General features: G+C 44.4%; 2 protein-coding genes across 2 annotated transcripts; one reads left to right on the forward strand and one right to left on the reverse strand.

Moving 5' to 3' along the window:
• Positions 1-14,167: 14,167 nt before the first annotated feature.
• LOC308355920 (alpha-1,3-mannosyl-glycoprotein 4-beta-N-acetylglucosaminyltransferase-like protein MGAT4E) lies at positions 14,168-16,762 on the reverse strand (the record flags this gene model as incomplete). The annotated part of the gene is made up of 3 exons (XM_080824479.1): positions 14,168-15,318; positions 16,155-16,251; positions 16,637-16,762. The coding sequence occupies 3 exons, from the start codon at positions 16,760-16,762 to the stop codon at positions 14,168-14,170; spliced, it is 1,374 nt and encodes a 457-aa protein (XP_080680605.1).
• Positions 16,763-27,732: 10,970 nt separating this feature from the next.
• Positions 27,733-117,790, forward strand: KDM5B (lysine demethylase 5B). Its single transcript, XM_080824025.1, has 27 exons — positions 27,733-28,114; positions 56,952-57,029; positions 59,298-59,420; positions 60,152-60,322; positions 66,330-66,464; positions 68,277-68,373; positions 69,588-69,697; positions 72,298-72,456; positions 72,907-73,026; positions 74,703-74,861; positions 76,736-76,917; positions 78,176-78,338; positions 82,738-82,857; positions 83,883-84,077; positions 87,720-87,901; positions 88,058-88,182; positions 96,088-96,238; positions 96,394-96,508; positions 97,159-97,514; positions 98,599-98,737; positions 102,708-102,887; positions 103,533-103,691; positions 108,205-108,690; positions 110,135-110,246; positions 111,336-111,490; positions 113,272-113,592; positions 114,124-117,790. The coding sequence occupies exons 1-27, from the start codon at positions 27,911-27,913 to the stop codon at positions 114,259-114,261; spliced, it is 4,635 nt and encodes a 1,544-aa protein (XP_080680151.1). The 5' UTR covers positions 27,733-27,910; the 3' UTR covers positions 114,262-117,790.
• Positions 117,791-143,549: the final 25,759 nt, after the last annotated feature.

Consider the following 143,549-nt stretch of genomic DNA (forward strand, 5'->3'; position numbering starts at 1 on the left):
TCGTTCCTGTGCTCTCCTTCCATCTAAAACAAGCCACCCCAAATTTCAGTGGCTTAAAACAACCATGTATTTGCTCACGATTCTGTAATTTGGGCAGAGCTTGGTGGCGGCAGCTCACCGTTGCTCAGTGGGGTTGGCTGGGGCAGCCCGAGATCCCGAGACAGCCTCACCCACGTCCGGTGCCTCAGCAGAGGTGACAGATGTCTGGGGGTGGCCTGCCTTTCCCTTTCTCTCATCCACATCCCTCATCCTGCAGCGTAGTCAGGCATTACAGAGTCGCCGGCCTCCAGAGTGTCAAGCCAGAAGCTCGGAGGACTCGGGAGACTGAGGCCTTAACGCCCAGCTTCAGTGGGAGGCGTCATGGGTTGAACTGTGGCCCTTACCCACTCAAAATCATGCACTGATGTTCTTTGGTTTTTCAGAATGTGGCCTTAATTGGAAAGTCGTACTGGAGTAGGGTGGACCCCTATGCCCCTTATTAAAGGAGGAGTTTGGGGCGTCTGGGGGGCTCAGTGGGTTAAAGCCTCTGCCTTCAGCTCAGGTTGTGATTCCAGGGTCCTGGGATCGAGCCCCGTGTCGGCTCTCTGCTCAGTGGGAAGCCTCCTTCCCTTCCTCTCTCTCTGCCTGCCTCTCTACCTACTTGATCTGTCAAATAAATAAATAAATCTTAAAAAAAAAAAAAAAAAAGGAGGAGTTTGGACATGTCCACAAGGAGAATACCAAAACGGGTTGGAGTTCATGCTAGTACATCTGTCAGGTGCTAGGGAAGAGCCCTGGGGCAGAGACCACCCTAGTGGCTCAGAGGAAATATGATCCTGACTGCACCTTGATCTTGGACATCTAGCCTCCAGAGCCGTAGGGCAACTTTCTGTTGTCTTAAGCACCCAATTTGTAGGACTTTGCTACAACAGCCCGGCAAACGAATCCCAAAGGGAAATGAAGTCTGCCTCTTGGTGGGAAGGGAGCCCTACACATACAGGGATGGAGGAAGTGTGGCTGTCCTTGCAGACCGTCTGCTCCAAGACTGCCCAAGAGTGGACGGACTAGAGAAGCCCAGGTTCTATGCCTGACCGCCCAGAACTTGCTGGGTAGTGTTGGAGAAGCCGTGTGGCTCTCACCCCCTTTCCTCGGACACTAAGGACAAGCTTAGCTAAGATGACCTTTTGGACTGTTGCCAGCTTTAAAACTCTGGGCTTCCTAAGAGTTCTTTTGTAGCCTGGATCAGTATCCCCTGAAGGTTTGTAAACATGATGGCTGGTCACCACCCTCCCCCCCACTCTTGGTTTCTGATTCTATAGGTCCCAGTGGGGCCTGAGAATTTGCATTTCTAAGAAGTTGGGGCAGTGGTTCCCAGCCCAGTCTGCCTGTTAGAATTGCCTGGGGGGCTTTCCCAAACACTAAGGCCAGGGCTCTACACTTAGATCTTCTGTCTAACTGCTCTAGGATCCACGCTCCCGTATTTTTCTAAAAATCTTAGGTGAAGCGAATGTGCAGCCAGAGTTGAAAGCCAGGGCTCAAGGAACCCAGACTGTCACAGAAACAGTACAATAAAGCCCATAAAGTGCTTTTAAGAAAAATTGTTCCTCAATCCGACCGGCAATGGCCCAAAGAGGATACAGTTTTCGATGAAGAAAAAGGTGTTCCCTCACTTCCTGAGGTTAAAGAATTTGACTTTTAAGTTCCTATCACCCCTCCAGAACACTTTGTAAGTGCCTCTGGTCCCATATCCCTCTAATGACCGACATAGTGCCACTGGTCAAGAAAGAGGTGGGAATTCAGTCCTCACAAGGAGGGAGAAGAGGAATCCCTCTTTTCTGCGTCCCCGCCTCAAACAGCAGCACGGACTTGAGGAGGCTCTCGGCCTTAGCAGATAAACCTCCCCCAGGTGCCTTCAGTAACTTGTTGAACTTGAGTCGAAATAACCCAAACCTACTGGGCACCTACTCTGCCCTTGACCTTGACAGAGTGAGCACACAGTCGGGAAGGCTCTGGGCTCCTGTGCTTCCTTCTTTGTGCTTCAGTGACCTCAGACAGAAGGTCAACGAGTTCCATGGCACTGAGTTGTAACGACGAAGGCACAGCTAGGACAGGGCACGGCTGGACCCTGGACCTGTGCCCACTTGCTGCTAGGAGATGCCCCGCTCCTTGGTTGGCAGAGGGGGATGGGAGCGGGCAGGAGGTCTGCTGACAGGTGAACCTAATCATCCACAGGACAGCCCCCAGCCCGGCACTGAGGCGACAGAGTGAACAGGGCAAGTTCCGCTGGGGTCCGGAAAGGGAGCAGAGAGGGAAGACGCAAGTGACCGGAAGTTCAAGTTTGGGTAGGAAGGAATGAGGAGGGAAAAGTCAGAGCCCCCCTCCCATTTCTTCTTTCTGCTGGGCCTGCTGTGTCTTGGGGGTGGGGGGCGGTGGGCACGATGTGACTGCTGCAGACTTCAGGCTAAGGGAGTGTTGAAACTGGATGGGAAGCTGCCTCAGATTCTAGGATTCTACAGTTGTTTCTTCTTCTTCTCCTTCTTCTTCTTCTTTTTAAGATTTTATTTATTTATTTGATAGAGAGAGAGAGATCACAAGTAGGCAGAGAGGCAGGCAGAGAGAGAGGGGAGAAAGCAGGCTACCTGCTGAACAGAGAGCCCGATTCGGGGCTCCATCCCAGGACCCTGAGATCATGACCTGAGCAGAAGGCAGAGGCTTCAACCCACTGAGCCACCCAGGCACCCCTCTACAGTTTCTTCTTTCAGCAGGTAACAAAATGCCTGCTTTGTATTGTGAAGCCTTGGGGTCCAGGGGTGAACAAACAGGCACACGACTATCGAGAGGCACATCCTCTAGGAGCCGGTGACAGATCTCCCACAGTTTCCAGGTCCAGCTGGGGGGACGCAGAGAGAGCAGGTAGCAGGAGGCCTGGCCTTGTGTGGGTGGGCAGGGGAGGCCCCTCTGAGGACCCCTCACTGAAGCAGAGGACAGAGTCAGCCAGATGGATTTGGTTAAGGCCAGGAAGGAGCCCATGGGGAAGCCCCAGGTCTAGCACTAGGTCAGACCCATGGAAAGAACTGCAGGAACCGTGTGGCTGCGGTGGTGGGAGCAGAGATCAGTGACACAGTTGTAGGCCGTGTTGAAAAACGGGTTTACCCCAAAGAGCTGTGGGGCAGCCCCTGGAGGGACTGTAAGAGGCAATGTCGTGACCCAACCTGATGTATTCCTTGCCTAAAAATTCTGAGCCCTCACACATGCTAATCTCATTTGACTCCCACAGCAACCCGGTGCGGGTAATACCTTCACTGACAGGTAAGAACACTTGGGATCACAGAGGTCAAGTGTCTGAGTTCACAGATCTGTCCCACCCCTTTCACCTTCCCCAGGCCAGGGAGACACAGCCAGTGCCCAAGTGGACAATGGGAGGGGCGTGGTAATGATGATGCCTGGTGGAGGGACAGGGGGCCTGGGTGGCCTTCTCCTCTCAGCCCTCAGCTCCGAGGATGTTCAGGACTTCCCGAGTAGCCCAACCAGAAGGAGGAGAATCATACCCTGAGGTGTCTCGATGGGAAAATCTGCCCCTCCCCACCCACCCGAGGCTGGGCAGACAACACAAAGGAAATGGCCTACCTGCCTGGGCCTGTCCTAGACTCCCTAGGAGAGGGGAGGAGCTCAGGCCCCGTGGGAGGGCTGATCCTGCCCCGTCTCCTAAAGCGAAGGGAGGGGTAAGCTGATGTACTCTGATCGTCCACCCCTCCACCCCCCGCTCAGGGTCAGGGAATAACATTTTAAAATCTCAGCTAGTAAACAGAGCGGAACTGAAGCCCATGTTTGGGTGACCCCCAGCCTGAGGGCTTCCCCGTTGAACCACATTAACCGGGTAAACAGAGTTTACTTATTCCCAGGGAGAGCCTCAAAGGCTTGCAGCAGGATGTGAGACTGGCGCAGCCCCTCACCCCAGGTGTTGAGCACTCAGTGGGAGCTCAGCGAAGGTTTGCATGAATGAGAAACCTGGCGGGAGAGGGCTCGCTGCTAGTCCTGGGGGTGGGGGTGGGGGTGGGGGTGGGGGTGGGGTGGGGGTGGGGGTGGGGGCCTAGGCGAGGGAGGCAGGGGTCTCTTGCGGGGCCCATGGGATGGCAGGCTTCTCCCCAACCTTCCCGGAGTGGTGGGTGTCGGGGCTCTCAGTGTCACCTGGGCACCAGCTGCTGTGCCGCCTGGCTGGGGCGTGGAGCCGGAATCTGGCTACCAAAGTAGAAACGCCATTCCGCAAAAAGGCAATTCAGAGGACATGAAGCAGCTGCTTTGGATAAAGGATGTGGCAGGCATAAAGGGAGGAAAAGAGGCCAGCGAAGGGGACAGCGTGGACTGACCTGGGGGAGCCCAGATGGGATGGGGGGGTGTGGCTTGTGCTCCCGCTTGGCTTCCTCCACATCCGCCCCCGCAGCCCCACTGCGTCACCAAGGGCTGGGGGCAGCAGGCGGCTGGGTGGTGACTTCTGTGAGGTTTCTGGGCAGCCTTGTCCCTCAGTCCTGGGGTGGGGGGGAGGGGCCCAGCCCCAGCACGGCCACCTTTGGCTGCTCTCCTACTGCAAGGGCCTCAGCCAGGGTCTGGGTTCTGGCAATCCCGTGGGACCCTGCAAACCCCAGGTCATCTGTCTCTCTCATTTGTATTTGTATATTTTATTTTTTTTTAAAGATTTTATTTATTTATTTGACACAGAGAGAAATCACAAGTAGGCAGAGAGGCAGGCAAAGAAAGAGGGGGAGGCAGGCTCCCCGCTGAGCAGAGCCTGATGCGGGGCTCGACCCCAGGACCCCGGGATCATGACCTGAGCCGAAGGCAGAGGCTTCAACCCACTGAGCCACCCAGGTGCCCCCTGTATTTGTATATTTTAATCTGTAAGAGAGAGATCGCTCCTACGGTGTGCTTCTGAAGATTAAATCAGATAAGATATTCCTTCCTATGAGCTTTATGGACTAAAGTGACTATAAAAAGCAAGGGGATTATTCACTCATTCAACAAACACCCACAGAGTTTTTGGGCAATGGATTTGGAGGTTAAGCAGGAACTCACTGTCCAGACAAATCCAACTCAAGTTGCCCTGAGCTCTTTGAAAGGGCCGCTGAGTGGGATCCTGCGGAAGAAGCAGGGGTTAGCCATGCAGAAAAGGAGGGAGGGATTCCAGACTGGGTGGGGCGTGTGTGGGCGACAGGGAGCCAAGGCACACTTGATGGCCGGGACACAATCTTTTTGTCTTTTTTTCCTTTGGGTAATTCTAGCGACGCCTAACACTCATCCAGTGCTTACTAAGTACCCACAAAATTCTAAGGGCTTTCTGTGTTTCTCACCCTTAATTCTCAGCTCTGTGCCTTACCCCCATTGGTACCTGATGAGAAAACTTGGGTCCGAAGGAGAAGGTAACATCCCAAACTCCGTCTGCCAGTAAACGACCCCTGAGCTTTAGACTCTGTTAGGCTGACTCTAAAAGGTGCAGTTGTAACCACTCACTGTAAGACTCCCTTTAAAAAAAAAAAAAAAAAAAAGATTTTATTTGTTTTTCAGAGAAAGAAAGCATGGACGGGGGAGGGGCAGAGGGAGAAGCAGACTCCAAGCTGAGCCCCATGTGGGATTTGATCCAAGGACCCTGGGATCATGACCTGAGCAGAAGGCCGATGCTTAACGGACTGAGCCACACATAAGACCTTCTTTTTAAGAAGCCCCCTTATGATTGGAGGGAGACAAGCCATAAGAGACTCTTAATCTCACAAAACAAACTGGGGGGGGCACCTCAGTTAGGCCTCTGCCTTCGGCTCAGGTCAGGATCCCAGGGTCCTGGGATCGAGCCCCGCATCGGGCTCTCTGCTCAGCGGGGAGCCTGCTTTCCCTTCTCTCTCTCTGCCTGCCTTTCTGCCCACTTGTGGTCTCTGTCAAACAAATAAATAAAATATTTTTTAAAAACCACAAAAACAAACTGAGGGTTGCTGGGGGTGGGGGGTTAGGGATAGGGCCGCTGGATGATCGACACTGGGGAGGGTATGTGCTAAGGTGAGTGCTGTGAATTGTGTAAGACTAATGATTCACAGACCTATACCTTTGGGGCAAATAATACATTGTATGTTAATTAAAAAAAAAAGAAGTCCTCTTACTTTTTTCAACCCTCCAAAATATCCTTTCAAAGCAACATTTCCTTTCCTTAAGCATGACACCCCCCCAGGGCTCCTGGCTGGCTCAGTCCTAGAACATGGGACTCTTGAACTCAGGGTCATGAGTTCCAATCCAAAATCTCAATTCCTTTAGCTTTTCGTAAGAGGGTTTCTGGCTTGAGAGAGGCCAAAGTAAGGTTAGAAGGACACACAAAGAAGAGTCAGAGGGATGTATTTAGGAAGGGGCTGAGACCTAGATTGAACTCAAAACCTGACCAAAAGCTCTGCATCACAGCGATCCCAAAAAGCCCCAGCAAGGAGTTGGAAAAGCAAGAGCAGAATTCTGGCTCAGAGAAGCATCTTGCTTTCTCATAGCCAAGGCTGGTTTCCTTCCAGAGTTTCCTTCCTCCAGAGGAAAATTAAGGCAACTTTGATCAGTGACTTCCTTGGCTTCCCCTACCCCTCACTTGAAAGCAGGAGCAGAGCATCCCCTTTAAGAGACCACGTGGGGCGCCTGGGTGGCTCAGTAGGTTAAGCACGTTTGGCTCAGGTCAGGATCCCAGGTTCCTTCTCCCTCTGTCCTTCCTCCTGCTCTTGCTTTCTCTTTCTCTCTCTCTAATAAATAAATAAAAATCTTTTAAAAATTAAAAAAAGGGGCTCTTAGGTGGGTCAGTCGGTTAAGTGCCTGCCTTTGGCTCGGGTCATGATCTCAGGGCCCTGGGATCGAACCCCACATTGGGCTCTCTCTGCTCAACAGGGAGCCTGCTTCCCTCTCTCTCTCTGCCTGCCTTTCCGCCTACTTGTGATCTCTCTCTCTGTCAAATAAATATATGAAATCTTTTAAAAATAAATAAATAAATAATAAAAATTTAAAAAAAACAACAACAAAGAGACAAAGAATGTTCCAGAGAAGGGGGTGGTGGGGAAGGTAAGCCTATAAGGCTCAATCAGACACATGGCAGCCACAAGCCTGACGCCCTCCAAACCTCTGCTTGGACTTCTCTCTCTCTCTCTCTCCTTTTTTTTTTTTTTTAAGATTTTATTTATTTATTTGACAGAGAGAGAGATCACAAGTAGGCAGAGAGGCAGGCAGAGAGAGAGGGGAAAGCAGGCTCCCTGTTGAGCAGGGAGAGCCCAATGCAGGGCTCGACCCCAGGACCCCAAGATCATGACCCGAGCCAAAGACAGAGGCCCAACCCACTAAGCCACCCAAATGACCCCCGGACTTCTCTTTAAAAAGAGGTCTGATGGGCGTCTGGATGGCTCAGTGGGTTGGGTGACTGCCTTCAGCTCAGGTCATGATCCTGGAGTCCCGGGAGATCCTGGAGCCCCACGGGGAGTCTGCTTCTCCCTCCAACCCTCCCCACTCTCATGCTCTCTCTCTTTCTCTCAAATAAATAAATAAAATCTAAATAAATAAATAAATAAAAAGAAGTCTGACCGGGCACGTCATTCTCAGCACTCATCACCACAGCCTATAATCATTCCCCAGTGATGTGGCTGCTTTCTTCCCTAACTGTGTTTCATCTGCCAACCCCATGATGCCTCACCTCATCGTTTACCTTTACCACTCGGCTCCTTCAAGGTGAGACCCTGCAGCCCAGAGCATGGGAAGGAGGCCATCTTGGGGAGCTGCATGCCCACTCTGGAGTCTGCGACTTCGACCCCCGTTGCCCTCCTCGGCTGGGTCAGTCACACCCAGCCAGGACCTGGCCTGAGCTACACCCTAAATCCTACACAGGCGATCTCTTTCGGCTCCTCAACCTTTGGATGCCCTAATCCGTAGTGACAGGGCTGCTCTTTGAATTATAGCACTCAGGGTAAATCATTAGATGGCTTATGCTAAATGGTATGGTCCTTCTGGAAGACATTAAGCCTCAAATAGGGTGGGGGTGTCGTTAGGAGGACCCTGGCAGCCTCCGAGAGCGGAGCCAAGAAATGGAGCAGATCGACTCGGCCATCTGCAGACGAATCCGTGCTCAAAGACGGTTTGTGCGACTGAGGGAGAGGAGGAGGGTGTGTCCTGAGACTCCGTCTGAGTGACTCGTGCTCCTGGAGCAGAAAGGATGGCCGAGAGGGTATCCAAGAACGTTGTGATCTAATCAAGGGCATTATAACCTGAACTATAGGGGGTAGCCTGGGAAAGCCTCCCCAGAGCAGGGCAGAGTCGTCGCTCGTTGTGCTCTGAAATTGTGTTTTTAGGGGTGCCTGGGTGGCTCAGTCAGTGAAGCATCTGCCTTTGGCTTAGGTCATGATCCCAGGGTCCTGGGATTGAGTCCCACATCAGGCTCCTTGCTCAGTGAGAAGCCTGCTTCTCCCTCTCCCTCTGCCTGCTGCTACCCCTGCTTGTGCTCTTTTTCTCTGTTAAATAAATAAACAAAATCTTAAAAAGTAATAATGGGGTGCCTAGGTGGCTCAGTGGGTTAAAGCCTCTGCCTTCGGCTCAGGTCATGATCTCGGGGTCCTGGGATCGAGCCTGCATCGGGCTCTCTGCTCAGCAGGGAGCCTGCTTTCCCCCTCTCTAACTGCCTGCCTCTCTGCCTACTTGTGATCTCTGTCCGTCAAATAAAGAAATAAAATCTTAAAATAACAACAACAACAATGATAAAATTGTGTTTTTATATATTTTATTTTATTGTGTGTGTGTGTGTGTGTGTGTGTGTGTGTGTGTTTATATATTTTAAATCAGTTGCCGGCATTTTAAAAATTGAGAGGTTTAGGGTCTTGGTCGGTCGAACATGAAATCCTTGATCTCAGGGTCATGAGTTCGAGCCTCATGCTGGGTCTATGTAGAGCTTACTTTAAAACTTTAAAAAAACAAAAATTAAAAATTGAGCAGTCTGACATAAAAATTGGGATTTCCATCTTCTCTTGAGAAATCTCCAGATTGGGCAACAAAGGGCCCACATGCCTACAAGGCACCCATGCAGTAAAGTTAAGCAGCCCTTCACATAGGGGTGCGGACCCACAGGCCACAGGCCTCATCACTTTCCACCATCTCCCAGACACTGAGGCTGAGGACCAGCAGCCAGTTAGGACAACAGTGTTGCTACTGGGTTCTTTTTTTTTTTTTTTTAACGTTTTATTTATTTACTTGACAGACAGAGATCACAAGTAGGCAGAGAGGCAGGCAGAGAGAGAGAGGGGAAGCAGGCACCCCGCTGAGCAGAGAGCCTGATGCAGGGCTCGATCCCAGGACCCCGAGATCATGACCTGAGCCGAAGGCAGAGGCTTTAACCCACTGAGCCACCCAGGCGCCCCGCTACTGGGTTCTTACACCAGGCTTTGCTTCACCCGCCGGTGTTACCTCAGGGTCCCAGTGACACGTGGATAAGGCCCAGCCAGTGTCCCAGAAGAAGGTGTCCTGATAAGGTCTTAGTCCTCTTGCTTGACTTATTCACTTACACTTTGCGCCTAGAATACCCTTCCCTCCACTCCCCTGCCTGAGAAGTACCTCACCCGTTTGAACGTCACCTCCTCTGTGAAACTGTCCCTAATGGCTCCAGGCACAGTCACTCCCTCCTTCCACTGTGCCCCCTGAGTTCTGGATTTTAGTTGTCCCTCACACTAGACCAAGACCTCTTTAAGCCGCAGTCCACAGCCAAGAGGCCTCTTACCCTGGGGCCCAGGGCCTGACACAGAACACTCCTTGGCCCGTAAAAGATCACTCCATGGAAAAGTTTGAACGTGAGCCAAAGCAATAGGTCTACATTGGGGAGGATAGGAAAATAGAAAATTATAGAGGTTGAAGCACTTCGGGTGAAGAATGAGCAAGATTTGGTAAAAGCATTTTAGACAAGCAATTCCAGGTAATTCTGTCGCAAGTGGTTCATAGACCACTCTTTTATTTTTTTTTTTTAAGATTTATTTATTTATTTGACAGAGAGAGAGAGATCACAAGTAGGCAGAGAAGCAGACAGAGGGGGAGGGAAGAAGCAGGCCCCTTGCTGAGCAGAGAGCCGGATGCAGGGCTCAATCCCAGGACCCTGAGATCATGACCTGAACCGAAGGCAGAGGCTTAACCCACTGAGCCACCCAGGCGCCCCTAAACCACTCTTTTAAAACACTGTCTTAAGATTTTGAGTTTAGGTATTTAAGATAACCATGGCCAGAAATAGACGCGTCTGGAAGGGTGTCCTGGCTTTTGGAGCAAGCTAAAGAATTTCATTGTAAACATGCTGAGCTCGAGATGACAGTGGAAGAACCAAGTAGAGGGTACCTGTAAGAGCCAGAGAGAAGACACGGAGGCTCAGATTGGAGACCTCAGAGGATGCTGCTGACTTAGGTAGCACCTGGAAACTCCTTCAGGTGCCTCTGAGCGTGATCGAGAAATTGGAGAAAGAAGATATAGATGAGAAAGAAGATATAGATGATGAATATTGGAATATTCCCATGTTTAGGGATGGGTGGAGAAAACAGTGTCAATGACAGGGATCACCATTCAGAGAGGCGGGTGGAAATATAGATTTGGTATAGGATTTGTGGAAGAAAGGTGGGAAAGAGAAGGGAAGAGGGGAGAAAGGAAAGGAAAGTGGGCGGTGTCATTTATTAAGTGTCTATTACATGCCAGGTGCTGAGATAGACACCTGTCCGTATTTGATTGTTTCATTCTAATTGGATTCTCCATCTGGACCCCCTTCAGAGTTGTCGGCACAGCAGTAGTGATCTTTCCAAAGCACAGCACAGATCGCTTTGCTCTCCTGCTTAAAACTGTTCTGTTAATCCCCTGTTGCCATCAGGGTAGTCGAAAACCCTTCATGTGCTTCTACAGCTTTTTTAAAAAAACTGCTTTATTGAGATTTAATTCACATGCCATAAAATTCACTTTTTTATTTTTTTTATAGAGAGATAGATTGAGCACAAGCAGGGGTTTGGGCTGAAGGAGTGGGAAAGGGCGAATCTCAAGCAGGATCTACGCTCAGCATGGAGCCCAATGTAGGGGCTCGATCCCACAACCCTGAGCTCATGACCTGAGCTGAAATCAAGAGTCAGACGTTTAACTGACTGAGCCATCTGGGCGTCCGAAGTTCACCTTTTAAAGTACACGATTAAATAGTTTTTAGTATATTCACAGAGTTGTGCAACCATTACCACAATTAGTTTTAGAACATTTTCTTTTTTTCTCATTCTTTCTTTCTTTCTTTCAATTTACTTGTCAGAGAGAGAGAGCACAAGCAGAGGGAGCAGCAGGCAGAGGAAGAAAGCAGGCTCCCTGCTGAGCAGGGAACCCCATGTGGGACTTGATCCTAGGGCCCTGGAATCATAGCTGGAGCTGAAGGCAGGGAGCCTGCTTCCCACCCCCCTCTCTGCCTGCCTCTCAGACTACTTGTGATCTCTTTCTGTCAAATAAATAAATAAAAATCTTAAAAAAAAAAAAGATGTATTAATTTGAGAGAGAGTGAGAGTGTGTGAGTGGGGTGGGGAGGGGCAGAGAGAAAGGGAGAGGGAAAAAAATCCCAAGCAGACTCCCCGCTGAGCACAGAGCCCAGTGTGGGGCTCCATCTCACCACCCTGAGATGAGGACCTCACAAAATTAAGCATCCCTAGAAGTCACTTTCCAATTCCCTCTTCCTCAGCCTTGGCTACTAAACTACTTTGGTTTCTGTGGATTTGCTTAGTCTGGACATTTCCTATATATAGAACCCTATGACATGTGGCCTCTTGTGACCAATTTCTTTCATGTAGCATAATGGTTCATAAATATATGAACCGTATATGCCGTAGCATATATCAGTACTCCTTTCCTTTTTGTGGCCAAATACTGTTTCATTGTATGGGCATATTCTTCATTCTGTGTATCCCTTCATCAGTTGGACACGTAGACTGTTTTCAGTTTGGGGTCATTATGATACTGGTATGAACATTTGTCTTGGCCTGTATGTAAGTTTCATTTTCCCGTGTATAAACCTAGTAGTGAAATTGCTGGATCATGCAGTAATCTCTTGAACATTTTGAGGAACTGCTAAACACTTTCCCAAGGTGGCTGTACTGTTTCACAACCCCACCAGCAAGGATGTGGGTCCCAATTTCTCTAAATCCTCACCAACACTTCTTTTTCCATATTTTTTTAATCAGAGCCTTCCTAGTGGGTGTGAAGAGGTATCTCATGGTGGTTTTGATTTGCAGTTCCCTGGTGACCAACGATGAGCATCTTCTCATGTGCTTATGGGCCATTTCTACATCTTTTTTGGAGAAATCTCTATTCAAATCCTTTGCCCATCTTTAATGGGTTGTATTTTTATTATTGAGTATAAGAATTCTTTATAATATTCTGAATACCAGTCTCTTATCAGATATATGATTTGCAGATTTTTTTTCCCATCCTGTGTGGTGTTGTTTCACTGTCTTGATAGTGTCCTGTGAAACACAAAAGTCTTTATTTTGATGAAGCCCAACTTATCTATTCTTTGATTGCTGGTGCTTTTGGTGTCATATCCTAACATACTGTTGCCTAATCCAAGGTCACAATGATTTACACCTTATATTTTCCTCTAAAAATTTTATGGTTTTTGCCCTTACATTTAGATCTATGATCCATTTTGGGTCAACTTTTTTTATATGGTGTGAGGTAGGGGTCTAGCTTCATTCTTTTGCATGTGGATATTCAGTTGTTTCAACACCATTTGTTGAAAAGACTATTCTTTCGCCCATTGAATGTCTGTATCCCTTCTCAAACTGGTCCTCTCTCGGTCCTGTGGCTTCATCTTCTGCCCCATCCCTTCTCCATCTCCTGTCCCACTAAATGATTTGTATTTTCCCAAATGAGCCTTTCTCACCTCTGGCCTACTTCTCAGCGTGCTGATCCTTTTACTGGAAAATCTCTCTGACCTTCTTCCCACATTACCTGGATATCTTCTCTAATTATTTGTCAGGTCTAGGCGTGGATATCATATTTTCCAAGAAGCCTTTCCTAAGCCCCCAAGAATGTTTTAGGAAGAGTAGTTCTGTGCTTCCAAAACACCATGTACTTAACCCTGACAGGGGCTTTATTGTGTTCCTGGCACATAGTAGCCACTCAATAAGTGTCTGAGGAATGGATGAATCCCAGAAGTCAAGGAAGAAGGTTGTTTCAAGAAGGAACACTAGTTAGTATTGTGTATTGCTGTGGAGAGTTTAGGGGAATGAGCTCTGAAAAAATGTCACTGGGTTTTTTTACTGTTTTTGTCATTACAAATAGGGAAGAGTTTCCATAGTATTGTGGATGTAGAAGCCAGTAGGGGGTGAGGGTTAAGGAGTGAATTGCTGATGAGAAAGTGAAGTTTTAGTTACAAACTATTTATGGCCAAGTTTGTGAGGAAAGGATGAAACTAGATGGGCACTATGAAACAGCTTAAAGGGGTAGAGTTAAGGGCTTAGTTTTTTTTTTTTTTTTTTTTTTTTAAAGATTTTATTTATTTATTTGACAGAGATCACAAGTAGGCAGAGAGGCAGGCAGAGAGAGAGAGGAGGAAGCAGGCTCCCTGCTGAGCAGAGAGCCCGACGTGGGGCTCGATCCCAGGACCCTGGGATCATGACCTGAGCCGAAAGCAGAGGCTTTAACCCACTGAGCCACCCAGGCGCCCCAAGGGCTTAGTTTTATTGCTATCAGTCCATCTGCCACTTTCCTGGATTTCAGAGAATTTGACTTCTAATGAGAGTCACTTTCTTGGCTTCTTATGTCAATATTAGGGACACCCCAGGATTTCCCCATTTACCCTCTTACTGCCATATTTACACTCCCCCAACCTCTATGTGTCAACATATAATTGTGTATATGCACACACACAAACAAAAACAGCATCCCCCCCAATCTAAACATTTTGGGGGTGACCGAGGCCTTCCCCAAGGTGGAGTAAGCTGTATCTGCTACCGGAAAAAGATATCCTATAAGAATCACTTGTCTGGGTAGGAAAAAGAAGAAACTGGTCTCTTAACATCATGGAGGCACCACAAGAACCATAGAGCCTTCTCTCTCTGCCCCTCATTCCCTGGCATCTCCCCTATGTCAGTCAGATAGGCTTAGAATGGAATGGCTTCAAGACTTTAATTTCTTTTACACCCTTATTGATTTACCTCCAACTCTGAACTCCTTCCATATCTTCGGCATTTTGCTCCCAGAGATAAATATGCCTGATTATAAGACTGCCAGCCTGATTAGCCTTCACCACCAGCCTTATGCAGCTCACATCGTGCCCCGTACTTTTCAGAAATATCTCCTGATCCATCTGCCCTTCGAAGAGATGGCCCAGCAAGGCGAAGCTGGTACAGTACTGGGGCATTCCCTCGGGGTTGTAGCCCAGCTCCACTTGCCCCTTCTCCAGGGCATACTTTCCATCCACGATGGTGCCTGTCAACACTTGCACTTTGCTCAAGTTCACCGGATGGTTCAAAATGACTGTCAGGTGGTTCCCTGCACTAACATTGCGGGTCCAGAAGAATGATTCATCCAGAGTGTAGGCTTCCCAGGGGAAATGAACATCAAAAACCTTCATATCCGTGAAAATGGCTCCAGGTGGGTTGTCAGGAATGTAGGGGTTCTTTTTCTGAGCTGGCGTGGCCTTCTGGGTGTCATTAGAGATGTGGAAGAAGAACCTGTGGTAGAAAAGGAAAGGTCTACAGATGATTGGGTTTTTCTGAGCTAGGAGGGTACGGAAATGGGGGATCAGCCTGTCAAGGGGCTGTTCCTTGTAGAAGAGGAGGAGGAAATGGGCCAGGAGTGGAAGGTCCTTGCTGTGAAAGAGTTTGCCAAGGAAGCCCCGATTCGAGAACTCTAGTAGCACCCATGGGTCAGACTTCATGGTGTTCACCTTCCAATCAATGTGGGTGATAAAGTTGGGGGCAGAGAAGACATTGTCCTCCAGTAACAGGAAGTATTCAGAGAGACTTGTGGCAAAGCTCATGAGGAAGGCATGATCTATATTCTGCCTAGAGTAGAATTCCCCATGACGGGCCTCCTTCCTCATGTCATCCACAGAGGGATAGACATCAGGCGGAGCGTGGATCAGTAGCAGCTGCCCTGCCAAGATCTGTGGGCTGAAGAGGGTTGAAATACGGAGAACGGTTTCTCTGAGCCAGGTGAGTTCAGAATGTGCCAGGTGGACCAGCACCGTGAGACGTTTCTTCTCGCTCTTAGAGGAAGCACGGAACAGGGAGACCAATGTGTGCAAGAGGCTTCTTTGATGTGGTTGTGGCACTGAGGAGATCCCCACTGTCAGCCATGCTGAGGAGAGGCAAAATAGGGACAACGGTCAGTGTCCATTGGGTTGGTGATAAAGGTGGTCAGAGGGCTCAGGGCTGGGATGCTCTTTGGAACCTTCTCTATTTCTTTCTTCCCTCTCCTAGTTCCGTTCTATTCTCTCTTTTGGTAGAGGGGATGCTTAGATCGTTGCTACTCAGAATGTGGGCCTTAGTCCAGTAACATCAGTCTCATCTGGAAGCTTATTAGAAACGCAGAATCTGTGTTCCCAGATAAACAGAATCTGCATTTTGACTGTGTCACCAAGAACCTAACATGCACGTTAAAGTTTGAGAAGCACTAAGCTAGGTGATGTTACTTTAGCGGGTCCCTTTGAGTCTTCTGTGAGCCAGAATCTTGTAGCACATGGTTTAGGCGCTCAGTAAATATTATAGTTATTATCATTCTTTTTGTTTTATCTAGCTCATCTTCCTAAAGCTCACCTTTAGGTAAGAGGAAAAGTACTTCTTCATAAGTCAGGAGCCCTGATTGTGTGACCTTGGGCAAGGCCCTTTACTCCTGAGCTTAGTCCTGATCCACGAAACAGAGGGGTTTGGACTCTGACTCTAAGGCCTCTTCTAACCCAGATATTCTCTAATGAAGTGACTCTGCCTTCCTGTAACAATTATCTTTTCCCTCCTTCTTCCTCATTCCTGATATGCAAATGTCATGGTAGAGAGAGAATTGTGTGCCAGATTCAACTATTCCTGGGCACAGTCCTGCCTTTTCTCTTCTCCCTTCTTCTTTCTTTCCTAGCTACCTTACTGCTCTTGATGTCCTTACTTCCGCCAGGATCCCCCATTCTCCTCCTTGGAACTCACTTTTTCTTCTCTGCGGAACCGTTTTAAAATATTTGAAGGTAAGATTCTGCCAGTCTTCTAGTGGTCTCGGGTCTTTCCTTTTGTCATAACTGTCCTCCTAGAGCATTCACAAAAGGCAAAACATGTACCTCCTTTCATAAAAAGAATAGGGTTTAGCCCCAAGCGGCTTCTCATAAGCTTTTCCAGGAAAGAGAGGGAATGGATCATTCTCCCTCGAGTGAGCGCAACACATTCTCAGGATGCCTGACCACTAGCCAAAGTGTTGAGGGCTCCAGCTCTATTTGCTCTCTTCCTTACCTTAACAAATACTGGGGGTGGGCGAGCAGCTTCCTTATGGACCAGTGGGTTCAGGTTCATAGTCCAACTCCCTTTGGAGCTTCCTGCTCTCAGGTGAAAAGGCACAGGTGTTCTGAGGAACCACCTGTCCACACCATTCCCACCCTACACCCTCGATTCCCATACGGAGAAGCAAGGGTTGCTACCTGGCCTTTGATAGTCATCACGTTTTGATCATGTTCAATTTCCTCCGGGACTTTCAAGGTGATGAAGAGCCACAGGAATCCAATGCTCACGGAGGTTATGAAGCTGCGCCTGAAGGAGCACTGCATGGGGGCTGTAGGGTGTGGTTCCTATAGCAAAAAGTCGACAGGGACAGCAGCTGGGCGCTCTCTCCATCTGTCCATGCTTAGAACTTCTTCGTCCCCTGGAAGCTTTCCCCCACACACTCCCCTCATTGTTAACTTATTACCAAAGCCTGCTTTTTATCTGAGCTGGGAACAATGGCCTTATTCCCTGACCAGAAGGAATGTCACCTGTCCTGTGACTTCTGCTGCCTTCTCATCATTGGTTTGTTTGGAGATTCAACGTTAGCCCTAAGTTTTCCCTTCTCAAAATAATAAGGGTCAGCTGGGGCTTCAGTGATGAGGCCCTTTTATCTTGGAAAACACATGCCACCGCCCACCCTTGCTATCTTAAAAAACAGCCAGTTTATTACAATAGCTGAACTTGAAGTACTGCTAAGTGCTAGGCAATTTGGTGCCTTTCTTCCTTTTTAATAAAGGATATCCTTAACTTATTCCAATCTTTAATCTTATTCACATACCTTGATCAGAACGTGATTCTGTTAGAGTGAAAAAAAAATCCTTTTGTAAATGTTAGGCTTTGGACTTCAAGCTAATTCAGCCTCAAAAGCACTTGTCTACAGCTTTCTTCCTCTGTTTCAGTGTCTTTTCTCCAGTGAGAATGTGTTTCCCTGATTGTTTCTAAATGATCAGAGGAAAGGCTTTAATATGCCTCGTCACCTGCTCTTGATTCTTTCCCTCTATGTTCAACACACAAAAGAAAAGAAATGGTAGTGGGTAATTTCTGTGTTCCTGAGGCTGTAATATTCTCGAATCTCCGTTTTCTGGATCCCTGCCAGTGCACTATTTCCGCAGAACTTAACATGCTCCCTTAACCTTTTAGCGTTTTGATAAGAATTATAAAGAGAAAACTTATGCATGGTAGGAAGGCTTCACAGAGTAAACTTTCCTATTTATTTATTTGACACAGAGAGAGAGAGCGCACAAACACGGGGAGTAGCAGAGGGAAAAGCAGGCTTCTTGCTGAGCAAGGATGCTGACACAAGGCTCGATTCCAGGACCCTGAGGATCATGACTGAGCTGAAGGCAAATGCCTAACGGACTGAGCCACCCAGGCATCCCAGAGTAAACTTTTCTTACCTGGTTGCCTTAAGCCAGGACTTCAAGTCACTTAGGTGATTCACATACAAACCACTTGATGTCAAAAAGATCAGCTTCTTTCCTCCAGAACATAAATACAAAGATACATATTGGATTAAAAGGCTTTACAATGACAGCTGAAGGAGTTCACGGCCACAGCCATAGCTCCGTTCTCCTCAGCCTCTCCTGGGTCACCTACCAATCGCAGCCGGAGGACCACTCTCCTGTAGCCCTCTGAGTTCCACAGACTTCTGGAAGAGGCAGGAGAGAGAGGAAAAGAGAGCTGGGGTGCAGAGGACCAGTCACTCCAGGCACAATGACAAGAGAGGGTGAGGCCAGCAAAGCAAGTCTTCTAGCTTTGAGCTAAGCCCCCTCTGTGATGTTACTCTTGTGTCCCCTTCACCTATTGCCCCACCATCAGAGCAGGCGCAGGACTCACCAGGGCACAGGTGTACATTTTAGAACTGGTAGCTGGTATGATGCATTCCAAAGACCAGCATCAACACTGTTAACAAAGAGATGCCAAGAACTATCAAACATTCCCACCACCGTGCCCTCCACTTCCCTGAACCTCAATGCCGTACTCGCCCCTTCTACTGGTTGTGCCCTGACTTCCACCCCCTTCTCACCATCTCAGATGCTTCACCCCTGCAATGACCCTCTTTCTCTTCTGCGTTACTCTCTTTCTCTCTGCTCCGCCATTCCTGTCATCTTGACAAGGAGCTCTACTATATCCCGGTGGGAACAGAGGCAAAAGGCAAAATCCCTCTCAAAATTCGTGGTCTCTCTGAATCCTGCCCATTCCTCTGCTACCCTAACACAGCAAAACTCCTCGAAAGCCTCGCCTCTGTTAGGTCATCCCACTTCATGTCACGTTTTCTCTCCTCTTACTCAACCTCTCCGCAACTTTCCACGTGGTTGACTCCTGCCTCCTCCTTGAAATACTTTCTTCCCTGACATCATTCTTGCCACACTGATTGTTCTGTTTCTTTCCTAGCTCATCCTCTTCCCAAACTGTCAATGGAGGAATGTTCTAGGGCTCTGTCCTTGGCTCTCTTCTTCCTACATGCTCTCCCTGCTGATCTTACCCAGTCCCATGGCTTTAAGTACAAAATATTATATATGTGTGTGTAACGATATATGTATATACAGTACATGTGTGCATATTTATAGATGTGTATACATTATATCTATAGGCTTATACATATATAAGCCTGTGGATACATACATATATATACACACACACAGATAACCCAGAGCTGATCTTATCTGCAACCCTGACCCCTCGTCCTGAGCTCCAGATTACCTGACTACTGCACACCTCCATATGGGTGAAAAAGAGGTATCTCAGCTTTAGCAGAGCCAAAATAGAACCACAGATTTGACATACCTCCCCAGTGTCTTCCTCCCCAAGTTTTCTGCATCTCAGTAAACAGTACTACCCTTTGCCCATTCACTCAGGGGAAGAATGTACAAATCATCCTTGATAGCTCTCTCTAACAGTCTACATTCAGTTGAATTAGTCTCGTTACCTTTTCCTTCAAAATGTTTCCCCAGCATGAGCTTTTCTCACCCATCTCTACTGCTACAACATGAGTCTGGGCCACTGTCGTCGCCTGCCGGGACTATTGTAACCGCCTTCTAATTGGTTTTTCACTCCACCCCCATTCTCCTGCAATCTATTCTCCATGTGGCAGAGAGACCTTTTATTTGTTTGTTTTTAAAAGATTTATTTATTTATTTTAGAGACAGTGTGGTGGGTGGGTAGGAGGGCAGAGGAAGAGGGAGATAGAATCCCAAGCAGAGTCCCTGCTGAGGGGGGAGCCTGACTTAGGGCTCATTCCTACCATCCTGAGATTATGGCCTGAGCCAAAATCAAGAGTTGGACACATAACTGAACTACCTGAGTGCTCCCAGAGAGACCTTTTAAAATTATAAATCAAATGCTATCCCTTCCTGGACTACATTCTCCAAAGGCTTGCCATTGAAAGAAAGATGAGATCCAAACTCAAAAATCCAAACTCCAGACTATGGCCTACAAGATCCTGCCTGATCCAGCCCTCTGCCTGCCTCTTTGACTCCATCTCCCTCTACCCACTGGCTTTTTCTGGGGGAGGGGCATCATCTCTTGGATAGTCTAAGCTTTTTGTCTCTGTGTATGGTACTCTTCTTCTTGGAGCTATTCTCTGTAGACTTTCCAAGAGCCATCTTCTTCCCAACATTCAAATTTGAGCCCAGATGTTTTTCTTCCTGCCTCAGGTCACTGTGCCTAAAGTAGCCACTCACCACCCCTCCCACCCAGCCTCCTATCACTCTGTCATGTATTCTCTTTTCTTTAGCATCGGTTTCTACCAGAAACCGTATGTGTTTATTGCCTGTCTCTATCCACTGGACTAGAGCATAATCTCTTGAAGGGTAGGACTTTGTTTTATTCAATGCTATGTCTACAGTGCTTTGCTTGGTAGTTGGCCCAGAGAACATGCTCCGCAGCTAGTTATCGGCTCTTTAATTATCAGGCATTATGTGATAATGGTGAATGACCATGTATGTCTTCAACAGGCACGGTGCTAGGTGCCAGGACCGTGCAGTATGCCAGAGAAGGGCAATGTGTGGCCAATGGATAAAGAGTACAGATGCTGGACTCAGCCTGGGCAGAATCTGGGTTCTGCTAAACTTATTGGCTGTGTGTCCGTAGCTAAATGACTCAGCCTCTCTGAACCCGTTCCTCATCTAGAAAATGAAGATGATGTCTATTCTTAAGAGTTCGTATGAGGATTTTAAGAGATCATTCACACAAAAATGCCTAGCACAGCTAGCATTCAGTAAATTGAACAACTATTGTTTTCAACCATGACAGCACTGTCATTATATATTTACGTATTTACAGAGTGGGGAAAGGGCAGAGGGAGAGAGAGAATCCTAAGCAGGCTCCATGCCCAGTGCCGAGCCTGACGCAGGGCTCGATCTCACGACCAAGATCATGAGCAGAGCCAAAATCAAGAGTTGGATGCTTAACAGACTGAGCCCCCCAGGCATCTCAGCATGGTCTTCTTTTCCTCCACCCTTGGGAGAGCCATCTTACTTTAATTCTTAAACCTTCACCCCAGTTTTCCTTTGAGATTCTTACACTGATGCACGACACTTTGAGGACCCTTCCGTGTCTTGACATTTGATTTCCACTTCTCTGAGAGCTTTAGAGGAGACAGAAAATAGAGGGGGGGGGGAGTAAATACTGAAAAGCACCGACACCCTCCAGGTCCCTCATTAGCGTTGTATTTATGAGGAGACCCAACTCTGACACCGGGCCTGCTGCCACGGTATGTCCTGGGTGTGGGCTCCGGACTTGGCTGAAAGTCAGAGTTCTCCTTTAAGTCTGGGCACGTGAACCTGTCCCACAGGGCAGGGATGGGGCAGGAGCCCACCCTCATTCCAGCATTTCTCTTTGGGTGCCTCAGCGAGTGATCCCCCTGGCAACCATTGTTCTTTCTGAAGGTCTGAAGCTCATCATCCCCCTGGCCTCTCCAGGACAGGTGGCCCCACACAGCTCACAGCGATCACAAGCCCATTTGGTTGGTCCACACACTGCTTTTTATTTTTTATTTTTTAATTTGTTTTCAAAGATTTTATTTATTTATTTGACAGACAGACATCACAAGTAGGCAGAGGGGCAGGGAGAGAGAGGAAGAAGCAGGCTCCCTGCTGAGCAGAGAGCCCAATGTGGGGCTTGATCCCAGGACCCCTGGGATCATGACCCCAGCTGAAGGCAGAGGCTTTAACCTACTGAGCCACCCAGGTGCCCCTAGTCCACACACTGTTTTTTAAAAAAATCTGTTTGAAGATTGAATATTTCAACACAAGTTATAAAAACCTAGACTTTTGGCTTCTCTTGAAAAATTGCAGCTTTCTGCCCCCTCTGGCCTGATGGGTGATGGCCCCCAGTGACTGGACATGCATTCTCCCTGTTTCAGACACCACCTGCTTGATTTTCCTGTTACTTCTGCCCCTTGAAGCATGTGAGTCTTTGGCCACTGCTCTAAGTCAGGTCTTGGGAGACTGGAAGACTGTGTTAGATCCCGGCCTTATGCTGGGCACCGATTTGGTATGATAAGGTGCTAAAAAGATGAGGCATAGAATCATCCCTGGGGTTGAAGTGCCATGGTCAAGGGTAGGAAGAAAACGAATAGAGGGTTGCAGACAAGTGAATGATAAACAATGAAAAACAAATATGAGGAGGGAAGAGATGATGACCAATTTTGTATGTGATGTGGATAACATTCTGGAGGGCTTACAGAAGACCTGAGGTGGGGCGGCGGAAGGGGCAGTGACCAAAATTCAAGATTAGCCGGGTATGAGTAGAGAAAACTCACTGCTTGATCCGTATCATCTTGAAAGCTGCCCAAACAGCAGGAAAAACAAACTGTGCCCTTGTTCAAATGGAGGGTCACAGTCCGTTAATGGGTTATACAACCAGCTTCCGTGGATCTTAATTAGCAAGGAAGTACGTCACTGTGTGAGGGCAAGTGCTGTTTTGTGAAACTTGTATTGTTTTGTGAAACTCTTGGGATATAAACAAAAATCCTGGAGATCACAGTCAAAGTGTGAAGCCACTGTGGCTTAGGGGAGAGAATGGCTGCGTGTTGGCACGGGAAGGGGCGGGTAGGGGTGACAGTCTGTGTTCCCTTTCCTCAGCTTTAGAGAAATCAGCTTGGTGTTTGGGAAAGATCAAAGGCTCTAGGATCGCCATTCCTGTCCTGGCTCTGTTATTATCTGTGTGACTTTGGCTCATTAACCTTGCTGAGTCTGATTTTCCCCCTCTGAAAAGCAATGCCACTAATAGCCACCTACTTCACCTTGTTGATATGTCTGAGAGACTCTGAATTACTCCCCGCCGCTGGCCCTGTCTCGTTCATGCTAGGGCAGAATTTCTCATTGTTCACATATCACCACTTCCGGCCAGGGGAGAGAAGGGAGGGAATTAGCATTTAGCATTTAGTGTGGGAGACCCTGTGTGGGCCACTCAACAGAATTCGGCAGAACACTGCGCATTTCCAAGGAGCATGGCAGCGATTTGGTCGCGCTCCCTGAAGTTCTGACATAATTCGTGTAGAAGTCATTTTCTTCCTGTTGGAAGACTTTCATCCCGGATACAGGGAATTCCAAACATTCCAGCTATCCAAGGCCATACAGTGTGCTGAGAGGGACGCCTCTGTCCCCAGACCTTAGCTGGGGCGGTCTTGCTGCAGGATGAACAGAGAGGGCGTCTCCCTCTCCGCCTCTCCACTTCTCTCCTCAGCACAAGGTTGTTCCACAGGAGTCCTGGGCCTCTAAAGTGGTCCAACCAGAAAGGGAGGAAACACCCCGAAGCCCTAGTGCAGGCGACTCTGGCCCTCCCCACCCCTACGGGCAGGGCTGGCCACACCGTGGGAACTGCCCCACTTGCCAGTGTCTGTTGGAGGCTCCGTGGGGAGGGGGCCAGGAGGAGGGTCTAGCCCTTTGGGCCCCACACCCAGGTCAACCAAAACCCTGAATCCTGGATCCCCTTGGGTTGAATCAGTAGAGAAGGGATCCCAGGACTGGAGAGGAAGAGGAGGTGGGGAAGGGGAAGAGATATTTACTTATCAGGTGTCTCCCCAGAATCCAGACCCAGCTTCCCAGGGACAGAAGCCCAGAGACTCTTGTCCTGGGGTGGTGAGCTGATGTGAAGAGACAGCCCCCTTAGCTGGGGGTAGGGCAGAGGATTGAGCAAAGAAGCTCCACAGGAGAGACAAGCCCAGTAGAGGAAACGGTATTGCTGGTTCCAGGAAAATGAACAGGGCAGGGAATGGGGGAGATGGATTTATCCCATTATGTGCCCCCCCCCCCCCCCGTCCCGCACATACTGATCTATTGTGCAGGCCAGATTCTTCTTCTCTCCAGCCCAAAGTTGCATCCTCAGCCAGTAGGAGCCACAGACGCTCAAGGCCTTTTTCCGTTCCTTCAACAAATATTTCTGGGGTTTCTACCACGTGCCTGCTGCCAGGGCTAGCGGCTTCCAGTCTGGAGGAGAGCCATGTATAGGGAAAGAAGGCAATGTGAAAGACAACTACCGAGTTATGAGTGCAGTAAGAGAGTAGTAACGAGACGCTGTGGGAGTACACAAAATAAATAAAACAGGGAGGCCGAAGAGTCTGCAGCTCATCTGGAGATCTCAGAGTTTGTGAGTTCCCACAGGGAACATCTGACACAAAACACTCCAGGACACCCAGAGTGGTGGTGGCGGGGTGGGGGTGGAGGGGGGGACAGGGAGAGAGAGGATGCCATTGAATTGGCGGAGGCGCTGAGACCGACTGTGAAGAGGCGGGGAGGAAAGGCCCGTGCACCGGGGAACTTGGGGGAAAGGAGAAAGAGCAGAGGATCACCAGGGCTGGGAAGGGAAGGGTGGTGTTCGAGGGGGTGCAGTACTCGGAGGGCGCAGACACCGAAGGTCAGGGCGGAAGGCAGGCGCACCGCCGACACCCGGAGCTCTGGAAAGTGGTCGGAGGCGGCGGGCGGCAGACGGGGTGGAGAGCGGCCCCTACACGTGCGCTACGTGCTGCGCGGGCCGCCGCCCCCTCCCTGGCTGCTGGGGAGTCGGGCCGGCCCCTCATCCCGGACTCCAGTCCCCCCGCAACGAGCTGGGGACTGGCGGAGGGGGGAGGGGTGGGGGGGTGGGGAAGGAGAAAGTCGCTCCTCCGGCTTGCAGCCCTGGAGCGCGGCCGTCCTGTAGAGGCGACCGGAAGGAACGCGGGGAGCGCCTCATCACTAGGCGGGCGGATCTAGGGGCGAAGGCTGCAGATCTGGGGCGCAGGCCGGGGGCGGAGTATAGGATCGCGCAGGTTGGGGGAGTGAGGCCTGGGGACCGAGGGAGCCCGATGAGGATGGAGACCCTTAGGAATGTGTCCGAAGCACTTGGGGCTGCACAAATAGGGGTGGTTTGGGGGACGGAGGCCCGGGTGGGGCGGAGTGTTGTCCAAGAGTAAGGAGGGGGTTCCTGGAGACGTGGCACTCCGAGCGGGGCTTGGTTCCGCTTCGGGCGCCTGGGCTCCAACGCCGCTTTCCCTCGGAAAGCCCGACCGGACCCGCCCAGGCCTCGCACCCAGGCCTCCGGGAGCTCCAGCCCTGGGACCTCCAGACCGGGGTTGCCCAGGTCCGGCCTCTGGGGCGTCCGGCCAGCCCCAGACGAGACAATGCGGCCCGGGCCCCGCCCCCGGAGGCTGATGCGGCCCCGGCCCCGGCCAATCACCGCCTGTGGCTAGGCTCTTTAAAAAAAGAAGAGCCGGCCGCGGTGTGGCTGTCAGCTGGCGAGGGATCCCTCCGCCCATGTAAACACACATCATAAAGGGCAAGGGAAGCGTCTGGTGCGAGGCGGGGGAGTTGTCGCCTTGCGGGAGAGCCCTATGGGTCCCTAGGTTCCCCTCACTACCCTGGCAACCGTCCCCTCCCTCAACGTCACATCGGGTCCGTGGGGAGCCAAACAGCTGCTGCCAGATCTGGGAGCAACAAAATCTCATCACTTAGGGTCACTACCGGAAATGGAGAGAGCTTGGGAGTTGGGAGCGTGAGGGAGTCCTAGTACACAGCTGAGGGTTGGGAAAGCTTTTCCTAGACTCGTTCTTCCAGTGCCCCTCGGTTAAATATTAGTCATTACTGATATGTCCGTAGAATTTTCCCTGAAGTTACACCTATCCGGGTTGAAGGATGCCAGTGTTAAGTATGAAAATCTTCTTAACCATCTCCCAGGAAAGAGCACATGACAGGAAATCAACTGCAGCAAGACCCTCAAAAGCATATATACTCTCGGCAAAGAGCAACAGTGATTCTTCTCCCCCAACATTTTAACATTTTATTATGAAAAATTTTCAAATATTCAGCAAAGTTAAAAGAATTTTGCAGCGAATTCCTCTAGACCCACTACCTAGGTTCTACCGTTAGCATTTGATTAGAACTTATTGTATCTCCTATCTATCTTGCACTGAAGACTTTTTCTCCAGCAGGATGCCAGCTGCCCCCTGGCTTAAGTGTCTGTTGCAGTGGGGAGCCAAACAGGCTCACCTAGGTTTGGAACCCTAGAAGGCTAAGACAAGCAGTACCTTCTGTAAAGGACCTTTTTGAACTCTTTTGGGGCCAAGTACTTCTGGGAAGAGTTTATTGAAGAGGAGTCTTCTCTCCTCCCCTCTTTTAAATTGAAGACTCCTTAAAGATAAGAGAGACTTCTTTCTTCTAATGAATCTGAAAGCAGAACTAGGACTATGTTGACCCAAACAGTACTTTCATGGGTTTGGCTGATTTCTGGATAAGAGAGATCTTGAGGTCCTATTTGTTGAATTTCGTCTTTCCTCTTTTCTGGGCAGGACACTAGGCACTCAACCTGTCCCCCTACCCCGATGCCTCAAAAGCGTTACATAACCTCTCTGTGCCTCCATTGCTTCCTCTGCAAAATGGACTTAATAGTGGATGCCTGGGTGGCTCAGTCAGTTATGTGTCTGGCATCGGCTCAGGTCATGATCTCAGGGTTCTGGGACTGAGTCCCGCATCCGGCTCCTTGCTCAGCGGGCAGCCTGCTTCTCGCTCTCGCTCCGCCGCTCCCCCTACTCCTGTGCTCTCTGTCTCTCTACCTCTCTGACAAATAAATAAAATAACATCTTTTAAAAAAATGGACATAATAGTACCAACCCAACAGGATGGTTCTGTAGATTCAATGAGCTAATATACTAACACACTCAAAGCATTTACAACAATGCTTTACACACAGTAAGCATTAGATAATGGCTATCACTCATATGCCAAAAACTCCAGACTTACACCTCCACTTCAGATTTATACTATTCAGCCTGTTAAATATTTCCAGATGTACCAAAGACACCTCAAACTCAACGATATCCAGAACGCATCCAGAAGTGAACACATTATCTCCCTCCTCATATTGATTTCTCCTGTATGTAATCTAGGGGAATGTCGCAGCAATGTCAATGGGCAGATCAACCATTCAGGCACGTACCTTGGATGCCTGAATCATCCTCCATACCTTACTGTCCCTCCCCAATTTATCACTGAGTCCTAATTTTATCTCCTACATTTGCATCCCTTCTTCCTAATGAATAGCACCACTGCCTTAATTTAGGCACCATCGTTTCTCATCTAGATTATTTTTAAAGTCTTCTGCTTCTCTCACCACCGCCTCCTTGTTCTATTGCTCAAGGATCACTCTTTTCCCTGCCTCTTTCCAAAGACAGAGTCTCTATTCCTTATTAGCTGTATGAATTTGTGTAAACTTTGAACCTGTACCTCACTTTCCATCTGTAAAATGGAAATAAGAGTACCTACCTCATAGAGCTGCTGCTGCAGATTAAATGATTACTCACACAAAGCACTCAGAACGGTTCCCAGGATAGCAAGTGCTCAAGAGTTGGCTTATTATTAACATTAAAACGATTGTTTTCTCACCTCCATTTTGTTCTTGCTTTCAAGCCGCTCCCCCTACCTAGAAGATCCTTCTCCTTTATGCCGGATACCTTCTGCCCCTCCCCAGGTTTTACTAAGTGTACACACTTCTAACATGGCACCTATCAGAGTGTGCCGACATGATTGAATAACCCACTCAAGCGTCTGATCTTCTCCACCAGAGTATTAACTTCTTGAGGAAGGGACTCTGGCACGTAGTAAATGGTCAATAAATGCTGGCCTGACTGGACTCTAACGATAAACTCCATCCCCAGGCTGAAGGCCCCGGCCCCGCCCGATTTGGGGGCGGGGCCGAGAGCTCGGCGCGGGGGGGGGGCAGTGAGTGGGGGTGGGGGTGGGACTCTTTTTCCTCGCCGTGGCGGCGGAGGCGCACGGCGTGGGTTAGCGGCAAGACGTCGTCGGAGGAAGGCTGAAAAAGCCCAAGGTGCTGCCGTTGCTAGTACAAGTCGGATTTGCTGTCGCTGGAGCCGCTTCTGTACACGTCTCGGACCGAGCGCAGCCCGCCGCCGCGGTTCCGGAGCCCAGCCCGTCCTCGCCCGTCTCCGACCCGCGGTGATGGAGCCGGCCACCGCGCTGCCCCCGGGCCCGCGCCCGGCGCTGCCCCTCGGGGGCCCGGGCCCGCTGGGCGAGTTCCTGCCTCCCCCCGAGTGCCCGGTGTTCGAGCCTAGCTGGGAAGAGTTCGCGGACCCCTTCGCTTTCATCCACAAGATCCGGCCCATAGCCGAGCAGACTGGGATCTGTAAGGTGCGGCCGCCGCCGGTGAGTCACGCCGGCACCCCGGATCCTGCTTGCGGCTGGGGGAGGGAGCGGGGACTCGCGGGCCGGGGAGGCCCGAAACGCGGGGGGGCGGGGAGCGGGGTCGCCCCAGAGGCCGCGTCAAGTTTGGGGCTGCCCCAGGGTCGGAGTTGAGGCCGAGGGAGGAGGACGGGTCTTCTCCAGGGTTGGAGAAGAGGAGCGTGGGAGAGTGGGCGCTTCGGTGGTGCCACCCCGAGGGCCCGGGCGACGCGCGGCCCGGGCGGACGGGTGTGCGCCCCGGCTCGGGGTTCGGGTTCGGTTCCGGATGGAGTGGCGGCCGGGGTGGGCGCGGGGGTGCTTCCTGCCGGAGGCCGGCGGCGTCGCGGGCGAGGAGGACGGGCGCCGGGCCCGGTGCGGCTCCGCGGGCTGGGGCTCGCCTCCTCCCCCGGGGTGCGGGGGTGTGTGCTGGGTGGGGGTGGGGGACTTGCGAGTTGTCGTGCGCGGAGGAAAGTTTTCAATATGGCGGCGGGAGCCCCTGGTCCTTTGTGTGGTGGCGGCGTCGGCCCGGAGCGGCCCTCACCTGGGCGCCCCACCCTGCAGGCGGGGGCACCCCCCTGCCCCCCGGGCCCCGGGCCTCCTGCTGTCCCCCGGGCCGAGCTCGAGGAGGGGGCGCCCAGCGCTGCCGGGGGGCGGGGAGGAGCCGCGGGGCCGGCCCCGGAGCCGAGGTGGTGTTGTGGGGGGCGTAAGTGTGTGTGGGGGCGCGTGGGGGCGGTGGGGGCGCAGGACCGGCGGCGGAGGGCCAGGTGCTCGCCCGCGCGCCCGGCTGCGCGCACACCCGACTTTGGGCCGGGCCGCTCGGCTCCCCGGGGAGGTCTGAGCTGTGTTGGTGGGGTGGGGGCGAGGTCGTGCAGTAGGGGGACGTGTCAGACCAGAAGACCTCCGGAGGCTTCACGCGCACTTCCCGCGCCCCGCAACCCGCGGAGGCTGAAATGCAGCCCCACTTCAGCCCTCTGAGTCCCGTCTAAAGCTCTTCGGGCCTGGGGGCTGTGTGTGTGAGGGGTGGGGTGTTGCTGAAGTCATCCCTAACGGCTCCAACGTTCGCTGAGCAGAGCCCGGCCAGCCCTTCCTTGGCCCCCACCCCCGCTTCCACCCCCACCCCCACCCGGAACTGGGTGCGCGCCTACACCCCCTTTTTTTTTGCCCACCTTGCGGATGGTCCGAGTACGAGTTGGCCTGAACCGTTGGGATGGGCCTGGACGGGCTGGAACCGTTGGGAAGGATGTTTAACTGCTTTTCCTACAGTTGAAGAATCTTCTCCCCACTATTGTCTCCACCCCCCCACCCCACCCCCACTCCTACCCCAGCTCCCACACCCGCTGGAGGAAGATTCCGGCCCCCCCCCCATCCCTTTCTTAAGCTTACTCTTTGTAATGACATTTGGAGTTGCAGGGGTTCTGTATGTAATCCTTCTGGTTTGGAAAAGCAGTTTTGAGGGAGATCTCTGTATGTCTCCTTTCTCGGGTCTCCCATCTCCTTCCCCCCAAAATTAAAACACAGACACCACACTTTGGTTTTTCTTGGACAAGTTTGAAGATGGAGATGAGACCTATGCTTCAGAAAATAACTGCTCAGCTAGAATGGGGGAAATGTTTGAAAATAGAACCATTTGTTTCAAGAAGTGGATAAGGTTGGTTCTTGTTGCTTAAGGGAAGTATTTTTCTTCTAGAGTGCAAAGAGGCCTGCAGAAGTTATAGCCGGGGCTTATTAGAGCTAAGGTTTTAATTCTTGAAGAATAGATCATGTTTCAAACATTTAGCAGTTTGGCTTTATGTCATATGCTAGGGAGGGTGAATGTGAGTATTGTTCATTTGCATTAATGAGATTTTATTCAGAAATCCGGCAACTTGATTAAGTTCTTGGTAACCAAAATGTGTGGAGTCGGGTTCCTGGGAGTGAGAGTTGTCCTCCATGTTGGTATTGTGGTATACTAGGGCTGGGGTAAACCCCTTATTTTACTTTATTATTCTGTGCCTTTTATAGGGCCTTTCCCCAGAAAGATAGTGTTGGCTCTGGTTAGGTTTGGCTACCCATTTCTTCATCTTGGCTAGGGTATTAATGGTAAGCTTTGCAAAATGTGTGGTCATACTGCCTTTTCCCATTCTGAATGCCAGACAGACATGATGGCCACCATTTTGTAATGAGAGTAGTACATTCTACAGCCCGAGAAAGGGTGTTAAGTAGGCACAAATAATCTACAAACATAACCAGTGCTCTGTTCTGGAGACCTCCTTTGTGTGAGGGGGGCTTTCTTCGTCCTTTGTTTAACAAACTCCTGTGCCAAATGGAAAGAGTTTGTTGTTGATATAACCACAAAAAGGGAAATCTTTCCAGAAGTTGTAGCTCTTGAAGAAGGGTCTTGTTGGAACAAAGGTTTCTTAAGGGATGTAAACAGTCTTTGTTTTAGAAACTGTTCTGTTTTAGAAAGCTGTGAACAAGTGGTTTCATATAGTTGAAATAAAGCAACAAAAAACCCAAGAGGTATGAAATATTGTCCGTGGTATAGCTATATAATGCCTGTGTTTCTAGATGGTTTTTGTTCTCTAGTTTTTTGGAATACAAGTGGCTGTATTAAAATGGAGATTGGGTCTGTTGGTATTTGTCGTTGGGAGAGAAGGGGAAGAATTATAAAGCATTTCTATTTCCTTTTGTTCTTATCTTTGTATCTTTAATTAATATTACTTACATAGTTTCAGTTTATAGCTGCTTTCTGTGAGGATCCTAAACTGTTTTGCTTCTGAAAAGTTGGGGTTCACAGAAATTTGTGAAATTTTAATAAATGTGCTAAAAGGTAATAAATTAAGAAAACTGTTAAATCCTGAGTTAAAAGTTTAAAGAAGGAAATAAATGTCTCTCAAATGAAGTATGTAGGATAACAAGGCTTATTTCCTGGGCTTCAATTTTTTTAACTTTACAATTAATCTGACGTCTGGTTTTGCTACCTGCAAAATGCACATTTTCATTTCCTCCCTGATGTGTTTAGATGTCTTTTTAAGGGCAGATTTTCCATGTTGCTTTGTGGTATTTGGAAGTGATTAATTTTAGGAGTGTTAACTGTTAAGCAAAAAATAGGTTGGCTGCTCAGTGATACTTACTTGAGTCTCCCAAGTTTGATTGGAATATATTTGATGGCTTTAATAACTTTCTTTGTTGCCCTCAAATGTCTAACATTTGGCCATAGATAGTCAGATTCCACATATTTCTTTGGCAGTGTCCAAAAATCAGGGATTTAAATCAAATCCCAGATGGCACAATAGACACATTTTTTTCAACTTTAACTTCCTGTGGGTCATTAGTTTGATCCCTTCATCTTTATAGGCAAAGTGTAAAACTTTCGAGTATTTTAATGCAGTCAACATCTTTGAGTGAGTCTGATGGTTCTACCATTAGGAGCAGGGAGGAACTTAAATACACATTTCTTTGTATGGTTAGAGGTGTTAATGATACGGAGCTCATTTACTCTCATTCCAACCTATCAATCTCCCTAATTTTAGGTTTGATTGACTTTGGTCTAACCCTCTCTGTTGTTTTCTCAGTTCCTTTGGTGTCTCGGAATTTTTCTCTGGTTGGGATTCTTTAGCCACCTTAGACCCCTTACCATTTGGAGAAAAGGCTTATCAATAAAAACATCCTTGAGTGAAAGAAGAACTTATAATTACTTTTTAAAAAATAACAGCTTTATTGAGATATAATTCATATATACCCTGTAATTCATCAACTTAAAATGTAACACGTAGTAGTTTTAAGTAGTTTCAGGGCTGTAAGACCATCATCACAGTCAATGTTAGAACATTTTCATCACTCCCAAAAGAAACCCTGTGCCCTCTTGTAACTGCCTTTTAAGACAAATTTAGGACTGTGCTGCTCAGAAGAAAAACTTGTTTTCTCACTTAGTAGGAGACTGGGTTAAGTCCTTCAGGTAGTTTGAAAGTGTCTGCCTTAACAACATAAAAACAAACTTCATTTGTTATTAGTCTTTGAATGGGTGTTTAGCTGAATTTGACTTTGCTAGTAGTAAATTGTAAATTGGTCACACGGTGAGCCACGAACCTATCCACTTAGCTGTGACTTTTAGTGCACTGATAACAAAATTTATAGATTTTTAGAATAGAATGTGAGTAGTGTTATAAATATATGAGCCAGCTCAGCTTAAGATTCATACCCCACTGGAAAAATTTCCCTACCATTGATTATAGGATTTGTTTAAACATGCAACCCAAACCTTTTTCAAGAGCAAAATGAACTGAGAATTGCCTTTGAAAAGTGTTAATGTTGTGTTAAAGCTGGGGTTAAAGCTTTCATTATTGAGATATATTGATAAAAAATTTGGAAAAATTTATTTAGCCCTCAATTTCAATCTTTGTCTCTGAGGTACTTAATTTTCTTTATGATGTGTTAGCCTAAGTTTACGAGTATTTCTGTTTGATCAGCAGAACTTAATTATTTGTTTAATTTGAGGGACAGAAAGTTCAGGATGTTTAGGATACTTTAATATGCAGATAGAAATCTTCCAGGGAGAGAATTTTCTTTCAGAAACGAAAAAAAGGGGCGCCTGGGTAGCTCAGTCATTAAGCATTTGCCTTTGGTTCAGGCCATGATCCTAGAGTCCTGGGATGGACCCCTGCATCAGGCTTCTTGCTCAGCACAGAGCCAGCTTCTCCCTCCCACTCTACCTGCTTGTGTTCCCTCTCTTGCTCTCTCTCTTTCTCTTTCTGTCAAATGAATTCTTAAAAAAAAAGGGGGGGGGCGCCTGGGTGGCTCAGTGGGTTAAGCCTCTGCCTTCAGCTAAGGTCAAGGTCCCAGGGTCCTGGGATGGGGCCTGGGCGCTCTGCTCAGCAGGGAGCCTGTTTTCTCTTCTCTCTGCCTGCCTCTCTGTCTACTTCTGATCTCTCTCTGTCAAATAAATAAATAAAATCTTAAAAAAAAAGAAAATATCATTGCAAACTACTGGATAAAAAAAATTGAATCTGGTTTATGTGCTGTAAATGGGATATTTTTCTAGACTTTTGTAACTTCTTGTTTTAATTGGACCACATTAAAGGTTGGCTATAGAAAGGGATAAAGGGAGAACTCATGCACAGCCCCCCCCCCCCATCAAAGTGCTAATTAGGTTCCTGGATTTCGGTTCTAGGAAGCCTACTTGTGTTACCTCTTTCCAAAGGCTATATAAAGACTGTATATAGGCTTAAAAAACCAGGAACCTAGAAAATCCTTGCTTTCCTCGTTGCACAGACCTTTCAGCTTGATTTGTGTTGAGTTAGTAGTGTGATTTTTTTTCCTTCCTAAGAGAATTAGATATTCTGTAGGGATGCTAATATACCTGTTTAAAGTGTAGAACCACCTCAAAAACCCTTTTTCTTAAACCAATCTCAAAAAAAAAAAAAAAAAAGTTAAGTGGGGTAAATGTTGGGAATTGAAAGGCTGTCTGTACTTTTCTTTCTGAACTTTTAAGTTTGAGTCACTTGAAGAGGCATCACCAGAGGCTAACTGATGAGTTTAGGGTAAGTGAGTGGATAGAGTGGTACTTTGGGAAAACCTAACACTTGGGCTTCTCCCATTTTGTTTTATATTAAAGTTGAGGGGGTGCCTGGGTGGTTCAGATGGTTAAGCGGCTGTCTTGGGATTAGGGTCCTGGGATGGTGGAGCCCGCTTCTCTCTCTCCCTTTGCTGTTATCCCTGCTTGTGCGCGCGCTCGCTCGCTCTCTCTCTCTCTCTCTCAAATAAAATCTTTTAAAAAAATAAAGTTTGAGAAACTTATGACTGGATTTTAAAATGTAATTTGTGAGAAACTTGTTGGAGACATGAGAATTGTATGCAGCATACCTAGGACTTTTTTGTTAACTGCTGTGTCTTAGCATGGAAAAAAGTTAAATGAGATGCTACCTTCATACACCTCCAAAAATTCTTCCGAAAGTGCTGCTTTTTCTGTCATTAACTATTAGATGATTTCTGTGGTGAATGTGCTTTTTATACAGTCCCTGTGTTTATGAACCAGAGTAATGAGGAAAAGCTGCCACCAGGGCACTGAGACATTTCTGTTCCATAATTGTGCCATGTTTGGAATTTGACTAAATGCATTCTTATAAGTCCCTTTTTTTTTTTTTTCCCAAACATTTCATTGTAGACCATTCCTCTTAAAGTTTCTATCATTGCCTTATACCTTAGACACTGTCTAGAGTCATCCCATCTGGTTTTGTTTTGTTTTGTTTTGTTTCTCATTTACCTTTCTTTCTGGACAGAAAGATTACTTTGTTCTGCCAGAGCTATCACTTCCAGTGTATAAAGTCAAAGATTTTTATTATGAAAATACTCAAGCATACACAAAAGCACAGAGAATGTAGTCCCTTTTAGCTATTTTCCTGGATATAGAAGAGCAGAAAGCAGTTTAGTAGCATTGAGATTGAGAGTAAGCTAGTGCCTTCAGTTAGTTGTAAAGAACAATTTTGCTTACGTTTTGTCTTATAAAGGGTGTGAGTGAGATTTGGGCAGTTAGGAATGGGGTTTCTAGCCTTAGTGAGTGAGGGTTTCTTTACCCAATTAGAATGGGGATTGTATTTCTCAATTTTTTAAGATTTTATTTTTAAGTAATCTCTGTATCCAATGTGGGACTTGAACCTACAACCTAGAGATCAAGACTCTAACGCTCCACTGACTGAGCCAGCCAGGCACCCTGCATTTCTCAGTTTTAAGCAGTGGCTTTGTTGCTTTATTACACATTATTGGAACCAGAAATTTGACCATCTTCGGTCAACTCTAGGCACCCAGAAGTGTGGTGGTGCTGGTGGTTGGAGTAGGTTGGAGTAGGTTGGAGGGCATGCTCTGCAAGCATCCTTCCATTCTCTCTCTGTCCATTTCTGTCTGCCAGGCTAGCTCAACTGTTCTCTTCCTTGGGGGACAAATGGTGGCAGTGTAGCTACTTCCTTATAACATGGCTTACGATAGGCATGTTTAAAATACTATTTGCATCAATTACAATTGCTGTAGGGGAAAAGAATCTGAAATTTCTTCTGGAAAAGGAGTTTTAAGAACATGAGAATCAAAGGAGGCAAATGAGTTGTTGCTTAGTCTGTTAGGTTCACTTTTCTGTGAAGGGGGGTAGTTTGGCCTTCAGCCTCTGTCCGTGCAGTTTCTGTTTCAGCAGAATTGCTGATAAACATTTCTGTGGTGTCAAAAGTTGAAAAGGGACAGTTTGAAAATCAGGTCATTGAAAAATATTTCCTGTCAATAAGCCCTTAAAATTTAATTGCTTTCCCCACCAAAATAATAACTTAATTTCTCAGTAGGAAACTAGTTAAACAACACCAGGCAGAAGATCACATAATGAATGTTTGTATTTATTTATTTATTTACAAAGATTTTATTTATTTGACAGAGATCACAAGTAGGCATAGAGGCAGGCAGAGAGAGAGAGGGAAGCAGGGGAGCAGAGAGCCTGATGCGGGGCTCGATCCCAGGACCCTGAGACCATGACCTAGGCCGAAGGCAGAGGCTCAACCCACTGAGCCACCCAGGTGTCCCATGAATGGTTTTTTAGAACTTACTGATTTCATTTCACTTGGTAATGTGTTATTTTACAGTAGATATAAAATTTAAGGAATATTTTGCATGGGTAAAAGTAAGCTTTATCAAGGGGAGTGTATGTGGATATATATATATATTTTTTTTAAAGAAGATTTTATTTTTGTGACAGAGAAAGACACAGTGAGAGTAGGAACACAAGCAGGAGGAGTGGGAGAGGGAGAAGCAGGCTTTCTGCTGAGCAGGGGCTTGACCCTAGGACCCTGGGATCATGACCTGGGCCGAAGGCAGATGCCCAATGACTGAGCCACCCAGGCGCCCCTGGATTATTATTATTATTATTTTTTAAAGATTTTATTTATTTATTTGACAGACAGATCAAAGTAGGCAGAGGCAGGCAGAGAGAGAGGGAGGGAAGCAGGCTCCCTGCTACGCAGAGAGCCGGATGCGGGGCTCGATCCCAGGACCCTGGGATCATGACCCGAGCCGAAGGCAGAGGCTTTAACCCACTGAGCCACCCAGGCACCCTGTGGATTATTATTTTTTAAGTCTGTTCCTTTATTTTTTAAAAAGATTTTATTTATTTGAGAGAGTGAGTAAGAGAGAGAGTGTGTGAGAATGAGCAGGGGAGGGGCAGAGGGAGAGGGAAAAGCAGACTCCGTACTGAGCAGGGAGCCCAACTGGGGCTTGATAGCAGGACTCCAGGACCATGGCACTTAAGCAAATGAGCCACCCAGGAGCCCCTAAAGTCTGTTCCTTTATTATGTAAAAGAAGGAGTCGTGTATTTGTAGATTTTAGAGCATAGGTGGGTAGAGTTCTGAGTCTAATTCTGTCATGACCTTGGACAATGTCATTTTTCTCCAATGTATGCCTTCTCATCTGCTTTAAGGGGATCTGACACTGACCTAGGGCTGCTGTCCAGATTAATTAATTGATGGATTGCAAGGAGCTTAAATCCTAAAGCTTTATTTGTTCACTGCTAGGAAGAGTCTGGGAACAGATTTAGTGAGGCAAGAGTTAGTACAAATACGTATCCCTCCTTTTCCCCTACAGTGAAAGGATTTTTAAAAACTGAAACTTGGGGGCATCTGGGTGGCTCAGTGGGTTAAAGCCTCTGCCTTCGGCTCAGGTCATGATCTCAGGGTCCTGGGATCGAGCCCCGCATCGGGCTCTCTGCTCAGCAGGGAGTCTGCTTCCCCCTCTCTCTCTGCCTGCCTCTCTGCCTACTTGTGATCTCTCTCTGTCAAATAAATAAATAAAATATTTAAAAAAAATAAATAAAAACTGAAACTTGAAAAGTGAAAAGCTCAGCATCAAAACTACGATGTACAGAATGTAATTCTTCTATTGGTCTAGATGAAGCTTGTCTATTCCTAGATATTTTTAAAAATTAGGTTAAAATTAGATTAAAATCTTTTTTTAGGGGTGCTTGGGTGGCTCAGTGGGTTAAAGCCTCTGCCTTGTAATCTCTGTCAGATAAATGAATGAATAAAATCTCTTAAAAAATAAATTAATTAAAAACTTTTTTTTAAGATTTTTATTTATTTATTTGACAGATAGATCACAAGTAGGCAGAAAGGCAGGCAGAGAGAGAGGAGAAAGCAGGCTCTCCACGGAGCAGAGAGCCCGATGCGGGGCTCGATCCCAGGACCCTGGGATCATGACCTGAGCCGAAGGCAGAGGCTTTAACCCACTGAGCCACCCAAGCGCCCTTAAAAACTTTTTTTAAGTAGAACTGTTATAAACTATTTCAGAAAATTTGCAGGTGCATATGTTATGTGTGTCTTGTGTAGTGTGCATATTCAGGCAAGAGTTTGTATTAGGTGAGCTTTGTGTTAAGAAATGTTTAAAATCATTTAAATCTCTCCTAGTATGAGATGGCTGTGATGTTGTCGAAGCCCTGTAAATGGAGGGCATTTTATCTTACCTAACAATTTAAATAATCCCAGTTCTTCCTAAGTAGGAAATTGAGTTATTAGATTGAGTCTTTAATGTAATATTCCACAGTAATTCTTCTTGTAAAATGGGGAGAAAAGTTAAAGGCAGCAGGGAAAATGTTTATTTTGATCCTCAGGACAGAGCCAGATTTGTGTTTTTTTCCTTAGTAACAGTTAGGCAAACTTAAAAAAAAAAAAAAAGCTGCAGAGAATTCCCATACAAACCTGGATTCCCCAGTTTTTTGTCCAGATATATCTTGTTATTGGACCTCATAACATTGTCTCTTACATAGACCCATATATACTGTTTGTACTAGTGGGGTTTGTTTTTGTTTTTTGTGTTTTTTTTTTGTTTGCTTTTGTTTCAAGAGAGAAAGTGCTTAAGTGTGGGAGCAGCAGTGGGTGAGGGAGAGAAAATTTCAAGTGGACTCTGCACTGAGTGTGGAGCCTGCTGCAGGCCTCGATCCCACGACCCTGAGATCACCACCTGAGCCGAAACCAAGAGTCAGAGACTCGATAGACTGTGCCACCTAGGTGCCCATTTCTTTTTTGTTTGTTTGTTTTTATCTTGAATCAAGAAGTTCATTCAGTATTGCTTCCTAGATGTATTAAAAACACTCTCCAGTATGTTTAAACAACTTTTAAGTCTTTAAATGTTGAGTATTTTAGTTAGAGAGCATGCACCTAGCCTAAGAGTTCTCTTCCGAGCTATGCTCCTTGTGTGGCTGTAGGCAGATTTTTGTACATTCCTGTGCTAATTCTTGCCATCTCACTGGCTTGACCAGATTGTAATGTTCAGAGAACTAAAGTTGAAAACTTAGTGTGTGTTGAGCACTTGGTTGGGGCTTTCATTAAGCTCATATTCTATGTGGCATACATACTCCAGACTAGATACTGAAACGTTACCATTTTACTTTAATCTCATAACTCCAGAAACAAGAACAAATCCTTATCAAACCCACACAGTTACAAGGTCTTTAAGGCAAGATCCTCCCAGGGGCACCTGAGTGGCTCAGTTGTTAAGCTTCTGCCTTCAGCTCAGGTCACCATCCCAGGGTTCTGGGATGGAGCCCACATCGGGCTACCTACTCAGTGGGAAACCTGCTTTTGTCCCTTTCCCACTCCCCCTGCTTATATTCCCTCTCTCCCTGTTCCTTTCTATCTCTGTGTCAAATAAATAAAATCTTTAAAAAAAAAAAAATCCTCCCAATTTTCTGTGTGGTTGTACCAACTCATCATTTGGTGATACTTAAACCAGATGGTAATGTCTCATCTTTGCCAGTCTTTAACTTGGAGGGAGGAGATGGGGAGAGCAGGATCTCTTAGGATTTGTATTATGGTATCTTAGTTGTGGGACAGGGGTGAGGGAGTGGAGATGAGAGAGGTCTACAAAGACAGACTTTGGAGTATAATTTCCATTTTGTAAAATTTCAGATATTCACGTATTCAAAGCTTTTTCTTCTCCCAGAGAGGCTCTTATCCAGTGGTATGATGTATTATGGATAAATTGACAATAGCCACCAGATTTTCCAGTAGGAGGCTGGCTTCAGGGATTTGTGTATGGTGTGGGCTTAGGGTTTTTTTGTTTTTGTTTTTGTTTTTTTTTTTTAAAGATTTTATTTATTTATTTGATAGAGATTACAAGTGGGCAGAGAGGCAGGCAGAGAGAGAGGAGGAAGCAGGCTCCCCGCTGAGCAGAGAGCCCGATGCGGGGCTCGATCCCAGGACCCTGGGATCATGACCTGAGCCGAAGGCAGAGGCTTAACCCACTGAGCCACCCAGGCGCCCCAGGGCTTAGGGTTTTTAAAAACTGTGCTTCATGAGCTTGGGTGGCTCAGTCGTTAAGCATTTGCCTTTGACTCGGGTCATGATCCCAGTGTCCTGGGATCTAGCCCCATATAGGCTCCCTGCTTAGTGGAGAGCCTGCTTCTCCTTGTCCAGCTCCCCTGTGCTTGTGTTCCCTCTCTCACTATCTCTCTGTCATAAATAAATAAAATCGTTAAAAACAAAAAGAAAAATTGTCATTAAAGGAAAAATTGTACTTCATGGCAGTCCATTCTACTGGGTTCCTTTCACCACTTTTTTTCACTGCTAATCTGTGGCTTTTCTCCTCTTCATTTATAAAATATATCTTGGACTTACATTTTTCTTTTTAAAGATTTTATTTATTTATTTTGACAGAGAGAGATCACAAGTAGGCAGAGAGGTAGGCAGAGAGAGGGAGAGAGGAGCAGGCTCCCTGCTGAGCAGAGAGTCCGATGCGGGACTCGATCCCAGGACCCTGAGATCATGACCCTAGCCGAAGGCAGCGGCTTAACCCACTGAGCCACCCAGGCGCCCTTGGACTTACATTTTAATTGCTTATCAAGATTTTTTTTTGAGAGGAACCGAGTTTAGAATTTGACCTAGGATCCAAGGTAATTTGTGTTTGGAGGTTGGTATTAGCTAGCTAGGAAGTGAAAACTTGAAGAGAACAGGTTCATGGAAAGAGTACTAGAGTAGGAAACAAAACATTTGCCTTCTGGTGTGTGTTCCATTGTTAATGTGTTATCCTTGAGCTGTTAGCTTTAAGAGGTTTCTGACTATCTTCAGAGTTTCTTATTCCATTGAACTTGCCTATAAAGGCGAATAATGCTGGCCCTGCTTTACATAGTGAGTCCTAAAAGAGATAAGTAAACTTACTCAAAGTCACCTGACCATTATGTGATGGAGTAAGGATTTGAACCTAGAGTTAGTACACTTAACCACTACTTAGGGGTGCTTGAGTGGCTCAGTGGGTTAAAGCCTCGGCCTTTGGCTCCGGTCATGATCCCGGGGTCCAGGGATCGAGCCCCACATCAGGCTCTCTGCCTAGCAGGAAGCCTGCTTCCTCCTCTCTCTCTCTGCCTGCCTCTCTGCCTACTTGTGATCTCTGTCTGTCAAATAAATAAAATCTTTAAAAAAAAAAACCCACTACTTATATTGCCTCATATATCCATTGTAAAGATACAGTTATGACTAGATGAGACGGCTGATGGAAAATTATGAATCTTTTATTATTTTATTATTGGCTGTTTTATTATCTGTTCGTATTACTCTTTTGCTTATACATTTCATGTCCTGGTGTAGGCTACCCTTTTTTTTTCTGATGTACTCAGCAGAAAACATTTTTGTTACTTAGTTCTTGCTGCTAACATATGACAGTTTCATAGATAAGGAAACTGCTGAGAGAAGTTAAGTGACTTATCTAAAGTGAAAAGCCTTTTTTTAAGGTTTATTTATTTATTTGAGAGAGAGTGAGTATGTGTGAGTGGAGTAGGGGCAGAGGGCGAGGGAGAATCTCAGGCTGATTCCCAACTGAGTGTAGAAGCCAGTGCTGGACTCGATTGATCTCAAGACCTCAAGATCGATCTCAAGAGATCATGACCTAAGCCGAAATCAGGAGTCAGATGGTCAACCAAATGAGCCACCCAGGTTTGCCCCCTAAGGTGACACAGCTTTTAAAGGACAGATTAGAAACTTCCAAACCATGGCTTTACTTCCAAGTTCACTGTTCTTCCTTATTATATACAGTGGCTCCCTTAATAAGTCCCACAAATTAGCTAGCTCTTCTCATTTCCTCTTGTAGGCTTTTTGGAGAGAAGAGTAGTTTTCCCTAGCTTCCTTCTCACCATCCAAATACAACTGAAGGGACATCAATAAAATTAGTAGTGATACTGAATGATACTAAAATACCATTTCATTTTTAGTCTGTCTCTAAAATTTGTTTATGAAAATTTAAATAAATCCTGTATTCTTATTTTTTTATCTTCATTCTTTTAGTTTATTAATATGCATGAGCTTTGCACTTCATAAACTATTGGTTTCTAAGCTCATTTGTATGGAAACTCCTGGCTCATCAATTTCAGTAACCACCCAGGTTTAATGGAAGAGTATCCATTAAGCCTTAGGCACCCTGAATGTAGCCCTAACTCCCATCAAAATCATCCTGGACTCCACCCCAGAATTGAATTAGAATCTCATGGGATGCCCACGTTTGAATTTTAAGGAGTTTCTCTGGCTTCTGGTCATATTTATTTGTTTATTTATTAAAAGATTTTACTTATTTTTGAGAGAGAGAGAGAGAAAATGGCGGGGCGGGGGGCGGTTGGCGTGGCTGTGTTAGAGGGAGAAGCGGACTTCCCACTGAGCAGGGATCCTGACAGGGGGACTCAGTCCCAGGACCTTGGATTCCTGACCTGAGCAGATGCTTAACTGAGCCACTCAGGCACCTTCCTCTGGTCATTTTAAAAGCCATCTAGGTGTGTGTGTGTGTGTTTGTTTGTTTATTATTTTTCAAGATTTTATTTATTTGACAGAGAGAGGGAAAGAGAACACAGTAGGCAGCGCAGCAGGCAGAGGCAGAGGGAGAGGGAGAAGCAGCCTCTCCACTGAGCAGGGACCCCGATGTGGGACTTGATCCCAGGACCCTTGGGAAGACGACCTGAGCCGAAGGCAGCTGCTTAACCAACTGAGCCACCCAGGCGCCCCCCCCATCTAGGTTTAAGAACTGATTTTAGATAGTTCCTGATAACGTTTTGGCAGCTGTTAATATAAGAAATTCTCTATCTGTTGACTTTGAATTAGCAGAATTTCTCAACTCTAGGGCCAGAAACTAGGGACTCCTTTTTTTCAGCTCTGGTGAATGAAGAAATGAATTGGGTCCACAGCTGCAAAATCCTTTATTTAAAACCTGCAAAAATAGACGAATTTTATGGAGTTTGTCCCTTTGATACCAGGCAGCCATTCAGATGAGGACCAGTTTTATTAGGCTGCAGTTTCTGCATATTTTACTTTAAAGTGGGTTTTCTTGTAAATCAAATTATTATTAAATGTGGCAATAAATGTGAAATAAATAAGGCAGTTGATGGTGCTGTCTCTACAATAATACCAGCATGGTTTGAGATATATCCCAGGATAAATTTAAGACCTTTGGAGGTAAGACCTGGTTATCTGCCATTGTAAGTTGAGCATGTCTATGTGTTAGTGCATCTTTTTCTCTTTCAAATAGGAGATCTATCTAGCCTTGAAATATGGTCAGAATTAGAGCATGTTGAGTAGAATTGCATGTTGCCCTAAAAATATTAAGTGATCTGGCAGTGGGATGTATAGAGTAGCTTCCTAGCAATTCCTATTCAAGTTCAGACTTCAGTCTTTTACTTCTGATATGGCTGTTAGGGATCATACGGGTTCTAAAATTATTTCCACTATTAATGTTAGGCTTGCAGCTAATTGTAGCTGGGCTAAATAGCTGTTAAATATTTGCATCTAGTGAAATGAATGGCTTATTATTTATGTTTCTCTTTTTTAGTACAATTGCCAAATACGTCTTGATATGGAACATCAAGGAAAAACAAAGATTTTGTAGTCTTCTAGTATCTTCTCAGAGACACAGGCCAATTGGTAGTGTAGTTACTGTGCCTTTCGTGACCTTGATTTTGAATCTTGGAGTGTTCAATTTGTAAAGTACTAAAGTTGTAGAACATGTGTTTACAGATACAGCAAGGCCTTCAAGGTAGGGTGTGGGCTGTTTACCTTTCCCTCCCCTCGGTACCCAGGTGGGTTTGGGTGTTGCTGAGGGGAAGGTTGTAGGGGCAGAGTCCAATCTTTTTCCTCAACCCCTTCCCCTGACCGATCATTTCTGGAACCTTTCTCTGAAGCATGTTATTTTTTCTTAACCTTGGTAGCCTCAATTTTCTGTCAGAAATTGTCTTTTCCTCACTGGGATCCTACTTGGGAAAAAAAAGAAAAACGGAATCAAAACTACTTAATTAAATTTCCTTGGGGGAGAAACTCTGGCAGTATAGCTCCTTGATTGTATTGAAGCAATATTTACGCCAGTTATAATTGCTGTAGGGGAGAAGCATCTGACATTTCTTCTGGTTTTATTTGGTGACTTTTGTGTCATGAGGTGTCAATGAATGATCCGAAAGAAATAATGTTCTCCTCTTGAATTTTCATGAGTGATCTATCATGTCAACCTATTTGAGTGGAAGATGATTTACACTAGGGATTTAGCTTTCTTATGATCCTTCTGGGTGATTTTTAAAAGGATGCTTCTGAATAGAAGCATATAAATAAGACTTTGGGAATATGACAAAAATTTGTATGAATAACCTCAGTACGTAACTTTTTGGTAGGGGTAGACATCTGTTAGGGACTTTTTTTTTTTTTAAGATTTTAGTATTTGACAGCACAAGTAAGCAGAGTGGCAGGCAGAGGGAGAGAGAGAAGCAGGCTCTCTGCTGAGCAGGGAGCCTGATGTGGGGCTCGATCCCAAGACCCTGGGATCATGACCTGAGCTGAAGGCAGCTGCTTAACCGACTGAACCACCAGGTGCCCCTGTTAGGGACCTTTTGAAAGAGTAAGGTCTTCACGTGATCTTGCTAATCCCTTGCTCTTACTGTTTATAAACAAGGTGGTACTTAGCTTGTTCCTGTAACTGGCCTGGAAAGGAAACCATCTTTTTGAAGTTTTGGGAGGACTTTTTTCCATGGTATTTCCACATGGTTTTGATGATAATAAATTTAAGTCATTTAGAGGTCCTACAAATACAGATTATTGTTACCAAGTTTTATTGTATGTGGTGAAGATGGGGTACCTAGGTGGCTCAGTCGTTAAGCCTCTACCTTCAGCTCAGGTAATGTTCTCATGGTCCTGGGATCTAGTCCCACATCACACTCCCTGCACTGTGGGAGGCCTGCTTCTGCCTCTCCAACTCCCCCTACTTCTGTTCCCTCTCTTGTTGTCTCTCTCTGTCAAATAAATAAATAAAATCTTCCAAAAAAAAAAAAAAGTGGTGGAAGAGAGGGGCACCTGGGTGGCTCAGTCGGCTAAGCATCTGCCTTCGGTTTACGTTTGCATCATGATCCCAGAGTCCTGGGATCAGGTTTCGTGGTGGGCTCCCTGCTCAGTGGGGAGTCCACTTCTCCCTCTATCCCTCTGCCCCAACACATGCTCTCTCTCTCCTCTCTGTCTCTCCTTTTTTTTTTTTTTTTAAGATTTTTTTTATTTCTACATTTGACAGAAAGTGAGAGAGAACACAAGTAGGGGAAGCGGCAGGCAGAGGCAGAGGGAGAAGCAGGCTCCCCACTTAGCAGGGAGCCCCATGCAGGTCTCGATCTCAGGACACTGGGATCATGACCTGAGTGGCCGACACTTAACCCACTTAACCAACTGAGCCACCCAGGCGCCCCCTCTCTCTCTCTCCTGAATAAATAAATAAAATTTTTAAAAAGTGGTGAAAAGAGGACCTTATTGGGACTGATGCTTAAAAAGTAAGTATCATGGGGTGTCCCTTTTATACCAGTGTGTTTTCATTTACTAATAAGTTCTCCTTCATAGAAATAGTGCTTGGACACTTAATATTCTTGTAAATAAGATGTCTGTAAAATGTAAACTGACAGCTTTTACCAGGTCCTGTCAATTATAGGCATTACAATTTTAACAAAGGTCCCTAATTATTTTAGTACAAGCGGTGTTTTTTGTTTTTTGTTTTTAACTTATTCATTTGAGAGAGAATGAGCAAGAGAGAACACTAGCAGGAGTAAGGACAGAGTGAGAAGCAAACTCCCCTACTGAGCAGGGAGCCCAACTGGGGGCTGCATCCTAGGACCCTGGGATCACGACCTGAGCTGAAAGCAGATCCTTAACCAACTGAGCCACCCTAGTGCCCCTTTAGTACCTCTGTGAATCATTTCTTTATGTTTGCAAATTATTAATTTGGTAGTTTCAGGATCTTTTTTGGTGGTAGGGTTTTTAGGGAAGACTGGGTTGACACTGGTATACCTTTTCTAAAAATGTTGGCAGTACACATATAGGTCAAGAAATCATTGTTAGTGAATACAGAAAACACTTAAAGGGACTATTTTTATTTTTATTTTTATTTATTTATTTTTTTAAAAAAGATTTTATTTATTTATTTGACAGACAGAGATCACAAGTAGGCAGAGAGGCAGGCAGAGAGAGAGAGGAAGGGAAGCAGACTCCCCGCTGAGCAGAGAGCCCAATGCGGGGCTTGGTCCCAGGACCCTGAGATCATGACCTGAGCCGAAGGCAGAGGCTTTAACCCACTGAGCCACCCAGGTGCCCCAAAGGGACTATTTTTAAAATCTGGATGGATAGAGTTCCTTGGAGGGACAGATTGGTTGGGAATTCTGTAGGGATAAGGACTATTAAGAGTTGTTTTCCAGGGTTTGTTTTTTTTTTTTTTTTTTAAGATTTTATTTATTTGACAGAGAGATCACAAGTAGGCGGAGAGGCAGGCAGAAAGAGAGGGGGAAGCAGGCTCCCCGCTGAGCAGAGAGCCCCATGCAGGGCTCGATCCCAGGACCCTGACATCATGACCCGAGGCGAAGGCAGAGGCTTAACCACTGAGCTACCCAGGCACCCCTGTTTCTAGGGTTTGGCTTGAGGAATGACTCTTGGAGTGTTCTTGAGACCTTTTCAGCAGGTCCAAAAGAACTATCTCTTTTCAACTAAATATATGTAACCAGATTTTCTTGATGGGCTTTAAACCAAAACAATATACTACAGCTGATTGACTATAGAAGAAAATATGAAATTCTAGCTTTTTTTTTTTTTTTAAGGATTTTATGTATTTGACCGAGAGAGAGACAGCCAGAGAGGGAACACAAGCAGGTGGAGTGGGAAGGCACACACCCAACGACTTATTTCCATTAGCCAGACATTACAGAGATTTGTAAAATACATGCAACATAAAACAATGCCATTCTTTTACTTTTTGATTATTATTAAATGAATTTATTTGAAACTTTTTTTTTTTTAAAGATTTTTATTTATTTATTTGACAGACAGAGATCACAAGTAGGCAGAGAGGCAGGCAGAGGGAGAGGAGGAAGCAGGTCCCCCGCTGAGCAGAGAGCCCGATGCGGGACTCGATCCCAGGACCCCGGGATCATGACCCGAGCCGAAAGCAGAGGCTTTAACCCACTGAGCCACCCAGGTTCCCGAAACATTTTTTTTTTTTTTTTTAAGTTTTAATTTATTTGAGTAATCTCTACACCCAAAGTAGGGCTCGAACTCTGGACCCCGAGATCAAGAGTAGCATGCTCTTCCAACTGAGCCAGCCAGGTGCACATAAAATATTTTAAATTTCTGTTGTCATCAGAGTGAATAGATACAAGCTAAATAGACTAAAGCTCTTTGAGGTCCTCAATTTCTAAGAGTTTTCAAAGAAATCCATGGGACGCTTGGGTGGCTCAGTCGGTGAAGTATCTGCCTTCCGCTCAGGTCATGCTCCCAGGGTCCTGGGATCGAGTCCCACATCAGGCTTTTTGCTCAGCTGGGAGCCTGCCTCTCTCTCTTTCTCTCTCTCTCTCTGACAAACAAATGAATAAAAACTTTTAAAAAAATAGAGGCATCCTAAGACCAAAAGTTTGAGAGTTGTAGTCATAAGAGAAACAGTTCTGCAAAGGCCTGACTCAGGAGAAATAAATCTAGGATCTGTGCATGTGTAAGATGTACACTGGTTGCAGAGGACATTTAAAACCAGTAGTAGAGGGTTTGGTAAGAACTTCAATTATCTGTGCTTCTGTGAAGTGAAATGAAAATTTAAAAGTGTTTCCTAAAGGGAAAATAAGCTTCCCGTATAACCAGTATCAACTAAAATGTAAGAAAGTGGGCCTTGTTGGTCTTATTTTGTCATTTTATTAGTTGTTTTTTTTTTAAGATTTTATTTATTCATTTGACAGAGAGAGAGAGAGAGATCACAAGTAGGCAGAGAGGCAGGCACAGAGAGAGGGGGAGGCAGGCTCCCCGCTGAGCAGAGAGCCGGATGTGGGGCTCGATCCCAGGACCCTGAGATCATGACCTGAGCTGAAGGCAGAGGCTTAACCCACTGAGCCACCCAGGCGCCCCTGTCATTTTATTAGTTTTATAACACTTATAATTAACAGATATGATTGTGTTTTTGCTTCTTTTTTTTTTTAAAGAATTTATTTATTTGAAAAAAAATTTTATTTATTTGAGAGAGAGTATGTGTATGTGTGCATAAGCATGCACACCTGAGTTGAGGGGAGGGCAGAGGGAGAGGGAAAAGCACCTGAGGCGGTGCTGGATCCCAGGACCCAGAGATTGTGACCTGGCCCGAAGGCGTATGCTTAACAGACTGAGCCGCCAGATGTCCCTATTTTTGCTTCTTTTCTTAAAGATTTTATTTTTAAGTAATCTCTGCACCCAAACTGGGACTTGAACTCACAGCTCTGAGATCAAGAGTTGCATGGTCCACTGACTGAGCCAGCTAGGCACCCCCATGTGTTTTGCTTCCCCCCACCTTTTTTTTTAAGATTTATTTATTTGGCAGAGAGAGAGAGAGGGCACACAAGCAGGGGGAACAGCAGGCAGAGGGAGAAACCTAACAGTATATTCTCATTTAAGAATCAAGGTTTCAGGGGCACCTGGGTGGCTCGGTGGGTTAAAGCCTTCTGCCTTCGGCTCAGGTCATGATTCCAGGGTCCTGGGATCGAGCCCCACATCGGGCTCTCTGCTCGGCAGGGAGCCTGCTTCCCTTCCCCCTCTCTCTGCCTGCCTCTCTGCCTACTTGTGATCTCTGTCTGTCAAATAAATAAATAATTAAAAAAAAACAAACCATTTCCTCATGACTAACATTTTTTTTTAAAGGTCCTTTTTTTTTTTTAAAGATTTTATTTATTTATTTGACAGACAGATTACAAGTAGGCAGAGAGGCAGGCAGAGAGAGAGAGGATGAAGCAGGCTCTCCACTGAGCAGAGAGCCCTATTCAGGGCTCGATCCCAGGACCCTGGGATCATGACCTGAGTGGAAGGCAGAGGCTTTAACCCACTGAATCACCCAGGCGTCCCGTGACTAACATTTTTGACCATTTACTTTGTAAATGCCAGGACCTGTCTAAAGGCTTTTACATGTATTTAAGCCTCATAGTTTCCCCTTTATACATGCACCCGAAGTACGGGGAGATTAGTACAAAGCCCACAGGGTCAGGATTTGAACCCAGGCAGTGTGACTCCAGAGCGTATCCTCTTTCACAACTATTTTACTCTACAAGGATAAAGGAAATGATGTCATTGTGCTTTAAAAATGAGCATTGGAGAAGTAACTGGGCGGCGGGGTGTGGAAATATAAGGGAGTCCTTTAATCTGGGTTGAAATTGCCCTGATGCCAACTAGAGTTAGGCTGGAAGGATAGAATCCTTAAAGATAAAGCTTAGAGGTCCGATGGTCCTTGAAAGTTGAGGCTGCAGTGACCTTTTTTTGTTTTTTTAAGATTTATTTATTTATTTGACAGATCACAAGTAGGCAGAGAGGCAGGCACAGAGAGAGAGAGGGAGAAGCAAGCTCCCTGCTGACCAGAGAGCCCAATTCAGGGCTCTATCCCAGGACTCTGGGATCATGACCCAAGCCGAAGGTAGAGGCCTTAACCCACTGAGCCACCCAGGTGCCCCTCTGCAGTGACTTTTTGCTAGAAGAAATGATGTTTCAGTGATCAGAACTTAATGTAAATATCGTACTTTCTATTTTTGTTTTACAATAAACAATGCTTTATATTTGTCGTTTTAATTTTATCCATAGTTTGAAGGTGGCTCTTGTTTGTACATTTCAAATTGAAAAGTTAAGATCCTTCTAGTGGCTGTTAAAGAACCAAAATGCAAATCCAGGTCTTCTGACTTCTAAGTGCATTGCTCTTTGTGTCCTATACTGTAATATGTACAACCTCCTGACATTCTGAGGAGTCATGCATCTTATCCATTATCATGTCTTGGTTAAGTACAAGAAGGGACTGAAAAAAGTAGGTTGGGGTAGTGAGATAAGAACTTGGAGGTACAAAAATTTATGAAAGCCAAACCCAGGACTTTTTTTCTTTCTTTTTTGAGATTACATACCCCTTTGAAACCCTGGTGAAAGCTGTAAACTGGCTGGCAAGAATCCACATACACTCAATTCTATACAATGTAAGAATCTCTGATTTAAGGAAGAAAAGTGTGATTCTAAAGTCTAAAAAGAAAATTCTCATTGTTTTTGTTTGTTTTTTTTATTAGTGGCTCACTAAGGATGGGAGATCTTAAACAGACTTTGAACAAATGGGTGGCTAATTAAAGCTCCGTAGTGCCAAGCCTATCCAGAGGGAATTAAGAAAAAAGGGAGAAATTAGTCGTACGTATCTAACACATTTTATTTCTTTTGGGAAGACACTGAAGTCTTGTATTACAGAACTTTCCTGGTAGACCGCCCATCAGTGAGTGGTCAGTGGATTCCACTGAGGGGCTCACAAATAGTAACTCTGCTTGTCTTTTATAAATGGGGATTTATAATGATTATGCTCTGCCCAGTTCTTCCTCCTTGAATTTGTCTTAAGGACATCCTGTTGACATGAAACCGTTAATGTATGAGAAAGTAGTCTTTTAAATTGTACTTCATACATACTTCAATATGTGCTACTCAGATATTTATTAAGTTTGAAGGGCGCCTGAGTGGCTCAGTTGGTTAAGAATCTGACTCTGGATTTCCTCTGGGGTCATGATTTTAGGATTGTGGGATTGAGCCCCATGTTGGGCTCCATGCTGTGTGCTGCATGTGGCACCTGCTTGGGATTCTCTGTCTCCCTCTCCTTCTCTGCCTCCTCACCAACACCATTCCTCCCACCACTGAGCTCTCAAATAAACAGCTCAAAAAAATCTTTATTTAGGTTGATAAATCTTGGTGGCTTAACTGAAAAATTTTCTGACTTGACTTAAAATACTAACAGATTCTTTGTTCGGTTCCTTAAAATTTTGCACTATCATTTTGTGTTACTGTGTTGATAACCTAGAAACAGACTCTGGATTCAGGCACAAAGTTTATTAGCTCTGCTGCACTGGATTAAAAATCCTTTGAGTGCGTTTATTCTGTCGTGACTGGCTTTCATAGAGCACATGCAGTTACAAAATACGGTGGTTCTTAGTTAATGTTATTGTTTGTAAACTAACCAGAATGAGCTTTTGACATTGATTTTTTTTAAAGATTTTATTTATATATTTGAGAGTGAGAGAGCAAACCCGAGCAGGGGAAGGGGCAGAGGCAGAGGGAGAAGCAGACTCCCCGCTGAGTAGGGAGCCCGATCCCAGAACCCTGAGATCATGACCTGAGCTGAAGGCAGATGCCCAGTGGACTGAGCCACTCAGGCGCCCCTTGACATTAGTTTTTAAAAGTTAGTTTGTCTGCAGGAGTCCGAGAACCAGCTTCTGGAAAAGCCTTTTTGTAAAGTATGTACCTTCTAATTTTTCTTAGTGTTAGATCTCAAAATGGTGATAGTTTCTCTGTATTTAGAAAGATTAAGACAGTATTCTGATATGTGGATGCTAGTTGGGGATCATTTGCAGAGTGAATTTTCATGGAGTTTTTGAAAAATTCTTAGCATCCTATGAAAGTTAAGTTAATCTCCCATTGGTCAATTTTATTGCACATTTCTTGGTTAAATGTACTGTAAGTTGTTGCTCAGTTAGTGCTGGGACTAAGGAAAATGTTTGCTTGATGTTTCGCAGGCCTCTGATGATTTTGAAGCTTCAACTTCCCATTTAATTGCCTTCCAAGGAATATATTTTTTTAGTGCTTAGGAAAATAATTGAACGTTTAAATAATAGTTAAATAATAATAATAAATAAGCCTTTCAAAATGAAGGCTTTAAAAAGACTTATTTATTTCAGTGTAAGAGAGAGAGAGGGCCGAGGAAGAGGGAGAGAGAAACTCAAGCAAGACTCTGCACTGAGTTTGGAGCCCGACGTGGGGCTCAGTCCCATGACCCTGATATCATGACCTGAGCCTAAATCAAGAGTTGTTCCCTTAACTGACTGAACCACCCAGGCACCTCTAAAAGAAATTTTTAAGTTTTAAAATCTTAGCAGGAAATTTATATGGGATGCCTTGCAATCTATGAACTCTTAGAACACCTAGTTAGTATGGAAATGCTCTTTTTGTGCTAGAAAAATGATTTGTGAATCATTTTATTGTTCGGGACTAAAAGTTTTGGTTAGATTACATGGTATCCCCTTTAGATACTTAAGTGTCAAACCCCAAATTATCACACTGTTATTTGATGGTTTCTTTCCTTCTTTGCTGGCTTTTTCTCCCCATTTAAAAGTTAGAGTTCATTGAGGCAAGACTCAGCCAGTGATACCTTAATTCTAGTATTTCAATGTGAGCATTGCAAATAATATGTAATTCTTTTATTGTAGTAAAGCTTTGCAGCTGACAGTGAAAGTCATGAAACTAAATGGCATCCCATTTTTCCTCATTCTCTGTAACTAGAAGTGATAGTTTTCAGTGATCTGTATTTAATGAAGGAATGATCTTCTGAGTTTTAGTTTTTAGCTTATTATATCCTGCTGTGTGAACTTCCTTAGTGATAGATATGTTCTGTTTTCCTCCTGATGCTTTATTTTTAGGATTCATTTTATTTGAAAAAGCTTCAGTATAAAATAAGCATATGTTATATAATACATACATATACATACATACGTACATACAAAGACATAACTCACTGTAGTATATAAAACTTTAATATATAGATAAGATGAAATTAATTTCCTATCATTGTGTTTTGGGATTAGAAGGCCTATTTGGAAAAGAAAAAGGCTGACTTGATTAATCAGGGGATGTCCTACATTACCCGTAAGTCTTAGTTTATACAATTCTTAGGCTATGTGGACAGTATGTTAATCATTTACTTGTATATTCTTACATATTATCTTTGATACATTTTTGGTATAACCTTCAACCCAGATCAGTTCATTTTAGAAAGCCTACAGCTTTTATGAGATATAAGAGAGCAAATCTCTGAGCAACATAAAGTCTTCCTCTTAGCCTGTGATAGAATATTGAGCAATGTGATCGTCTTCCACTACGTTGTGTTCTATATAATTAAACACATTGCTTTCCTTATCTTTAGTTATCAAGCCAAACAAAAATAAATGACTTGCACCTTTCCGACCCAGGATGGAGCAGGTAATATTTTTAAGTTGATTAACAAAGTATAGTATTTCTTTAAATGACAACTGACTTTGAAACAGGAGCCATACTTTGTGAAAGAGGCAGTGTGACAACATAAAATATTTGAAACCCTTATCTGTGATGACCTTTTTAAATAGGTAGTGCTGCCACTTTTTTTTTCTTTTTCTTTTTTTTGTTTCTTCTTTTTGGTATTTTCTTTTTAAAGATTTTATTTATTTATTTGACATAGACACAGCAAGAGAGGGAACACAAGCAGGGGGAGTGGAAGAGGGAGAAGCAGGCTTCCTGCTGAGCAGGAACCCCCGAGCTCCATCCCAGGACCCTGGGATCATGACCCAAGTTGGAAAGCAGATGCCTAACGACTGAGCCACCTAGGCACCCCTCTTTTTGGTATTCTAATAGTAAATAGTAATAGTAATAGTAATAATAGTAAATAGCTTTGTACCAGTTTCTGATCTGAAATTGTGGTAAAATGTAATCTTTTTAACATAATAGTTTATCAGGCATCGCTGGTGGGTACTTTACTGAAGTCTTCTGATCAGTAAAACAAAACCTTCTTTTACTTTTTTTTTGGTCTAAAGTAAGCTCTGTGCCCAGTGTGGGATCTGAATTAAGGACCCAAAGATCAAGAATTGTATTCTCCACGAACTGAGGCAGAATTAGCCAGGTGCCCCAGACCTTGTTTTACTTCTAAACTAAAACTAACCAATAGTACTAAAAATTCTAATAATATAGAATCGAAATAATAATAATCTCTTTCGGGGTGCCTGGGTGGCTCAGTGGATTAAAACCTCTGCCTTCTGCTCAGATCATGATCCCAGGGTCCCACGTGGGGCTCTCTGCTCAGCAGGGAGCCTGCTTCCTCCTCTCTCTCTCTCTGACTGCCTCTCTGCCTACTTGTGATCTGTCTGTCAAATAATAATCTCTTTCCCCCTCCTATTATGAAAGTCTTTAAAATTTACATACATGTAATACTGTTTGCACGATTTTACATGTTTTAGGTTTTTTTACTCATTCAGTCTTGGCTGTCTTTCTATATTTAGAACATGTAGATTTTTTTTCTTTATTGCAGCTGCAGAGTATTTTATTGCTATTTACAGATGTGACAACATTTACTTACCTTATTCTTCACTGATAGATACTAAGGGTTTTTTTTCTTTCTAGGATTTTTTTTTTTTTTAAGTAATCTCCACACCCGATGTGGGCTCAAACTGAGATCAAGAGCCTCATGTTCCACCCGCTGAGCCAGCCAGATGCCCCATTAGTAAGGTCTTAAGTTGAAACAATTCTGCAGGGCGCCTGGGTGGCTCAGTGGGTTAAAGCCTCCGCCTTCAGCTCAGGTCATGACCCAGGGTTCTCGGATCGAGCCCCACATCGGGCTCTCTGCTCAGCAGCGAGCCTGCTTCCCTTCCTCTCTCTCTGCCTGCCTCTCTGCCTACCTGTCATCTCTGTCTGTCAAATTAAATAAAATCTTTTAAAAAAAATTTAAAAAAAAAAACCAAAAACAATTCTGCAGTTAATTTTCTTTTTCCTCTATATTTTGGTGTTGTGAATGGTAACAAATATTTATAAATTCTAACCTGAGGAATTGCTGGGTCAATAGACCTTTAAAAATTTGATGCTTTCTAATTGACCTCCAGAAACAGCATACTAATCATCAGGGTCCACATTTCCTCACATATTGCTAATACTGGTGGTGTGTATATTTTAAATCATTGCTAACCTGGTAGGTAAAAACACGGGGATCTTGTGTATTTTTTGAATTTTGAGTAAGGTTGGTATATGTGCTGCCGAAGCGAGCACAAGAATTTTGAGTAAAGTTGGACTCCAGTCTTTTTACAGCTAGCCCTTTTTTCTTGATAACTACTAACATAATTTGTCCATTTTTCTATGTTTTATTTATTGGTATGAGTTCTTCATAAATCTAGAATTTTAAAATGCTGTATAATATTCAGTGTTGTTATAGTATCAGTCATCTTTCTAACATTATACTGTAGTTAATTTCATGTATGTTGATTCCGAGTGAATTATTTTCTTAGAACAAACTGGGTGTGAAATAGGGTAAAAAGACTGTGAACTTCCTTGTATTTTCTTAATCCAAAGTAATTTATTTAATATGTAAGAAATGTTATTTAATGTATGTAACATACTTCAGATTGTATTTGAAATGGCTAAGGAAGTGAAAGAAAATCGTCTGTAATCCTACCACCAAAGACAACCACTATTAATTGTTTTTGCTGTATATCTTTCCAATGTTATACTTTTATATTGCATAGTCTGCTTTTCTTTTCCTCCTTAACAAATATATAAGGAACATCTTTCAGTGTCAATAAATAGAGCTCTACCACTGCATAATTTTTTGTCTTTTTGCTTTTTAAAATGTGTTAAAATATTATAATATGCATAATAAAGAATTTACCATTGTAATAATTTTAAGGGTACAATTCAGTGACATTAAGTATATTTGTAACCATTAACGCCAGGCACCTGAGTGGCTCAGTTGTTAAGAGTCTGCCTTTAGGTCAGGTCATGATCCAGGGGTCCTGGGATTGAGCCCTGCATCCGGCTCCTTGCTTTGTGGGAAGCCTGCTTCTCCCTCTCCCACACCCTCACTTGTTCTCTCTCTCTCTCTCTCTCCTCCACTGTCTTTCTCTCTGTCAAATAAATAAATAAAATCTTTTTAAAAAATAACCATTAACACTAATATATCTCCAGAACTTGTTCATTATTCCAAACTGAAACTCTGTACTCATTAATGCAGCATAATTTTTCTTTTCTTTTCTTTTTTTAAAGATTTTTTTGTTTGTTTGACAGAGATCAAAAGTAGACAGAGAGAGGCAGGCAGAGGGTTGGGGGGGGAGGCAGGCTCCCTGCCAAGCAGAGAGCCCAGTGTGAGACTTGATCCCAGGACCCAGAGATCATGACCTGAGCTGAAAGCAGAGACTTAATAACACTGAGCCAGCCAGGTGCCCCGTAATTTTTCTTTTTTAAGATTTATTTATTTATTTATTAGAGAGAGAGAGAGAGAGAGAGAGCGCGCGCGTGGGAACATAAGCAGGGGGAGCAGCAGGCAGAGGGAGAGGGAGCAAGGAGCCAGATGTGGGACTACCGAGATCGTGACCTGAGCCAGAAGCAGCTGCTTAACACTGCGCCACCCAGGCGCCCCCATTAATAAAGCATAATTTTTATTCCTTTAAATATCCTCCTACTGTGGACATTTAAGTTGTTTGCAGTTTTCTCTACTTATAGGTAGCATAATACTTTTCCTTGTCTGATTATTTCCTCATGACAGCAGTTCTAAGAATCTGTAGCAGTAGATACATTAAGGACGATTCTTTAAAATTAGTCTTGAATGGCAGTCTTCACCACCATCCCCAAACTTAACTTTAATTTTATAATAAAAGTTAAGGTAACTAGGAAGTTACATATAAAAATTTAGTTTATGGATGTTATTTAGTTTATGGATGTTATTTATTTATTTATTTTCAAGATTTTATTTATTTGACAGAGAGAGACATCACAAGTAGGCAGAGAGGCAGGCAGGGAGAGGGGGAAGCAGGCTCCCCGCTGAGCGGAGAGCCCGATGCGGGGCTTGATCCCAGGACCCTGGGATCATGACCCGAGCCGAAGGCAGGGGCTTTGACCCACTGAGCCACCCAGGTGCCCTTAGTTTATGGATGTTTTGACGTTAATACAGCTGTTTTGTAAAAAGATACCTTTTATGGAATAGAGGAATGTGATTTTTGCGGGAGGCTCCTGTCTGGCTCAGTCCGAAGAGCATGTGATTCTTGATCTTGGGGTTGTGAGTTGGAGCCCTGTGTTGGGTGTAGAGATTACTAAAAATAATTGAACTTTATTTTTTTTCCTTTCATTTAATTTATTTGTTTGACAGAGAGAGAGACAGAGAGGGAACACAAGCAGGGGAAGTGGGAGAGGGGGAAGCAGGCTGCCCGTCAAGCAGGGAGCCCGATGCGGGGCTCGTTGCAGGACTTGATCCCAGGACCCTGGGATCATGACCCAAGCTGAAGGCAGACGCTTAAGGACTGAGCCACCCAGGGGCCCCACGAATAAACTTTAAAGGCAGGGGTTTTTCAACAGCTTGCGGTTAAGTAACTACTCATTTGAAAGGTGTGAAGAGGGGTGTGCACAGGCTGCATCATTTGTATGGAGAAGGGTAATCATACATATTCTGCTGTTCTGGTGGAAAAAAGGTTAAACTATTATCCATGTTCTATTTTATTTAAGTGGTTAGAGATAGTATGTTTTACTCACCTGGGGTTTTAACAGAATTTTTTTAAAATGTCAGAATTATAAATTCTTCTAATCAAAGCATTTGCTTCTCCCCTAGGATTGGCAGCCACCATTTGCATGTGATGTTGACAAACTTCATTTTACTCCACGTATCCAGAGGCTGAATGAATTGGAGGTAATATCTTAACTGTTGTTCTGGTGGACTGTATACCAGAGGGACTTTCTTTGAAGAATCTCTGTCACAAATCTAGCGGTTTTAGTGAAGCTAAATTATGGCCAGTCATTGATAATCGTGGTAAAACAAATGGCAGTAAGGCCCTTGTAGCAATCAAGATTTCACTAAAAACACCGATTTTAGTCAATCATTGTTGACCTCTTAATTCATACACATCTTTCTAAATGACAGCCACAAGAATTTAGATTTGGAAAGGAATGTACTTTGAAAACCATCTAATGGAAAAGATTTCCAGCTCTAATTTTCTTCCAAATACACATCTTTACTTAGACTTAATAACACACTTTAATTTCCTAAGAAGGAGTGAGGAATACTTAACTTGGGTATTCTCTAGAGAAGAGATGATGTTTCTTCAATCCCTTTGCTACTGAAACCCTAAAGTACAGGGTGAATGAGAGTTGGGTGTTGATAACCCAGAAATAATGTTTACATTAACCTTTATCTAATCTGATTTTTTTTTTAAGATATTTATTTATTTGAGAGAGGGACAGTGAGAGAGAGCATGAGGGGGTAGGTCAGAGGGAGAAACAGACTCCCTGTGGAGCCGGGAGCCTGATGCGGGACTCGATCTTGAAACACTGGGATCATGACCTGAGCCCAAGGCAGCCGCCCCGCCAACTGAGCCATCCAGGTGCCTTCTAATGATTTTAACATTGAATCATGTTTTGCTTTTCCATTAGAAAAACCAAACCTTTTTAACTTAAATGGAGCACATGTTTGCTGGGATTCTGTGGTAGTAGCATGGATTTGGTGGTAGTAGAATCTAATGTCTGTATTTTTAAGTTGAGCTCCAAAGATAGGAAATGGGTACTAACTTTGAGGTCTTGGACTGTTTTTGGGAACATCTGAACATTATCTCAGTTTTGCCCTTGAGGAAGATAAAACTCTTAAAACTGTCTGACTTAAACTTAATTTTCAAGGAGGGGAAAGAAAAATGACAAAAACAATTTTTAATGACTTACAGACAACAGTAATAAAAGGAATAACATTTAATTAAGAAAGTGTCTCCTGGGGCACCTTGGTGGCTCAGTCGGTTAAGGGTCTGCTTTCAGCTCAGGTCATGATCCTAGGGTCCTGTCATCGTGTCCCTCATCGGCCCCTTGCTCCTCGGGGAGCTTGCTTCTCCCTCTGCCTGCCACTCCCCCTGCTGGTGCGCTCGCGCGCGCTCTCTCTCTCTCTCTCTCTCTCTGACAAATAAAATCTTTAAAAAAACTTTTTTTTTTTTTTTTTTTAAGTTTAAAAAAAAAAAAGTGTCTCCTTGGGGCACCTGGTGGCTCAGTCGTTTAAGCAGCTGCCTTCAGCTCGGGTCCTGATCTCAGGGTCCTGGGATCGAGCCCCACATCAGGCTCTCTGCTCAACAGGGAGCATGCTTCTCCCTCTCTCTCTGCTTGCCTCTCTGCCTACATCTGCCTACTTGTGATTTCTCTGTCAAATAAATAAATAAATCCTAAAAAAAAAAAAAGTGTCTCCTAGTTTTCTGTTACCTTATTAGGACTCATTAAAATTGGTATGGAATCACTGTTGTAAAATCTGTTTTTAGATTTGTGTTTGAGAAAATAAGAAAATTTGTGCTTGGAAAGAACAGAGCTTCAAAATATCCCAATTAAGGTGCCTCCTTAGTGCAATAGGCAGTGTGTCAAGTCTCATAAAATACCCGAGTTGTAAAAAGACCTAGAGGGGCATATAGAAACTTACTTGTCATATAATTTTAACCAATAGTAAAATTGTGCTTTAGTGCTCCATAAGTGAAGCCCTTTTCAGAGTGCCTACTTAAGGGAGGCTTAGTTTGTTTAACTCTTTGCTTACACATGGTAGGCATTGAATTAAATTTTTGTTGAATTAATGTATGATTATTCCACCAGCTTTATTTTGTATATTTTTTTGCAGTTTCTCTATTGGATTTAGGAGTGATACTTTACTTATATCTTTTTTTTTTTTTTAAGTTTTTTTATTTTAGAGAGAGAGAGCATGAGTGGGGGCGCAGAGGGAGAGAATTCAAGCAGTCTCTGCACTGAGCACAGAGCCCCATGTGGGGTTCAGTCTCAGGACCCTGAAATCATGACCTGAACCGAAAGGAAAAGTTGGATGCTCAACCCACGGTGCCACCCAGGCACACCTCACTTAAATATTCTAAGAGTGAAAATACCACACACACAGGATTTTTAAAATGAGCTAGGTGAGATTAAAATTCATTTCTTTGTCATTTAGGCTCAAACTCGAGTAAAACTGAATTTCTTGGACCAGATTGCAAAGTACTGGGAGTTACAGGGAAGTACTCTGAAAATTCCACATGTGGAGAGGAAGATCTTGGACTTGTTTCAGCTCAATAAGGTAAGAGGCCAAGGGCCATCTCCCTCATTTTAGTGCTTTTCTGCCAGCATAAATTTGATCTTCCTAATCTTAAAAAAAAAAAAAAGTTATTGTTTGAAATGTAAAATGAAATTCTCCATTCACTTGAGTGATATTTAGGCTCTCTTTGTCAGGTCTGAAAGCCTTGTGAAATATTTTGCTGCCACCTTTTGTGGGTATCATTTTAAAACTTAACAATATTTCTGTAAGATACTCCTTTCTGTTTTATTATAGTTAAAACAGCTGGGGCTTAGGGAGAAAATTGACCAAGCTCTAAAGGCTGATACCTGAAATTCAGGTTTACTTCAATGTAAAGCCTACGTTCTTTTCCCCAAAATGGTACCATCTCTCCCACTCCTTAGTTTATGGAGATTTTTGAGGGTTACTGCGTTAGACCAAGTGCTAGGATTTGTTCTTTGTTACAGATTTAATTGTTGATCTAGTTCTTTCTCCCAGAAAATCTTGACTGCTCTGGGGAGCTGAGAAGTAGCTTTTGGGGGTACAAAATGTTTATGGACTGTATTGTCAAAAGTGATCTTCTAATTTTCTAGCTTGAAATAAGTAGTGCATATGTATTTTCGTCTGACTTGGGAAATGTATTTTTAAAAATTACCACAGCCAAGAACATTCTGTTCTTGGAGTTGTACCTAGGTAAGAGGGAATTCGAAGTGATTTCTGTATAGGCGTTTCTGATTTCTTTTTGCTGTTAACAGTTAGTTGCAGAAGAAGGTGGATTTACAGTTGTTTGCAAGGATAGAAAATGGACCAAAATTGCCACCAAGATGGGATTTGCTCCTGGCAAAGCTGTGGGGTCCCATATCAGAGGGCATTATGAACGCATCCTCAATCCCTACAACTTGTTCCTGTCAGGAGACAGTTTGAGGGTGAGTATTCAGGTCAACTTTAACCTGTTTTTTTTGTTTTTGTTTTTGTTTTTTTTTTAAGATTTTATTTATTTGACAGAGAGAGAGATCACAAGTAGGCAGAGAGTCAGGCAGAGAGAGATGGGGAAGCAGGCTCCCTGCTGAGCAGAGAGCCCGACGCGGGGCTCCATCCCAGGACCCTGAGATCATGACCTGAGCCAAAGGCAGAGGCCTAACCCACTGAGCCACCCAGGTGCCCCAACTTTAACCTGTTTTATTTCCCAGCTTATTGGTATGTTGTCTTTCAGGGTGAATGAAGAGGCCTTAATTAATTCTCTGTGAAAGACTTTGTTTTGTGAATTGTTGAGAAGATTTTGTTTTGTGAATTTTTCCTCCAGTGTTTGTGTTACTCTGTTTTGAGAGCAGCCATACTTAGAATTTTGTTTCTGGAATGAATATGTTTGTGGAGGAAATAGCCTTTTGCTGTCCGAGGCTGAAGTCTGTGTTTAACTTCACGAAAACTGCGTCTTCCTTATGACAGGTTGATTATTATCTTGTTATGGTTCATGCTTTTGCATTCACGTACGTTGGCGATCATATTCCTAATTGTCACATGAAAGTACGACCTGTGAAATAACTTGCCTACCTGTTCTCTGGCCAGCTGAAATCTCCAAGGAAATTTTCAGATACAATGCTGATGGGGGTAAAAGGTAGGGGACTTAATAATGGCTAGATAGCTAATGGATCCCTCTTCTAATAGTTCTGTGTAGCCATGTTTGTTCTTAGAAAGATGATATCTGCCAACTTATTCAAATAGGAACTTTTTGTTGTAATTAAAGTATAACTGTATTATAAAACCTTCCTACTTATTTCAAGACACTGATGGAAAGAGCAATGTCATAATCTGTTCATACCCTTTGAGTTATTCTAAGGCAAGAGCTGTAAGCCCTGTAATTTTAAGAATTGTTACTGTGCTATAGTGAAGTTAGAAAGTTAATAACATAGTTTCAGAGGGTAAACTACTAATCAGAACTCTGTCTTGATATTATAGACGTACCATCTGTAATGCTCAAATCCTATAGATTTTTATAGCATTGCATTTTTCTTTCCTTTCTCCCTTCTCGATTCCAGGAGAGCTTTCTTTCCAGCTTAGAAGAACACGATCAGTCTAATATTCAGAAAGTTGTCATTTTAAAATATACACATGTGAATGTTTAATGAACCCAGGGATGAAATTATTTAGAACGTTGTATTTGGAATCTATAAGTCTCTGTTTTATAGTCAGATCTATCTACAGTTGCCTACAGTAGATTTTCTCCTTCATAACCTTTCTGTTTCAGTGTGGAAGTCACAATGAGTAAGAGGAAAGAGTCTGCCTGCTTTATGGGTTGGCAATATTTTAAGAATATCTATAAACTTAGGTAATGTAAGTTTTGTAGTTGAAAAGCATGTAAGCATTTATTCAATTGTAGTTTGAAGGGGAGTAGGTATTTAAAGATACCTTTTACAAACATTACGTTTACAACACAGATAAATACTTATTGAGGGGCCCGTTGTGTGCCAAGTATGTTCTAGGCACTGAAAGGTATTCATTGCAGAAAGCTTAAAAACAAAGGAAAGTGCGATGAAAATAAAATCACACTTTAATCCTTTCACCTGTTTTTTCTTTCAAGGCTCTTTTTATGCATATATATACACACTGGGATTGTATTCTTCATTTACAATATTGTAATCTGCTTTTCCTCTGCTTAATATGTTGTGAGCATTTGCCATGTCCTTGAATATTTTTGAAAGTCTAATTGAATGACTCTGACATTCCATTTTTGTAGCCAAACTTGATTTCTCCATTATTGAATGTTATATCATACTGTGATGGCCAATTTTTGTACCTGACTTTTGGCTCATTTCTGATTTTTGAAAATAACTCTTAGAAAAAGGATAAATAGAATACATATATTTTAAGAGAATGGAGAAAGCAATAGCACCACACACCTATTAGAATGGCCAAATTGAGAACACTGACAGCACAAAGGCTGGCAAGGACAACAGAAGTTTTCATTCATTGCTGGCTGGAATGTTAAAATGACACAGCCATTCTGGAAGACACTTGACCACTTCTTAGAAAACTAAACAGGGACGCCTGGGTGGCTCAGTTGGTTAAGCAGCTGCCTTCGGCTCAGGTCATGATCCCGGCGTCCTGGGATCGAGTCCCACATCGGGCTCCTTGCTCCGCAGGGAGCCTGCTTCTCCCTCTGCCACTCTGTCTGCCTGTGCTCTCTCTCTCTGACAAATAAATAAATAAAATCTTTAAAAAAAAAAAAAAAAAAAAAAAAAGAAAACTAAACATACTGTGTTACCGTACAGTCCAGCAGTCGTGTTCTTTGGTATTTACAAAAAGGAGTTGAAAACTTAGGTCCACACAAAACCTGCATACATATGTGTTTTAGCAACTTTATTACTCTTAAGTGCCAAGAGTTGAATGCAACCAACCTGTCCTTCAGTAGGTAATTGGATAAATGAACGATGGTGTATCCAGACGATGGAGTATTATATTATTAGGCATTAAAAGGAGATGTTAAAAAAAAAAAAAGAAAAAAAAGGAGATGTTAAGCCATGATAAGACAAGGAGAGGAGCCTTAAATATATATCACTAAATGAATGAACCAACATGAGAAGACTACATATATTGTGTGATTCCAAACATAGTATTCTAGAAAAGGCAAAACTATAGAAACAGTAAAAAGGTCAGTGGTCGCCAGGGGTTTTGGGGCAAGAGGGAGGGCAGGGGTGGGGGAATACTCAGAGCCCAGAGGATTGTTAGAGCAGTAAAAATATCCTCCATGGCATTATACATTTGTCCAAACCTATAGAATGTACACCACAAGTGAACCCTAATGTCACCTATGGACTTTGTAGGTTCATCACTTGTAAGAAATGTACCACTACTCTGTTGGGGGTGGCGACCGTGGGGGAGGCTTTGCGGGGTGGGGGGGCAGGGTGTATAGTAAATCTCCACCTTCATCTCAACTATGCTATAAACCTAACACTTCTCTAAAAAAAAAATAAAGGCTTAATATTAAAAGAAAAAAATGATGCCCAACAAAGGAATTGTTGCAAAAGGGTAAACCGAAGCCGAGAGCAAGTTTTGGGAAACTTAAGAAAAGTTGAGTAGAGATGTATTGGTGCAGTGGCACGGAGGCTCCACTCCTGTAGTCCTGTGTTTTCTTCTGTTTCTCATTTTCATTTTCTTTTCTTCCCCTTTCTTTCCTTTCCTTTCCTCTTTCTTTCTTTTTTTCTTTCAAAGCTTATTTATTTGAGAGAGGGAGAAGTGGGAGAGGGAGAAGGAAGGAGAAACTCTAAGACTCTGCCCTGACCATGGAGCCCAATGCCAGGCTTGATCTCGCGACCCTGAGATCACAGCCTGAGCCAAAAGCAAGAGTTGAACCGACTGTGCCACCCGGGTGCCCCTCTTGTATTTCTGTGTTTTCTAAATGTCTCTGCCTCTGTAGCATGGTGTCCTCATGCTGTGGTATCAGTCACCTCTCAGTCCCACTTTCTCAAAGGTTAAAATTAGTCTGCATGTACTAGCAGTGGATACAGAGCAAACATAGCAGTTGTGTGTTGGGAATTGTGGTTTGGAACAAAATAATAAAACTCTTTGGGTACCTGGATGGCTCTGTCGGTTAAGCATCTGCCTTCAGCTCAGGTATGATCCCTGGGTCCTGGGATTGAGTCCCACGTAGAAATCCCTGCTCAGCGGGGAGTCTGCTTGTCCCTCTTCCGGTGCCCTTCCCCTAGCTTGTGCTCTTTCTTGCTCACTCTCTCTCTCAAATAAATAAAATCTTAAAAAGAGATACCTTAGTGGCTCAGTTGGCTGAGTTGAGTGCCTGCTTTTGGCTCAGGTCTGCTTCTCCTCTCCCTCTGCCTCCTGTTCCCCCTGCTTGTGCTCTCTCTCTGTCAAGTAAGTCTTATAAAATATATAAAAATAAAACCTTAAAAAATAATAAGGCTCTTCATATATATTCTGAAAATTTCAGAGCTTGATTTTACCTTCAATCTCTGAAGTCCTTATAGAACAAAGCAGACCATCGTTTATGGAACTATATAGACTTTGTGAGAGATAGGGACCACATATATAATCTCTTAATTTCCTTTAAAAAAAAAGATTTATTTATTTTAGGGAGAGAGAGCATGTGAGTGGGGAAGGAGAGAGGGAGAGAAACAGACTCCCTGCTGAGTGTGGAGCCCTACGTGGGGCTCAATCTCAGGACCCTCAGGTCATGACCTGAGCTGAAATCAAGACTTGGATGCTTAGCCAGCTGAGCCATCCAGGTGCTCCTAATCTCTGAATATCTGACCATCTACTTTATAAAAGTTCCTTGATTCAGTTCAGTTTGTTACCTGCATGATCACACATACTGTTAGGTATCACATAGAAAGTTTATAAAATACATAAAAGAGGTTAATTTAGATGATAGGTTTTATTCCCATCTGCATGCTTTCATTAAATATACTCTTAAGTACTTAATTTGAGAACTTACTATGGAATGGAGGGTGGTATTTCATACTAATTTTGTAAACATTTCCAGACAAATCAATATATGAGTTTAATTAAAATGAGCATTCATATATATATATATAAATATATATATACACACACACACACATATATACACACACACATATATATGTTGTAACTGTGGTAGATTATTGTTTAGAATATCAAGAAATCTGTATCAGCTTTTTTTTTTTCTTTTTTAAGATTTTATTTATTTATTTGACAGACAGAGATCACAAGTAGGCAGAGAGGCAGGCAGAGAGAGAGGAGGAAGCAGGCTCCCTGCCAAGCAGAGAGCCCAATGCGGGGCTTGATCCCAGGACCCTGGGATCATGACCCGAGCTGAAGGCAGAGGCTTTAACCCACTGAGCCACCCAGGCCCCCCTGTATTAGCTTTTTTATAGTGTATTATATTTTTAAAATGTTAGAAATAGGTTTTGTTAGATGATTACTCAGCTTTTGTTATTCTTGTATTTCCCACCATTCTCTGAATTCTTTTTGCAAATGTTAGGAGGAAGTAGCCAACAGTGAGACTGTATAGTAGTAATGGTACCCGTAGAGCCAGGAGTTCTAGAAGAGTATTAATTTACTGTGTCTTACTCTAGCATAGATGATATACCTAAAGTGGTTACAATTTGGAACCTGCTTTTTAAAGCGATTCTTGTGATACTCGTGGGTCCTATTACAAAGGAGTGTTACTTGAAATTCATATTAGATTCCGTGGTAATATTTTGATGTTACTGTGTTTTGTTGTGTTGGCATTAAATACCCTCTATCAGCAAGTTTAGAAACAAACTAAAAAATAATCAAAGCAAGAAGAAACTCTTGTTTGATCAGAACCTGAAGTTATTGCTGTGGGCTACCTATTAGCCTTTGTCTTGGGAGTTACACCTTGTAGGAATATGTTGAAGTAAGTAAAACTAGTAATAAGGGAGAACATTTCAGTCTTATTACCTGTTTTTTCAGTTCAGATGATATCTTTGATCACAACATTGTTAGTTATATTTGAAACTACAGGATTCTAAAATGTAGAAAACCTATTGGTTTCCATATTTTATGACTCTAAACACTATAAAAAATCAAATATTTTCAATATGGAAAGTTATTTTGGAAACTTATAAGAAGCCTGTCTAACAGTTTGAGCCTTCCATTAATTGACAGTTGCAAGCAGGGATAATTGCAAGTGGTTCATTGGGAATGCCTTGAGCCTGCTGTGGCCTGGTATAACCTGATGTCATGAGCAGTTAAATGAATTAAAGCAACACCATTCACCTACTAAATTTTTTTTAAAACTCTTACGTGTGTATGTGTATATGATTGGTAACTGCAGACTTGTGTTTATTTAGATCTTAAAAATTGCAGACTTTTTATGTATCTATGCAAATAACTATAAAATATACCTTGCAAAAATACATTGAAATTCTTTAAAAAGGAGGGGAAATTCATTAATAAATTGTGTTTTATTTCTAGTGTCTGCAGAAGCCAAACCTGAGCACAGACACAAAGGACAAGGAGTACAAACCTCATGATATTCCCCAGAGGCAGTCTGTGCAGCCCTCAGAAACATGCCCCCCAGCCCGACGAGCAAAACGCATGAGAGCAGAGGTGAGAGCCTCATGAGGTTGATCAGACAGAATTCTTGAGCCCTTGTACCAATGTCTGTCTGACACTGGATTTCTCTCATGCGTGTGCTCTTCATAGTTTTGAACCTTGTTAACCTCAGAGAAGGATGCTGTTTGTATTCTAGCTTTTACACTTGGGGACACTGTACTGTCAAAGCGATAAGGGATTGAAAAATTCTTTCTAGGTTTCTGCTGCCTGAACAGACAGCTGCTTTATTGACAGAGTTTGGAAGAATAGGCGTTCATTGTGATGGTGTTTGGTTTGCCTGTTACCGTGATGAAATTAGGCAGTGTTTATTGAGGTTTGAGGCTAGGGAATAGAGAACTGGGAACTTTCCTTTTTTCTTGAACAGAGAGGTTAGAGGATAGTGAAAACTGTTTTTCTCAGGCTTCCTGAAAAGGAGTATGGAATCTATGGGAGACACTTATGCTAGTATACGAAATAATTAGGCAGCATGGGGCTGGAAGCTTTGAATATATAAGATGAAAGAACATGAGGGATGATCAGGAGGAGTGAACGGATAAGAAAGCCAGTTTGCGTCAAGATTTTTCTGCTATGAAAGGTGTATTTTGCTGGTTACCTTATTTCCATACAGAGGTATGAAGGTTTGGGGGTTTTGCCGACCTTAATTGGACATTTAAATGTTAGGAATCAGTGATAATGTATTAGGAACATCTTAGAACTGGGAAGCCTTTTTGCATTAATCAGGTATTTAAATCAGTCCCTGGTTATTAGTAATTATTGGTCAAGATGAAAAAAAAAGGGCAAAAAAAAGGGGAGGGGGGAGAAAATACCTATTTTGTTTCCTGAAGAAATGGATATAAATAAGGGGATTATTTTTAACTTAGGTAAGTTAGAGATAGGAAAAAATTTAGTAACTCCCATTTTTTCTGAATTAAGATTGCCTCAGAATAGGAAAATATGGTAATTTGAAGCCCATAAACATGCTTAGATTTCATTAGTCTAAAATATTCTTGTTTGAGCACGTCTTGATCATTAAATGTAGAAAACATGCCCTGGTGCTGTGGGTGCCTAGGTTTGCCTTGATGAGACATGCAGAGGGTGATAATAGCACCCTGGGAGGGATTTGGTCAGCAGTGGACACCCTGAGTACATACGAATGAACACAGGCAAAAACGATCAAGTGTAGTTCCGCAAACTTCACAAAAGTTGTTTTGCTTTATTAGTAAGTATTACCACTTTGAGAAACATTGGGAATTTAGACTGACTTAATGATAGGGGAATCCTTAATACTTTAGTGATGTTAGAAGAGTAGCTTGTGTTAACGCTTTAACAGAAGAACTAATAGAAAATTATTACGGAAGCCGAGTTTTCTGTAAATGCGAGGCAGCTTTGGAAGAAGCCAGCAAACTTTTCTAGGCTAATGAAATTATGATATTTATGTAACTAGTAAGGATTTGGCTTAGTGGTGACTGAATCAAGCATAAGGTGAGTAGATGAGAACTGGGAAGCTTCTAGGTGGAAAATCAGAGCTGATCCCAGTGGGGTAATGATACTCCCCCAAATTTGTTCCTGATCCTTTGATTCTTCCCTATTTTTTCTTTCCCTATTTTTTTCTGACCTGTCAAAGTGTAAATACTCTTCTAACTTACTAGATTTTTTCCTTTCCTTAAATAATAGTAATTTTAAGGGTACATCTCACCTCTGTGGGGAGAGAGAAGCATGTTTTGAATGTCTGTTTATAAGATTATAGTCACCTGGAGATTTCAGTTGGATTTTAGAAGATTCGTTTTTTAAAAGGAAATACTTACGTATATGACAACTTTTTTAAAGGCCATGAATATTAAAATAGAACCAGAAGAGACAGCAGAAGCCAGAACTCATAACCTGAGACGACGAATGGGCTGTCCAACTCCAAAATGTGAAAATGGTAAGAAAGTTTATCCACGAGTAGGAAAGAAGTAAAAAGTAAATTAGTAAAAATAAGTATTCATTTTTTAAGAAAACATTACAACAGCTGTTGAATACTAGTCAGTGGGTTGGGTCTTGAAATAAAATCTTAGTATGTTAATGTCCCAGTTCTCATAGTGACCAGTAGAAGTAAACAGATCTGCCTATTAGAAATATGACTGAGTTTCTCAGCTGTCACTAATTGCTATTTCGGAATTAGGTTAAATGGCATTCATTGAAAAAAGTGATTTATGCATAGCATAGGTGCCTTTGACTGGATATCTGGTAAGTTTATTTCAGGCATGGCAGGCAGACATGGTTTTTAAATCTGAATTTTAGTTGATAATTGCTTAGCTGGCCGTTGCTTGATGTTACTCACTGAGAGGCAAGTTCGTCTCTAGAAAGAGAAGTCCTCAATCCTATGTGGGCAGGCACATACAAATGAAGAAGTTAATAAAATTGATTCTTCTTAGTGGTTGGTGAATTTAGTGGAAAGGCTGCACATTGTAGTGGAAAGTAGATGGATTTTTAAAAATACAGATCTGAATCTGAATCCTGGCCTAACCGCTAACTAGTTGTATGACCGTACATATTTCTTGATTTCTTTTAATATCCGTTTTCTTGTCTTTGAAATGGATTTGTTGCAAAAGGTAATCTATGGATAGCATTTAGCACAGCACCTACCTATGATAGGCTAGTTCATTAATTGATAGTTAACTTTTATAGCTGAAATTGTCAGTCTTTGGAACCAGGATATTGGGGTAGTAAGTAGTCACAGGTTATGGAGGGATACTCTGTAATGTGGAGGAGGTACAGTTAAGGTCAGAAGGAACCTGCTTTCATCAATATATGTCATGCTAAGTATATATGTCAGTATAATATATGTTGGTAACATGTTAAGAAGACTGTATCTTCAGCTCCTATTTTATTAAAAGCCTACAGACCTGAGCAACATCTCCAGAAGTACCCATATCCATATTTATTACCACATTTAAATGGTGTGAGAGTTTTCATTTTATCACAAGCTATCATCACCTTGCCCTTGAACATGGTAATACTAGGTGCTGCTCCTGCATTGAAAAGAAGCAAGGAAATTGTGTTTGTGTCCTGTGTGTGCTTGGGGGAGGGAGAGGTGAGGGAACAAGGTGAGCCAAGTGTAGTACATGAAGCTCTAACTTGGATTGCCTCTTACAGAGAAAGAAATGAAAGGCATCGTCAAGCAAGAAACCATTGAGAAGAAAGAATACGCTGTAGAAAGTGAGAAGGAAAAACCCAAGAGCCGATCTAAAAAAGCCACCAATGCTGTAAGTTGACATGTTTAAACACTTTAACCACTTTTTTGCCTTACTTAGGACTGCTAGCTTAGAGTGTGACAATTAAAAGAACTTTCATGTCCATTTATAGTATCAGTTTTTAATTGAGGAAATACACAAATCCATTATGAAGATAATAGTAACATACGGGGGAGGGGGACATTCACAGCCATTTTTCTGGAGTACATGCAGTTTAAAGACAAATAATGTGAGCTGGATTATATGTGGAATGTTCCTAAGTTACTAGATCACGTCCAGATGATCTGAGAGCTAGATCAGAAATCGGGTTGATGTTTTCCAACTTTACAACAGGGTAGGAAGAGAAAAGGAAAGGAGTTGGGGGAATAGGACTTGAGCACCCAACAAGAATTGAAGGACTAGGTAGCCATTTACTCAAATGGAAACTTAAAGCTTGAGGACTTTACAGAAGATCTGGTTGCTTTTCTTCTTCTCTACCACTTCTGAGAGCTTAGTGAATAGCTTGACAATAGTGCTTTTTATCTTGGAATTTGAAATTATTCTAATTATGTGATCTTCTATTCATAAATATCATTCCCACCCTACCACTAAAAGAAAAAAAATACAATCAGAAAATGATCAGAACCCAGGTTTTTATTTGCTACAACAGAAAGACTGAGAAGATTCCCTGAGTAGTTGAATTCTTAGCTTTCTGTATTACTGGGTGATGTATTAGTTTTTAGGGGCTGCCGTAGCAAAGTATCACAAACTGGCCTAAACAATTTATTTTCTCATGGTTCTGGAGGCTGGAAGTCTAAGATCAAGTTGTCTAGAGGGTTGGTTTTTTTCTGAGGCCCCTCTTCTTGGCTTGTAGATGGTTGTCTCCTCCCTGTCTTCACGTGGCGTTCCTCTGTAGCTGTCTATGCCCTAATCTCTTCTTGAATACTAGTCATATTGAATTAGAGCCCACTCATTATGAATTCATTTTATCTTAACTTCTTTAAAGACCCTGTTCCATATATAGTCACATTCTGAGGTACTGGGGGTTAAAACATCAAGATACGGAAAAAAAAAAAAAAGACATCAAGATACGAATTTTGGGGCTCAGTCCATTAATAGATAATAACTATGTATTTTTATCACTGTGTTTGGGGGAACTTCTTAACCATGACCATGAATCCTTAATTAGAATATAAAGTGATTTATTTTATTTATTTATTTATATTTTATTATCACTTTTTAAAAAGATTTATTTATTTATTTTATTTAACAGATCACAAGTAAGCAGAGAGGCAAGCAGAGGGAGCGGGGTGGGGAAGCAGGCTCCCTGCTGAGCAGAGAGCCCCACGTGGGGCTCGATCCCAGGACCCTGAGATCATGACCTGAGCCGAAGGCAGAGGCTTTAACCCACTGAGCCACCCAGGCATCCTATTTATTTATTTATTTTTAAATTTTATTTATTTTTAAATTTTATTTATTTATTTGACAGAGAGATCACAAGTAGGCAGAGAGGCAGGCAGAGAGAGAGAGAGGGGGAAGCAGGCTTCCTGCTGAGCAGAGAGCCCGATACAGGGCTCGATCCCATGACCCTGAGATCATGACTTGACCCGAAGGCAGAGGCTTAACCCACTGAGCCACCTGGGCACCCCAATATAAAGTAATTTAATGTGGTTAATGAACTTAAACATTTTTCTTTCCTTTTAAGCATGGCAAAATGGAAATTTTTTCTTTAAAATTCTATTTTTGGTTAAGCTGATAATTTATTACTGAACATGTTCTTCTTCTAGAAGATTAGCATTCTCTAAGCCACTGGAAGCTAGATATCCTAGTAATAAACTTTAAAACATACAGCTGAGGGGTACCTGGGCAGCGTAGTTGGTTGAGTGTTTGACTCTTGATTTTGGCTCAGGTCATGATCTCATGGGCTGTGGGACGGATCTCTACTTCTGGCGCCCTGCTCAGCCAGAGTCTGCTGGGGATTTTCTCTTCTCTCCCTCTGCCCTTCCCATGCATACTCTCTCTCAAATAAATAAATCTATTTTTATTTTATTTTATTTATTTTTTTCAAAAAAAGGGAGAGGTGCACGAGATCTAGATCATGACCTGAGCCAAAATCAAGAGTTGGATGCTTAACTGACTGAGCCACCCAGGTGCCCTAAATTAAAAATCTTTATTTTATGTATTTATTTTTTAAGATTTTATTTATTTATTTGACAGCACAAGCAGGGGGAGCAGCAGGGAGAGGGAGAAGCAGGCTCCCTACTGAGCAGGAAGCCCAGCCCGATGAGGGGCTTGATCCCAGAACCCTGGGATCATGACTTGAGCTGAAGGTAGAGGCCTAAACGAATGAGCCACCTGGGTGCCCCAGAGAAATCTTTAGAATCACACACACACACAGCTGAAAAAGTTCTGACATTAGATTTTAGTGTTGGGAATGCATTAAGCATTATAAAATACCTCTTATAAAAAAGGTGAAGCATTTTTATTTAAAATAACCTCTTATGGGAGGTGAATCATTTTCATTTGAAGGACGGGAATACTAGATTACGCCTCTATCCATTTTGTTCTTAGAATTTCACATAATCAAATGTAGCTCATGCTCCTTTGTTCTGTACCTGTTTGCACTGCTGCAGGTGGATCTATATGTCTGCCTCTTATGTGGCAGTGGCAATGATGAAGACCGGCTGCTTTTGTGTGACGGGTGTGATGACAGTTACCACACCTTTTGCTTGATCCCCCCTCTCCATGATGTTCCCAAGGGAGACTGGAGGTGTCCTAAGTGTTTGGCTCAGGTAAGAATTAATAGCAGAGATAGTATTAGAAAATATCCTTCACAATATTTTTTTTGTTTGCTTTTGGGTTTTAGATTTAGCAGTTGATAACAGTGAGCCTCATGATAAAGAGTGGGCTGGACCTGACTAGGAAGGAGGTCTTGGCAGTGAGTCCCACAGCTATGCATTGAGCTAAGAGGCAGAAAAAATTTTCTAATTACACTTAAATTTTTTTTTCATTTAAAAAAGCATTGCATGTTCTTTGCAAAAATTCTTAGACCAAATGACTTAAAAGAGAGTATGATTTCACAATTGACAAGTTATTTTGTTGTATATCCATCCAGACTTTTTTTATATTTTAAACACTACATAAGTAATTTTACTGATCTGTTTTTAAAAAATATATAAATAAAATATAAGTGTGTGTATATAAATAAAAATATTCTTTTTTACCTTTTTTATTTTTGGCAGGAGTGTAGTAAGCCACAAGAAGCGTTTGGCTTTGAACAAGCAGCCAGGGACTATACCCTTCGTACTTTTGGGGAAATGGCAGATGCATTCAAATCTGATTATTTCAACATGCCAGTCCATGTATGTACATACATACTGCTTTGATTTGGAATTTTAATAACTGTTAGAAAAAAGTGTATCAAGACAATTTCACTTGGCATTTATTTTTAACTTGTTTAATGGTGTTAAAATTAAAAATGATATTAAAAATTAAAATGTTAAAATGCATTCTGATTTTTCACTTGATTTCTCTACAGATGGTCTTTCCACACACATCATACAGTAGCAATAACAGGATGTTAATAAAGGAAATTATCAGGAATCCTTTCAGTTCAACAAATGTAACTTAAAGAAAATTTCACAATTTACTGAATGACTCTTATGTGCCAGTCATCAGGCTATGCATTGGGAACACATTTATATATTGTTATGTTGTAAGTTAGTATCATAAACTTTAGGATGAGTTCATTTTTGCTCTTAGAAGCATAAGCATGTTTCATTCAGCATTTAACACTCTGTCAAGTGAGTACAGCAGAATTAAATGGTTTTCTGCCCTAATTCTGGACACTTGAGCTGTGTTTTTCTCACTTACCAACAAAGTGCTGTAGCAGACACTTCACACATCTAGATCTCTCTAGTTGGATTATTTTCTTGGGATTCTTACTGAGGTCAAATGAGAATATTTATCCATCCCCCCCCCCCCGGCCCCCCGCACTTTAACGGCTATGTCATTTATGGGAACCCAGCAATGTGTGTGTGAACTTGTTTTTCCCTGATAGCACTAGCATAAGCTCTTAGTTACTTAAAATGTTTGCTTACTTGAAGGGCTTATAAATTCAAGTTATACTCCATTTGAGTTTCAGTTCTTTTGACCCCTCGTACATTGTATGATGTCCTGGTATGTTTGCTTAGCCAGTCTTGGTGGTGCACAAATTTAAGGCATTTAAGTTACCTTTCTCTAGATTTGCATCAGATTAACAACAGATCCTGGATGTGCCGTCTGGTGGCTCTTTGTACTGCTGCAGGCTGCTGCAAAGGAATTGTTCTTTCTGTTCATATTTTGCAGTCTGTCTTTTTCATCATGGTTGTCTGCCTTACTCTTAGCAAGGTCAAGGGCAAGGAGTGAAATGATGGACTCAGGTAGTGTCTTTGAAACACATCTCGAAGGATGAAGTGTCATTCAAACACAGCTATTAGTAGTGTATAATGGTCTACGAAGTTATAGGTTACATTTCTCACACACAAAAAATCTCCATTTTTTATTCAGAATTTTGCTTTCCTTGACGTCCTTTTAGTATAGTGGCCAGGTCAGTGATAGAGGAACATGCATTCTTTTTTTTTTAAGATTTTATTTATTTATTTGACAGATTACAAGTAGGCAAGAGAGGCAGGCAGGGAGAGAGAGGAGGAGGAAGGCTCTCCACGGAGCAGAGAGCCCAATGTGGGACTCGATCCCAGGACCCTGGGATCATGACCTGAGCCGAAAGCAGAGGCTTTAACCCACTGAGCCACCCAGGCGCCCCTGAGGAACATGAATTCTTAATCAGTACTTACTTTTTTAGTTACAAAATTGCTTTTAGAAAATAATATCTGTGTCTAAACTGCTTGGGATCAATTGTGGAGTATTATGGGTATGATTTTCCTTAGGGTGTGTTGTCCTGTGACTCCTGTCGCTTAGCTAATCTCTTATTGGTCATGGGTAGTTTGTGAGTGTCTGAAAATTCAGTTTTTTGTCTTCCTCATTGTTTTGTTTCCAGATGGTTCCCACAGAACTAGTTGAGAAAGAATTTTGGCGACTGGTAAGCACTATTGAAGAGGATGTCACAGTAGAGTATGGAGCTGATATTGCCTCTAAGGAATTTGGCAGTGGCTTCCCTGTCCGAGATGGAAAAATCAAACTTTCGCCTGAGGAGGAGGTAGGCTCTCACCTGGAGGGACTTCTAGTTCAAACAGAGACCTGCGTTTAAACCTAATAGTTCCTCATATCCTTATCTAAAGTGCTTAATACAGAATTAATTGCCTTAGTGCAAACATGCATGTAGTTGGAACTTGAATTATTAATTAAAATTCTGTTTGGTAAATAAATAAATAAATAAATAAAATTCTGTTTGGTTCTCTTGAAATGATTTATGATCACTTTCAGTACATTTTTGATTACCAGATTTTAAAAAAATTTTATCTGAGAGAGAGTGAGCAAGTGCCAGCGGGGAGAGAGGGGGAGGGAGAAAGATAAGCAGACTCCCCGCTGAGCAGGGAGGCCTGACAGGGCTCTTGTCAGGATCCTAGGACCCTGAGATCATGACCTGAGCCAAAACCAAGTGCCAGACACTTAACCGAATGAGCCACCCAGGCAACGCTGATAACTAGACTTTTTTTTTTTTAAGATTCTGTGTATTTATTTGACAGAGAGAGATCACAAGTAGGCAGAGGCAGGCAGAGAGAGAGAGAGAGGAGGAAGCAGGCTCCCCGCTGAGCAGAAATCCTGATGCCAGGCTTGATCCCAGGATCATGACCTGAGCCGAAGGCAGAGGCTTTAACCCACTGAGCCACCCAGGCGCCCCTAGATTTTTTTTTTTTTTAAGATTTTATTTATCTATTTGACACACAAAGAGAGATCACAAGTAGGCAGAGAGGCAGGCAGAGACAGAGGGGGAAGCAGGCTCCCTGCTGAGCGGAGAGCCCGATTCAGGACTCCATCCCAGGACCCTAAGATCATGACTTGAGCCGAAGGCAGAGGCTTAACCCACTGAGCCACCCAGGCACCCTGATTACTAGATTTGTAATGATTTCAAGAAAAGCAGAATGAGCCCATAGAAGAATTCTAGTCCCAGCTGTTCAACTACATTGTGATGATATGGGAAGATTGCTTAACCTCCCTTTGCCTTCAGTCTATAAGTATGATACTACCTTCTGAAGAAAATTTGAGGGATTGGGACCAGACCTCAATTTATCTTTGAACTTTAGTGTTTATGAGTCTATTATTTTCCACAATAGCAAACGTCTAGGAGGGTTTCTATTCCTATTCTAGTAGGAATTTAGATTTTTAAATATTTTATTTGTTTGACAGAGATCACAAGTAGGCAGAGAGGCAGACAGAAAGAGAGAGAGAGGGAAGCAGGTCCCCTGCTGAGCAGAGAGCCTGATGCAGGCTCGATCCCAGGACCCCGGGATCATGACCTGAGCTGAAGGCAGAGGCTTGACCCACTGAGCCACCCAGGCGCCCGGAAGCCAGATTTTTAACAATCTTTTTCAGATGTAACATACATACAGAAAAGTACATAGTCATATGCACACTGAATTTTCACAAATTGAGTACATGCATGTAACCAGCACTAGAACAGGAATTAGGACATTACCAGTTATTACCAGACCTTACCCCAGAAGTTCCCCTTTTGTCCTCCCTCTTTCGCTACCTTCCCTGTCTCAGGACAACCACTTCTCCCACCCTCAGGACAATCACTATCCTGAGTTACAATACCATAGGTTAGTTTGCCTGTTTTTGGACTTGATATAAGCAGACTCATTACTATCTTATTTCCTCTATAGCCAACACAAGGGGGTGGCTATACAGATACAAAAGTATATACTATGTGAGTCTATTTATATTAAGCTCAAAACCGAGCAGAAGTGGGCATCTAAGAAGTTAGCATAGTGGTCTCCTCTCCTTTTCTCCAACCCTTACCCTTTTATTTTGAGGGAGACTATTTTCAGCCGTCTTTTTGAAACATTGAGAATCTAAAACGTTAGCATGCATAGCCAATCCTTTATACCTTTTTTGTTTCCTTTTTAGGAGTACCTTGATAGTGGCTGGAATTTGAACAATATGCCAGTGATGGAGCAGTCTGTCCTTGCTCACATTACTGCTGATATATGTGGCATGAAACTTCCTTGGTTGTATGTAGGAATGTGCTTTTCCTCATTTTGTTGGCATATTGAAGACCACTGGAGCTATTCAATTAACTACCTGCACTGGTAAGAAGTTCCACATAACCTATGAATCGTATGCGAGATGGGCTGAAAACTTTTTAAATGTATCTGAAGATAACGAACTGTTTTTTCACTACTGTTGAATCCAGGCATCTTAATAAGGCAGTGGTTCTTAATGATCCTAGGAAATCCAATCAGTCCCCTGAAATTGCATATATACTATTTTTCAAGTATAACATGTTTCCTGGGAGGGGATAAACAGCTGTTAGTGAAAGAAGCCTTTGCTCATGGAAAGATTAAAAAGCACTGAACATTACTTTTCCTATGGAGAAATCCCATTCTGTGGCAGTGACAGCCCAGATATCCTTTGGAAGAGTAGTGGAATATAGGTCCCAAAGTGCCCTCCAGCTCCTTGGGCCCACCAGCTTCTGTTTTGTTGCGTTGAGTTTTGGCATCATTACGCACAGTAGAATGGACTTATCAGTGCACGAATGCGTGGAGGCGGGGTGCAGATACTCCAGATTTTTTTACTTTTTAAACTCTTCAGCCAAAGCTGTGTCTTCTTTCACATCTGTTTTTACCCCCTCCGTTTCCTTTGCTTTTCTAAGTACGGAAATATCTGAAGCTCTGTAACTCACTTAAATCCCCACACGAGGAATTTGAGGATGTACCACAAGAAAGAGAGAGTTGGGAAATATATGTGGAGCATCAGTTCTGCCTCCCTAGGCAATTGCTCCCAGATGTAAAATGAAGATTATATTTACCATACCTCACAGGGATGTTACAGATTAATTGGTTGACAGTTTAAAGTGCTTTGAAGAATAAGAGCTCTTTGGAAATGCTAATTGCCTTATTAGTGTTTGATTTACCCTCGCCTGTCAGAATGGACAAGGGAAAAGGAAGATGGAGAGTTGCCATCCCTTGTCAGTTGCCATAAGAGACTGTGGTAACCACATATCCTGTAGCTAACATATGATGCCTCGTATTTTTAGAAATTCTAGATATTTACATTTTCTAAAGAGTCAGATGAAAATGGGAGGGAGGAGGGGAGCCTCAGATGGAAAGTCTCTCATTTAAACTCTGTATGTGAAGGGGGAAAATGCATTACGTATGTTCAGATCACATTTCTAATGACACTCAGTTTGAACATTTCCTTTGTGACATAGTCTTACAAAGCAGGGTCTGAAAAACATGACTTTGTTAACCATTTTGTTTGTGTTAATGTTGCAGACTGATTTTTTCTAATGAAATTTGATGTTTATATATTTCTTGAGATTGATTTATTTTTACAATCTGTTTCCAGGGGTGAGCCAAAAACCTGGTATGGAGTCCCAGGGTATGCTGCCGAGCAGCTAGAAAATGTAATGAAGAAACTAGCTCCAGAGCTCTTTGTGTCCCAGCCAGATCTTCTCCATCAGCTTGTGACCATCATGAACCCCAATACCCTGATGACTCACGAAGTGCCTGTATGTTCTGGGTCAATTCTCCTATATTTAGGCTTAACCCACCACTTCTCTTCCCTGTTACTCAGTTTTTTTATGAAGTTGATTTAGTTATGTGTGTTCCATACTATAACTGGATAGAAAAAACAGCTGTTTGGTGGAATTTGATACTATAGCAATAAGCCAGTAGGACTGGATCCTCAGACACCATAAAAACTAATTTGTTGCAGCTAATAACTAGGTTTCTAGCGGCCGTATTTTGCAAATAATAAGTATGATGCTTTCTTTTTTATTCAGTGTCTATTTTAGGGTTTCTAAACTATAATTTTTCCTTAGAACTTCTGTCTTTCAATGCAACAAAACAAAAACCTTAATGTTACTTGTCTGTATAAATTACTGTGAAAATGTCTGGGTTCTGTTACAATTAGATCTAAACTCTAGTGTCAGAATCCTTCATACTCTGTCCATACTTAAAAAAATAATTTATGGAATCTACATGAACTTAATTCTGAATGGTAATTGAAGTAATTTACATGCTCGGTAGACATTAGTTAAACCTCCACCCTCAATTAAGCTTGCTTGCTTGGTTATTTAATTTTTAAGATTTTATTTCTTTGAGAGAGAGAGCGCATGCACAAGTTGGGGCGAAAGGGCAGTGGGAGAGGGAGAAACAGACTCCTGATGAGTGGGGAGCCCCAACATGGGGGGCTCCATCCCAGGACCCTGAGACTGACGCACCCAGGTGCCCCGAAAGAAAAAATTAATTTTAAGCTCCTGGGCTTGGATTTAAGGGTGTCTCTTCTAGACTGAAAGGTGCTGTTGGTGATACTGCCTCTGTAGTTGATATACAAAGTGACACTTACTTGTATACTGATTTCCTGCTGGAGAATGCTCTGAAGATATCTTGGGAGGCCAGATTGAAATGTATGAAATTGAGGGGGTCCATCTTAGTTTGCTAAGTCATATGTAAATGATATATTACTGTGCTAAAGTGAATTCTTAATGCTGCTGTGACCTAAATTTCATGCTTTTGGGGTTCACAGGCTAGTAAATGGGGGCAGATGGAAAGGATTTTTCTTTGAGGGATTATAAATTATTCGTGGACAATAGCTTAGAAAATAATGACCAGGGGCGCCTGGGTGGTTCAGTGGGTTAAAGCCGCTGCCTTCAGCTCAGGTCATGATCCCAGCGTCCTGGGATCGAGCCCCGCATCGGGCTCTCTGCTCAGCAGGGAGCCTGCTTCCTGCTTCCTCCCTTCTCTCTCTGCCTGCCTCTCTGCCTACTTGTGATCTGTCTGTCAAATAAATAAATAAAGAAAGAAAATAATGACCAGTAAAATGCCGGTCTCCTCATTGGTATTTTCCACATTGATTTTTTCCCCCCCTCATATTGATTGATCTTTCTGATTTGTTATAAGTAACTTGCCCTAAATGGGACCTCTGGCAATGGTTCTCAGTTACTAAATTGAAAAACCCTTGAGACTTGATTCTGGACCATAGAGATGGATGAGTGATCCTGTGCATTTGGGAACTCAGAGAGCCTGATGCGGGGCTGGATACCAGGACCCTGGAATCATAACCTATCAGAAAAGGCAGATAGTGTTTACACAGATAATGGCATTGTGGTGTGATTTGATGGTGGTGTCGAGGAGGCTGACCCATTAACTCTATGGAGAATTAGAAAGGACCCAAAATGACCATTTGAACTAAAACTTGGATCTCTGAGAAGGAATGTTTTGGGCAGATTTGGGGTGGAGGGAAGGAAGTACTAGCAGTAAGAGGGATTGTGTTCATGTGGTAGGTAGTGGTCTTCAAACTGCTAACTATTTGAACCCTGAATGGCAGGTTACAATACACATGGCTAGGGGCGCCTGGGTGGCTCAGTGGGTCAAGCCTCTGCCTTTGGCTCAGGTCATGATCTCAGGGTCCTGGGATCAAGCTCCGCAGCAGGCTCTCTGCTCAGCGGGGAGCCTGCTTTTCCCCCTGCCTCTCGGCCTACTTGTGATCTCTGTAAAATAAATAAAATGTTTAAAAGATACATATATGCCTTAGCTTAAAAAAAAAAACAAAAACATGGCTGATCCTCACCCCCAGTTTCTTGTTCTGTTGGTCTGGGTGGTGCTCAAGAATTTACATTTTCAACAAGTTCCCCGTTCAGTCTGGAAACTACATTTTGGACAACCACTGATGGAGAGAGATGTATTGAAAAGTTACTTAATTTTCTTATTTCGTAAGTTCAGTCTGAGGATTTGTGTGCCTAGAGCAATACAGGTTTTTTTAATTCAATCTTTATTGAAGGGGGTGCCAGGGTGGCTCAGTCATTAAGCATCTGCCTTCAGCTTAGGTCATGATCTCAGGGTCCTGGGATCGAGCCCCGCATTGGGCTCCCTGGAGCCTGCCTCTCCCTCTCCTGCTTCCCCTGCTTATGTTCTTTCTCGTGCGCGGTCTCTCTGTCAAATAAATAAAACCTTAAAAAAAAAAAAACTTAATCGAAGTTTAGTTGATACATCATTAGTTTCAGTTGTACATCATAGTGATCTGACAGTTCTATACATGGCAGAATGCTCACCACAGTAAGTGTAGTTACCATCTGTCACCATACAAAGTTATTATTGATTATATTCCCTATGCTGTACTTTCATCCTTGTGACTTATTTATTTTTATTACTTTTTTTTATAACCGGAAGTTTGTACCTCTTAATCCCCTTCTGCCTATGCCCCCACCCCCCAACCCTCTGACAACCACCAGTTTGTTCTGTGTCTGTGAGTCTGTTTCTGGTTTTATTTTTATCTTTTAGATTCCACATAAAAATGACATCATTGTATTTTTCTTTCTCTGACTTACTTCACTTACCATAATATTCTCTGAGTCCATCCATGTTGTTGTGAATGGCAAGATTATGGCCGAGTAATATTCCATTCTATATTTATACCACATCTTTATTCATTCATCTATTGATGGACACTTGACGTTGCTTCTGTATCTTGGCCTTTATAAATAATGCTGTATTGAACACAGGGGTTCACATACTTCCATGGTGGCTGCACCGATTTCCATTCCAAAGGTTCCCTTTTTTCCACATCCTTGCCAAGACTTGTTATTTCTTTGTCTTTTTGATATTAGCCATTCTAATAGATGTGAAATGATCTCTCACTGTGGTTTTGATTTGCATTTTCCTGATGATTAGTGATGTTGAGCCTCTTTTCATGTACCTGTTGGCCATCTGTATATCTTCTTTGGCAAAATGTATATTCAGGTCTATTTTTTAATTGTATTATAGTTATTATTATTATTTGGTGTGAAATTGTAGGAATTCTTTATCTATCCTGGATATTAACCCCTTATTGGATGCATCATTTGCAAATGTCTTCTTCCACCGAGTAGCTTGCCTTTTCATTTTTATTGATGGTTTCCTTTGCTGTTCAACAGTGTTTTAACTTGCTGTAGTCCCAGTAGTGTATTTTTACTTATTTCCCTTACCTGAGACCTATCCAGAAAAACGTTGCTAAGGGTCGTGTCCAAGAGATTGCTACCTTACTATAGGTGGTTATTGAGTCGGTGGTGGGAAAAGGGAAATTGTTGGAGGGAGATGTGTGAGGCCTAAATCAAGATCTCCTTATGGGATGACATACTTGAAAAATAGTGCAATTTCATTAATTGGTGGTAGGAGATTCTGTTTTGGTATAATAATAATATAATATTCTTTTTTTTTTTTTTTAAGATTTTATTTATTTATTTGACAGAGAACACAAGTAGGCAGAGAGAGAGGGGGAAGCAGCTCCCTGCTGAGCAGAGAGTCCGATGTGGGACTGGATCCCAGGACCCTGGGATCATGACCTGAGCCAAAGGCACTGAGCCACCCAGGCGCCCTTAGAATATTCTTTTTTTTTATTTTTAAAGATTTTATTTATTTTTTTGACAGACAGAGATCACAAGTAGGCAGAGAGGCAGGCAGAAGAGGGGTTCTGCGGGGGGAACGGAGTCCCTGCTGAGCAGAGAGCCAGATGCGGTCTCGATCCCAGGACTCTGGGATCAGGACCTGAGCCAAAGGCAGAGACTTAACCCATTGAGCCACCCAGGCGCCCCTACCCCTAGAATATTCTTAATTGTAGTTATATTTAGGTATGTCCTAATCCTGGATGTAGCTAAATTTTTGTAGTCAAAGCCTAGTGAAAGCCATGTTTTCTGTTCAGATAACTAATCAGCCCTCATAATCTGGGATACTACTCCCATCTTGTGGCAGAATTGAGTATCTCTCTGATTATTTTACCGTAATTCTTTCTGTTACATTCTGTTCTGGTGGTTTTTGTTTTGTTTTTTTGTTTTGGAAAAAAGCCTCCCTTTCTGGAGAATCATCTGATAGCCTGTGTCCAGATTGTCTTTCATGAATGTCACTAAAAATCCCCAATTTCTGCCTCTCTAGGTTTACCGAACTAATCAGTGTGCTGGGGAGTTTGTGATTACATTTCCAAGAGCCTACCACAGTGGTTTTAATCAAGGTTTTAATTTTGCTGAGGCTGTTAACTTCTGCACTGTTGATTGGGTATGTAATCATGATGTAGTGCGCCTTTTTAAATGTATTGTTTTCTTGCAGAAATGGCATATAATACTTAAGAAGCTTTCATGTGCAGTTGCTTAAACGTGTTGCTCCTCAAATGGTTGGTCTACAAATTATTTACCATCCACAGTGGGATAAAGCACTTGGCACCACACTGTAAACCAAGCCTTTACTAACTAAACACACTGCTCAGTTCAGCTGATAAGTTTTTCTTCTGTAAAAGTGAGGCTTGATGAATAAATGAGTATTGATTTACACTGGGGGCAAAATTCAGTCTCTCATTGCAAACTCGTAACAAAGAGTTCTCTCTTAAGACTATACAACGCTACCTTAGATCGTCTACAACACAACTTTTTTTAATGATGCACTTGCTTTCACTTGTAAAGTAGAATTTTTATATTAGTATTAATACTTTTCATTTACGTAAAAAGATCTCATTTAAAGTATGTGATGTTAAATCTAATGAATTATAACCTTGTTTCGTTGCTCTACTGAGTAATAGTACTACCTATATCTGAAATTATTTTCCATTATGTAGTTTGGAGCATCATTTTCCCTGAAGTAGGTTTAACCACACCAGTTCAGCATAGTTGTTTCAGGGAATGTGTAAATTCACATGTCCATTTAGATTGTACATTGTTCTGGACATTAACTACATTGTTAATACATTGGGTTTTTTAAAAAGTGTCTTTAATTAATCTCTGCACCCAACATGGGGTGGAACTCACGACCCCACGATGAAGAGTTGCATGCTCTTTTGACCGAGCTGGCTAGGTACCACTGTATGTTGGCTTTTTTAAACTGCTTTTTAATTAAGGTTTCTAATATGCCAGATCTTTGAGATGCAAAGATTAAAAAAGGCCCAAGGCCTCTTTGAGTCTGGCTGTAGGGTTGATGTATGTATTATGACCTGGAATATGATCTTTGGTAATTTGATAATGGTCTGAAGTCTTTGTAAATAGGAAGGAAAAAGATGAATGTCACATATTATCCTCTGTCTTTTAACACAGCTGCCATTAGGCCGACAGTGTGTGGAGCATTACCGCTTACTTCACCGCTATTGTGTATTTTCCCATGATGAAATGATTTGCAAGATGGCTTCCAAGGCTGATGTACTAGATGTCGTGGTGGCTTCAACTGTTCAGAAGGACATGGCCATTATGATTGAGGATGAGAAGGCTTTAAGAGAAACTGTCCGTAAATTGGTAAGGTTTCTGGAATCCCAGTTGCATGGCTCTGGGTATAACTTAGTAAAATTCTTACATGTTAATACCATTTTAAGAAGTCTTTTCTTAGGCTACTTTCCTCTAAGACCCATTCTGATAGATGTGTATTAATATCTCATTGTGGTTTTAATTTTCTCTAATGGCCACTGATTTACTGAACATTGTATTGTGTATATATGTATTTATTCTTTGTATATTATCTCCTTGGTTAACTGTTCAGATATTTTCCCCCCACCGCCTTTTTTATTGGATTGTTGTGAGATATCTGTTCATCCTATATACCAGTCCTTTATCAGATAAGTGTTCTGCAAATATTTTTTCCAGTCAGTGGCTTATCTTTTCATTCTCAGAGCACTGTCTTTCTAAAGCAGAAGTTTATTATTTTGATGAAATTCAGTTAAGCAGTTGTTTCTTTGATGGATCTTATGGCAGGGGTGGGAAGGGCAGAGGGAAAGGGAGAGAATCTCAAGCAGATTCCCCACTGAGGTGGGCCTCGACCTCACCACCCTGAGATCACAACCTGAGCCGACCAGAGCTGAAATCAAGAGTCAGATGCTTGACTGACTAAGCCACCCCTTATCTTTTTTTATGTCTTTAAGAAATCTTACCTAATCCAAAGTCACAAAGGCCTTTTCTTGTTAATCATCTAGAATTTTTAGTTTAAGGTTTTACAAGTAAATCTCTAGTCCTTCTCAAGTAATTTTTATTTATGGTACAAGGTGTGGGTTGAAATTACCCTTTTTTACATATGGATTTCTCATCGTTTCAGCACCATTTCTTGAGAATACCATTCTTTTTCTGTTGAAATGCCCTGGCACCTTTGTTTTGAAATCAGTTCACCTGTATGTGGGTCTATTGCTAGACTGTTTTACTCTCTTAACCTCTGCATTTATTCTCTTGCTATTACCATATGGTCTTGATTACTGTAACTTTGTAATGAGTCTTGAAATTAGGTAGTGTGAGTCCTCCAGCTTTGTTCATTTTAAAAATTGGCTTGGCTATTTTAGTTCCTTTGCTTTCCATATGAATTTGAGAATTGGCTTATTGATTTCTACCAAAAATCCTGTGACAGTTTCATTAGGACTCCATTAAATCTATGAATATAGTTGGGAGAATTGATATCTTTAACAATGTTGAGTCTTCCAATTCATGGATATATATATATATATATAGATCCACCATTTATTTAAGTCTTGGGTTCTTTCTTATTTTGCAGATTGCAACACACAGATCTTACACATATTTTCTTGGGTTTAAAAATCACGTACTTGGGGGGCGCCTGGGTGGCTCAGTGGGTTAAAGCCTCTGCCTTCGGCTCGGGTCGTGATCTCGGGGTCCTGGGATCGAGCCCCGCGTCGGGCTCTCTGCTCGGCGGGGAGCCTGCTTCCTCCTCTCTCTCTCTCTCTCTGCCTACTTGTGATCTCTGTCTGTCAAATAAATAAATAAAAATCTTTAAAAAAAAAAATCACGTACTTGGGCTCCTGGGTGGCTCAGTTGGTTAAGCAACTGCTTTCAGCTCAGGTCATAATCCCAGCATCCTGGGATCAGGCCTCGCATTGGACTCCCTGCTCTGTGGGGAACCATGCTTCTCCCTCTCCCTCTCCTACTCTGCCTGCTTGAGCTCTCTTGCTCTGTCAAATAAATAAATAAAATCTTAAAAAAAAAAATCACGTACTTTATGTTTTTTTGTTACTTTTATAAATGATGCCTTAAAATATTTTTATTTCAGACAGTTTATTGCTGGCATTTATAAATGTTAATTGACTTGTATATTGACTTTTTATGTTCTGCAACCTTGCTAAACTCAATAATAGTTCTATTGGCTTTTTTTAATAGATTGTTTTGGAATCTACAAATAGAGTCACACTGATTTTTTTTTTTTTTTTTAATGTGACTTTTTAGATAGTATCCTTAGGGACGCCTGGGTGGCTCAGTTGGTTGGGCGGCTGCCTTCAGCTCAGGTCATGATCCCAGCGTCCTGGGATCGAGTCCCACATCGGGCCCCTTGCTCGGCAGGGAGCTTGCTTCGCCCTCTGCCTCTGCCTGCCACTCTGTCTGCCTGTGCGTGCTCTCGCTCTCTCTCTCTCTCTCTCTAATAAATAAAATCTTAAAAAAAAAAAAAAGATAGTATCCTTAAATGTTGGCTCTCTGAAGCCTGTTATGGACCAACAGCAAGTTTATTCACCTTCCTCTGATATTTTATAGGTTAGGGTAACAATGCCCAGAGGGTTTAAGTGCCTTCCTAAGGTCTTACATCAATAATGGTAACTCATTTGTGGAACTTTGAGAACTTACAAGTTTTTCCAGATGTGGAAATTGACAAGTTAAAATAGGGTGAACTGTATATCATTCGTTCTTAACTAAGATTCATATAGTTGGTCCTTAAGCTCATTTTAAATAAAAATTGCAACCATTTTTTATCTTGTAGTCCTTTTTAATTAGTTCCAGTTAATTTTTTTATTTTACTTTTTTTTTAGATTTTATTTATTTGTCAGAGAGAGAGAGAGTGAGAGAGAGCCCAAATGGGAGGAGCGGCAGGTAGAGGGAAAGGGAGAACCAGGGTCCCTGCTGAGCAAAGAGCCCAGTGCCGGACTCCATCCCAGAACCTGGGATCATGACCTGAGCCAAAGGCAGAGGCTTAACCCGCTGAGCCACCCAGGTATCCCTGATCAGTTCCAGTTTAAAACCAAAATTCATTCATTAGTGGTTTCTTTACTCTCCTCTGTTTTTGTCGGTCCATGTAATCAGCAGGAACTGATCAAAAGGTTAAAATACAGAATAAAACAGTAAAACAAAGGAGCTTGATGGTTCATAAATTGACTTAATCAGATTCTGGCATTCTCATGGTTGGATTTGGATCCAGGTTCGGATAGGGAGAAAAAGTGGTCAAAGCTTGACCTTTCAGTGACAAAAGGTATATCTTAGGGAAGACTCTCTAGGTGTTACAAACTGCAGTTAAAATTTATTGGTTTAAGACCTCATTTTACTTGATACTGTTTCAGTTAGGAAATGATTTATTATGACTTTAGTGTTTTGTACATATTTCTAACATTTCAGATAAATACCATCCCTTTAGGTAACTTTGCCTGTGAAAGCTAATTGACTACTCAGCATCTTCTTATTAGTCATTGCTTCATGATAGTCTTTTCTTCTTCCTTTTATTTACTTTTGTTCTTTTTATGGATTCTCTAGCAGTATTACTCTGACGTTCTGTATAATAATTCCTCTAAAGTAGAAAACATATACATTTCTTTTGCTCTTATCATCTATACTCAAACTGTGGATAGAGCCAGCTTGGAGTAGAATGAAAAGCAAATCTCAATAGTCTATAGTCCTATTAATAACTGTTTTCATACTCTGATCAAAATGGCCAAACATAAGGACCTACCTTGTCTAAAAAGACATTGTTCCCAAACAACTGAGGTAGTTTACCTTGCCCATATTTGCTAGGTCATTGTCACTTTGTATTCCACACATTTTTAATCATGCACTCCTATTTTGGTGAGGCTCCCCCTACTCCCTTTTTAAAAAAATTTTTAAAACTCACCTACTGCGTGTTTGTCTTGGGGGCTGGTGGATTATATATTCCTTTGGAGATCTCTAAAGTACACTTTATTCTAGGGAGTAATTGATTCAGAAAGAATGGATTTTGAGCTGTTGCCAGATGATGAGCGTCAGTGTATAAAATGTAAAACCACATGCTTCATGTCTGCCATCTCCTGTTCTTGTAAACCTGGCCTGCTTGTTTGCCTGCATCATGTAAAAGAATTGTGTTCCTGTCCTCCTTACAAATATAAACTGAGGTGAGTAGGAAGAATGATATTTTTCTATGGAAAACCCTAAATCCTTAATGAAAGCTCAGTGATATTTCTGTTCCAGGATTGAAATACTGAATATAAGTTGTATGATTTTCTCCAAACCCAAATATGTCAAAACTAAGTCTGCTATTCTGTGTCCAGGTATAGATACACTCTGGATGATCTCTACCCCATGATGAATGCACTGAAGCTTCGAGCAGAATCTTACAATGAATGGGCCCTGAATGTGAATGAAGCTTTGGAGGCAAAGATTAACAAAAAGAAAAGTACGTGGTATACAAAGTGTGTTTTGGTGATTGACAAATTGGGACTGATTGTAATGTAGCCAGTGTAGTTATCAACAGATTACTTGAAACAACCTGACTTTGTCCTTGTGTAGTTCCCTTTTTATTTTTTTTAAAGATTTTTATTTATTTATTTGACAGAGAGAGAGAGATCACAAGTAGGCAGAGAGGCAGGCTGAGAGAGGGGGGGATGCAGGTTCCCTGCTGAACAGAGAGCCCGATGCTGTGCTCAATCCCAGGACCCTGAGATCATGACCTGAGCCGAATGCAGAGGCTTTAACCCACTGAGCCACCCAGGTGCCGCTGTAGTTCCCCTTTTTAGCCAGGTTTATGGAGTGTAAGCAGAGAAAGTTTAAAGCCACAAGATGAGGCAGAGGAAAATCTTAATAGATGAATTAATGTATAAGATCATGTTTTTAACAAAGATCGTATTGTTAGGAAACAGAATAACCTTTTACACTTCAGAAACAAAAATATCTCACATTTTATATGGAACCCTAGAAAAACATTTTAAAAACCTAGAGCTGAAGACAAAGGAAGCGTGTTACATTAAATTAGGAGTTTCTGGTTTATCACTTTTCAGTGCTAATCAAAGTCACAGTTTCTGTCTCTTGTTATTACCTTGAAAGTCATGACTTCTTTCCCATCACTTAGAGTGTAGGAGAAAGGACTGGTCATGCAACAGTGGGAAATCTACATTTGCCTTGTTTTGACAAGTCCATTGTCTTCCATCTCTGAAACATTTGCACATTGAAGAGCAACTCTAGGCACTTGTTTAAAACACACTAAAGGGGCTCCTGGCTGCCTCAGTTAGAAGACCGTGCAGCTCTTGATCTTAGGGTTGTGAGTTCGAGTCCCACATCGGGTATAGAAATTACTTAAAAATGAGTAAATAGGTCTTTGGGGGGAGGAGTCAAGATGGCGGAGAAGTAGCCAGCTGACACAACATCAGGTAGCAGGAGATCAGCTAGATAGCTTATCAAACCATTCCGAACACCTACAAATCCAACAGGAAATCAAAGAGAAGAGCAACAATTCTAGAAATAGAAAATCAACCACTTTCTGAAAGGTAGGACCTGTGAAGAAGTGAATCTAAAGCAACGGGAAGATAGACTGCGGGGGGGAGGGGCCGGTTCCTGGCAAGCGGCAGAGCAATGGAGCACAAAATCAGGACTTTTACAAGTCTGCTCCACGGAGGGACATCGCTCCAGAGGTTAAACTGGGGTGAAGCTCACGTGGGGACAACGTGGCCCCAGATCCTGCGGGGTCACACAAGGATCTGGGGTGTCTGAGTGTTGCAGAGCTTGCAGGTATTAGAGCAGGGAAACCGGCTACCGACAGAGCTGAGGAGTGAGCTCTCAACTCGGGGTTACCTTGAACCGTAATCCATGGCACAGGCCACTGCTCTGTGAGTGGGGACCCGAGAAGATCCGGGGAGACACCCCAGGAAGAGCTCAGGAATCTGTGGGGTTCCGGGACTCCAGGTGGAGCTGTGTGCCAGAGACAGAGACAGTTGGTCACAGGCTGGGTGAGCTCAGAGCGCAGCCGGAGGCCAGGGAGATGGGAGTGATTGAGCGCTTTTCTCTGAGGCGCACTGAGGAGTGGGGCCCTGAGCTCTCGGCTCCTGGGAGCCGGAGGTTGGGAGGCACCATTTTCATTCCCGTCTTCCAGAACTCTACAGAAAGCTACGGAAAGCGGAAAGCTAACGTTCAGGGAACAAAAGCTCCCAAAAGCGAACCTGAGCAGATTATTTAGCCGGGCCCCTGTTAAGGGCGGGGCAATTCTGCCCGGGGCAAAGACACTTGAGAATCACTACAACAGGCCCCTTCCCCAGAAGATCAACGAGAAATCCAGCCAAGACCAACTTCAGTTACTTAGGAGAACAGCGGAATTCCAGAGGAGAAGAAAGCAAAGCATGGTATTCATGGCTTTCTCCCCGTGAATCTTTAGTCTTGCAAAGTTAATTAATTTTTTTAATTTTATTTTTTTTCTGTTCTGCTAAGTTTTTTTTAACTTTTACCCTTTCTTCTTTTAACGTTTTTAACTAGTTTATCTTAACAATACCTTTCATAAAAAAAAATATCTTTTTTGAACCTTCATTATTATAGTCATATTTTATCCTTCATTGTATCTAAATTTATTTTTTGTATACACATAGGGTTTTTTCTTCTAAAAAATTTGGGGTATAACTTCTTCTAATAGATCAAAATACACCCTAAATCTAGCACCGGGCTTGTTCTAGTCTCCAGCCCGAGCAATTTCTCTCCAGTTTCTTTTTCTTTATTCTCCCAACCAACTTACCTTATCAACTCCTTTTTTAGAAATTAAAAAAAAAATTTTTTTTCCTCTTTATAGTCATATTCCATTGCTTCATTGTGTTTACCCTTATATATGTTTTTCATTCTTTAAAATTTTGGGAGGCAGTTTCTTCTAAGAGACCAAAATACTCCCAAAATTAAGTGGGTGACCCTGTTCTAGTCACCAGTCTAATATATATATTTTTTTCTTTTTTATATTTTTTCTTAATTTGTTTTCTTTTTTAAATTTTTTTCCTGAACTTCTTTTTACCCCCTCTCTCTCCCCCCACAATTTGGGGTCTCTTCTGATTTGGTTAAAGCACATTTTCATGGGGTCTTTGCCACCCTTTTAGTATTTTATCTGCTCCTTCATGTATATTCTTATCTGGACAAAATGACAAGGCGGAAAAACTCACCACAAAAAAAAGAACAGTAATATGTCAGATCTAGAGTTCAGGATGATGATTCTCAAGGTTCTAGCCGGGCTCGAAAAAGGTGTGGAAAATATTAGAGAAACCCTGTCCAGAGAAGTAAAAGCCCTTTCTGGAGAAATAACTAAAATCTAACCAAGTTGAAATCAAAAAAGCTATTAATGAGGTGCAATAAGAAATGGAGGCTCTTACTGCTAGAATAAATGAGGCAGAAGAAAGAATTAGTGATATAGAAGACCAAATGACAGAGAATAAAGAAGCTGAGCAAAAGAGAGACAAACAGCTACTGGACCACGAGGGGAGAATTCGAGAGAGAAGTGATACCATAAGACGAAACAACATTAGAATAATTAGGATTCCAGAAGAAGAAGAAAGAGAGGGGAGCAGAAGTTATATTGGAGAGAATTTCCCTAATACGGCAAAGGGAACAAGCATCAAAATCCAGAAGGTGCAGAGAACCCCCTCAAAATCAGTAAGAATAGGTCCACACACCGTCATCTAATAGTAAAATTTATAAGTCTTAGTGACAAAGAGAAAATCCTGAAAGTAGCCTGGGACAAGAAGTCTGTAACATACAATGGTAACAATATTAGACTGGCAGCAGACTTATCCACAGAGACCTGGCAGGCCAGAAAGAACTGGCATGATATATTCAGAGCACTAAACAAGAAAAACATGCAGCCAGGAATATTATATCTAGCTAGGCTATCATTGAAAATAGAAGGAGAGATAAAAAGCTTCCAGGACAAACAAAAACTGAAAGAATTTGCAAACACCAAACCAGCTCTACAGGAAATATTGAAAGGGTCCTCTAAGCAAAGAAGAGACCCTAAAAGTAGTAGATCAGAAAGGAACAGAGACAATATACAGTAACAGTCACCTTACAGGCAATACAATGGCACTAAATTCATATCTCTCAATAGTTACCCTGAATGTAAATGGGCTAAATGCCCCAATCAAAAGACACAGGGTATCAGAATGGATAAAAAAACAAAACCCATCAGTATGCTGCCCACAAGAAACTCACTTTAGACCCGAAGACACCTCCAGATTTAAAGTGAGGGGGTGGAAAACAATTTACCATGCTAATGGACATCAAAAGAAAGCTGGGGTGGCAATCCTTGTATCAGATCAATTGGATTTTAAGCCAAAGACTGTAATAAGGGATGAGGAAGGACACTATATCATACTCAAAGGGTCTGTCCAACCAGAAGATCTAACAATTTTAAATATCTATGCCCCTAACGTGGGAGCAGCCAACTATATAAACCAATTAATAACAAAATCAAAGAAACACATCAACAATAATACAGTAATAGTAGGGGTCTTTAACACTCCCCTCACTGAAATGGACAGATCATCCAAGCAAAAGATCAATAAGGAAATAAAGGCCTTAAATGACACACTGGACCAGATGGACATCACAGATATATTCAGAACATTCCATCCCAAAACAACAGAATACACATTCTTCTCTAGTGCACATGGAACATTCTCCAGAATAGATCACATCCTGGGTCATAAATCAGGTCTCAACCGGTATCAAAAGACTGGGATCATTCCTTGTGTATTTTCAGAGCACAATGCTGTGAAGCTAGAATTCAATCACAAGAGGAAAGTTGGAAAGAACCCAAATACATGAAGACTAAACAGCATCCTTCTAAAGAATGAAGGGTCAACCAGGAAATTAAAGAATAGAAAAAATTCATGGAAACAAATGATAATGAAAACACAATGGTTCAAAATCTGTGGGACACAGCAAAGGCAGTCCTGAGAGGAAAATATATAGTGATACAAGCCTTTCTCAAGAAACAAGAAAGGTCTCAAATACACAACCTAATCCTACACCTATAAAGGAGCGGGAGAAAGAACAACAAAGAAAGCCTAAACCCAGCAGGAAAAGAGAAATCATAAAGATCAGAGCAGAAATCCAATGAAATAGAACAATAGAACAAAACCAATAGAACAAATCAACAAAACTAGAAGCTGGTTCTTTGAAAGAATTAATAAGGTTGATAAACCCCTGGCCAGACTTATCAAAAAGAAAAGAGAAAGGACCTAAATAAATAAAATCATGAATGAAAGTGGAGAGGTCACAACCAACACCAAAGAAATACAAACAATTATAAGAACATATTATGAGCAACTCTACGCCAACAAATTTGACAATCTGGAAGAAATGGATGCATTCCTAGAGACATATAAACTACCACAGTTGAACCAGGAAGAAATAGAAAACCTAAACAGACCCATAACCAGTAAGGAGATTGAAACAGTCATCAAAAATCTCCAAACAAAAGCCCAGGGCCAGACGGCTTCCCAGGGGAATTCTAGCAAACATTTAAAGAATTAATTCCTATTCTCCTGAAACGGTTCCAAAAAATAGAAATGAAAGGAAAACTTCCAAACTCATTTTATGAGGCCAGCATCACCTTGATCCCAAAACCAGACAAGGATCCTATCAAAAAAGAGAATTATAGACCAATATCCTTGATGAACACAGATGCAAAAATTCTCACCAAAATACTAGCCAGTAGGATCCAACAGTACATTAAAAGGATTATTCACCACGACCAAATGGGATTTATTCCAGGGCTGCAAGGTTGGTTCTACATCTGCAAATCAATCAATGTGATACAATACATTAATAAACGAAAGAACAAGAACCATATGATACTCTCAATAGATGCTGAAAAAGCATTTGACAAAGTACAGCATCCGTTCCTGATCAAAACTCTTCAAAGTATAGGGATAGAGGGCACATACCTCAATATTATCAAAGCCATCTATGAAAAGCCCACCGCAAATATCATTCTCAATGGAGAAAAACTGAGAGCTTTTCCGCTAAGGTCAGGAATACGGCAGGGAGGTATATTATCACCACTGCTATTCAACATAGTACTAGAAGTCCTAGCCTCAGCAATCAGACAACAAAAAGAAATTAAAGGCATCCAAATTGGCAAAGAAGTCGTCAAACTATCACTCTTTGCAGATGATATGATACTATATGTGGAAAACCCAAAAGACTCCACTCCAAATCTGCTAGAACTTGTACAGGAATTCAGTAAAGTGTCAGGATATAAAATCAATGCAAAGAAGTCAGTTGCATTTATTTACACCAACAACAAAACAGGAGAAAGAAATTAAGGAATCAGTCCCAATTACAGTTACAAAACCATAAGATACTTAGGAATAAACCTAACCAAAGAGGCAAAGAATCTATTCTCAGTGAACTATAAAGTACTCATGAAAGAGATTGAGGAAGACACAAAGAAATGGAAAAATGTTCCATGCTCATGGATTGGAAGAACAGATACTATGAAAATGTCTATGCTACCTAAAGCAATCTACACATTTAATGCAATCCCTATCAAAATCCCATCCATTTTTTTTCAAAGAAATGGAACAAATAATCCTAAAATTTATATGGAAGCAGAAAAGATCTCGAATAGCCAAAGGAATATTGAAAAAGAAAGCCAGTGTTGGTGGCATCACAATTCTGGCCTTCAAGCTCTATTACAAAGCTGTCATCATCAAGACGGTATAGTACTGGCACAAAAACAGACACATAAATCAGTGGAACAGAATAGAGAGCCCAGAAATAGACCCTCAACTCTGTGGTCAGCTAATCTTCGACAAAGCAGGAAAGAATGTCCAATGGATAAAAGACAGCCTCTTCAACAAATGGTGCTGGGAAAATTGGACAGCCACATGCAGAAAAATGAAATTGGACCCTTTCCTTACACCACACACGGAAATAGATTCAAAATGGATGAAGGACCTCAATGTGAGAAAGGAATCCATCAAAATCCTTGACGAGAACACAGGCAGCAACCTCTTCGACCTCAGCTGCAGCAACTTCTTCCTAGGAACATCGCCAAAGGCAAGGGAAGCAAGGGCAAAAATGAACTGTTGGGACTTCATCAGGATCAAAAGCTTTTGCACAGCAAAGGAAACAGTTAACAAAACCAAAAGACAACTGACAGAATGAGAGAAGATATTTGCAAACGACATATCAGATAAAGGGCTAGTATCCAAAGTCTATAAAGAGCTTATCAAACTCAACACCCAAAGAACAAATAATCCAATCAAGAAATGGGCAGAGGACATGAACAGACATTTCTGCAAAGAAGACATCCAGATGGCCAACAGACACATGAAAAAGTGCTCCACATCACTCGTCATCAGGGAAATACAAATCAAAACCACAATGAGATACCACCTCACCCTGGTCAGAATGGCTAAAATTAACAAGTTAGGAAATGACAGATGCTGGCGAGGATGCGGATAAAGGGGAACCCTCCCATGCTGTTGGTGGGAATGCAAGCTGGTGCAACCACTCTGGAAAACAGCATGGAGATTCCTCAAAAAGTTGAAAATAGAGCTACCTTATGACCCACCAATTGCACTACTGGGTATTTACCCTAAAAATACAAATGTAGTGGTCCAAAGGGGCACGTGCACCCAAATGTTTATACCAGCAGTGTCCACAATAGCCAAACTATGGAAAGAACCTAGATGTCCATCAACAGATGAATGGATAAAGAAGATGTGGTGTGTATATATACAATGGAATACTCTGCAGCCATCAAAAGAAATGAAATCTTGATATTTGCGACAACGTGGATGGAACTCGAGGGTATTACGCTTAGCGAAATAAGTCATTTGGAGAAAGACAACTATCATATGATCTCCCCGATATGAGGAAGTGGAGATGCAAGTTGGGGGCTCGAGGGGTTGGAAAAGAATAAGTGAAACAAGATGGGATCGGGAGGGAGACAAACCATAAGAGACTCTTAATGTCACAAAACAAACTGAGGGGGGCTGGGAGGAGGGGGATAGGGAGAGGGTGGTGGGGTTATGGACATCGGGGAGGGTATGTGCTATGGTGAGTGCTGTGAAGTGTGTAAACCTGGCGGTTCACAGACCTGTACCCCTGGGGCTAATAATACATCATATGTTTATTTAAAAATATATAAAATTAATAGTGTTGGGGGAACAAATAAATAAATAAATAAATAACTTTTTAAGAATAAATAAAAACACCCCACCCTTAACCAAAAAATAAAAATTAAATGACAAACTTTCCTCCTGTATTTCATATCACTTGTAATAAACAATAATCACAGAAAAAAAAATGACCTTTTCTTTATTCCTAGGTCTTGTCAGCTTTAAGGCTTTAATTGAAGAATCTGAAATGAAGAAATTCCCAGACAATGATCTTTTGCGTCACCTTCGCTTAGTCACACAGGATGCAGAGAAGTGTGCTTCTGTCGCACAGCAGCTGCTTAATGGCAAAAGACAGACTAGGTATATACTTCTGCTTGAGTTTGGACTCTTTGGTGGCTAAACTTGGAAACTTATTGTAACTAGTTTTTCCTTCCATCCTGTATTCCTGTGACACTGAATCTGAGAATGATGAATGTATCGTGTTCTCATGGCTTCTTGGGCCTTTGTCTTTATAGATACCGATCTGGTGGTGGAAAATCCCAAAATCAGTTGACAGTGAATGAGCTCCGACAATTTGTGACACAGCTGTATGCGCTTCCATGTGTCCTCAGTCAAACACCTTTGCTAAAGGTAACTCTTAAAGATGTGTGGGGAAGTACTTTCGTTATCCTCTGTTTTGTAAATCAATTCAACTGACATGATTGAGTCATCTTGGGTGGTTAATTTGTACATTTATTTGCAGTTTTTTTTTTTTTTTAAGATTTTAGTTATTTGAGAGAGAGAATGAGAGAGAGAGTGAGAGAACATGAGAGGGTGGGGAGGGTCAGAGAGAAAAGCAGACTCCCTGTTGATCAGGGAGCCAGATGCGGTACTAGATCTGGGGGCTGTGCAGCTCGATCCTGGGGCCAAGGGATCATGACCTGAGCTGAAGGCTCAACCAACTGAGCCACCCAGGCACCCTATTTGCAGATGTTTTTAATAACCTGCTGAGTGTTTTGTGTGTGTGTTTAAAGAGATTGTAACAGGCTTACAAAGGAGAGGTAAAGTTGGAAATTTTTACCTTAAAAGTAACCATCTGCTACTCTTTGCAGTAGGTAAAATGTCTGTTATAGTCACTTCTTTCAGTTGTCATTTGGCTTATATATTCTCTAATTTACCTGTACTATTGCTAAAATCCTATGAGATGGAAGAGTCCATTTAATATGATATGAAGATTCTAAGTACGAAAGAATCCAATTACTAAAATTGCTATTTTGATAAAACAACCGGTGTTTTTTTAGGATCTCTTGAATCGTGTAGAAGATTTTCAACAGCACAGCCAGAAATTGCTGTCTGAGGAAATGCCCAGTGCTGCAGAGCTGCAAGACTTGCTGGATGTCAGCTTTGAATTTGACGTTGAACTTCCACAGCTTGCTGAGATGCGTATCCGCCTGGAGCAGGCCCGTTGGCTAGAAGAGGTGCAGCAAGCTTGCTTAGACCCCAGCTCCCTTACATTAGATGATATGAGACGTCTCATAGACCTAGGGGTGGGTCTGGCCCCATATTCAGCAGTGGAGAAAGCAATGGCCCGGCTTCAGGAACTGCTCACAGTGTCAGAGCACTGGGATGACAAAGCCAAGAGTCTTCTCAAGGCCAGGTAAAAAAAGCAAACTAACCTCTTTCTCTAGGGGAAGGTTGGGTAATGCGTCCCATCTTAGAGCAGTAGAGCACACCAGCGTTCAGAAGCTGCAGACATAGGTGTAGAATACATGTAGAAATATCTGAGATGTTTGGGGCTGCTTTGGAACTCAAGTAAAAGAATATTAATTTTTTTCTTACTTTAATGAATGGTTCAAAGGGGAATTGCCTTTCCTAGAGTTGTTTGAAATTTCTTTGGACCCCGATGATACCATCCATCCTCAAGAGAAGAAAAAATTTTACAAATAAGTAGCAAACTGTTTAAACCCACAGCTAGTAAGTTCCCAAGGAGTCTTGAAATGTTTGAATTGAAGACATTTACTTGCTGGCACTGTTCTGTAAAATGAAGATCGATCATGCCATTCCTACAAGAGTAGGAATGTACTTTTTTGCTGTTGGATAGTAATTCGGGACATCTTACCTGTATTAGAGAGATTTTATTAGATTCAGGTAAACCATCTGAGAGAAAGATCAGGCCCTCCCTAGTTTTGCTTTCTGTCTGACAGATCTTCACTGGTCCAACTGACGACATAAAGTACCAAAAAAATGCACGGTTACAGACATTCTTCTGTAATCCTAAAATAGTGGTCATTGAGTAGAGAGCACATTTTTTGATATTATGCTTTTGGTATGTTGATACTCTAGAGAATTTAAATTTCCTTAGTGAAACTGTATGAATCTTAACAGTGTATGTAATTCAACACACTAAATTATCATTAAGTTACCTTCTGCAAATGAGAAGTTTGTGGTTATAGCAGCATAAATTCAGGAATAGGTAGAACTTAAATGCTGTATATTGGTTATTTCCTTTATCTTTGATGCCCTAAAGTTTTATGCAGACATTTGAAACTCGTTAGTTTGATATCTAGTAGTTACTGACATTTGAAAAAAAATTATTTGCTATCCTGAATTTCTTTTGAAATAGCTTTTCTAGTTTCTTTTGTAAACCTTAAGAAAAACGAACCACAAAAAAAAAAAAGAAAGAAAAAGAAAAATGAACCACAATATAAAATGTTAAATAGTTCTTATATTTCATATTTTAGACCTCGGCATTCATTGAACAGCCTTGCTACGGCAGTTAAGGAGATTGAGGAGATCCCCGCATATCTGCCAAATGGTGCAGCTCTCAAAGACTCGGTGCAGAGAGCCAGGGACTGGCTTCAGGATGTGGAGACCCTGCAGGTTGGTGTAAGAAAAAAATGTCTTGGGATGCCTAGGTGGCTCAGTGGTTGAGTGTCTGCCTTCAGCTCAGGTCATGATCCCAGGGTTCTAGGATCGAGCCCCACATTGGGCTCCCTGCTCAGCAGAGTGTCTGCTTCTCCCTCTGCCTGCCACGTACCCTGCTTGTGCTCTCTTTCTCACTCCCTCAAATTAAAAAAAAAAAAAAAAAAAAGTCTTGAATGTATAGGTGCATTTTTGAAGAGTAATAATTAAAAAATTTTAAAAGGTACTGTGTTGAATCTCACCATACAGATTGTTTTCAGTTGCCCAGATTAATAATTTTTTTTTTATTCAGCCTTACATAGACGTACTTACCCACCTATTGTCCTGAACAGTTGGCTTAAATAAAGTTTAGATAATTCAACCAACTTTTTCTGGGAGCTTGGGATCTTCTTAACAAACTTAAGTACTTGGTTAAGGTTCGAAGAAAAAGCTAAAAATGGAAGTGGGAGAAAGGTAGTTTCTGATCTTTGAGTACAGTTGTCTCTTGTTGGCTTGTTAACAACTTAGAGTATAGACAAAAGTAGCAGATTTAGTGAGCCTGGTTATATGATTACAAGGCGAAAGTAAGCCACAAGGCCTGGAATTTTTCACCAAGTAGGGACTTTTTTTCTTTTTAAGATTTTATTTGTGAGAGAGAGAATGAGAGGGGTGTGCATGAGAGAGCAGATGAGAGAGCGCATGAGAAGGGGGCATGAGATGAGGGGAGGGTCAGAGGGAGAAGCAGACTCCCTGCTCAGTAAGGAGCCTGATGCAGGACTCGATCCTGGGGACTCCAGGATCATGACCGGAGCTGAAGGCAGTCACTTAACCAACTGAGCCACCCCGGCACCCCTCACTAAGTAGTGACTTAAAGAACAGTGCCTCCCCACCCCACAAAAGAAATGAAACTTAACAAGTTCCAGAGTAATTAGCGCTAAGTGTACGTGCTAGATGTCATACTTAATGACTTGCCTGTACTTTAGAAAAGAGTTAAATTCACTTGTAGTATTATTAAGATACAGACAGAATGCATTCTGTGATTTACCCAGTTGCAGTTGGATCGCTTCTTTTGAAAAGTGGTTAGTGGATAGTGTCTTGCTTTTGTCTTTGTAATTGTCATAGGTCAGTCTTACAGACCTATTGAGGAAAAAAGATCTTTGCATTCTTCAATAGGCTAGGTTTTTAAATATTTATCTCATTCTGAGTCTCGAGTTCTGTTTTGTTGAAGCCATTGGATTCTAAAAATAAAAAATACTACCTGGTTTTCTGAATATTTGTCTAATTTTAAGTAGTGCTAATTGATAAATTTTGCTAACAAGAAATGCCAAACCAGACAGTTTTAGCCAGATGTTTGCAACAAAACATCTGATCATCTATTCTAGTTGAAAGGGAAGAGAGAAGACGTTATTGTTTGATAGATATTATTAGCTAATTAAGGGGTGACCCCAGCTAGCCAAAGGAAAAAAATTTGTGTACTGTGTACATAAACTTCCTTATTGGGAGTCTTAGATGCAAGCTCTTGTTAATGATGGAGCTATTGTTGATTACGTTTAGTCGCGGTCCCCCTTTTTACTTACAATTGGTGGCAACCAGAGAGGCAGGGTGAGGTCATTGCAGTAAGGAGAGATGAGCATGTGGAATCAGGAGGAGGACATACTTCTCAGAAGGCTACCTCTGTTTATATTTTGTAATGTATATACTACTTAGTACTGTGTTTTCCATAGTGCCCACAAGGACAAAAAGCAAGTCTTGCTCCATTCCTAAAATAACAGCCTGGCCTTTAATTGTACCATGTACTTAAGGACTAACGGAGAGACGTGATGAACAGCATTTATTTATTTATTTATTATTTTATTTATTTATTATTTATTGTTAAGATTTTATTTATTTATTTGACAGACAGAGATCACAAGTAGGCAGAGAGGCAGGCAGAGAGAGAGGAAGGGAAGCAGGCTCCCTGCTGAGCAGAGAACCCGATGCGGGGCTTGATCCCAGGGTCCTGGGATCATGATCTGAGCCGAAGGCAGAGGCTTAACCCACTGAGCCACCCAGGCACCCCTCCATTTATTTCTAATTTAAATACTAAAGATAGCATGTAATTTGTGAGTCACCTCTTTTAAGTGTCTAACAGAACATTTATGCCCTTACAGTTCCAGACTGTAAGAATAAATATCAAAAGCAATGAAACAGCAAGTTCCTAGTCTGTGTTCAGTTTTCCCAAAAATGTCCCTTCTGGTTGTTTATCTCATCTACCACCACATGTTACACCTAACTGACATATGGCTTTAAGTTTCTTTGAGTCTCATGGTGTTTTCTTCTCGAGCCTTCTTTCTTTCATGTCACTGTTTAGAATAGTCACCCTGTGGTGAGTTCTGCCTTCTGCATTTGTCTCGTTATTTCTTTATGGTGTGTTCTAGCTTTGGTATTTCCTCTAACTGGAAATTAGTTTCAAAGAGTTGATGGGTTGAAGTTAAATATTTTTTACTTAGAATAATCAGGTGATACTGTATACTTTGTATTGCATCACGTCAGGAGACATATTTGGATGACTACTTAGTGAAGCTAGAATTTACCATTGTATTAGAACAAGCACACCAGTGCTCCCTACCCCCAATCTCATGTTTTTATTCTTCTCCTGTTTGGGTCTCTCACTCTCATGGTGGTCCCAAGGGGTGCCTGGATGGCTCAGTCAGTTAAGCATCTACCTTTGGCTCAGGTCATGATCCCGGGATCCTAGGATAGAGCCCCACATCGGGCTTCCTGCTCGGTGGGGAATCTGCTTCTCTCTGACCCTCTTACTCTGCCCCTCTCCCTGCTCGTGCTCACTCACTTACTCAGATTAATAAATAAAATCTTAAATGTGGTCTCAGTATCAAGAGCATCAGCATCATCTGGAAACATGTTAAGAAATGCAAATTCAAAAAAAAAAAAAAAGAAATGCAAATTCATGGGCTCTTCGCTGGTGACCTGAATCAGAATATCTGCGGATTGGATCCAGGAAACTTACTTAAACAAGCTTCCGGTTGATTCTTTTTTTTTTTTTAAAAGATTTTATTTATTTGACAGAGAGAGATCACAAGTAGGCAGAGAGGCAGAGAGGCAGGCAGAGAGAGAGGAGGAAGCAGGCTCCCCGCTGAGCAGAGAGCCCGACGCGGGGCTCGATTTCAGGACCCTGAGATCATGACCTGAGCCGAAGGCAGAGGCTTTAACCCACTGAGCCACCCAGGCGCCCCCCGGTTGATTCTTAATGCATACGAACATTTGAGAACCATGGGACTTTTTGCCTTCTTTTAGTTTTCTGAATAATTTATACTGAGCTGCTTCGTCATTGGGTAGATTGGAGTAAAATATTATTGCCTTTATCAACATAAGTCTGTGTGAAAACCTTTTGAGTCATTGCAAATCTGCATTTCTCTTGAATTTTTTTCGGGCTATCTGTAGGGCTCAAGATGATAATTGAATTTAGAAGGGCATTAAAAGTCAACAAGAGGGATGCCTGGGTGGCTCAGTGGGTTAAAGCCTCTGCCTTTGGCTTGGGCCATGATGCTGGGGTCCTGGGCTCGAGCCCCACATCGGGCTCTCTGCTCCGCAGGGAGCCTGCTTCCTCCTCTCTCCCTCTGCCTGTCACTCTGCCTGCTTGTGATCTCAGTCTGTAAAATAAATAAAATCTTAAATTAAAAAAAAAAAGTCAACAAGAGATGACAGCGTATGTCATGTTCATAGTTGTATCCTTGGCGACTAGTACAAACTAGGTTCTTGTAAAGTATTAAGTGAAGGAACACATGTCACCCACACCCCCACTGCCATTGGTCAGCTGGCAAATTTTGTCCATCTCTATGAAATTAACATGTTGAAATCATGGAGTAGGTCTACTCTGAATTGTGCTTTTCCCACTTTGCAGAGAAGTATTCTTTTTTCTAAGTTGCTACAATTTTTCTTGACTCATTAGGTTGGAGGACGTGTGCCAGTATTAGACACACTCATAGAACTTGTTACCCGAGGCCGATCTATCCCGGTACATCTGAATTCTTTACCAAGACTGGAATTACTAGTAGCTGAGGTTCAGGCTTGGAAAGAATGTGCTGCTAATACATTCTTGACTGAGAATTCTCCGTATTCTCTCTTAGAGGTAAGTTTGCAACCAGCCCACCTACAAGACCTTTGATCTCGTAGCTTATAGAACATGCAGTCCCTTCCCTTACAAAGGTGGCATCACTGACTGGTCTACATGCTGGGAGTTATTTTTTCAATAGAGCCAGGGAGATTCTTCTAAACTTCCAGTGAAATAACCTTTAAATGTCATCTGGATATACTTAGGGATAGCATTCAGTGTCTAAAGAACATTTTTCTCATTGAAGTTCCTCAATCTGGGTTGAAATTGGACTTCTAACCTTGGCCATGCTGCACCATTTGCATTTAATAAGCCTGGTAAATGGTCTCATCCACCGCTCATGAAGTGCTGGAGTTGCACTTGTTGTGTATTTTGTAGCTGATACTGGTGGTACATTATGACTAGAATTGGTAAATATCATGTTGAATTTACTACTGTTTCATCCGATCTATAATCAAAGTCAGTCTTTTTTGTGAAATTCATTCCCTCCCTCCTCGGCCCTCCCTCTGTAGAGGAGAGTTTTCTGACTTTAGGGCGGCCTGTGACAGAGGAAATGTTAGATAAGAAGTTTCCATCCTAACCACTGCTTAGGCTTTTATTGTGGGGCTTATTCCTAAGGCTTAATCTGAAACCATCTTACTGTTGTGCTTTGCCCCATGTTAGGTGCTGTGTCCTCGATGTGACATTGGCCTTTGGGGATTGAAGAGGAAGCAGAGAAAGTTCAAGGAGCCCTCACCAAGTGGAAAGAAGAAAAGCACCAAACTAGAGAGTCTGAGTGACCTGGAGAGAGCTTTAAGTGAAAGCAAGGAGACTGCTTCAGCTGTATGTAGTGGGCTTTTTCTTCTTTTTCTGTCGCCTAGGGAGGATGATTTCTAACCCTTTCTTGTTCACAGGGGTATTGGTAAGGCATGTAAAAGGATAACCTTAAAAGTACTCCATTTTACCAGAAAGACTTTCTGAAAATTGTCAAATGTGAATGTGAGTTCAAGCCCCATGTTGGGGTGTAGAGCTTACTAAGTAAAAATAAATAAATACGCAAACACATAGCTTAAAAAAGAAAAGTATATTGGATACCTTTGCGTCAGACTGCATTTAGTAAGCACTGTTGATTCAAAGATGATATCATCATAAGGAGCTGAAGCAGAGTCTAGCTCATGTTTAGTGAGCCATAGTATTAGGACAAAAGAAGATAGGTGATTTGGATGCTTAGTTTTTTGTTTTTTGTTTTTTTTTTCCTTTTATGGAGCTATAATTGGCATATAACATTGTTAGTTTCAGGTGTACATAGTTACAGACTTTTTCTTTTTTAATGATGAGAACTTTAAAGATCTATTCTTGGGGCACCTGGTGGCTCAGTGGGTTAAAGCCTCTCGCCTTCAGCTCAGGTCATTATCCCAGGGTCCTGGGATCGAGCCCTGCATCGGGCTCTCTGCTCAGCAGGAAGCCTGCTTCCCTTCCTCTCTCTCTCTGTCTGCCTCTCTGCCTACTTGTGATCTCTGTCTGTCAAATAAATAAATAAAATCTAAAAAAAAAAAATCTAAAGATCTATTATTCTCTTGGGGTGCCTGGGTGACTCAGTCGGTTAAGTGCTGCCTTCAGCTCAGGTCATGATCCCAGCGTCTTGGGGTTGAGCCCTGCATCTGGCTCACTGCTCAGCAGGGAGCCTGCTTCTCTGTCTGTCTCTCCCTGGCACTTTGCCTACTTGTGCACTCTTAAAGATTTAAAAATTAAAAAAATAAAAAATAAAAAAATTTACATCTTAAAGATTTAAAAATCTTAAAAAAAAAATCTACTCTCTTAGCAATGTCCGAGTTACAGTATAGTACAGTATTATCTGTAGTCAGCATGCTATACCTTATATCCTCAGAACTTCTTTTATAACAGGAAATTTGTACCTTTAGACTGCCTTTACCTAGTTAGCCCACTCCCTTCCCCTGGCCGCCACCAATTTGTTCTCTATATCTGTGGGTTTGGTTTTTTGTTTTTTTTGTTTTTTGTTTTTTTTTTTTCCTCTATTCATACTGTGTTTGTCTTTGACTTATTTCACTTAGCCTAACGCAATTACATTCCATCTGTATTGTTGCAAGTGGCAAGATTTCCTTTTTTTTTTTTTTAAATGGCTGAATAATAGTCCATTGTATATATATATACACCACATTTTTTTTTAAGATTTTAGTTATTTATTTGACAGAGATTACAAGTAGGCAGAGTGGCAGGCAGAGAGGTGGGGGGAAGCAGACTCCCCGCTGAGCAGAGAGCCCGATGCAGGGCTCGATCCCAGGACCCTGGGATCATGACCTGATCCGAAGGTAGAGGCTTAACCCACTGAGCCCCCCAGGCACCTCTGTATACCACCTCTTTATCCATTTATCCACTGATGGACACTTAAGTTGCTTCCATGTCTTGGCTACTAGAAATAATGTTGAAGTGAACATGGGGGTTGCAGGTTAGTTAAAACTAACTTTTAAGTTAGTTTTTTTCTTTTCTTCAGAGAAATACCCAGAAGTGGATTTCCTGGATCATTTGGTAGTTCCATTTTTAATTTTTTGAGGAGCCTCCATATCGTTTTTCCAGGATGGCTGCACTGATTTACGTTCCTACCAACAGTGCATCAGGGTTCCCTTTTTTCCACATTCTCACCAACATGTGTTACTTCTTGGCATTTTTTATAATAGCCATTCTGCTAGGTGTGAAATGATCTTGCATTGTGGTGCTGATTTGCAATTTCATGGTTGACCACCTTTTCATGTACCTGTGTCCTCTTTGTTTGTCTTCTTTGGAGAAATACTCCTATCCTCTGCCTATGTTTTCTACTATTAAGTTGTATGTGTTCTTTATGTATTTTGGATATTAATCCCTTATCAATATGTGCTTTGCCAGTATTTTCTTCTGTTCTGTAGGTCAGCTTTTAATTCTGTTGGTTTCCTTTGTTGTACGGAAGCTTTTAGTTGGATGTAGTCCCGTCTGGGTGCTTTAAGTGGCACAAAGTGTTCCCCACTCTTCCAGCTCCAAGGCCTGGACTAAATGAGTTCAGTCTCTGGTCATCTTCTTCCCAGTCCATTCCTTTGTAGCTGTCTGACTTCTCTGGTGATTGACATGGGATTGCCTTGATTTATGTATTTTGACACAGATTTCCTTAAGGCATATTTGTATATTGAGTCAGATTCTAATCAGATTCTGCTGCTTGAGCATCATTCTGTGTTTGTTTGTTTTGTTTGTTTTTTAAGATTTTATTTATTTATTTGACAGAGAGAGATCACAGCTAGGCAGAGAGGCAGGCAGAGAAGGGGGGGGGGATGTAGGCTCCCCGCTGAGCAGAGAGCCCAATGCAGGGCTCAATCCCAGGACCCTGAGATCACAACTTGAGCCAAAGGCAGCTGCTTCACCCACTGAGCCACCCAGACAGCCACACTCATTCTGGTTTTTTTAAGGTGCTGCTTTCCACTGTTATTTCTGTGGTCTGTTTTTGTAAAGCCATTTTCTTGAACTTTGCATGCTCTATCTTTCAGAGTCTAGTCTCTGCCCATCTAGTATATGAAGCCGTGGCTTAAGAACTCAGACATTACTTGTTGACTTCATAGTAGAACTCTGAAAGACAAGCTGTTGGGGCGCCTGGGTGGCTCAGTGGGTTAAAGCCTCTGCCTTCGGCTCAGGTCATGATCTCAGGGTCCTGGGATCGAGCCCCACATCGGGCTCTCTGCTCAGCAGGAAGCCTGTTTCCTCCTCTCTCTCTCTGCCTGCCTCTCTGCCTACTTGTGATCTCTGTCAAATAAATAAAAAAATCTTAAAAAAAAAAAAAGACAAGCTGTCGGCTCTCCATTTGTGAGTTCTAGGAAGGCACCTTCTTATCACATAACCCATGTATATATTGCCTGTACGTTGTTTTTGTCTACAGAAACAGTGGATTTTTTAAAAATATGCCAAAGGTTTGTTACTTAATTTACTTCTAGATCTTTTTGTTTCTTCCTAATCATTCATACTTTTTTTTTTCCGTTCCAAAAATATAATGGAGAGTTCATTCTGGCCTTACGACTCAGGGCACCTCATCTGGTGAATCATAATGGGTCTGATGGTGGGTGGGTTTGATAACTGGGAATGGTTTTAACTGTGACAGGTTAACATTTTAAGGATTTGGGAATAGAATTGGGGAAAGGAATGGTTCCCACAGCCTTTAGCTTCTGTTTCTAGAGGGGAGAGCTCAGTTTTAAAAGTCTACACTTTCCCCTCCATTTATCTATATTTCTGTATCAATGAAGTGCTGGAGGAGGACTACGGTGGTCCAGCCTTTTATAGGGGAAACTGGGTATTAAGTTCAAGGTGGTAGCAGCTAACTCTTGACGTAACCAGTGATTTAAGTTTATCACATTTAAATAGCTTTTACTTCATGGTGCATAATGGATAAATCTGTAATGCCTAGACCTGTTTATGTATTGGATAGCTTATATAGTAGGTGCTTAGTCCATTCATATAAAGGTTCTAATTATGGACATCTTGTAAATATCGTTCAGGAATATGCTCAGTGTCACCTCAGCTTTTTACTGTGAAGTTGCTTCTGTTTATGAGTTATTTTCAAGTCACTTAACAGGTTAACTGAGCTCCCCACTGTTCTGGGACATGGCTCCTGTATTAATAGGGAGGAAAGATTTTCCAGTTTGAATAGACCTGCCACACACTGCACCAAAGCAACTTGCTTTTGTCTGTGCCCCAATGAGCTTATTTTCTAGCATGGACATGTGCATGTGCACACATGTGTAAGTAAAGTCTGATAAAGTGCTCTCTATTTAATTATTTCATGAGGTATCCAGGTTCATTATCTACAATGGCTGTGTTCAGCACACACAAAGGCCTCAATGTTAAAGATCATAGGAGGCGTAAACTACCAGTCATGTAGTGGCTGCTTTAGAGACTTTTCTACCCAAAGTGCCTCTCTAAAAGAACAGGAGCTAATGGAGCTACGGAAACGTGGAGAACCCCGGGAATTAGAGCATGCAGTTGTGTGAGAAGCCTGCTTCTTTTAAGAGAAATAAATGTGCAAGGAAGTTAGACTTTAAGTAGTAGTGTGTGCTCAGTCATTGCTCACATTGTTCACTGTGTGCCAGGCACAGCGGCCGCCCCACAATCATCCCTGCATCCCTGGGAGGTGGGCTCCGCTGTGAACCCCATTTTATACACGTGAACATTGAGCTGCAGTGGAACGTGCTGCCCAGGGCCACTCACTCAGCTCAGTGAGATGGAGCCAGGATTCAAACGTAAATCAATATCTACTCTGGGACCTGGGGTATAGGAGAGGGCTAAATTCTCTCTGACGTTGTCCTTGATTGTAACTCCTTTTTAGATGGCAACACTTGGGGAAGCTCGCCTAAGGGAAATGGAAGCCTTGCAGTCTCTCAGACTAGCCAATGAAGGGAAGCTGCTGTCACCTGTCCAAGATGTGGAGCTGAGAGTCTGCCTGTGTCAGAAGGCCCCAGCTGCCCCCATGATCCAGTGTGAACTCTGCAGGGATGCTTTCCACACGAGCTGTGTGGCGGTACCCAGTATTTCACAAGGCCCCCGAATCTGGCTTTGTCCCCATTGTCGGAGGTCAGAGAAGCCTCCATTAGAGAAAATTCTGCCCCTGCTGGCCTCCCTGCAGCGTATCCGCGTTCGCCTTCCTGAGGGAGATGCACTTCGATACATGATCGAAAGAACGGTGAACTGGCAGCACAGAGCCCAGCAGCTGCTCTCATCAGGGAACCTCAAGTCTGTGCAGGATCGAGTGGGCTCTGGACTGTGGTATAGCAGATGGCAGGCCTCAGCGGGACAGGTGGCCGAGACAAATAAGGTGAGTCTGGACTTGTCTCTGCCAGTTCCTGGGATCTGCCGAGCTCTGTCCCTTTAGCCTGCACCTTTGCTCTGGGACGGCTGCTGCTCCTGGCGATGGCTTGACTGGTACCAGTGCTGACTGCGCAGCTCTCCACTTCGAGGGCTCCGTGTCCCTGCCGTGTTGTTTTCGTTTCCTCTGCTCCCGGCACTGGGAAGATGTCGCTCAGGCAGTCTGCTTCTGGAGAGCAGTTTTCACCTTTTCATAGATAACGTAGCTATCTACGTTTTCCCATTCTGTGGGATATATACTTAACGTACATGAATTTTTGGAATTTTTGCTTGACTGTTTTCTTCCCCCTGCTTCCTCTCGTGTTAGTCAGTGACTAGAGGGAAAGGTACTTTCTGCCTTGTGTCTCTTACTGCCCCTTGAGGAAGGAGTAGGTTTTGAAGTGTCTGAGTACTGTGTTGCTTCAGAGGAAAGGCAGTGGGTTTCATACCAGCCGTGATCTTTCTGCTATAAAAGCCAGATTCTCCTGACCATCACTGGGGTGGGCAGAGTGTTTTGTCTTCTTCCATAGAAGGTGGCTGTAGGAAAAGAATGTGAAATAGCAGAAAAGTAGAGTCAGGAGGGCTGTATTCAGTCATCTTACGAGTTTGACCTGATTTTCAGATTTCGTACAGATTTTTCTAGCTGAGATCTCATAGCTTGCTTGTGCTATACTAACACAGACAGTGAATTATGAGTTAAATTGTTCAGCCGACCAAAGATAAAAGACAAATTAATTTCTATCATATATGTTTCCTTGTTTTCTTTTACATTTCTTTCCAGGCTTGTGAAATACAGGCAGTGCCTAGCACTTAGCAAATGATGAATTAAATTCTTGTTGCATAGGGTGAGTTGTAGTCATTTGGGTAGCCTACAGGGGAAACATGTATGTTCTTTACATAAGATAGGGTAGAAGTTTACTTTTATTGATAAAAGGAGAGGACATAACTCTTTTAACTTATTTACTAGTTCATAGTCAAAGGAGTGTTTCTCCTAGCACTTTTTAATAAACACTGACGAAGGGAAGAAGGTAGACATGCATGAGATCTGGCAGTTCCTCACTCGATTTGCTCAAAGGGGCACATGTCTGTGTTCATTGTGTTACAGCCTTTGTTAGGAGAATTATATAGGGAATACAAGGCTGTATGATCTGTTCTCATGCAAAGAAGATGCCTTATTTCTCAATGGTGGTCTTGATCTCTGTGGAATCAGTCCAGGTAAAACCAGGAAGACTAAAGGCTTGTTGGATATGAGTTGATTTAGCCTGATCTAAAATAATTGGAGACTTCTTTCAGTTGGGAATTGAAGTCCTTCTTTCCTGTTTGCCTGCTTGATAACCCAGACTACATTCCCTGGACTAGTAGGAGAATTTTTAATCCTGAAAAAGCCTTTCTATAAAATGTTTTCCTTCCATTAGGTGTCTCAGCCTACTGGCACAACATCCTTCTCCTTGCCTGATGACTGGGACAACAAAGCCTCATATGTACACTCTCCCTTCTCCACTGGCCGAAGTTGTATCCCCCTCCATGGTTTGTATTTATGATGAGGAGGAGGGGGGAGGGCTGGGTAAGAACAAGTAATCTTGCAGTAGGGTTTTGTTCAGGTCCATAAAAAGACTTTATCTTCAGATTCGGATATGGGTTACTATGTATTTGCAAGGTAGGAGAATGATCATGCTTGAAGGTTCATAAATGCAAAACAGAGAAAGGCTTTAACACATTGGTTTCAGGGACGAAAGGGTTAATCCCGTGCCAACTGACATTTAAATACCAGTCATTTCAGTCAGATGCCAAGTCATGGGTTCTGTTGGGATCTTAGACATAATCTGCACTTGAAACCTACCTCCTTTTTTTCCTATGTTGACTCTTGAACAACACAGGTCCACTTAAACACAGATTTTTCTCAATAAATACATGACTGTAAATATATATTTTCTCTTCCTTGTGATTTTCTGAACAGTCTTTTCTCCTCAGCTTACTTTATTCTGGAAATAGTATATAATACATAAATATACAAAATGTGCCAATCACCTTTATTGGTAAGGCTTCCAGTCAACAGTAGGCTGTTAGCATGAAGTTTTGGGGAATTGAAAGTAACATGGATTTTCAGCTGTGCAGGGACGCAGCTCCCCTGACTCTGTTGTTCAGGGATCTGCTGTGCTTGTGTGTACATGGCTGCCCCAGGAGTTCTGCCTGGAGCCACAACGGGAGTTCTGACCCTTAGTCAGGCCCTAGTAGTATTTGTTCGGTAATGGGGTTGGAGCTACTCAGTTCACCCAGACTGCCCACATCTTGCCCTGTTCCCTGCTTTCTGTTGAAGGCAGAAGCTATCCAGGCAGATATATGGCCTCTTCCATGTTAGCAGTAATTGAGAGTGAAGAAGGGATTCATTGTAGAATTAGAACTTCCCCAGTAATCAGAAGCCTGAGAAAATCTTGTTTGGGCTCTTACTATATTATGGCTTTAAACACATCATGTGAACCTGACTTCAACTGAATATAATTTCTCAAGGAGAGAGTGGCAGTGGTTTGACGGCTAGTCCTGCTTTGCTTGCATGTCCACGTCCATGTGAAACACCCTCCATTTGTCATCATTACGCTTTGGTGTGGTCTTTGACAGGTGTTAGTCCAGAAGTGAATGAACTGTTGATGGAAGCCCAGTTGCTCCAGGTATCCCTTCCTGAAATTCAGGAACTTTACCAGACTTTACTTGCAAAGCCAGCCCCTGCTCCGCAAACTGATCGAAGCTCACCCGCTAGACCCAGCAGTGAGAAGGTGAGTGTCCACCGGGCAGCTGGGGAATACAGCCTGGCTTGAGGGGCATGATGTTTAGTGTCATCCCATCTAATTAGTTCACTATTCTGTTTTCTTAGGAAACAGAATTCTGTATTCTGTATTCTTAGGAAATTAGAATTAGAATACAGAATTCTGTATTCTGTATTCTTAGGAAACCTCATTTCCTAAGGCTGTGATAAGCAGAAGGGTGCTAGGCATCACTCTGGCCTCACATCCTGGAGTTTGGTGCTGTTTTTTAAGTGACTGTGAATTTTTTTTTTCCTTTGAGCATGGTGCTTTTCATCATTTCCATATGATAATAGCTAGAAGTAGAATTTTTTTTCTGTAAGAGAAAGACTGTAGAGATGAAAATATAATTATAGCTGGGAAGGCTTTTGGTATAAAGCTTTCAAAACTTAAAGAATATCTTGGAGTTAATGTTTAACAAATGTTTTAACTGCTCTAACCCTAACAGGACAGCTGGTGTGAGGACTGGGTCATCAGACTGAGGGTGCCCGTTTTGAGTGCTGACTTACTTGAAGGGGATAGATACGATAGATACCATGTATGTCCTATGTCTTAGCTTAAATATGCTGCTACTCTTACGTTAGTGAGTTAGCTGACCTATAACATTCAGAACTCCTGATGAGAATGTAGTCAGGGTAGGGAGAAGAATCTCATCATCAACTATCATTTAGAATTCTTTTTTTTAATATATTTTTAAATTTAAAAAAGATTTATTTATTTACTTGAGAGAGAGAATGTAGAGGGAGAGGGAGAGCAGACTCCCCACTGAGCATCGGAGTCTGACGTGGAGCTCGATCTCACGACTCTGAGATCATGACCTGAGTCTAAAACAAGAGTCAGACGCTCAACCAACTGAGCCACCCAGGCGCCCCTAGAATTTTATTTTTCATTATGATACCAAATAGTAGTGTAGCACCATTATTGATGACATTCAGTTAAGGCACTTTATTTCTTTAAGGGGTCAGGATGTATGTCCTTAAAGAAGGAACGTATTAGCACGGTTCCTTAGAAGTCCGTAGGTAAGAGTACAAGCATACACACCTAGGTAGGAACTACATGGTAGTCTTTTACTCCTGTAGTTGGCGAAGAGAAGAATGTAGGCATCTCCCCATCTTCTGCTGCTAATTTGAAAGCTAATCATGTCTTTAACATTTCCTTTTTCTACTCTTTCTTTTGATAGCACTAGCAGTTAAGTTAGCTAAACCCAAACAGGTTGTCCTGTGGGATGTGAGGGGACGTGGTGGCAGGGGTGTTAGGATGCGGGTTTGGGTTTTTTGGGGTTTTTTTGTTTTCGTTTTTGTTTTGTTTTTTGTTTTAGTAAGTCTTCTCTACACCTGATGTGGGGCTCGAACTCACCCCGAGATTGAGTTGAGTGCTCTTCCCTGACTGAGCCAGCGAGGTGCCCCGGGTTGCAGGCTTTTTTTTATTTATTTATTTATTTTTTTTTTTAAAGATTTTATTTATTTATTTGACAGACAGATCACAAGTAGGCAGAGAGGCAGTCAGAGAGAGAAGGGAGCAAGCAGGCTCCCCGCTGAGCAGAGAGCCCGATGCGGGGCTCGATCCCAGGACGCTGGGATCATGACCCGAGCCGAAGGCAGCGGCTTTAACCCACTGAGCCACCCAGGCGCCCCTGCAGGCTTTTTTTTAATGTTGATGAGAGATCATCTGGTTTCTCATACAGCTAATACTTCACTAGTTTGAGTAACAGGCAGACGGTCGGCTAAAATTGAATTTGCCTATCTTCCACCCAGAATGAGTGCTGCCGCGGGAAGCGAGACGGAATCAACAGTCTTGAGAGAAAACTGAAGAGACGCCTGGAAAGAGAAGGCCTCTCCAGTGACCGATGGGATCGAGTTAAAAAAATGCGGACCCCCAAAAAGAAGAAAATCAAACTGAGCCACTCCAAGGACATGAACAGTTTCAAGTTAGAGAGAGAGCGTAGCTATGAGTTAGTCCGTTCTGCCGAAACTCATTCCCTGCCCTCAGACACATCCTATTCCGAGCAGGAGGACTCTGAGGATGAAGATGCCATCTGCCCAGCTGTGAGCTGCCTGCAGCCAGAAGGAGATGAGGTCAGTGAGGTTTGGGCCATAGAGGACGTGCTTTCCCTTAACTCAGAAACCCTGTAAGCTACACCTCATCTCGCTGGGTCTTTCTCTCCTGCTTATCTGCTTTGAGCTGATCTGAATGGATTGCTCAGCCCTTCCCCACTGATATCTCTGCTCTTACATCGTTCCTGGGTCTTCTCCCTTTTCTTGAAGAAACTCTTATTCTTCCCTTTTTCCTTTTCCTGCTCTTCCAGCTTTCACCTCCCGGCGCTAAGAAGGTGGGAGGGATGCTGATGTAATGCCCTTTTGCTTACTTATCACAGGGCGGCGCTGTCTTAACCCCAAAGCAGTCACGACTTGAAGAATGGCTTTGACTTGGTTGCTTTGGCTGGTGGGCCAGCTACACTCATGTGGCATAGCTGTTGTGCCGGAGGTCCCACTGGTGGGACGGTGGCCGTTGGTGGCAAACGGCCTGAATATCTTGAGGCTGGCCTGCCCAATTTCGAATCACATTTTTTCCTCTGAAAACCCCGTCTCCCTGCTCTTTGTAACCAGGTGGACTGGGTCCAGTGTGATGGCAGCTGCAATCAGTGGTTTCACCAGGTCTGTGTTGGTGTTTCTCCAGAGATGGCAGAGAAAGAAGACTACATCTGTGTGCGCTGTACTGTGAAGGACGCACCAAGCCGAAAATAAAAAACACAAACACAAACACCCCCCACCCCCAACCACTTAATGTAATTCAGGACTCCAACCAAGAAGATTTCTTCAATTTCTCAGCAAAGCTACAGGACTGGTATTCAGACCAGCCTGTAAACGGTGCTATTTCTATTCCTTACGGGATCATTTTTCCAGAACTCTTTGAAAAAAAGAAAAAACAACTAAAAAATTTTTTGACACTTTTTGTATTTTTTTCCTTAAGAGCTGTTTGTGGTTGTTGAGGTGTGAAATGCTGACTGGTTTTTTTGCAGGGGTTTCCAGCAATTTGGAAGGCATTGGAGCTTTCACCTTTTCATGTACAGCATTAAAGTCTTACCTCTGTCTGGGATTTACCGGCTTAAGAGTCAACTCAGTTCCAGTGCCCAGAAGGGCTCCAGAGATTCCAGTAAATCCTCATTTGAGGAATTTCTCTCTTGTTTACTCTGTTACCATATTGGGGAACTTAAGTTTTTCACTTTTGGGGTTTTTGTTTGTTTCTTTATCCACTTTTCTTTTTCCTGGTAGACTAGGTTTATTTATCAAAGCAATAACTTCTATGTTGGTTTCAGTGGCTGGAATTAAAACAAAACAAAACAAACTTCCAAACAGTGTGTTGGTGCTTTAGCATTTGGTTGATGTACAGAACACAAATGTCTAGTTTCTAGTGTCACTGATGAACTAGTGATGTAGAAAAGAGACTGCTCTGTAAGTAATTGCCACAGCTGTATTTTGGCTTTTCCCCTGCCCCTTCCTTCCTCTCCTACTATTTTTTTGGTAGCTTGTATCAAATGTTGGCAGTTTATATTGTGGAATAAATCCTTGGTCCTAATTTAACACTAAATGCTGGTTATTTAGAGCCATTAGACTACAGCTTCTTACGCCCCTCTACTTTGTGGGCTTGAAAGAGCAAGAGGGGGGTTGCTTGCTTTTGCCTCTGCCCAGCTAGGCTACAGCAGCGGTGGACGGTTCTTCTGTATCCTGTTCTGTTTGGTGGGCCATATGCCTCCCGTCTCTCCTAATAAAGAACCCCACCTAGTCTTCAAGGAATAGAACTTGTCTTTAAAGCCATGATGCTTTTCAGTAAGCTTTTCAGAATGGTGGCAAATCATTCCAATCCTCAGTTCAGTCCTCCTTGTGGGAATGATGTCTTCGTTATATTGGAATTGACAGGAAAACCTGGTTTAGGGTTAAGATATCAAAAGGAAATCTAAGGAAGATGGTCCTTGTGGAGGGCTGGGAAAGTGTGGGTCGAGGGACAGCTTGTAAACATGCAGGTTCTGCCTCCGACACTTCTTTCCCTGTCTCTGACTCTAGCTGTTGTTACTGGCTGTCCATATTCCACAGTCTTTCTCCTCCTTTCTTTTTTAAAAGGCTCTCTTCTGCAGTGAAGAAGGCCTTCTGGTGAACAGAACAGACTCTTGCTTGGGTTTTCATCTTCTGTTGGTAATACTTATCCACCACCACCACCACCCCCATTCTATAGCCATAAACCAGGAGATGGGTAGAACTAGTGGGTCTTTAATAAAAGAAAACAAAAACAGCAGTTTGTGATGTAGCAGAGATTTAAATGTACTATATCCCCTTTGATGCAATTCAAATAATTAAATCTCTTTAAGAATGACTTGTGATTGTCTGCAGTTTTCCCACAGTTGTTGTGATGTCTGTCCTTGTCTGTTGAGGGTTCTGGGGCCAAACGAGAAGAAGAGTCTCCAGAGGACAATCTGGAATAATCGTGCTTTGGCCTTTTTTAAGTATCCGAATTCTTAGAACCCCTGACACTGGGACAGGATGCCAGCTGTCCCAATTCCATTGAGAATATAAGCTAAAAGGATACACTGCAGTTAAAATAAAGCCTTTGCCTTTAGAGAGCTTTTGCCCATCTGGTATGTACCTCCTGTGCCCCCTCCTCGTTTTTCTTCCTCACGTATGGGTTGTCCACAGTCCCTGACGACAGCATTCCCGGTGAGGTAGCTTCTCTGCCTCTCCGAGTCGGGGGGGGGGGGAGGGCAAGCATGTGTGTATTTACTCCCCCTCTCCCAGGAGAGAGCCTCTGATGTTTTCACATACGATGATACTGAAGTTGGAGAGAGCTGTCACCTGCCCACTGTTAAGTACCCAGAACGACTGCAGAGTGGTGTTATCTAAAAATTTGTTAACGGGGTGTTAGCTGTGAAGCTGGCCTGTGTCCTAGAGAAAGTTCTGCACCTGGAGAAAGAGGAGAAAACACAGAGAAACTGATGCTTCATCTCCGTAGTCCTGCAGCTACATGAGGTGTGAGAAGGAAGGACCGTCAGCCGGAGTCTGAGCCGGGAAGGGAAAGGGTCTAGTGAACTCAGCGCCAGAGGGCGGATGAGTGCCCCTGCCTCATGCCGGTGGCTCTTGTGTTTTTGTTTTTCCTTCTTCCAAATCAGACTAGAGGATTTCTTATGTGGACTCAAGAAAGGGCTTGTTTCTTATGTAGGCTCTAGACTGAGAAAGGTTGTGTAATTTAGACTAGCTGTAAAGGAGTTAGACTTCTTTCACAATTTCATTTCAGCATCCTGGGAGGTGGAACTTCTTTCTTCTATTTCAAGGTTATCCTAAAGCCAGAGATGCTGTCCATGGTGGTGGAGGTTGGTAAAAGCCTGCATTTCCGTGCTTCGTTCTGCCATACAGAACTTCAAAAAATGCTATACAAAGATCTTGAGACTTTAGGTCTTCGTTTTGACAGAAATATCTGGGATTCACTTAATTTGCTGTTAAAATTAACATGACCCTTCGGGTATTTATGCAGGATAACCGTGAGAACAAAGTGGAGGCCTACCGGGAAAGGGTAAAACTTGGTGTTGCATTGTACGTTTTGTTGAACTCTGAAGGCCCTTTTGTAATGGGTTTCTCCCTCTTCTGCTTTTTCATAATCTTGCTGGGTATTTGGCACTGTATTAAGACCTGCCTCTGGCTTGGATCAGGCACTGAGTGATATTTTGTGCTCCTGGGTGTTCTGGGCTTAGTCCTGCCTAGATTTCTTGCTATATAGCACAGACTGGAATGGATTATAGATGCTATTATATACCTGTAACAGGAGAGAATTGAACGACAGATACTTCGAGTCATTACCCATCACCATTCAGTATCTGACTCTGCTAGTCTATGATAGGTGTCAACCTGTATTAAGAGGCCTTTCTTTGCCATATTGATGTAGAAAACACAGTCCTCTTCTGATGAAAGTTTACCTGTTGGGAAGAAGAGCTGAGGAAAACAGTGAAGATCCCAGTGCCTTGAGTTAGCTCCATATGAGAGTCGGAGTCCTTTCTCAGCTCCTATTTGGGCACCAGAGCGATGGCCTCACACCTTTTGCCCCTGTCATCAGCCCTTTGCATGTAGCTCCTCAGGCTTCCCAACTTTCTGAGAGGTTCCATGTGTAACTAACTTGTAATAGAAATGTTACTGAAAAGCTGCCTAAACAAAATACTGTATAAAGTAGGAACTTGTGTAAAGTAATACTGTTGTAAATCCATTTCAAAAGTATAAAGAATCAATTTGTAAAGTGTGTATTTCACGTCTTCCAAATTTATGTAAAGTTTTCATGTTATCATGATTGCTTACATAGGAATACATCTTTACATTTTTGTCCGTATGAATGGAACACAGCAACAGGCCATCCAGCTCCCTGTCCTGGCTCTGGGTTAATTGTATAGAATGGAGGGCTGGGACATGGTGGGTTTGGACATGTCTTTTACTTTCAGGACAACTGCTGCATTGCCATCAAGGGATGGAATTGTGATGTCATTTGATCTGTTCCAGGTGAGTGGAGGCCAAGGGACTATTCTTTGTTTCGCCTTGGATGGAAAAACAGAGAAATTACAAAGTTGCCTTTCTGAGGAAACAAAAGTTATTTTTTTGAAAATAAATGCCCAAAAGCACCCTCTCCAAAAAAAAAAAAAAAAAAATCCAGCTCCCAGCAGTCTCCCCCCTGCTCAGAGTTAAGAGAGGAGTGCACTTTCTAGCACTGACTCCTCCTGTTGTCCCGTGCCAGTGGTTTCTCACCATAATTTTAGCGGGAATTTAAACAAAAGCCCCTTTTACATATGATTGGGACGGGTAGTTTGACAGTTAAAAAGTCAGTTGAGTGTGAAAAAATTGTACATTTAAGTTAGCCATACAGCATAGTTATCATACATATGCTCACTAATGAACTCTAAAAGTGAGGAAAATTATGGTTAGAAGGCAAGGGACCTTCATTCACAATAATCAAAATGAACGATCTATGATTTTCAGCTTGGACTTTTTTAAAGTGAACCCTACTCCAACATGGGGCTCGAACTCCACACCCCAAGATCAAGAGTTGGCGTGCTGTACTGACTGAGCCAGCCAGGAGCTTAGACTTTTAAAATGGATAAAGAATTTAGACATTGTGAAGGAACTGGACTTCAGGATTCTAGATAATTTCTCCAGCCTATAGTTTGATCTATATCTAATTTAATAGCAAGTTTTGTAAGCATCTCAATACTCACGTCACTTGTATGCCTAATGTGGGACTCAAACTCACAACCCTGAGGTAGAGAGTCCCGTGCTCTTCTGCCTCCCCGATCTAGTTTTTTGTTTTTGTTTTTTTTTTTAAGATTTAATTTGTTTATTTGACAGAGATCATAAGTAGGCAGAAAGGCAGGCAGAGAGAGAGGAGGGGAAGCAGGTTCCCTGCTGAGCAGAGAGCCCCATGTGGGGCTCGATCCCAGGACCCTGGGATCATGACCTGAGCCGAAGGCAGAGGCTTTAGCCCACTGAGCCACCCAGGCGCCCCGCCAATCTAGTTTTTTGTTTTTGTTTTGTTTTTAAAGATTTTATTTATTAGATGAAGAGAGAGAGGTCACAAATAGGCAGAGAGGGGGGCAGGGAAGCAGGCTCCCCGCTGAGCAGAAAGCCCGATGTGGGGCTCAATCCCAGGACCCTGAGACCATGACCCGAGCTGAAGGCAGAGGCTTTAACCCACTGAGCCATCCAGGCGCCCCACCAATCTAGTTTTTATACAGGTTCTTTTCACACATTTCGTTGGTTATTCGCACAGATGAACTAGTATAGGATGAGGAACAAATGCGGCTCCACAGGTGATCAGAAGGGAGCAAATTACCAGCGCTCCTCAGGCCAAGACCACCAGTGCATTTTACAGAAAGTACAACAAGCTTAGCTTAAGCTAGGCTTGGTCTGGCGGAGTGCCCCCTGTGTTCGAAGTCACTTGGTCCAGCTCTCTCGAGGCTTCCTCAGCCGCTCAGAGAAGGCTGTTAGGAGATGACCTGTAGCCTCTGGAGCTGGCCCTACCTGCTGACCAGTTAGCGCACAGAGAATTCTGTTCCTTTAATGCTAAGGGAGTCCCTGTCACGGTCACTCTTCCTTACGGTGACGTCTCAAGGTGTAGGTAGCAAGTATCCCTGTTTCACAGGTGTGAAAACTAAAGCAAGCCAGTCCTAGGTCAGGTGGGCTTCGGAATGTGAGGAGACTGATCTGGAAGAACCAATCCCTCAGTGTGGTTTGTTGGTTTCTGGTCTGGGGCTCTTTGAGTCTCAAAGGACTCAGCATATTGGCTCCTGGCATGGGTGACCCCGCTTCACCCTCTGCCCCAGCTCCCACCTTCCTCTTGTCTCCAGATAGTAAGCGAGGAGTGGGCAAGTATGACCGAGGGTCGTAGTCCCCACTGGGCCATTCGTTCTGTTGCAACTATGGTTGTGAGAGGTTTTTTATTTTCTAGAGATGACATGAAATCCAGCAGCCATCACTAGCCTTGAAGTGGCCACTCCCAAATGGGCAAAATGCCCTCAACAAGTTTCCTTTACCTGACAGTGAGTGAGAACATGGTCCATAACGTGTGTCCCATGAGAGTGCTGGCCCTGCCAGAGACCTGTGTGTGTCCTCAGGCAGTTCCATGAGCGGAGGCGGGTCATGGGTACAGGCCTCTCAAACTTGTGTATGCCTTGCAAGATGTCCGAGCATGGCGGATGCAAGTGTCCAGCCTGTTACTCTTCGTTGTGGCCCACCTCGTTGTCACCCCACCTGAAGAAATTCTTCAAGGGGGGAATGGACAGCTTAGAGTGGGACTTCTTACTGAATTCAGGGGAAGTGGTGTCCAGAAACCAAAGCAGAGGAGAGTCTGAAGAAGGAATAAGTCAAGTGTGGGCGTTCTGTTGATTAGGCAGCTGCCTTGGGCTCAGGTCATGATCCCAGGGTCCTGGGATCAAGCCCCGCATCAGGCTCCCTGCTCAGCGGGGAGCCTGCTTCTCCCTCTCTCTCTGCCAGCCGCTCTGCCTACTTGTGCTCTTTGTCAAATAAAATCTGAAAAGTGTGGCGGGATACGGAAGCTCTCAGACTTCCTAGTCTATACATGGATGCATGTCCCTGAAGGAGCCACTACTAGAAGCAACCCTGGCTATCGCTCCAGGCTTGGCCACCTGGGGGCGCTACTCGGTTTCCATAAACTCCATGGATCTTCATGCCATGTTGATGTAGGTTTGTCCCCTTTAGATTGACCAGGAGGGAAACAAATTAGGCTCTTTTTAGTAGGAATTAATAAGGCTCCAGTACTTCCTTGCACACGACCCTCCCTGACTTTGGTTTTTGAGTAAGTTTATAAATCCAAGGGAAAATGGGAAAGGTAGAGATTAGGAACAAAGGTCCTCTTGGTGCAGGGATTGGGATATAAGGGAAAACCCCAGAGAAAGGCTGGCCTGATGAGAGGAGTGAGGTGTGCTGATTGGAAGCCTGTTTCTTCCTCAGGGCCACCCTCATTGGGCCATAACAAAACTGACATGTATAATTGAGGGCTTTCTATGAATCCTTAGTGGCTGGGTCCTCAAGAAGCAGATGTAGGGGCTGATCATTATCTCTGCTGGGTGGTGACAGACTGAGTACAGAGGAAGCTGGGGAGTGTAGGATTTGAGCTGAGCTAGATTACGGGTAGAATTTGTATGAGGCTTGAAGCCAGTTGCTGAGCCAGACCTCAAACCCATATCCTGCTAATACATGGCTCCTGCTTTTTCCGCTGTGCTGTGACCTCTACCACATTCTTTTTTTTTTTTTTTTTTTTTTTTTTTTTTTTTTTTTTAAAGATTTTATTTATTTGTCAGAGAGAATGAGCACAGGCAGACAGAGAGGCAGGCAGAGGCAGAGGGAGAAGCAGGCTCCCCGCTGAGCAAGGAGCCCGATGCGGGACTCGATCCCAGGACTCTGGGATCATGACCTGAGCCGAAGGCAGCTGCTTAACCAACTGAGCCACCCAGGCGTCCCCCTCTACCACATTCTTAAGTTCTTTTTTAAAATGCTTATATAAGGGTACCTGGGTGGCTCAGTCGGTTAAGTGGCTGCCTTTGGCTCAGATCATGATCCTGAGGACACGGGATCCAGCCTCGCATGGGGCTCCCTCCTGGGTGGAGAGCCTGCTCCTTCCTCTCCCTCTGCCTGCTGCTCTGCCTGCTTGGGCGCGCGCTCTCTCTCAAATAAATAAAAATCTAAGTAAATAAATAAAATGTCTATACAGCACAAACTGCCAGATAGTATTCTTTGGGGCTTTACATCTATTAATCCTGCTAACAGAAACGAAGTAATATTTCTCTCTGGGTATGGGTGGGTGGCGGGATTTTGATGCAAAATTGTGCCCTTAATTGTTAGCTTTAGAATTTGAAATAGGAGGGCACCTGGGTGGCTCAGTGGGTTAAAGCCTCTGCCTTTGGCTCAGGTCATGATCCCAGGGTCCTGGGATTGAGCCCCGCATTGGGCTCTCTGCTCAGCACGGAGCCTGCTTCCTCCTCTCTCTCTGCTTGCCTGTCTGCCTACTTGTTATCTCAGTCAAATAAATAAATAAAATCTTAAAAAAAAAAAAAAGAATTTGAAATAGGGAGCACATCAGTATTTGTTTTGCTCCACATCCAGATCCTTGGAAGGAGGGGCATTCAGGATTCCTATGCCTTTTTGCCCAGGAAGATAGCAGTCTACTTCCTAGCTGAACTAATGGCAATCACAGTTATCTTTCTTGCTTCTACTATTAATTCTCTAGTACACTACTGCCATGGGGTGGGGCAGCATGATTTACTGGAGAGAAAAGTGGGTGTTTGCCGGGACCTCAGGACAAGCCTACAGGAACGTCTCTTACTTAATAAGCAGCACAAGAGGGCAGCAGAGGACCAGGATTGGGCTGTTTTCCTACCTGGTTTCCAGAGCTGGTATGAAGCCCACTGGAGGGGAGGCCGTGGTAGGCTTAGACACTCAAGATCATTCTCCGTATCTTTGCTTCTCTGTAACCTGCCTTCAGACACAGACTAATGCGATGTTAACCCCTTTACAAAGTTCAGTTCTTTGTCTAACTCGCTGTTTAGGAAGAGCCTGAGTTGTAGACTTAAGATCGAAGCCCAGGCTTTGGGTCCTCATTCCACCTAAGGCAGAGCAAATTCCTAAACTGCTGGCCTTCCTAATCATGTGTCCAGCATATTGAGCACCTCCTATATTCTTAGTCTTGCACTAAATTTTATAGACACAGGGTGGACAGAACATGGACATTGCACCCGAGGAGCTCCAAGTTTAGCGTAGAAGATATCTATGTGAACAGTTTCTTCTCTAGCGGGCATGCATAATTGTGATGGAGCCAGAGGAGAGCAAGGCTTCAGAAAAGTGAAAAGTTGACACTTGAACTATGTCCTTACCAAACTGGCCTTGCTGAGGATGAGGGCTTGGCACATTTAAATTGAAGACTGGTTGGGGTGTCTGGGTGGCTCAGTGGGTTAAGCCTCTGCCTTCGGCTCAGGTCATAATCTCAGGGTCCTGGGATGGAGCCCTGAATAGGGCTCTCTGCTCAGTGGGGAGCCTGCTTCCTCCTCTCTGCCTGCCTCTCTGCCTACTTGTGATCTCTGTCAAATAAATAAAATCTTTAAAAAAAATAAAATGAGACTGGTTGGAACACCTGGGTGGCTCTGTCGGTTAAGTGTCTGCCTTCTGCTTAGGTCATGATCCTGGGGTCCTGGGATTGAGTCCCACATCCAGCTTCTTGTTCAGTGGGGATCCCTCCGCTTGTGCTCTCTCTGACAAAATCTTTTTTAAAAAATTAAAACTGGTTTACAAGATCCCCAGGGACATCAGTCCTCCCTCCCTCACCCAAGTTTGGTTTAACAACTGCTACCTAGAGCACCACCTAAGGTAGTCAAACAAGGACAGCAAATTTTTCCAGCATCTGAGTAGGAGCAGGTCTTACCTAAGAGTGGGACGCTTGGATACACGCACTCTGCTGTGTGAGTGGAGAAGGAGGGAAGTGGTCCCATGAGTCTGCTTAGCACCTGCAAGGATTCACAATGTGACCAGAACAAGGTGTACGTCTGGGGCAAGCTGAGGAAGAAGACATTTCGGGCAAAGAGATGCCATGTATTAATAAAGGCCAACACAGCCCTTAGTATGTGCCGGGCATTCTTCTGAGCACTTTGCATATATAAAGTCATTTAGTCTTTATAACATCCCAGTGCGGTTGGCACTATCATACCCATTTTACAGATGAGAAACTGGAACTTAGGTTAAGACTGAAGGTCATCTAACTGGTACATAGAGGAGCCAGGATTCAAACCCAGACAGCCTACTTCCAGGGTCTGGACCCATAAAAACAAGATAGAAGCTCTCCTGAGTCTAGCCTCTGGCTCTCCAAAGCAATAAGCCCTTCCTAAAAATTCCCCAGCAAACCTGCTGCGGCCCTTCAATGCTGCGGGTTTTCTCCTTCCCACCACCAGTAGGCTGAGGCTTATAGAAGCCTTATTTTTAGAGGAGTGAGTGAACATTCCTCTCTTTCCTAAACTGGTTTGGGTGTTCAGCTGCCTCATTAACATCCCGGTACCTGCTGCCTCCGGGTGCAGGGTGCCTGCCCGCCCTCGGGAGCTTCCTGGGGGTGGATAGTGGCTCTCCTCAGCTCTCCTCCAGCAACTCCGCCCACCAGTAGCCAAGTCCCCTTAGTAGGGACTGAGGTCAGGCAGATTTATTGTGTTCCTGGCAACAAGACCAAGTCAGTATGAGAAAACCAAGACCTTTAGTGATGAAAGTTACATAAGCATGAGTATGGAGAGTCTCCAGGTGACTGGCCTAACCGGAAAGAGGACCTGCCCCGAGATCAGCTGCCCTTGAGGGGCCAGAAGCTGTGGTCAGTGGCTCCTAAGCCCCATGCAAGACCCAGCAGGCCTGCGTTGCCTGTGGGGCTTAGCTGCATGCACACAGGGCCCTCTTCAGTACAGACAGGACAGGCGGGGGGCAGGCTCAGAGTTCTGAGTCCTTTTTGAACCTTCCCCTAGCGGAGCTGGCTTCTAGACTTACTGAAGTTCCCTGGGAGTTACTCAGGTGCTCTGGGGCAAATGAGGAGACTCCTCTTTGCTGCCTCCTAGCACCAGAAGCAAAAATTACTGCCGAGTGCTTACTAGGGTGTCCGGTACAGTGACAGGAGCTGGATCCCCTCAGTTAACTAATCCTATAAGCCCATCTCTGTGAAGTCACCTAACTTGCCTGAGGGCTTGTGAGAGGCGAGTTGAGATTTGAATCCTGGCAACTGGGCTCCAGAAGCCCAACTGGTGACTGCTTTCCATATTGCCTCTTTTGAGAAGCCAGCAGGGGAAGGGACCTTACAGGACCTCCAAACCTATCCCCTAGTGGGTGGTTTTTCCAAAACATAAAACTGGCCCTGTGCTTCTTTCACAGTTTCTGTGGCCTCTGAAGAAAATCCAGACAGCCTGATCTGCAGGAGCCATCGAGATGTTGCTTTTGCCCCCCTGATCTTTCCTGACTCCCCAAAGCCACCTCTCACTCAATAGCCCCCGGGGGGGAGCGACTTCTATTTCCTTAAGCAGAATAATCCCGTCAGTGCTTACAAACATTACATTATTGGATCTTCACAACAATGCCATAAGGTAGGTGGTGAAGTCTCCAACAGAGAAAGAAATGGAGGCTTTAGAGATGTTAAGAAATGTGCCCAAGGTCCCAGCTTCCTGACTTGGACTTTGAAGATCTGCAGTGAGGGCGGTACCTTCTTTAACCAGGCAGGGGTCTCTGCCTGGAGCACCTTCCCTTCCTCACCCACCTGGACAACCAGCCCTTCCTCTGAAGGCAGCTGAAGGTTCTTGCATCAGGGAAGCCTGCCGTTAGTTCTCGCCCTCCCACCCTGTTGAGTCGGTGGCTCTTACCACCTCCACGCTGTACGCTGTACCCTCTTCTGGCGCGCAAGTCTCACTCCCTGCACGGTGGCTGCTTCTTCCCCACCCCCACCCCGTCCTCCCTAACTAGGCTCTGAACTCCTTTGATACTCACCTCCACATTGCCAGACCCTACCTAGCACAGTGCCTGGCAGACAATATCCTTGGTGGTGGTAAAATTTTGTGACTGGGGTGATGATGACATGAGTCGATGAGTCTGCAGTTTACGAGATTTTGCTCCAGATTTGCACCTAAGACTGAGAGGAAGGTGGTAGATGGCCCTGGGACCCCCAAGCAAAGAGCATATCCTTCCTAGAGCTTCTTCCCCAGATGTCCTCTGCTCTGGCTTCTGATGCTTCCCTCCCACAGCTAGGGCACACACCAACGGCACACACCAACGGCACATCTGCGATACAACCTCAGTTTATGGAGGTTTTTTTTTTTTTTTTTTAAAGACTTTATTTATTTATTTGACAGAGAGAGATCGCAAGTAGGCAGAGAGGCAGGCGGGGGGAGGAGGCTCTCCACCAAGTAGAGAGTCCAACGTGGGGCTCAATCCCAGGACCCTGAGACCAGGGCCTGAACCAAAGGCAGCGGCTTGACCCACTGAGCCACCCAGGCACCCCAGTTTATGGAGGGTTTTAATGGACATGGGGACATTGAAGGGCCAGGGTTAATGATTCAGAAAGTGTTTCAACTGACTTGTTTTCCATCCCCTCGATGACAGGTAGCTTTATTTTTGGTTTAGGTTTTTTTATTCCTCAAAGTAAACTCCATCCCCAATGTGGGGCTCCTACTCCTATCCGCAAGGTCGAGTCACATGCTCTCCCGACTGAGTCAGCCTGGTGCCCCAGTGATGGGTAGCTTCAAAGCCCGTGTTCACTCCCTGGGAAGAAAAGACATCCTTCCCTTGTATGATTTCTAGTTCTGAGCCACTCATTCTTCACGTTCCAGAAAGCAAGCACATCTCTGCACATACCATCTCCTGCTTCTTTTTGGATTCACTAAAAGTGCGAGGGAGAAGTGGCTGGAGAAGGAGACAGTTTGGACATTGGGCAGACTAATCCAGAAGAACCATCTCCTCTATTAGAGGAATGAAAAAACGCTCAGACTGACTTACCTAGGACATGAAGCTATGTGACAGGTGCTTCCCTGAGGAGGGAGGACCAGTCTATTCTGGTGGTTAAAATTAATCCTTTTAAAAAAATTATTAATCCTTTTGTTTTATTTTTTAAATAATCTTTATCTAAATTATTTAAATAATCTTTATTTAAAACTTTTTAAAAAAAAGATCTTTATTTATTTATTTGACAGAGAGAGATCACAAGTAGGCAGAGAGGCAGGCAGAGAGAGAGAGGAGGAAGCAGGCTCCCTGCTTGAGCAGAGAGCCCGATGCGGGGCTCGATCCCAGGACCCTGGGATCAGGACCCGAGCCAAAGGCAGAGGCTTTAACCCACTGAGCCACCCAGGTGCCCCTATTTATTTAAAACTTTAAAGTTTTATTTATTTAAATAATCTCTACACCCAGTGACCCCAAGATTGAGTCTCACACTTTTCTCACTGAGCCAGCCAGGTGCCCCTAAAATTACTACTCTCTTTGAGAAAGAAAATAATTTCCAGACAAATTAAGAGATAAAAGAATGTGAAAAGATGAAGTCCCCGTGATATAAATTAGTTCTTGGAATCTGATAAAATTCTGAGATTATTATTTGTGGCTTTGTGAATTTCTTTTATATGCCCGATATGGTCCAGAAAACATTAGAATGCCTCCCCTGTAGGAGTGTAAAATTATAGATAGGAAGTCCTCCTTCACCCTCCTCCTCATTCTGTTGTATTTAAGAATTTTATTTGACACCATTTTACTTATTGTTTTGTTCCTTGCATGGGGAATAATTAATTGCAGTCTATTTAATCAGCTTCCTGGAGGAGCTGGCCTTCACTGGCCTTTTGGAGACCAGGGGTTATTATTTTTTTTTAATTTTTCTTAAAATTTTATTTATTTTTTTGATAGACAGAGATCACAAGTAGGCAGAGAGGCAGGCAGAGAGAGAAGGGGGGGGAAGTAGGCTCCCTGCTGAGCAAAGAGCCCAATGCGGGGCTCGATCCCAGGGCCCGGAGATCATGACCTGAGCTGAAGGCAGAGGCTTAATCCACTGAGCCATCCAGGCACCCCCAACCAGGGGTTATTTTTAATTTAGACCTAAGATATTGTGTAGAGTGTATACTTTTTTTCTTTCCAAATAAGAAATTATTATTATTACATTTAAAAAATCACAGAACTCCAGGGGCGTCTGGGTGGCTCAGTCGGTTAAGCGTCTACCTTTGACTCAGGTCATGATCCCAGGGTCCTGGGGTTGAAACCCTATGTCTGGCTCCCTGCTCAGTAGGGAGTCTGCTTCTCCCTCTCCCTTTGCCTCTCTCCCCAGCTTGCTCTCTCTCTGCCAAATAAATAAAATCGTTAAAAAAATAAAAATCAAGAACTCCAGACTGAATATTATTACATACACACACACACACACACACAAACACACTCACTCAATTCAGGAGTCATCTCCTATCCCGCCCCCCCCACCCCACTCCGGACGTCTCAAAATCTGGCTGAGTTCTGCCGCAGGGAAATTTTCCTATTCAACCCCACACACCAACTTGGGATAAACAGAAACACTGAAGTCTTTGGTTTCACCCACAGTTCCAGAATGCTCTTACAGGTCAAGTATTCCTTGGAGGAGCTCATTTTCGCTGGGATAGAAATCATGCTGGGGTCATCACTGCCCTGGGTTGCATGATATTTAACTTTATTCATGTTTCTTTTTTTTCCCTCCCCATCTAATGAGTTAATGTCTTCTGGATTAAAAACATTTCTAGGCAATATCTGAAAGTTAAGTGGATTTTAGTATGAAATATGTTAATTTAAGTAAACTTTAAAATACAGTTGCAGTTGGTATGTCCCCAAACTCAGATCAGATGATGAAAACCAAGATCTTTGCACACAGGACTTGCATCTAAGGAAGTTTTTACAAATGTTTGCTCAATGTCCATCCGTAAAGCAGGTGTTGCTTCTTCAGTGGAGAGTTTAATCCTTGTTTGCTTGGCTGTCAGGAACAATAGAAACTGCTCGAGAGGAGAAACGCGGGCCATGTGCAGGGGGGGAGGATGGGCAGAGCAAGGGGGTGTTAGTGTTGGCGTGCGTGAGAACAGAAAGCAGGAAACAGGAGCTGGCTGGGCCTGCGGTAAGGCCGGCTCGCCTGTCTCCGGCTCTTTTCTGTTTGCTCTGATGACAAGCAGAGCTTTGGAAAGCTTGGTGAAGACAAAGACGTCACCAGAATGAGGGGAATCCAATCCAAGTGTGAGGAAGTGCGAGTGTTAGCGGTGGGGGTGGGGTGGGGAGCAGGACGGGATTATTTAAACTGAAGATAAGCCACCCACTGGGGAGGGCGCAGGGAAGCTGGGTCCCCCTCCCGGGAGAGGTGAGATGGGGGGCGATGGGGCACTTCCCCGCTCTGTCCTCTCTGCTCCCTACGGAAAACCAGAAAAATGAAATCTCCAGGCAGCACTGTTCAGTGGAAAGTGGTGAAACCACCTGTAGCCAGGGAGTTACAGACTCTTCCTCCCTGGAAAACGCTTGGGATTCGTCGGGCAACCCCGCCCCCCCCCCCCCCAGCATCGCCATGGGTGTGATGGGATGTGGTAAGGAGCCAAAGAGGTCCGTTACCTGGATGGTCCCTGGTCCCTGTGGGAGCGCATACGCAAGTCAGGGATGGCAGGTCTAAGACTTCCAAGGGCTTGTCTTTTTACAAGGACCAACGGTTGAAAAGTAAAGTAATAAAAAAAGAAAAGAAAAGAAAAGTACTGGCTAATTGGCTGGGTGTGGAGGGGATGGATGTCTTTTCCATTCTTTCCTTTTCCAGTTGAAGCCTGGGGGAATAAGCGTGAGGGAGGCTGAGCTCCTGATTAGGTTTATAACTCAGACACTGCTGGTCCTGATGAGTTAAAAGAACATTAAGGCCATAGCTAGGGACACCACATTTTGCATTTAACCAAATTGATTGCAGCACTGACTCTCTAAATTATAGTCTGGAAAGGCAGCCTGGCTTCTTCTACCCCTCCACCCCAGGCTCCCAGGTGGACTTAGGAGAACTTGGGGGCAGCAGATGGGCTACAAGCGGTAGTCCATGAGTGGGACCAGTTAGCTTGGCTGGGGTCTGTGTGAGGAGGCTGCAGCTCTCTTTGGCCTCCTCCCCAATGAATGTCCTGCAGATTCATTGTCACGGAGGAGCACACTGAACCCCTCTGGTGAAGCAACAAGTCCTGGGATGCTCCCGACTGAGGGTGGGAAGGAGTGTCCTCTGAGGACACTGGATGACTTATTCGTCTGTTTCAGTCCCTCATAGATTCAGACTCAACTCCCCACTTCCTCCTCTGCCCCTTGTTGCAGATGCCCTGCAGGGGTGTGGGGATGACCTCTGAGGCTCCGGGGATGGCGGGCACAGATTCAGTCTCATTTAGGACTGCCTAAAGACCTTCACCACCTCTTTCGTGAGAGCCACTGAGTGGCAGCCCTGTCCTTTGCTTTGAGGCAAGGTGGCTGGGCATGGTCTCTATGTTCTACCTGACATTACTGGCAAAGTGATCTGAAGAAGCCCCCTTCGGTGCTGCTTCCCTCCCTGCCCCCAAGCCTAAAATCCCATTTCCTCTTTGCAGTCCTTCAGCTTGTCTTTCGCTGGGTCACTAGGGATTGAGGACTGACGTCAGGTCAGATCCGGATGGGAGCCTCTCCCAGTATCCATGGGAGAGGAGAGGCAGGGTGCTAATGTCCTATTATAAAAGTTGACTCCACAAGAGTTAAAGTGAATATTCAAATTGTGCCATAAGCAAGTCCTGCTGCCCACCCCTGGCCCTGGCCCGGGCTCCTGGGTAGGTGAGGAAGGCTCCACCTTGTCCTCGCAACTCTTCCCCAGGCTCTTCCATGCCACCCCCTACTGTGTGTCTGTGGCTTCTTGCCCAAAGTACCATACAGAGACTGTTTCCTCACTGCAAACTACTCGTGACCCTACCTTAAAGGGATGTCTTAAGCATTAAGAAACCAGCATGGATAGAAGACCGTGTCATTTAATAAATGGGAGTTTCCTGTTTTCCTTTCCACCTCCTTCTCCATCCTCCCTCTCCTCCCACCTTTCCTTGCCACCTCCCCGTGCTTCCTCTCCCCCCACCCACCCTATTCTCCACTTATAACTTCTCCCAACCATCCCCTTCTTTGTCATCAACCCCTACTCTCCAGGTAGCCTTAACTTGGAGAACCGGATGGGGGGAGGGGCTCGGAGATCCCAAATGGCTACATGAGCTCCTGAGGCCAATAATGGAGCCTTGAGCTGCGGTGGGTTCCGGGGGTTGGGAGAGGGAGCTGGCTCAAGAGTGACAGCCCTTCGCGGGTGGGGACGAGGACGCCCGGGTCCCGGTCCGACTCTCCCGGACCCCGGGCTGCAGCCGTGACCTTGAGCGAGAGGCGGGGGCGCGAATCGGCCGGGGCCCCGCAGGGCAGGTCCGCCCCGCCCCGCCCCGCCCCGCCCCGGCCTCTCCCGTCCCGCCGGCCCCGCCCCCCGCGGCCGCGTCTCCTCCCCTCACTGCAGCGCTCGCCGCGCTCGCCCATCCATCAGCCGCCTCCCGCCGCCGCCTGGGCGCAGACTGCCAAGCTCAGCAAGTCTTGCGGCAAAGGCACTTCGCACCGAGTTGGGGCCGGGGCGGAGCGGGGACTCCGGGCCCTGGGGGAACGGACGCCCCTCTGCGCCGTGGCCAGCGCGGCGCCCGCGCAGCCCGCCGCCCCCTCACTTCGGGGACCCGGGATCCCTCCTGCCTGGCCGCTCCGGGTAAGTCCGTCCCTCGGCCCGTGGGGGGGCACCGACTCCCCCCTCCAAAGTTTCTCTTCCCCGGGCGGGTTTTCCGCTACTGAGCGGACGGGCCACGCGGTGGGCCGAGGGGGCTTCCGGCTGGGGGGGGGTGGGGTCCGGGAAGTTCGAGGCCAAGGGGGCCGCGCGCCCGCACCGTCCTTCCTTCGGAGGCAGTTTGGACGCGTGCGGGTGGGAGGTTCGTTTGCGGAAGCTGGACCCGAGGGGCGAGGAGTCCGCGGCTCTGCGGGCTTGGGGCGGGAGGAGGGAGCAGCTTTCCTCCCTGGGCTCGGGTGAGGGGAGAATGAGGTGCAGAGCGGAACGGCGGGCCGACGTCCCCGGAGCTCTGGGTCCCCGCGGCTCCTGCCCTGTCTCCTGGACGCCCCCCGCCCCGCGTCTCGCCCGCCCCCTGCCCTTCGGGGCCGTCTCCAACGCAGCTTCCTTCGCCCCCGCCTCGCGCTTCAGGGACCCCCCCCCACCGCGGGCCCGCCGTCGTGGGAGGGGGAGGGAGGGTTTGCGGGCTCTAGGAGGCAAGGAGAGGGCGGGGGGTCTCGGGGGGGCAGGGGACAGACTCCGGGGACTATCCGGAAGTGAGGGTCGAGAGGAACTGGGACAGGGACGCGAGAGGGGGATGGAAGCACCCCTAGTCTCTCTCCAAATCTCATGACTCAGCACGACCTAGGACGTCCCGTCCCTGCTTCAGCCCTCCTCCCCAGGGCTGGGCTCCCAGACCTAGGCCTAGAAAGTGCAGACAATCCCACCCGGCTTTTCTGGACTCCTTCATTTACCTTCCCCATTTGGGGTCCCCCCTTCCCCTGTCTCTATTCACCCCCCCCCTTTCTCTCAGGACACAGGGACTTTATTTTTTTAACTCAAAGGGTAGATGATTTACCTTTCTTCTATCCCATTAACCCAGTCCCCCTCCTTTCTCCTTTCTACCCTTCCGTTGTCGCATTCCACAGGTGCCTTCTGGACACCCCCAGCCCATGGTGTGTGTGGGGGCCTCCAAAGTCCCATCGCGCCCTCTGCAGCATCCTCCCCCCATTCATTCTTGAGGTAGAGAAGTAAGTGTTCTGGCTGCTTTCTCCTGTGACAGCAGAAAGGAGTGCAAGGACACAGGAGGTGGCCCAGGAGTGGGGGGGGGCGCTGCAGTGGGGGAGAGAAGGGCAAAGGCCTGATGGGGTGGGTGGACCGGGATTGGAATGGGGTAGGTGGAAGGATGGAGAAGTCCTTAGGCTCTGTGTACCCAGAAAGACAGGAAGGTGGGCCATGTCTAACCTGGAGAGAGCTGGAGGTGCCCTTCCCCCTCCTCCTGCTGCCATACTGAGAGGGTCTCCCATGTGTAATAGATTATCCTCAACCTGAGTCATCCAGCCCTTGGTAACATGGGCCCTTCATCAGAGGGTGTGACTACGAGGAGCAGGATAGCCCTTATTCTTCCAGTCCTCTCCCCCTGCTTAGGTCCAAGTGCAGATTTTGGGCTGCTAGAACTATCTCTGTGCCCACCAGAGGAGCCAAAAGAAGAGCCATGCCCTAAGACGGGGCCAGAGGGGCAGGTGAGAGGGATGGGGCGGCTCTGATGCAGTGGGATGTGCGTGCCTGGCGTGCGTCCCTGGCAGCCACTACCGGCTGTGGCCTGTGTCAGGGCCCCAGGGGTGAGTCAGCGTCAGGGGTCCACAGCAGGCAAACTGAGACCTGGGCCAAGGAGCCCAGCCCCAACCCTGCTTCTCTTCCCCATGCCCCTGGGAATGACTGGTACCAGCTCAACCCTCAGTCCCGGGCTACTCTGGGGTGCTGCCAGCCTCTGTCCTGCCTGGTGCTCAGACAGACCCTGGCTTCATCCTCTAGGATGCCCCTGGGGGGACTTGCTTCTTCTAGGGGCCTCTTGGGCTTGACCCTGGCCCGCTCTCCATGCCTTGCCCAAGGAGGAGCTGGGGAACTTCTGGAAAGCTGAAAAAGGGGGAAGGCATATATAAGTGTTCTACTTCCAGAATCAGAGACCTGGCCTGTTGTCCCTAGGAGAAGGGGATCAGAGGTCATTCTCCCTTTCACTCTCAGTCAGCCGCTGTGCAGGTGTGACAGGAATGTCCCTGGCCCTGCAGGGAACTGTGGGCCGGTGGGCTGTGGATATGGCTGGAGAAACCTCTTCCCTGCTCCCCCTGAGCCAGTGTTCCCCAGCCCCAGGCAAGCCTGACCTCCCACCACCCTTATGCCTCTACCTGGACTCTGTCCATTCTCAGTGGAGTCTCCTGTCTCTTCCCGCCGACCCTGTGGAGTCTGTGGAGCCCTGTCAGGAGAGCGGATAGAAGGCCAGCAGGGCTCTGGGATCCCAGGGCGTGGTAAGGATAGGATGGAGGATGGAGGGGGCGGAAGTTGAGGCTCAGCAGGCCGGGAGAGTGGCTCGTCCTCCCCTTCCTCGGACAGAAGCCTCCTCGGGGCTAGTCAGAGACCCTGGAGAGTAGACTTGTTATTTTGTTTGCCTTTGGGATTTGGGCTTTCCTGGTCTGGGTTCTAGCTGAAGCTGGGTCTCCTTTTTTTGAGCGAGACACACACAAAGTCCAGAGTGATGGAGATGATTTCTGGGAACTGGAATGGCAAGCCAGAGGGAGCAGTAGAGGGTGTTTACTCAGGACAGGGTAGCGGTTAACAAAGGAAGCAGCAAACCCAACAGGTTTGGGTCCATCATCCCAGGGCTACTAATTACACAGCGTTGTGACTTTGTTCATTCATTCATGCGACTTATTTACTGGTGAGCACCTGCTGTGTGAGCGCCTACAATGTGCATTGTTCTAGTCACTGAATACAGCAGTGAACAGACAGAAGCCCTGGGCGCTGTGGATTTTGCATGCTGCAGGCCTAGACGAGTTGCTTAGGTACTTTTGAGGATCAGTTTCTACACTCATTCACCTATTAGCTTACGAGAGTCTGCTATGTACCAGGGGGGATGGAGACTCAGCTGGGAACAAAACAGACCTGGTTCCTGCCCTCATGGCACTTACCATCTAGTGAGTAACATACAGGATTAAGCAGATTATTACATAAATAATTCATCGTAACTGTGACACCTGTTAGGGAGATGTACAGGATGCCCCGAGACCGTGCAGTGGGGTCACCTGACCATGTCTGGAAGGCTTCATCTGTAAATCCGACAATATAACAATATATTACCCCACAAGCTAGGAAGCATCCAGTAAATGATAACCTGTTCATGTGGTGCTGTGGATAGATACAATTCTAAATTTCCTCCATGCCACGAGTTGCTTATTTGTCCTCCACTAGGTCAGAGGAACCAAGGTAGAGACGCCAGGATCCGCTCCTGGGTTCTCATGAGGACAGGGAGCCTGTGACCAAAACCACGGTTCCACCGGTGAGAGGTCAAGTCGTGGAGATGATGTTGTGCCTCCAGCCAGATTACCTGGGTTCCTCCTGGTTCTGCTCCTCCCGCTGACTTGGGACAAGTTAATCAAATTCTTAGTTTCTCAGTTTCTTTCTCAGTCTGCCTGTCTGTAAGTGGAGATAAAACCTGAATCTGACCTGGGTGGTTTTCAGCCAAGGCAAAATTCGTGAATTCCTGGAAAGGGTTAGAGCAGCGTCTAGCAGCTGGTGAAAGCCTGGCAAATGTGTTCCACTGTTGTCCTGTTGCCTGCTGGCCCTCCTAGCCCTTTCCCTGCCTGCAGCCCAGAATCTCTCAGAATACTCTCCACCTCTGTTAATCTTAAAAACTCAAAGGAAGGAACTGCTATAACTACTTTGGTGGCCATTCCAGAATTTTCTTCCTCTGATTTTCACGCAGTTCTTTATGCCCAACGAGGCCCTATGTTGTCAAAGCTTAATTTCTGGGAAGGATTTCTCCCAGCAGTCTTTCATTTTCCTCCCAGGAACTGATAGTTCGGGGTAGGAGCTAGAGTGATGGGTCCCTTTGACTCTGGGCCTAGAGGGACATGAGCAGTCCTGCTGAGTCGAGTGCACGGAGCACCTAGCTGTCAGCCCCCTCTCTCCCCACCCAACAGACACACACAGAGGTCTGTGCTTCGGCAGGGGGGTCTAAAATTAAACATCAGGAAGGATGCCCCAAATATGTGGTACGCAAGAGATGTTCTAAAAGCTTCCTCCCTGGATAATTTCCAGATTAGGACAGACCTCCCCACCTAGCTGGTCAGCAGACCGCAAGACTGAATGCCCGGGATGGGGAGGTTGGCTCCTTAGGTAGGAGGCTGGGAGTTGCTCGGTCTGTTATCATAGCCACTGATGCGTGGAGAGGTGGGTGCTACCAGGCAGCTCCCAAGTTGGGGGCCTGGGGCAAGAAAAGAAGAGAACAGCCCTGCTGTTGTAAAGTCGGGAGAGCCCCCCCTTCTGACCATTTTGTCCGGGACCTTGGCACTCCAGCTTTGGGTGTAGGCAACACTCACTCTCAGCACCACTTACCGCTCCCCCCACCCCCGCCCGCTCCTGTCTCAAGCTCCCCCCTTGGGTTCTCCTTCTATGATAGCGCTTTTCTGCCTCCCATCCCTGCGGGCCTCAGGACCACAGAGGTCTCAAGAGCAGACATCACAGTCCCATTTCCAACAAAGAGGCGAAGGCCCAGAGAAGTTGCATGACTGGTTTAAAATCTCTCACCCTGGAGGCCAGAGCAAGGTCTCAAACCCAGAATGTGGGCACTCAGCAGGGGTCTTTCCAGGCCGCTGTAGCTGATTGGTCAGAACTTTTCCTCCCCCAGGAGCCTCCCCTCTTCCTTCTCACCAGCTCCATCTAGAGCGTGGAGCCCGCCCACATGGACAGGGGTCCCCTGAGTCATTAATGCTCTGAGTGTAAGCAGGGGACCAGTCATGGAAATCACATAGCAGGCTTTTACAAAATTAGGCAGCGATCCCTTGGAGAAAGGGAATCGGCTCTCCCTCTCTGGTCTTGGGTTTCTCTGGGACTCCCCGTGAGGACTTTGGCAACTTCAGGAGCACCTGCTCTGAAGTGAGGAGGGAGGAGCCCTGGCCGAAGGAGCAGGGCAAATGCCGGGGCACCCGGGGACTCTGCCCCCAGCCTCAGGCGGCCTTCTCTGAATGGGGTGCTGGCATCTAAAGCAAGGTCCCAGCTCGGTCAAGTCTTTTCTGAAGCACAGAGTAACCAGGCACGGGCACAGATGCTTGTGTCTGGTTGGTATCTGACTGCCTCTTTTCTTCAGAAAGTCCAGGCTTAAGAAGTCAAGATCTGCATGGACTTAACAGCCCAGCACTCAACCCTTGTGTGTAGCGGCAGCTAGAGTCCAAGCAGTGGCTGAGCCAGAGCACACTGTTCCTGATTTCCCACTTTCCTCCTTTCCCTTCCACTTCCAGTTCAGATGGACTAAGCACCTGTTCTAGAAAAGGCTCTAGGGATTAAAAAGGAGCTTGGAATAACCACGTATCGTGCGTTGGCCTGGGGTTTCCCCAAAGGCAGACAGCATGGGGCTCTCTCTCCTCTGCTGGGTGCCCCCCAGCACTCAGTAATGCTCTGTAGCCAGGAGCATTTCTGGTGACTGGGTACAAGGAGCCTGGGCTCCCAGAGCTCCCTCACCCCAGGATAGCTGCCTGCCAGGACCAGATTTCCATCGGTACTTGGAGACTTTTGCCCTTCCTGTCTCTGCAGAGAGACTGAGAACCCCAAGAGGCTCGTCACTGGACAGTCTGGGACAAGGGTGGGGCGGAGGCTGAGCCGGGGAGTCAGGGAGACCCAGGTGCCTCTTGGTGGGGCAGGGAGTCCTCTGGCCTTCAAGGCCCCTGGCAGGGCATCTGATAATTGGGTTGAAGTGGTAGCTCTGGCATTTAGCAATCAGAGAATTTTGCAATTGGATGTGGCAGTCACCCATTACCGTGGCATACATCTAAATATTGAGTGTAAGTGGTTGTAATGAGGAGCTTGGCACTAGGGAGCTGAGGAAACTGAAACGAATGGAGGAATGGGATGGGGGGGCCTCTTGGACGGAGCATGGGGGTGGGGCATGGAGGACATGACCTGGAGGGGAGACCAGGCTGGGTCCCCTGCAGATGGCAAGAGGTGACTGGTCGAATCAAGGAGACTCACCTGGGCCTTCGACATGCTCCTTTAGCTTCCTGTTCCCCCAAGTGATTGCGGAAGCAGCTTTTATGGTCTTTATGGAAAGGAATTCCTTTCTGATGTCTTCTGCCGCACCTCAACTTCATATCCCCTGCCTCCTTCCTGGAGAGGAGGAGAGCCTGACAGGTGGCGTGAGGGGGTCCTGGGCATGGGCCCTGGGTCGTGGTCTCAAGGGACTCTCTTTGTCTCTCATTTCCTGTGTTTATTTGGAGAAAAGCATATTTAGCAAACACATAGTCCTTTATCTCTGTTCTCCTTGGGGCTCCTTGCCTCCCTATTTTCATTGTTAGCCATGGATCCCTTATTGTGCCAACCGCCATGAACCAAAATCATGGGCCCAGTGATGGGGGTTGGAGAATAGGTGCCAGAACCATTGTGTTCCCGTGTTTCCACCCTGTCTGAAGAATGTACAGAGGATGAACAAGAAGCTAGCATTTTAGTGCTCTGGGATCCTGCGGAAGCAGACCTGGGGGCTGAAACCCAACCTAATCACTAGGAGCCAAGGTGAGTTAGAGTTAAGCCCCAGGAAGCACAGGGTGGCTGCAAGGTAGGGTTGGAGTCAGCAAGACACTTGGAGTTAATTGAGGGAAGGCAAGAGGGCTCCCTCTCCCAGTTTGACTCTCCCGTGAGGAGGAAAAGGCATCACTTTAATAAGGCTGCCCTGGTTCCAGATCAATCCTGGCTTTGCAGGAGGCGAGGGGGGAAGCACACGGAGAAATTGGATTAGCTCTTTGATGCCTGATGCCGGCAGCTGCTCTAGGAGGCAGGGGAGAAGTGAGGGCTGAGCCTGCGATGGGCAGGCAGCTCAGGCCCCCAGAGTTTGAGGCTTCCTGGGGAGACCTTGGTCCCCAGCCCTGGCAGGTGTCCTTCTGGTAGAAGAGTAACAGAGGTGCCCAGGGGGGACAGCTGTAGCAAACGTCAGGTCCTCACCACTGCAGAGGCCGGCAGGTGTCCTTATGCTTCCCCAGGGATATAGATGGTGAGCTCCAAGGGCTGGGGAGGACAGGTGATGGGGAAAGCGGAAAGGTGATGCCCAACACCCCCTGGGTCCGTGTCCCACAGCTGTGAGTTCTACAGGGCATAATAGACACCGCACCTGCCCCGTCCTGCCGTGTCTCCCCAGAGAAGAGACTTAGACGGACTGAGCTGCAGGTTGTCATTTGAAAACGGAGATAGTATCACACAAGGGATATAGCCCATGGGAAGAGTACACGAGATGTTCTAGGACAGCAGTTCTCAAAACTGTGGGCTGTGGACCTCTGAGGGTCCCCAAGAATTGTTCAGGGGGAGCCATAAGGTCAAAGCTATTTTCCGAGTAATCGTAAGGTTACCTGCCATTTGTAATATGGTGGCAGTGACGGTCCCGAGGCCATGGGTTGAATTCCTGATACTGTAGTGTGGATCAAGGCAGAGCCCCAAACTGTTCTAGTCACTGCATTCTTCCCCACCACACGCCTGCTAAATAAGAAACAAATAAATGCTGGTTTCACGTAAGAATTTCTTTGATGGAGGAGTAAAGATTATAAGTTGTATTAAATCTTGACTCTCGAGTGCTCATCTTTTTAATGTTCTTTGTGAAAGAAATGAGGACACACAAAGCCTTTCTTGTTTTAGAGCATATGGTTTCTCACCCTCTTTGTGAGTCTCAGAAAGGGGAATGTTCCCAAGGTCACTGGTAGTGGGGGGCTGAGTCAACATACAAATGCAGGTTTGGGTACCCCCCCCCCCAATAAACAGCTGCTGCTGCTGAAAAAAACAGGGGGAGAGCACCTGCGTGGCTCAGTCTGTTAAGCGTTTGCCTTCGGCTCATGTCATGATCCCAGGTCCTGGGATCGAGACCTGCATCTGGCTCCTTGCTCAGTGGGGAGCCTGCTTCTCCCTCTCCCTCTGCTGCTGTCCCTGCTTGTGTTCCCTCTCTCACTGTCTGTCTGTCAAATAAGTAAAAATTATTTAAACAAAACAAAACAAAACCTCCCCCTGCCACCACCCTACTTCCCCAGACTGCACACTGTGGGTGGGGCTGGTCAGGCTGGACTGTGTGTGGGTGGGGGTAGTCAGGCTGGACCGTGTGTGAGTGGAGGGCAATCAGGCTAGACCATGGATAGATGCCCACTACAGACTGGTATTCACAGGGCTCTCTCTGAAACTGGTCATGCTGGTGGAGTCTGGACACTGGTTGTGTCCACACAGCTCTGGGGCTGCAGAGGAAACCTGGATGTCAGCCCCCTTTAGAAGTAACCTTTAGGCTTCCCTATCTTGTATAGGGCACCTGGAACTCCTTATTGGACAGGCCCTCCAAGGGCCACCTGGTGGGAAGTAAAATCAGTCCTTAATGGTAACCCCCTAAGAGTGAGGAAGTTCTTCTTTGCTTCTAACCGTATCCGTTCTGCTATACAGTTCCTATTTCCTCTTATAAAATACATCCTTTGCCGCCTCCTGCCAAGGCGAATCTGGGGGTCAGTGTACACAGTCCCGCAGCCACGGAGAGGCTGCGAGCTGGATCCCACGTTACGGGCTGTGTCTGCCTGGGCACCCGCCTGTTGTAATAAAGAGTCAGCACTCTGATCTGAGAGGCCGGGAGGTCACTGCTCCTGCCTCAGGAAGGACAGGCGGTCTTCGTGGCTCTTCTGTGGCTTTTGTGGCTTGGGCACTCAGGGAATGTGGTCGGTTCGTCCTGGGAGGACAAGTGGAGGGCAGGGCAGGGAGGCTCTGGAGGACAGTGGAAGAGCCACCTTCAGACGAGGTCAGGTGTCTGCACACGCACATCTGCCCCCCCGGGGAACACGTGTCTCACAGATCTTCAGCGGCCACATGGCTGGGGAACTAATTATCCTGGCACACGGCTCCTTCCCCGGCTCAGCCATCCTGGACTCCTCATCCTAGACCAGGAATGGGAAAGACCGAGACATAGTAAAAGATGGAGACCTTCCTGGATGAGAGGGTCACGGGAGTAATTTGTCCTTTCCTGGGAGAGGGGAGGGAACATTGAACCCCTGGAAGCCATCCTACGGGGTCGCTGAGCTAAAGCAGGAGTTGGGTCCCTGATCCTCCACTCTCAGCCCCATGAATGTGTGTCTGTCCCTCTGGCTCTTTCTCTCGATGCAGGAGATGCACTGGAGAGAGGCCCTGGGCTTGGCAGCTGGTGGGCAGGGGAGACTCAACAGTAAATTTGGAAGCACAGAGAGACAGGACGGGGCTGCCTCCATAGGGCAGGGTGGTACCCCCAGGACTCTCAGTTTGGGGTGCAGAGCTCTGGCCTTTAACAAGCTAGACAGATTCCCAAACAGCCCTTCCCAGAGTCTATCCCATTGCCCTACTTTCCGAAGCATTTCCTTCTTGTCTGGGGTTTGTGACATCCTGGAGCACTTGGCTCGGAGTAGGGAAGACTCACAACTCCACATAAACACACAGATGCAGACCTACCACACACACACACAGCTCTTGGCAGGTTGCCTGTGGGCAGTGGGGCCTCCCTCTCACATTCCCTGGAAATTGAGAATGAAATTGGATCTGAGACCTTATCTTCAGGTTGGAGAGGACTTCTCCAGGTGACATGTGCTCTCCTTTTTCTTCCACCTGCCACTTCCCAGCTAGGCTAGGAACTGCTGGGGGCGGGGGGAGGGGCAGTCCTAGGCTGGAGTCTGGCATGGTGGCGGGGGGGGGGGGCGGGGAGGCCTGGGGGGGGGGGTGGGCATGGCAGCTCTCTGGTCTGCTTGCAGGATTTGGACCCGTGGTTTCTCCCATAACTATTGCTGCCTTTCCAGACCCTGTGGCAGCTGCCATCTGTGATTAGGAGCTAATGTAGGTGAAGCCTGCTTGGCGGTGGCTGTTAGCTTAGACCTTTCTGGAGGCAGCATTGATGGGGGGTGCTGTGTTGCTCAGAAGCAGGAGGCTTGGTGGGAAGGTGAGTGAGACAGTGTGTCTGGGACCCGGGCTTGGGGCACCAGTCATTGCTCTAGTGACAGAGGTGATGCGGCGGAGGTGGGGGCGGGGAGAAAGTTAGGTAAGAAAGTATGTAGACTCACTAAATCCTTTCCCCAACCACTTGAGGTGAAGGGCTCACCTAAAGCAGTGGGCTGCTTTGCGTGGACCCTATAGTGACAAGTCTCCTTTCTGTGTCCCAATTCTCTAGTGAAGGGAGAGTGGTGACATTACCTGTTCCCTCTCCTCAGTGTTGGAGCCAGGGCAAGAAGCTAGGACCCCCTAGCCATGCAGCTTCTCTCGTTTCACACTGGCCACGGCCACCCCTCCACAGGCCCCACTCATTCATTTATTTATTCAGTCGCTCAGGGCACCTGGGTGGCTCAGTTGGTTGAGCGACTGCCTTCGGCTCAGGTCATGATCCCGGAGTCCCAGGATCCAGTCCCCCAACGGGCTCCCTGCTCCGCAGGGAGTCTGCTTCCCCTGCTGACCTCTCTCCTCTCATGCTCTCTCTCAAATAAATAAATAAAATCTTAAAAAAAAAAAAAAGACTTTATTCACTCGCTCATTCATGTAACGAGCATTAGCATTTCTGAATGAGGCTGCAGTGGTGATAAAGTTGGTCTGATCTTTATAGTCTGAGGGAAGCAGGGCACTGAAGAGAAGAAGCACACAATTGATTATTCAACGACAATTATGATAATCGATGTGAAGTAAAAAGAGCTCAATGCTCCTAGGGCTTATAATGGGGGTACCTAGCAGGGTGGGGCTAGTGGGTATAACGGCCCCCATGGCTACTGAATTCTGGAGAGCCGTAAGCACTCCTGGGCCACTTCAGGTCACTGCCAGGGAGCTGCAAGGCAGGCTCTGGGTTGCAAAGGGCAAGGGAGTGTCCGGCTCTGCTTCTGATTCCACTGGTGACCCTGAGCTTGTCATTTCCCCTCTTTGAATTTGTTCATTCCTCTGTAAAAGGGGGATCTTTGACCAGAAACCCCTGCAGTCTTTCTCAGAGTCTCAGCAAAAGCATTAGAGATGTTCAAAGGCCGAACTATAGTTCTCTTGGAGACTGAGAAGAGAATTTAGGAACAAGGATGTGAAAGCTCCTTGGCCACTGACTCCAGAGAGCAGTGGGGAGAGAACAAGCCCAGAGCCAGGGGATCATGGTTCTTTGAGGTCACAAAGGGGGGAGTGAGCATGGCGGTGTGTCCCCAGAGTGGCTGGAATCAGGGATGGAGACATAACAGGATAAGGCTGCTGTCATTGCACCAGGAGCAGGACTGGAACAAGGGGTGGAACCTGAAGCAAGCTGGGTTTCGGTTAGACATCAGGCAACACTTTCATGCCTGTTGCACTGAGACATCTGGCAGGCCATACAGGGGGTGAAGAGAGAGCATCAAGTATTCCAGAAAGCAGAGAAAAAGCTTTTCCGAGAGAATGTTTGTTGGAGGTGGGTGCGGGGGCGGATAGATGACCTTACGAGGTCTCCCTCAGCCGAGCTAGTCTGTGGATATCTTGCATTGCCACTGATGTCAGCGCTGTCTGCTGTCTGTGAGAGGAAGATGTCAGGTCCTCTTGGAAATGAGTTTTTGAGCATAAACTATCCCCAGTTCATGTCTCTCGGTGACACATGTGGCTAACTGCAATTGTCACACTCAATCAAATCGAGCCCAATTACACCTTTGCTCTCTTGTCCGGCTGTAATATAAATATGGCTTCTGAGAAGTGTATTAGTTGCTGGCAGTGTGATCGCTTGGGAGGCTGGGTTTGGGGGCTAAGGGAGGCCCGGGTGTTTTATGTTGCAGACCCAGAAACAAAGGCTGGAGATGGGCTTCTTGAGGGCATGGGATTGGGCAGCCCATGAGACCTTCTTCTCAGAGGACCCTGAGGCAGTCCTCTCTCCATGAATGGGGGATAGATCCGATGCCATCTCAAGGGTTCTTTGTGACCTTGGACTTCTTTGTCGTTATTTTCCGCAGCCGCAGGTCCTCCCTGTGTATGTAGGTGGGGTGAGTATTGTCCTGGTGCATGTCTCTGCCTCTAGACTGAAAGGTCCAATGACACCCTGCTCCCCACTCCCCCCGAGGAAGACGCTCTTTTTCTTCAGTGATTCATAATGTCAGAATAGCATCCTAGAGCATGAAGGATTTCAGGTAGACACAAAGAGGAATTTCTGAACAGTAAATGTGGTTAGACGTTGTGACAGAAAACCAAACAGATGGTG

The sequence above is a fragment of the Martes martes genome, assembly GCF_963455335.1.
Source record: "Martes martes genome assembly, chromosome: 15".
Taxonomy (NCBI): Eukaryota; Metazoa; Chordata; class Mammalia; order Carnivora; family Mustelidae; genus Martes; species Martes martes.

What these genes read in the sequence shown, in the direction of transcription:
- KDM5B (XM_080824025.1), top strand. Translation starts at nt 27,911, where the DNA reads ATGGAGCCGGCCACCGCGCTGCCCCCGGGCCCGCGCCCGGCGCTGCCC. An exon ending in GAGAAACTGTCCGTAAATTG is followed by an intron (nt 84,078 to 87,719) that starts GTAAGGTTTCTG and finishes ACTTTATTCTAG; the next exon opens with GGAGTAATTGATTCAGAAAG. An exon ending in AAGTTGTATCCCCCTCCATG is followed by an intron (nt 110,247 to 111,335) that starts GTTTGTATTTAT and finishes GGTCTTTGACAG; the next exon opens with GTGTTAGTCCAGAAGTGAAT.